Source organism: Gorilla gorilla, chromosome 18 (genome assembly GCF_029281585.2).
Source record: "Gorilla gorilla gorilla isolate KB3781 chromosome 18, NHGRI_mGorGor1-v2.1_pri, whole genome shotgun sequence".
Classification (NCBI taxonomy): domain Eukaryota; kingdom Metazoa; phylum Chordata; class Mammalia; order Primates; family Hominidae; genus Gorilla; species Gorilla gorilla.
In genome coordinates this window covers 19,926,601-20,046,388 of record NC_073242.2, presented here as the reverse complement: position 1 = coordinate 20,046,388, position 119,788 = coordinate 19,926,601, and the positions used below count along the sequence as shown (strand labels likewise).

The following is a 119,788-nucleotide window of genomic DNA, read 5'->3' as shown; positions in this document are numbered from 1 at the left end:
AGGCGTTTGAGACCAGTTTGGCCAAAATGGTGAAACCTCGTCTCTACTAAAAATACAAAAATTAGCCGGCCGTGGTGGTGCATGCCTGTAATCCCTGTTACTCAGGAGGCTGAGGCAGGAGAATTACTTGAACTCAGGAGGCGGAGGTTGCAGTGAGCCAAGATTGCACCACTGCACCCCAGCCTGGGCAAGAGAGCAAGACTCTGTCAAAAAAAAAAAAAGCAGCAGCAGCTTTATCAGTAAATGAGTACCATCATAAAAGTGCCTATGTTATGTCAAGAAACAACTGTGTGCAAGAGTGAAGGAAAATGAATGAAGGACATTTGGGATAATAACCCAAGTGTTTTAGTTTGTGACTAACAGTTGACAAGTGTGAAAGATGTCAAAATAATATATGCCAGACTAGATTGTTGATTTAGGCCTGGGAGAAAAAAGAGTCAAACACATCCCAGGAATTATTTGCAAACACAACATCCAGAAAAGGAATAATTGCCAAGAAAAGTTGAAAGGGACATGATGAGTTCAAATTAAGACATTCAGATATTCAGTGAGTGTGGTTCAACCAAAAAGAGCTTTTCTAATAGGCAGATGGAAAACGGTCTTAATAGTAAATGTAATCAATTGATCAAATCCTGGAGAGTAAATGAGAGAGTAACTTATAAAGGGGTGTATTTGAAGTCATGCATTTAAACAAGCCAACAAAAGTATGGAAGTTAAGTATGGAAAGAGAAGAGTGGGGCCGCGTGCCGTGGCTCACGCCTGTAATCCCAGCACTTTGGGAGGCCGAGGCAGGCAGATCATTTGAGGTCAGGAGTTTGAGACCGACCTGGCCAACGTGGTGAAACCCCGTCTCTACTAAAAATACAAAAATTAGCCAGACGTGGTGGTGCATGCCTGTAGTCCCAGCTACTCAGGAGGCTGAGGCAGGAGAGCCGCTTGAACCCTGGAGGTGAAGGCTACAGTGAGTGGAGATCGCGCCACTACACTGTCTCAAAGAAAAAGAAAAGAAAGAGAAGAGCAAAGCGCTAGGACTAAAACCCACAGATGTTAAAATTTAGTGAAATGAATGTTAGTCATCTCCATCAGTATTTAATAACAGTTGGGCAGCAGATAGCCAAAGGCTGCAAACTCTGACAGTAATAACAATGCTAATAATATCAACAGCCTTTTCTTTATTCATTCAACGAATATTTATTGAGCACCTATCACCAGGTAAGCAAAGTAAATTATGTGGAGTTTAGAAGAAAATTAATGCTATGAAGGAAAATAAAGCCTGGAAGGAGGATGAGGAACGCCTGAGAGGGGGATGGGGCACTTACAAATTTAAACAAAGTGGCCAGGAAAGGCCCAACTGTGGAAGTGACATTTGGGCAAAGACTGGAACGAGCTAAGGGGTGAACCCTGAGTCCACCTGGGTGAAGAGCCTCCCTAACAGGGGAAACCACAAGTGTAGAGGCCCTGACATTGTATTGGAGGACTGGCAGGGACACCAGTGTGGCTGGAGCAGGGTGAGTGGAGATCTTTCTCCCCTAGGAGATGAGGCCAGGGTGGTGATGCGTGAGGGGCTCCTGCCTTCTAGGTACTGAGCTGCTCATTTTGCATAAATCATCTTATTTTATCCCATCCCCCTCTCAGGCGTTCCTCATCATCCTTCCAGGTTTTATTTTTCTTCATATCATTAATTATCTTCTAAATTCCACATAATTTACTTTGCTTACAACACCCCTATGAGTTAGATGCCATGTAACAGGCATGGAAACTGAACCTCAGAAAGAGTAAGTGACATTATCAAGGCCATACAGCTGTTCAAGACAGAGCTGGGATTCAAATTCCAATCTATAGGCATTGAGTTCAGAGCCCTCCTGGGCCATACCCAGCACCCCACACTGAGTTTTGTTTCTCGCCCCTCAAGCAAACTCAGCAAGGGCTGCCAGGCAGGGCCCCCCTTACTCAACAATGGCCCATTCTTCTACAGGGTCACCCCTGGTCCTCTAGAACCCCAGAATTCAGAACTTTGCTGCTAAGGCTGCTGTGGCCTCTGTGTGCCCAGGAAGGGACTTCATTTCTGCCTGTGGATTCTTTAGAATGCCCAGTCGTCTGCGGGTCCTGCCCTGATCACAAGGAGAAGCCAGGAGCCTCCTCTTCAGGCTACAACCTCCCTTCTTAAGGGCCACAGAGTTTGTGGCCCCACCCCCAGCACAGCCCCAGCTTGGCCCCAGGAACCCTGGGAGTGGCCTTGGCTTCCTGCAGGTATGAGCTTCAGTGAAAATGGGAAATCTGACTGATGGGCCCTGCCTTGGGAGGCTTTTCTCTACCAGGAGTCACCAGTTTAAGTTTTAAGTGTCAGTTTTGGTGTATAGATGGCTACACATTAGGATCAACTTGAGGATTTTAAATAATAATAATAATGCCCAGACTCACCCAACCCCAGATCAATTAAATTAGAACCTACTGGGTTTGGGTTTGAACATCAGTATTTTTTATTAAACTCTCCAAGAGATTCTCAGCATAGTCATGGTTGAGAACCACTGAAATGAACCAATGGGGTTTGCTGTAAGAGTTAAATTAGGCCATTCATTCATTCATTCAACAAACATTCATTGAGTTCCAAATCTGGTACAGGCACTGTTCTGGAGGGGAGAAAACAGCTGTGAACAATGGTATTTACATTAAAAAGTTCAAAATGACAACAACAACAAAGTACACTCATAAATAATAATACAAAATATGATGCAAACAATGGTGATATGGCAGAGAGTGCTGAAAGCTGAGATGGGGTGAGACAGAGCGGCCCGGGAAGACCCTTCTGATGAGCGTGGATTCGAGCCAGGACCCAGAGAACCAGAAAAGGCTGACGATGTGAGGGAAGGGTGCCCCAGACAGAGGCAAAGGCCCCGGGTAGGGTGTGCTTGGGAAAGGGAAGAGGCCAGTGTGGCTCCCCAGAGTGCGGGAGGAGAGAGAGAGAGGAGGGCGATAAAGTCAGATGGGTCCAGAGCCAGTGGGGCCTGGTAGACCACAGAGAACAGTTTGGCTGGTGTGCGGTTTTGCGAATGGATTGTAAAAAAAAAAGAGGCAGAAGCTTTTTTTGCACACCATATAAAAGTGAGCACCTTTTGATAGGCAGAGTGGTGTGATGGAATTCCTGTGTCGAAAGGAAATCTCTGCTGGGCATGGTGGCTCACGCCTGCAATCTCAGCACTTTGGGAGGCCCAGGCAGGTGGATCACCTGAGGTCAGGAGTTTGAGACCAGCCTGGCCAACATGGTGAAATCCCGTTTCTACTAAAAATACAAAAATTAGCCGGGCATGGTGGCGGGTGCCTGTAATCCCAGCTACCAGGGAGGCTGAAGCAGGAGAATCGCTTAAACCCAGGAGGCGGAGGTTGCAGTGAGCCAAGATCATGTGATTGCACTCCAGCCTGGGCAACAAGAGCAAAACTCTGTCTCAAACAATAAAAATAAAAATAAAGGAAATGTCTGATTGTTGTGTGGGGAATGGGTTGAGGTGAAGCACAAAGAGTAGAAGCAGAGGCAGGATCAGTAAGGAGGTTACCACACCCTCTTGGCGGGAAACCACGGTGGCTGGGACATGGGGTCTCTCCACGGCATACAGGGAGAATGCACACAGGGAGAATGTGGAGGGAATGCACACAGTTGACACTCAGCACAATATGGCTGGTGACCAGCCCCTCGATTTTGGCTATTCTCATTAATAAAAGTTTCCCATGACAGCCACTCTCCTCTGAGTATGGGGTAGGGAGCTGATGTTGGAGCTGAGCTTGGACTTTGTGAGGCTGGGGGACACAGCGGAGCCACAGTGGTGTCAGGCTAGAAAGGCAGGTGCCGGCAGAACCAAGGGCCAAGGCTGAGAGAATAAAGGGGCAGGTCAGGGCAGGCTGCAGGCAGGATGGCTGAGAGCACAGTCCCAGGGCTGGACAGGGTGGATGCTACAGTCTCAGGGGAGCCCTGGGATGCTGCAGAGCTGAGCCAGGTATTGTGGGAGAGATTGGGAGAAAAAACAGGAGCAGGGCAGAGAGAGACTATTTCTCCCACACTCCCAGAAATGCAAATACAGTAGTTCACTTCTTTGCTTCCCTTAGTCAAATGTCAACTTCTAAATGAAGCTTTCCCACGGTCACCCTATTTTAAAATATCAGCCAGGCACAGTGGCTCATGCCTGTCAGCCCAGCACTTTGGGAAGCCGAGGTGGGCAGATCACCTGAGGTCAGGAGTTCCAGACCAGCCTGGCCAACATGGCGAAACCCTGTCTCTACTAAAAATACAAAAATTAGCCAGGCATGGTGGCACGCGCCTATAATCCCAGCTACTCCAGAGGCTGAGGCAGGAGAATCCTTTGAACCAGGGAGACGCAGGTTGCAGAGAGCCGAGATCGCGCCACTGCATTGCAGCCTGGGCGACAGAGCGAGACCCTGTCTCAAAAGAAAAGAAAAGAAAAGATCAACACTCCTCCCTGACTCCAACACTTTTGAATCTTCTCTTATCCACCTTTTCTCCTTTGCATTACCATCATCTGACACACCATTGATCGCATCTATTCATCTCACTGCATTTCCCACTACTAAGATGTAAGGAATATTGTTTGTATCCCTAACACCTAGAATGGTACTTAACATGTTTTAAGACTTCAAAAATATTTGATGAATGAATGAGTGAGCAAGTGAGTAAAGAGGAGCTGTGGCTGGCTCTGTGGAGCCAAAGGGAAGCCTGGTGGCCAGAGTCTGACCGACCGTGGAGGGCTCTGCTCACCAGCCAGTGGGGCTTGATCTCCGTCCTGTTGGACATGAATCACTGGAAACATTTGAGGCTTATGATCCAGCCTGCCCAGGTTAGCAGGAAACCTGACACCTCCCACTGCCCCTTCCTTGATCAGGAACTCAGGGCGAACACTCTGCCAAAGGCCTGGGAGGCGAGGACATGAGAGGGAGCCCACTGTAGCTCCTCCCGCCTGGCTTTTGCTCAGAGGCTCAGCCCTCCACGGTGGCTGAGCTGGGCCCATGGTTCAGCTCTGTACCCTGAAGCTGTCCAGCTGACTCAGGGTCACTGGCCCAGTGTCCTCTGTCCTCCAGCAAGTGCCATCCACACCCCTCAGAGAGGGTCTCACAATCTTGAATTTCAAGGTTTCTTCTCTGAAGGCCCCTTGAGGCTTTTGCAGATCTGGCCCCCTCCTGCCAGGCAAGGGATTCTGGGCACCGAGGAGGTTTGGAAGGTTTGAAGGGACTGTCAGGCCTAGGACGGTTCTGGGTGACCCTCCCTACCTTACGTTTATGTCACAAAGGAGGGGTTATTCAAGTGATTTTCTGTAGAATAAAAACTAACTCTCTAGTACTTTGATGTCTCCAGCTGGGCAAAGAATTCTTAGGCAGCCGTTTCTCTCACAAGTAAGTGAATCAAAGAACAAATAAACAAGGAAGTAAATTATTTCTAAGAACAAGGGTTCTACCTAATAGTCATCATGCTGTACCAGACTTAGTCCGGGCTGATAAGTGGCATGACACCTGGTGAATTCTGGGACCTTGAGATCATCAAGGACTCAAGGCTGGGCTGACAGTAATGAGCCCTTTGGCTGAGACACAGATTTAAATGGTCTGTATCATTTAGCTGTCCAGAAAACCAGGTTATCCACTTGCCCTTCTTCCTTTTCTCCACTTGCCCTTTGTTGGTTTCATTTGACCACGTGCTTCTCAAGCTACAAACTGAATGATAGATTTACCTGGGAGAGGCTCAGGAGACAAAACAAGCAATGACAATTCATGGATTTCATTTGAGTCCTGATTTAAACAGACTTAAAATTTATGAGGCCATCAGGGTAATTTGCACACTGTCTAGATATTTGATGATATGATGACATTATTGTGCATTTCATTAAGTATGATCATAGTATTGTGGTTATTGTGTTGTTTTGAAAAACCCTTACCTTTTAAATATTTATAATAAAATATTTATGGGTGAAATGACATGATTCCCGGAATGGATTCAAAATAATCCAAGGCAGAGAGTCAAGAATATAAATAAAATAACATTGGTCATGACAATAAGTGAAGTTGAGTGATGGGTACCTTGGGGGTATCTTGTACCATCTCTCTATTTTTGTACATATTCAAAATTTCCCAAATAGAAGTTGAAATAAAACAAAAGAATCATCTGGGGAGCTTTTGAAACGTGTAGGTATCCAGACCCCAACCTGAGCAATTCTGAATTAATTGGTCTGGAGTGAGATTGAGTGTCAGTATTCTCCTAAAAGCTCCCCAGAGGATTTTCATGTGTATCCAGGGTTAAAAAGAGCTAATCAAGCTGCAAAAAAAAAAAAAAAAAAAAAAAAAAAGTATCATCTGATTCCATTTATATTTAAAAATATACATTCAGGCTGGGTGCAGTGGATAATGCCTGTAATCCCAGCACTTTAGGAGGCTGAGGCAGGCGGATCACTTGAGGTCAGGAGTTCGAGACCAGCCTGGCCAACATGGTGGAATCCCATCTCTACTAAAAATACAAAAATTAGCCAGGTGTGGTGGTGGGCATCTGTAATCTCAACTACTTGGGAGGCTGAGGTGGGAGGATCACTAGGGTGAGCCTCTGGAACCCAGGATGCGGAGGTCGCAGTGAGGTGAGACCGTGCCACTGCACCCCAGCCTGGGTGACAAGAGCAAAACTCCGTCTCAAAAAATATATATATATATATATATAGATAGATAGATAGATAGATAGATAGATAGATAGATAGATAGATGATAGATAGATAGATAGATAGAGATATATTCAAAGGTATGTTTACATAGGTATTTTCAATATTTGTAAGGATTCATTCCATTCTTCTAAGAGTCACTTTCTCAGCAGTGAGAGAATGGGAGAGATTTTTACTTCCTTCTTGACATTTTTATTGTATTGCTTGAAACTTTTACAAGTGTGTATTATAGTTATGACTTTTTAAATATTTACACTTGATAAAATTTGTTCAAAAATTAAACAGGGTACACTGCAGGTAGTGAGCTTCCCTTCACAGGGGCATTCAAGCAGGAGCTGGAGGAGGGTGAAGTAGGGGCATTGTAGGCAGGGGGATTCCTGGGGGGCTGTGATGGGGGATTGAACCAGTTATCTCTGAGATCCAGAGGCTCACCCTAGGACTCTGAAATGGGACCTTATCTTTGCACAAGTCTCACCTCGTGGCTGGGAAGTCAGTGGGCTTGAGTGGTCTGCGTTTGCTTCAGCATCCAGCTGCTCCCAGTGGGTTCTTGCTGCTTTAAGCTTTCCGCATACAGTCACTACTGGGCCTGAGGGCGACCTAATACTTTGCTTCTTCTCCAGGGCTGCTGCCAAGCTGCAGGCATTGCTGGGAGGCAATGCTCAGGCCACATTCACCCTACATGGACCAGCTGGACAGGGAAGTGGGGGTGATGACGTGGGGCTCCACCACCTGCGTTGATAAGGTCTCTGTTCCTTCTCCGGCCCCTGCAGGACAGCCATGGACCTACTCTGGATGCCCCTGCTGCTGGTGGCCGCTTGTGTCTCTGCTGTCCACAGCTCACCAGAGGTTAACGCCGGTGTTTCCAGCATCCACATAACCAAGCCTGTGCACATCCTGGAGGAACGCAATCTCCTAGTGCTAACGCCCGCTGGCCTGACCCAGATGCTGAACCAGACCCGCTTCCTCATGGTGCTTTTCCGTGAGTGCCCCCATCCTGGGTGATGGATGATAGATGGGATGAGGCCTGCCTCCTTGTGTGTGGGGACCAGAGGAGTTTTATATATTGCTAAACACATAAGAACACATATTATTTAAAACAGACATTTAATATATATAGACAGCATCATCTCCAATCTCCAGATGAGAATACTCCAGGGAGGTTAAGCAAATTGCAATGTATTATGCCATCCCTGTAGTCTTGGATTTGTATGTGGCTCCTCTGTCCCACTGAAGAGGAGCCAGGCTTTAACCCGAGGTGTCTGTATTATTCCGAGCCTCAGTCTTTCTCCTCTGTAAAATGGGTGTGAACCTAATGACACACTGGATTATAGTGAAGATTAAATGAGATGTGATAAGTTCCTGGAACACAACTGGAGAGAAATAAATGATGGCCGCCTGGGGCAAGCTCTGGAGACAGTTTTTAGACCGTCACTTTTTTGTTTGTTTTGAGACAGGGCCTTGCTCTGTCTCCCAGGCTGGAGTGCAGTGGCATAATCCCAGCTCACTGCAACCTCCACCTCCTGTGTTCACGCGATTCTCATGCCTCATACATCTGAGTAGATGGGATCGCAGGTACCCGCCACCACACCCAGCTAACTTTTGTAATTTTTGTATTTTTAGTAGAGACAGGGTTTTACCACGTAGGCCAGGCTGGTCGCGAACTCCTGACCTCAAATGATCTGCCCACTTCAGCCTCCTAAACTGCTGGGATTACAGGCGTGAGCCACTGTGCCCGGCCGAGACCATCACTCTTGCTGTCAGATTTGCATGGCCACTTTTGTTCTTTGGACATTTTGCATCAGCAGACATTTTGGGGGATAGAGCAGGCTGCTTCTTCCTGAGGCATTGGGACCAAGCCATGCCCTGGGACAGAATGTAAGGGATTTTCATAACAACTTCCCCATAGTGAGCATTCATGGTGTGCCTGGCACTGTCCTAAGCGCTTCATTAAATGTGACATCATTTGATCCTCACAACCCCGTGTGATGGGTACTAGTCATCTCCCTATTTGATAGTTGAGGAAACAGAAACTCAGAAAGGATCAGCAATTTGCCCAAGGTCACACAGCACAAGTGGCGACCACAGACCCCATGTTGTCCCATGTTCTGTATGGCAGGATTTGGAGAATTAGACCGCAGGTGTGAACACTGGATTTGGAATCCTGTGTTCAGAGCCACTCCTGGAAAATTGCTGGCTCCGTGTCAGTCCCTAAGGCCTGCTTCCAGGACGTGCCTGACCAGCACCAGGTTCCCAGAGGCTAGGCAGAGCCTAAGGTTCCAGGGAAGAGCAGGGCAGGGGAGGCAGGGTGCCTTTCCCTTCTTGGTTTTCACCTGCTTCCCAAGCTGCCCCTCCACCCACACTCCCCTATGCTCCTCCTCGTGGCTGTTGTTCTGAGACAGCCCTTTCTCCCTTCTCTGTGTGCTGCCCTCTGACCAGAACCATTTACAGACTCCCTTTTATTTCTAGTCCAACCAGTGCAATGTAGTGTGATGAGGTCAGCTTCAGGGGTTCACAGTCCTACGTTCAAAGGCTGAGTTCTGCCACTTACTGGACTGGTGGCCTTGGGCTGGTGATCTTGAGCATTCTGAACTTCTGTTTACTTGACTGTAAAATGGGGAATTTAATAACATTTATAGGCCGGGCATGGTAGCTCATGCCTGTAACCCCGGCACTTTGGGAGGCCGAGGTGGGAAGCTCTCTTGAGCTCAAGTGTTCAAGAACCAGCCTGAGCAACATGGCAGAACCCCATCTTTACCAAAAAGAAAAATACAAAAGTTGGCTAGGAATGGTAGCACACACCTGTAATCCCAGCTACTTGGGAGGCTGAGGTGGGAGAATCGCTTGAGCCCAAGAGGTCAAGACTGCAGCGACCCGTGATCATGCCACTGCACTCCAGCCTGGCTAACACAGCGAGACCCTGTCTCAAAATAAATAAATAAATAAATATGTACATACATAAAATTTATAACTCCTAGGGTTATTGTGGGGATTAAGTGAAATAATGTGCTTAGCACAGTGACTGATGCATAATAAGAACTTAAGAAGATGTTGGCTTCCACTATCATTATCCTCGCCAGTTTTCAAACCTGTACAACAAGGTTAATAATTCCTCCCTTGCAGGTTGTTGTGGTGATGAAAGTGGGCTCAGATATGCAGTCCCCTGTCACAGGGGGCACTCCACAGGCAGAAGCTATCACCATTGGGTTCTTATTCACCCCACATTTATGCAGCTCAATGCCAGGCAATGGGTGGGCTCTATGAGTGTCTTGGTTTCTGCTCTCAAGGACTTTACAGTTTAAGCCAGGAATGTCACAAGGCATGAGAAACCCTTTAAAACAAAGTGTGATAAAGTCATGCAATTAAAATAGTCTAAACTGTATACTTTGGGTGCTCTGAAGTGGAGAAGTAATGGTTTGAACTTGTCCTCAGAAGTGGTTCTTCCAACTGCAGCAGCTGAGTGACGTTCTCTGGCTTGGTTCCTGCTCCCTCATGTCTTTGAGTGCACAAGGGATTCCCAGGCCAATGCAAATGCATCTGGAAGCTTGAAGTTTGCCTTGAAGTGAGAGACATCATCTGTTGGGCTTCCACGTAATGCCCAGTGATAGATAATCAAAGCCAAAGAGTTAGTAGAAGTCATTGAAATTTATGGTTGTTGATATCAATATTTAATCAAAGACCTCATGCCAAGCATTAGTAAGTTCTAAAGAATCTCTCTTAACCTGAATCACTCATGCATCTTGGTTCTTATGCAACATCAAGGTTTGGTGTAACATATATTGGGATCCAGGCAAGACTGAGTGTAAAGCCGAGTTCTTCCATAAACTGGATATGTGGCCTTGGGTGAGTTTCTTGGTGTCTCACTTTCACCTGTAAAGCGAGAATATTGAAAGTGGTATAGTCATTATAGGGATTAACTGAGAGGTTATTACCTGACATGTGGAAGTTGCTCAATAAACATGAGTTCCCATTCTCCCTTACCCTGTGGCACTGAGGCAAATGCAGTTCATCAACCCTGTGTCAGTTAAGACAGAGTTCAACTGCAAGTAATTAAGAATCTGCTAATGGTGATGTCTTTGTCTGTTTGTGTTGCTACAAAGGAATACCTGAGGCTGGGTAATTTATAAACAATAAAGCTTTATTTGGTTTACAACTCTGCTGGTTGGAAGTTGGGCATCTGATGAAAGGTTCAAGCTGCTTCTACTCATGGTGGAAGGTGAAGGGGGAGCTGGTGTGTGCAGCAATCATGTGTGAGAAGGGAACAAGAGAGAGGAGCAGCGGCTGCCAGGCTCTTTTCAACAACCAGCTCTTGCAGAAACTAATAGAGTGAGAACTCACTCGTTACCTTGGTGACAGCATCAAAACATTCATGATGGATCCACCTCTATGACCCAAACACCTCCTATTAGGCCCCACTCTAACACTGGGGAACAAATTTCAACATGACATTTAAAGAAAGTCGAACTAACCAAACTATAGAAGGTGGCTTACTCCAAGAGTTGATCTCACACACTGTGTGAGGCAGGATAGGCAGTCAATGCCTGACATAGCAGCTCCACATTGTCAGGGACAAGGCTCCTTCTATTTTCTGACTCCCTCATCCTTGACACATTACACTCATGGTCACAAGATGGCTGCTGTTCTTCGTGCATTGCACTGCACGTTCCAGCTAGAAACAAAAAGGGATGGGCAAACAACAAAGGGATAAAATACGTCAGCCACCTATGTCCCTTTAAAAAAATCAAACTTTCCCAGAGCTGCACCCAATCACTTTGGTAACATCTTATTGGCTAGAACTTGGGCCCATGGATGTTTCTAACTGAGAAGTCTGGAATGGTGAATGTTTTAGGTTTCCAACCTCTTTAGTTGAGAAAGCAAAACAAAAGGAGGTTATAAATGGCTGATTCTCAGTATTTGCCATAAGATCCAAGGTTATAGGCTAACTTAAATGTGTCAAGCATCTTATTAGTTCTTTACATATCATGGGGTCAATTAATATGAGATCAATGAAATCCCTTAAAGAAATAAATTCTAGAATGTATTGCCCACTTTAATACTCAAACTTCTTCTTTGCTCTAATTTTGACTAGTTATCTTAAAGATCACTGTGTTTACTGGGAAAGCTAACTGCTATAACAATCACCAAATCTAGGTTCATAAGGGTCCATATCATCTTAGTCCCAGGTGGGTCTGCAGAGAAGCTCTGCTCCATACAATCATTCAGGCAACCAGTCTCCTTCTACCTAGGACCTCAGCCATCCCTTAGGGCCTAGAGTACTCCACAGAAACTTCTACCTCCAGCCAGCAAGGTGGAAGGGAGACGAGGATGTGCCTCTGGGTCAGGCTAGGCCTGGAAATGATGCCCATCTATGCTACTCAATGTGTAGGCCATAAGCCAGCAATGTCAGCTTCACTCAGGAGCTCATAGAAATGCAGACTCCCAGGTTTCATCCTAGAAGCACTGAATCGGAATCTGCATTTTAACAAGATTCTCAGGTGATTCACATATATTAAAGTGTGAGAAGCACTGGTGTACATCATTTCTACCCACATTCCATTGGCCTGATCACTGCCCTATAGCCGTGCTTATCTGTAAGAGAGGCTGGGAAATGTAGTATAGCTGTATACACCAAGAGGAAAAAGAAACCAGGCCTGGGGAACCCACAACATTGCCTTCCTTTAGTCACATTGCACCTGCTTTTTGCTATAAAAGCCTTGAAATGACCTTTGTTCAGAAACAACTCAAAGCTGGGCAGGCTGAGAGACAGCCTGGTGGAATAAGCTCTTTCAGACAGTGAACCACCAGAAAAAGATTTCTCTTCTGGGCAGGAATGTCAAAAACTATTTTCTCCAAGAGATTGCCTTGGCTCAGGCTAACTTTCAAGGGACAGCTGTTTCTCAAATCCCATGGACACTTGACAGCCCTCACCTTCCTTGACCTTCTTTGCATATTCATGCCAAGACCCCCTAGTGCCTGGTTTCGGTAAACTCAGTCTCTTCTTGTTCCTGTGTATCTCTCTGGCTCCTTTTTCACAGTTCTTTTCTATGACTCTTCCTCTTTCCCATAACATTGAAACTAAGGATATAACAGGAAGCCCAGGAACTGAGCCCATGAGCTGGCAGCTGGCCCATGCAGTGTTTAAAAGAAATGAAACATGTCACAGTTAAAACTGAATTTGCATCAGCTCTTCAAAAAATCAGAAGACCTGGGAGCACTGGCCCACAGTCCTGCAAGGTGACAATTGGCTGAAGCTGAGTTGTGATTTTTCCTTGTGGTCAGAGAACATGCTTATCAATTTGCCATATTCCTATCCAGCCAACCTCACACTGTCACACTCTCTGCTTTACACCCATGACATTTGAGTCTATGTCCCCTGCCAGAAATTCGGTCTTCCAAAGCTCCTTCCTCAATCCTTGTCCTTCTCATTTGAGGTATACTCTGTGAGTGGTGCCACTTAAATGAGGAAATTTGGGGATGTGGGAGCATGACCAGCTCAGTCCCCCTGAGTCCTGGTGCCTCCCCAGCTAGGTTATGCTGCCATTTCATAGAAGCATGAATCACCTTCTTTTTGTACCCTTAACACTTATACTTCCCACAAGGAATGTCCAATTGGGTCATTTTTGCCTCCATCCAATATTGAACATGCCTGTTGCTTGAAGTTTCATCAATGTAGTTCCAAGCTTGTGACCTCCCTCTAACTCAGGCTGTTCATCAGGATGCCAGCTTGATTTTACTTCAAAGCCCTTCAAGCAATACCTTGTAAGAGAAATCCAACCTAGGCCATTTTCTTTACACGAGCCTGTGAGCAGGGCAGGCATTTCCACTTTGCTGAAAGACTCCTGCAGCTAGTTCTGCACATCCCTCATCCACACTAGAATTCAGGCCAGCACTTGTGCATCTATTTCATGGTTACTTTTACAGGGAAGAGCAGAGAAACTTGCAGTCTCACTCCACTTGCTGTGGAATTGGTAAACTAATGGTTTACATAGATAAAACATGCAAACCATCTCTTTTGCTGTAGCCCTAATTTCTAATCTGAGACCCTCAATGGAGGTGTTAAAAGGCTTAGAGCCATACATTTACACAAGCACATAACACACCTCAACACATTCCCCTTCCAAAAATGGTGTAGTGGATGGATAAGGCTGGGAAACCTGTCCAGTCCACATGAGAAAAGAAGGCTCTGCTCTGTTTTAACCAGGGCAGAAGGGTGAGTTCATGGTTCTTTAATTCTTATGACTTAAGAACTGACACTAAATCTGAGGCTACAGAGGGAACCAATCAATTTCACATTCTTGAATTGCATTTGACACAACCAACATGCATACTTTAAACCTAAAGCCTTTCCACTAGCAGGTATTCCAAAGCAGTGAACTCAACAACAGCAGAAATTTTCTTATCTAAAAGGGACACTCAATTAATCTCATTACATTTGAATCTTTGATTCCTGCCAATACACAATTAAATTCAAAATGAGTTCTCAAAAAAACTAGCCGGACTTCTAAAGTGGCCTTTGGAAAAACAAATCACTTGGGGAAAGCATTATGAAAGCTTTCTTCAAGGGTAAATGGGCTCTTCGCAAAAGAGATTATTTTCAGACACTGCCCCCAGGGACCGCCCCAGTCTCAGATCCTTAATGGGTGACCAGCTTTCTCTTCTCTCTGAGAACTCCAGGCCAAGAGCCAGTGGTTAGGGGAGCTTTCCTCTCAATGTTCTTTGCAGTCCCACATTGTCCACATTTGGACATTGCCACATGCCCATGACAGACCTCAGCATCTTTGATTTGGTCCCAACAGTCTGCTGCTTCTTATGTCCTGCCTTCACTGAAAGTACCACCATCCACTCAGTGTCAAAGTCAGAAGCCTCAAGGTTGTTCTTGATTCCTCTACTCTCACATGTAATCCATCACCACGTCCTGTGGATGCCACTTTCTAAATCCTTTTGCAATCTCTGTTCTCCCCATCCCACCACCACTGCCTTGATTCAGGCCTCATTATTCCTCACCTGAACCACTGCAGCAGCCTCTGAGATGGTCTCCCTGCCTTCTCCAATGCTGTCCTGCAATGCATCCAGAGAGACTTCCTCTAAAATGCAAATCTGATCAGGTCATTCAGTAGCTAAGGTCTTCTGCTTGATCTAGCCCACAGCTACAGCCTCTGGGCCTTTGCACTTGCAGCTTCCATAGTATCCTTCCTACACTCCTTCACCTAGATTGTGAAGTTTATGCCCCTCATTGGTAGGCTGTACCCACCTTCACTCCCACTTAGTCTGGCTGGGAGGCCTTCCTATGCTCCCACTGCCTTCTTTTTACCCTCTCTCTCTCAGCATTCGCTATATGGTATCAAAACTGCTTTTCATCGTGTACATTGCATGATGTTGGGGGCCAAATCTTATTCATCTCCTAATTCCTAACATTCAGCATTGTGCTTGGAGCATGGTAGGCTTCCACAGATGTTAAATGAATGAATAGATGATTGAATGAGATTTCCTTTCGCCCATAATTTTCTCCATCTACATTAACTTGAATGAATCAAGGAGAGAAGGACTAACTACCATTAGTGGAGAGAGGTCAAGATAAGATTAGGAGCTGTCTAGGGTCCTTTATCACTTGTCCCTAAGGCAGAGGTGACAAGATTCTGTCCTAGGAATAGGTTAGATGATGAGGGTGAGCATGATGTGGAGACGGTAATGTGGATGGAATGATGATGAAGATGATGATGATGATGACAATGGTGATGATGGTGATGGTAATGATTGTTAACTATAGTGGTGATGATGACAATGGCGATGATGGTGCTAATGGCGATGATGATTAACTATGGCGATGATGACAATTTCGATGATGGTGCTGGTGATGATGATTATGATGATGATGATGACAATGGCAATGATGGTACTGGCAATAATGATTATTAACTATGCTGATGATAATGACAATGGTGATGATGGTGCTGGTGACGATGATTGTTATGGTGATGGTGATGACAGTGGTGATGATGGTGCTGGTGATGATGGTTATGGTGATGATAATGACAACAATGGTGATGATAACAAAGGCCATTTATCAAGCACCTGTGTTTCAGGCACTGCACTTGAAAACCTTGTCCCCATCTTGTATATGAAGCATGTAAGTGTCAGAAAGGTTAGATCATTTGCCCAAGGTCACACAACTGGTAAGTGGTGAAGACTGGATTTGAGACCAAGCTTGACACCAAAACTGGTGCTAAATTCATCTTCTTGCACTGTGCTGATCATTGAACCTTCATTCCTTCAGTATTTATTGAATACTGGTTATTTGCCAGATATATTGTAGGCACTGAGGATATAGTGGTGAACAAAACAGGTGATCATCCTTGCCCTCCTGGAACTGACATCCTAGTGACAGAAGACAAAAGATAAATAAATAAGTAAAATATATAGTATTTCCTATGGTTAAAAGTACTATGGAGAAAAATACACAGGAGTGATAGGGAATGCATGGGGTGGATGGAGATGGGGCTGTAGTATTAAATAGGATGGCCAGGGACAGCCTTCCTGGAAAGGTAACACTTTAGCAAAGATCTTAAGGTGGTGAGGCAGTGATCAATGCAGATTTAGGGCAGAAGGAACAGAGAGTAAAAATACCCTGGGGTGAGGGAGACTGTGCCCATGTGGCTAAAGATATAGGGTTTCTGAAGAGAAGAGGAGTAAGAAATGAGGCCAGAAAAATAGGGAGGTACAGATCTTTTAAAAACTTAAAGGCCATTGCAATGGTCAGAACAAATTGGTGGCTGGCCCCTGAGAAACAAGAAGAGATTGATGACAATCCTGAAGTCCCTATCAGCTGTGAGCACCTCTGTATACTGTACATGGCCCTATGGAATGGGGAGAGGGTTATTCTCAGAATATTTTTTTCATGCTTGATCAGAAGTTGGATCTAAAGTAGGGTTTCTCATCCTAAGCCCTATGGACATTTGACTAGATAATTCTTTGCTTGTGGGGCTGGGGGCTGTCCTGAGCATTGTAGAATGTTTAGCAGCATCCCTGGCCTCTACCCACTAAATGCCAGTAGCATCTCTTTTTCCAACTGTGACAACCAAAAATGCCTCCAGACCTTGCAAAATGTCCGCCATTGAGAACCACTGGTCTAAAGAAAGGTAGACTCAAGTTCCTTGTGCTGGGATCAAACTCCAGTCCCTATACTCATCACCTCCCCATCACCCATCAGCCCCTCCTCTGACTCATATTCACTGCTCAGAGAAGGAAACCTGGGGTTTTCTACTAAAGACCAGGCAAACGTTAATTCTAGGTCCATTAGCCATTAACACATCTACACACCAAGCAGACAGTCAGGGAGCCACTGCCTATTCTGACATGGCCCTGAGTCCCACGTGCTTACCCTGAAACCCATGTGATAGCTCCATAATAGGCCTAGAACTTGTGGTGGATGGTTTGGTGATGGTCACTGTTGTTCCCTTTCATCAGTAGCCGGAAGATCTTTGGGGTTCCTGACATTGCCATGGGACCCTCCCTTCCCAGAGAGAATCTGGTCAGAGCAAGACCAAAGAGTCTCCACCTATGTCATCAAAATAGCTAATGTTTATTTGTAGCAAAGTTTTGCACACCTTGTCTTATTTTGTAGGATCACTCTGAGATGTAGGATCTATTAATAACCCCACTTTTTATGAATGAGGAAACTGAGTCACAGAGACTTAAAAAAATAAAAACAACTTTCCTGGGCCACAAGGAAAGTAAACCACCATAACTGCCTCTGTTTGATGAGATAGCCTAAGGAATTCACATTCATTGAGCATCTAGTATATGGCAGACAATGATCTAGGGCCTGAGAGAAGTTGGGTCCATGGGCACCCTTGGCCTCTGCCTATCTGCAGCCCACTGGGCACTGCTCAGCCTAAGTGCCAATATACACGTGAATTGTCTCCATACCTGGCCAAACTGGCATTTCCAGTTGACCAGGGCAGAATGTAAATGCTGAGACATGAGGGGTGTATACATTCATTTCACACCTACAAACTTGGAATTCAAGGTTCCAGAGCCCAGAAGGAAAACCAATTTGCAATTTTTTTTTTTTTTTTTTTTGAGATGAAGTTTTGCTCTTGTTGCCCAGGCTGAAATACAATGGTGCAATCTTGGCTCACCGCAACCTCCACCTCCCAGGTTCCAGCGATTCTCCTGCCTCAGCCTCCCAAGTAGCTGGGATTACAGGCATGTGCCACCACGCCAGGCTAATTTTGTATTTTTTGTAGAGACGGGGTTTCTCCATGTTGGTCAGGCTGGTCTCAAACTCCTGACCTCAGGTGGTCTGCCCGCCTCGGCTTCCCAAAGTGCTGGGATTACAGGCGTGGAGTCACCATGCCTGGCCCAATTTGCAAAATTTTTAAAGAAAGAAGCCAGAAAATCGGACTCTAAATTTTAAAGAGTGGCGTTGGCTGTGTGGGTTGTCTCTGCTCTGTTGGGAACCACCTGTAACAGAAGAAATGAAAAACATGCCCCCATTAATCTGCTCCAAGAAAAAGATTTTTCAGACCAGCTGGCCAATTTGGTCATTTAGAGCATGAACCTTGGAGCCAGTCAGCCTTCGAGTTGACTCTCAGCCTAACTGCATACTAGCTGTAAGACCTCTGGGTTTCCATTTCGTTATCTGTGATATTCCTGCTTGTAATCATAGATAACTCAAAAGGTTGCTCTGAAGATTAACCAGGGTAATGCATGGAACACTAAGCAAAGTGCTTAGCACAGTAAGGGATCAATACATGTTGTTATTATTACTACTCTCATTATCAACATCGCCATCAATATCATCATCATTATGGTGATGATAGTGACATCATCATCTTTCCATGGAAGATCCTACATAATCCTATGTCACTCAGATCAAAACCTCAGAGACACCCTTGACTCTTCTCTTTCACCATGTTCCATATCCAAACTCCTCCTCCCAAATCTCTCTAGAATGGAATCACTTCTCAGCCCCTCCATTACCACTCTCCTGGCCCAAAGCCATCACCATCTCTTGCCTGGATTACTGTAGTAGCCTCCGACTGGTCTACCTGCATCCATTCTTTTTCCCTTTTTGTCTAATCTCCATATAATATTCAGAGAAATCCAGTTAAAAAGTAGCTCAGATCACCACCTAAGGTCAGGAGTTCAAGACCAGCCTGGCCAGCACGGTAAAACCCCGTCTCTACTAAAAATACAAACATTAGCAGGGCCTGGTGGTGCATGCCTGTAATCCCAGCTACTCAGGAAGCCAAGGCAGGAGAATCACTTGAACCCAGGAGGTGGAGGTTGCAGTAAGCCAAGTTGGTGCCACTGTACTCCAACCTGGGCGACAGAACAAGATCCGTCTTAAAAAAAACGAAAAAAGAAAAAAGAAAAAAAAAAGTAACTCAGATCACCTCCACCTCTGCTCCAAACCCTCTGGTACCATTCCATATTCTGGGAAAAGTCAAAGTCTATTCAGTGGCTTGCGAGACCCTACATCACCTGTCCCCTGGCCCCAGCTCACTCTGCTCCAGACCCAATGGACTTCTTGTCATACCTTGAACATGTCACACATGCCCCACCTCAGGGCCTTTGCATACACTGACCCTTTACCAGGAATTCTCTTCTGCTAGATGTCTACATGGCTTGCGCTCTCATTTCTTTCCATCTTTATTAAAACATTGCTTCTCAGTGAGCCATCTTTAGCCTCCTACTTAAACTTGCAATTTCCCTAATACTCCCAACCTCCAACTCTCCTGTTCTTTTCCAAAGCACATATTATCTAACACAGCACGTATTTTACTTTGTTATTCTGCTTATTTTCTGCCTTTTCCAGTGACAGCAGGGGTTTTTATCTGTTCACTGTTATATCCCCAATCCCTAGGACAGTGCCTGGCACATGGCATATCCTAAAAGTTTCATTGTATGAATGAATGAATGAATGAATGAATGCATAAAATGAATGAATGAATCTCCATTTCTATTATCATAGGCCCCATCAATCTAGCTCTCAGAACCCAGCACTCCGGTTGCCACAATCTCTCTCTGTCACTTGCATTTCAGACACCCAGGGGCACTGGGTTGTGTGTGGAACCTCTAAAATTTGCTTTACTATCTGGACAATCATTCCAAGTGTTTCTCTTGCCCTGAGCTTCCGCCCTTAGAAACTCAGATTCGGATTCTATGTCAATCAGCAATCCTGAGCCCAGCATGGCCACATCCACGAGGAAGCCGGGGAGAGCCCCATGGACCAGAGCAGCCAGCAATTGGCCAGTGCATGCTGGTGATGATGGATGGGGGATATCGAAGGCGATGACGGTGACAAAGCAGGCAGTGGAGGGGCATCGATCCAGGAGGGAGGCACAAAGTCCCCACTTCCCGTCCATTGACCGGGAGTTTAATGAAAGCGATCGTTCACTTTCCGATCCCATTGCAGGAGCAGGCGTGCTGACCAGCAACGGGGCCGCGCCAGCTGTCCCGGGGCCCTGCTTTCTGAGCGGCACTTTTCAAAAGACCTCTCTGTTGGACTTGGAACTTGTCCTCCGCAGCAGAGGTCATTTGCACTTTCTCCAAGTGCTCCAGATGGACCAAGGGGGTGGGCGGCAGTGAAAAAGATAAAATGTTCTGGCTTGAAAGGCAATCAACGACCCCCTGCCCTGGCTCAGCCCCCTTCCTCAGTCATGGGGTAGCGAGGAACCTGCAGCCTCACAATGTTACCAGGAGGAAGAAAGGCAAACTTGGGCGCCTTTTTGTCCCCTCCGTTTAGCCAGAAAAGCCTCTTGCACTGCCAAGGTCACGTGCCAGCTCCCTGATACCGCTTCCAGAAAAGGGCTTCCCCACTCTCTCCCCACTGCCCAGCAACGTGAGGGACCAAGGCGTCCAGATCAGATCGCTTAATGGAGAGTTTCAGGTCTCTTCGAGACAAGAGGGTGGACTCAGGGGAACACCACAACCTCCCCTTTTCCCGCCCTTCCCACACCTGGTTTTCCTTACCTGCGAAAGTCCCCTGTCCAATTACACGCAGGGCAACTGCAGGGGCTCAATTTGGCCTGTTAGCTCCAGGACGTTCCACCAGATGGCGCTCATGAGCTCTCACGCTTCCTCTCTGTCTCCATAATTTCTGACCACAGAATTTTTTTAAAACAAAACATTTTAATAGTTTGGAAAATTTCCCTCTAGACTTCTTTTGCCCTGGGCATACACTTTTTAACAATTCCATAAATGTGATCGTCGTGTCTATGCTATTGAGTGGTTTGTTTTTGTTTATTTCAATAGCTTTGGGGGTACAAGTGGCTTTTGGTTACAGGGATGAATTGTGTAGAGGTGAGGTCTGAGATTTTAGTGCACCCATCACCTTAGTCATGTTCATTCTACCCAATATGCAGTTTTTTTTAATCCCTCACCCTGCACCCAGCCTCCCCGCATCTGAGTCTCCAATGTCCATTATACCACTCTGCATGCCTTTGTGTAATCATTGCTTGGGTCCTGCTTTGACCACAGGAATTTTACTATAATAATGGAAGCAGTAGTAAGAATGCACCATGTACTTAACTTGTGCCAGGCATTATGCCAAGTGTTTTACATGCCTAGTGGAGATTAGAAAAGAACTCTACAGCCAGACGGAGTGGGTTCTTATCCTGGCCTTACCTCTCACTGTCACAGGGCTTTGCGCAAGTAAGTCATTTGTTGTGCTTCAGTTTCCTCATGTATAAAATTGAGATAATAATAATACCTATCCCACAGAGTTATAGAGAGGAGTAAATGGCTTAATGCATGTAAAACTCTTAGAAAACAATAAGCAATTATAGCTGATTGTGACATAAATCTCATTTGACGATTCCTTGAAGTAACCACTATTATTTTCACCCACTTTACACAAGAGAAGTGGAGCTCAGAGAGATGGAGTAAAGTTGCCCATGGCTGTGTTGTTTCCAATGCTACTGAATCCAAAGAACCTTGATAGACATCTCCCAGATTGTCTAATTTCATGAACCATTGTGTCTCACATCTTGTCACATTTATAAAAATTCAGCCATTAACAGCTGAGCACAAGAAAGGTTCCAGGAGCTAAGCAGGCCCAACAAATAATCTACCGTTGGAGATGGGGAGCGAGGAAAGTCCTCTCAAATTTTGTCTTCATACTCTTTCAGACAACCCATCCTCAAAGCAATCCAGGAATCTGGCGGAAGAGCTGGGCAAAGCTGTGGAGATCATGGGCAAAGGCAAGAATGGGATCGGCTTTGGCAAAGTGGACATTACTGTAGAGAAGGAGCTTCAGCAGGAGTTTGGGATTACCAAGGCCCCGGAGTTGAAGCTGTTTTTTGAGGGCAACAGGTCAGAGCCCATCAGCTGCAAAGGTAATGGTGCTTGTGTGTCACACTTGTTTCATGCTCATGGAAAGTCCACTTAACAGCCATAGGGTAAAGGTGGGAGGCTCTGCTCCATGCAGCTTCTCGGGGACCCAGGATCCTCCAGCTTGTGACTCTGCCCTTCTCTAGGGCCTTGGAGCCACCTGCTCTTTCCTCTGTATCCAGCCAGTAGTTGGGGTAAGGGGTAGAAGGTCACCATGGGTACTCTTCATGGCCCTGGCCATGAACAATGGTAAGTATCACTTCTATTCACATCCCATTGACCAGAATTCTGTTACATGGCCCGAACCAGCTGCAAGAAAGGCTGAGAAATACACTTCAGCTCTGTCTTTAGAAAGAAAACAGGTTTAGTGAATATGTGGCTGCCTCTACTACAGCTTGAAGCTCAGCTGATGGGCCCTAGAAACACCAAGAAGTGGGAGGGTGGGGTGCATGGCTTAGAAACTACCAGACACCAGAGATTAAGTTCTAACTCCACTTCCCACTCCCAATCTTTGACTTTAGAATGATTTGACAGAGTCCTAGGACTAGGGAAGCACTAGTTAGCCAGAAGGGAAATTGGGAGATGATGGAACAAGACAGGCTTGGGATGCAATGTCTACCAAACACCTTACGTTCTATCATATTTTTCATTCATTGATTAACTCGTTCATTCATTTATTCAACATCCATTTATTGACAAGCTACCATGAGCCAAGCCCTATCTTGATGTTGAGGATGTGTAGAGAATAAGGTACTAGTATGGCACATATGGTAGTCCCAACTTTTAGAAAGTTACATATATGAAGGCATTCATGGATGCAGGATGGATGAATGGATGGAAGGATGGAAGTAACAAAACTGATGAACACAGAAGTGCCTGTAACAGCCATGCCAGTGGAATGTTCCCATTCTATATGTTAAATTATTGAGTCTTGAGTAGCGGAAACTGCCTTCCACTGGATCTGGTGTATAGCCAGCTTCCAATAAGCTGGATTCAGTGTTATTTGCAAGAAACACACATCCAGGGGCTGCAGGATGCTTTGCAGTTCTCAGAATGGACACAAGAGGGCATGAAAGACACAGGATAGACCCAGAAAAGGCGCCACAAGAGAACCTCGGAGCAATCACCTAAGGGCAGGGCTGCAGCTCCCAGCAGGCTTGTGGGAGGGTGGTGGCTGCGGGGGCCAGAGAAGAGATGGGGAGGGAGGGCGGGAGCAGTGAGAGAAGCAACAAAGGATGCTGTTTCCTATAGATACCAGGGGATGACCCTCAACAAGGCGGACTTGCTGACACCAGCAAGGAGCCCTTTGTGATGTGTTTGCTCTGGAGAGAGCTGTGAGGAAATGAGAGGCCCTAGGTCATCGGAGCCCATGACTGCTAATGGAGTGGCCCAGGTGCTGCAATGACCTTCCCTCCTGAAGGGCAGGAGAGACCTGACTCCACTTAGAGGCGACAAAGTAACAATATGGCAACTTCCAGACTGTGGGTGAAACTAGCAGAGAAGGTCCCCAAGGCATTTGACCTCTGAGCCCCCTTCATCAGGGAAACCAGTGCCTGGGACCTCGTCTGCCATACAGGAAGTTTCATCATCACCCCGTCTAGGAAGTCTCCCCTGACTGCCCAGGCCAGGGTGCCTGCTCCACCTCTGTGGCCTCACAACATCTGTGTTTTCCCCATCAAGGCCCTCGCCTCAAAGAATTACATGTGCAACTTACTGCTTGTTCTCTACAGAGAGCATCACAAGGGCAGTGGCTGATCTCACTTGCACTCCTGGGTCCTCTAAAGAGACTGCCAGAATTGACAGCACTCCCCTCTGCATCCAAATCCTTACCACAGGCTTAAGAAACAATCACTGCCGCTCGTCGAATCTCAGTTTCTTCATCTGTTAAATGGGGATGGTGAAAAGATCTACCCCTCTACACTGTTGGGAAGATAAAATGATGTTTGCAAGGCACAGGGCCTGACACATACCTGTAGCATATACTGTGTTCCAGGCATTGTTCTAGACCCTTCTCCTATGTCATAACACCCCAATATAAGAGGTGCTTTTACAGATGGAGAAACTGAGGCACAGAAAGGTAGAATAACTTCCTCAAAGCTGCCCAGTGAGTAGTGGTGGAGTCAGCAAATGTTTTCTGCAAAGGTCCAGATCATTAATATTCCAGGTCCTACAGGCCAGGCAGTCTCTGTTGTAACTACTCAGATCTGCTGATGCAGTGTGAAGGCAGCCACGTGTTAACAAACGGGAATGACTGTGTTCCAATAAAGTTTTATTTATACATTCAAACAGCAGGCCAGATTTGGACTACAGGCTATAGTATGTTGAAATCCGCTTTACATTGCGCTGTACTCTAAGCAAGAGGCAGATGTGTTCATTATTATTATCAGACTATTAGTTTTCTGATTCTAGTCCAATGCCTGGAACAATTAAGTTCTTAACAAATAGTTTTTGAGCCAGGTGCAGTGGCTCAACCTGTAATCCCAACACTCTGGGAGGCTGATATGGGAAGATCACTTGTGCCCAGAAGTTTGAGACCAGCCTGGTCAACATAACAAGACCCTGTCTCTACAAAAACCTTAAAACTTAGCCAGGTGTGGTGGCAGATACCTGTATTCTCAGCTACTTAGGAGGCTGAGGTGGGAGAATTGCTTGAACCCAGGAATTTGTGACTGCAGTGAGCCATGATTGCACCACTGCACTTCAGCCTGGGTGACAGAGATCCTGTCTCTAAATTTTAAAATAATAATAATAAAAGTTTTAGATTTTGAATACAATGGAATTGGAAGCACCCACTGCAGGTGGGCATAGGGTAAATTACCCACCCATATTTCTGCTGGGCTTGCTTCCTCAGTATTACTTCTAACCAGAGAAAGGGCAAAGGGAATGCCAGGATGAAGCTGGGACAGGGATTGAGGATGCCTGGATTTTAGGATGAGCAGTAGCCATGGGAACTTCAACGAGCCTTTTACAACCAGGCTTCCAATTTCTCTTTTTTTTTTTTTTTTTTTTTTTTTTTGAGATGGAGTCTCACTGTTTTGCCAGGCTGGAGTGCAGTGGTGCGATCTCGGCTCACTGCAACCTCCGCCTCCCGGGTTCAAGTGATTGTCTTGCATTAGCCTCCCGAGTAGCTGGGACTACAGGCATGCGCCACCACTCCCAGCTAATTTTTAGTATTTTTAGTAGAGATGGGGTTTCACCATGTTGGCCAGGATGGTCTCAATCTCTTGATTTCATGATCCACCTGTCTCGGCCTCCCAAAGTGCTGGGATTACAGGTGTGAGCCACTGCACCCGGCCCAATTTCTCATTTTCTAAACAGGATGAGTAAGGCCAGTTCTGCCTACTTGCCAGGGCTCCTCTGAGCTGAGAGGAGACAGTGCTTTACGCATCTTCTGCAATGTGACTTTGATGAATACTCCTCTTAGGACGCTGGTGGGATTTAGTCCTTGCAGGGTCAAAGCCCCAGTCCCGTTCTCATCTAATCTCCAAGGATTGATGGCAGGAGACTTGGCCATGGCCATTGCTCTGGAAGGAGGGAGACTCAGGTTGCCTCTAGGCCTCTATTAATGATGCAGCCACAGTTTGTGCCTGGAAATATGCAGCCCAGTGCTGGTCCTAGTCAATCATTGACATTGCATTCACACCTCAGTTGTCACCGTGTCCTCTGGCACAGAGCCAAGCACCAAAGGAGGTCCCTGACAAGGGCAGTGCCTGATCTGCAGGCACAAAGGAATCAACAATTTGCAGAGTTCATAACTACCTCGGTCCCACAGGGGCCAGAGGGGCAAATGGAGCTCACACATCCCCAAGAAGATGGCCCAAGATCAAGTTTCCTCAAGCCAGCTTCCCTGATGATTCATTCAGCCCATTCATTCATTCTAGAAAGATTTCTTAAGCATCTACTATGTGCCAGGCATTACAGGAGCTTACTGGGAGCTCACAGTGAACAAGCTAGTGAAAAATCATTCTAATAATTTCAAGAAGGGACAGACTCAATGAAGAAAATAGAGTAGCTCGGCTGGGCATGGTGGCTCACGCCTGTAATCCCAGCATTTTGGGAGGCCAAGGCGAGTGGATCACGAAGTCAGGAGTTCAAGACCAGCTTGGCCAAGATGGTGAAACCCCATCTCTACTAAAAATACAAAAAATTAGCTGGGTGTGGTGGCGGGCACCTGTAATCTCAGCTACTCCGGAGGCTGAGACAGAGAATTGCTTGAACCCAGGAGGCGGAGGTTGCAGTGAACTGAGATCACACCACCGCACTCCAGCCTGGGCAACAGAGTGAGACTCCATCTCAAAAAAAAAAAAAAAAGAAAAGAAAAGAAAATAGAACAGGTCATAAGACAGAGAGTGATTGGCTAAAAGAAAAGAAGAACCAACTGAGAATTGAACAGGCAGAAGAAGGCACTGCCCTTGAAGAGCTGAGGAAAGGGCAGCCCATCAGGAGGGACAAGCCAAGGCTGAAGCCAGTGTTCTGGAAGATAACTGTAGCGTTGGAGTGTGGAAAGGGCAGAGGGTGGCACAAAGTGACATCAGAGCAATGGTTCTGATGACCCGAAATTTAAATTCATTTGGCAGGTTTTGTTCTCCTTTTTTGGATATTTTCAGATTTTGTAAATCAATTCTTTTTGGACCACTTACAATATACTTTTGCCAGACAAATGCATATAAGAGAAACCATTTGTTTCCAAGTGTGCCTTATTTTTACCTAAAGATGGCTGGAAACACTGTAAAGAAACTCAGTGTTGAGGCTGCTATCTCAGAGGAGGGAATTACAGCAGAGGTGGGGTACCAAGGTCTGAGGGTGGCATGATGCCTCCTCCTTCTCTCTTCTCTTGAAGCCAGCATATCAGCTTCACATGAATTTCCATAGGTTTGACTCATTGTGGCTTTTAACATGACCTTAACTATATCTACTAAAGTTGAACATGGCATCTGCTATGACCAGAAATTCTCCTCCTGGCTCTACACCCAACAGAAGTGCATACAGTGTGCCCCAGAGACATGCACGAGAAGTCATTCAGAATAGCCCCAGCCGGGCATGGTGACTCATGCCTGGAATCCCAGCATTTTGGGAGGCTAAGGTGGGAGAATTGCTTGAGCCCAGGAGTTCGAGACTGGCCTGGGCAACATAGCAAAACCTCGTCTCTACTAAAAATTGCTTAAAAATTAGCCAGGTGTGGGCTGGGCGTGGTGGCTCATGCCTGTAATCCCAGCACTTTGGGAGGCCGAGGCGGGAGGATCACCTGGAGTTCGAGACCAGCCTGGCCAACATGGTGAAACCCTGTCTCTACTGATACTAAAAAATTAGTGGGGTGTGGTGGCACATGCCTGTAGTCCCAGCTATTCAGGAGGCTGAGCCAGGAGAATCACTGGAACACAGGAGGCAGAGGTGTGGTGAGCCAAGATTGAGCCCTTACACTCCAGCCTGGGCAACAGAGCAAGACTCTGTCTCAAAAAATAAAAATTAACCAGGTGTGGTGGTACATGCCTGTAGTCCCAGCTACTCAGGCGGCTGAGGTGGGAGGATGGCTTGAGCCTGGGAGATCGAGGCTGCAGTGAGCCACGACTACACCACTGCACTCTAGCCTGGGTGACAGAAGGATAAACTGTCTCAAAAAAAAAATGCCCTAAAATGAGAGCAACTTAATGCCCATTAGCAGAGAATGGACAAATAAATTGTGGGATATTCACAGCAGTGGAAATGAATCTTCAAGTACATGAAAAACTGTGGCTGAATCTCACAAACATAATGAAACCAGAGCCAAGAACATTTATATGAAGTTCAGGAACAGGCAGACTAATGTAATCTGTTAGAAGTTAAGGTGGCAATGGAATACTACAAAGCCATAAAAAGGAATAAGATCGTGTCCTTTGCGGGGACATGGATGAAGCTGGAAGTCATCATTCTCAGCAAACTAACACAGGAACAGAAAACCAAACACACTCACTCATAAGTGGGAGTTGAACAATGAGAACACATGGACACAGGGAGGGGAACATCACACATTGGGGCCTGTCTGGGAGTGGAGGGCGAGGGGAGGGAGAGCATTAGGACAAATACCTAATGCACGCGGGGCTTAAAGCCTAGGTGATGGGTTGATAGGTGCAGCAAACCACCATGGCACATGTATACCTACATAACAGACCTGCATGTTCTGCACATGTATCCCAAAACTTAAAGTAAAATAAAAAGAAGAAGAAGGAGAAGAAGAGGAAGAGGAAGCAGAAGAAGAACAAGAAGGAGAAGAAGGAGAAGAAGAAGTAGTTAGAGTGGCGGTTACTTTTGGATAGGGGGGAGTAGAGGCTGGGAGTGGGCACAACAGGGACTGCTGAGGATCTGGTGATGTTCTAGTTCTCGATTTGGGTTGTAGTCACACAAGTGTGTTCGTTTTGTAAAAATCCATCTAACCATACATTATCATTTATGCACCTTTCTGCATGTAAATATACTTTATTATAAGTTTTTGAAAAGCCTTCATGTTCTCATGAAATAAAACAAATATAACGAAGGTAGAGCCTTTGCAGTTGATTTAGTAGCTCAGGGTGCATTCATCCAGCCTCAGGTAGCAATTTGTCCTGCTGCAGGACTTTGTATAGGCTGTTTGTCCTAGAAGACTTTCCCTCTCCTTAATGCCTCCTAGTTAACTCCAGAGCATTCTTTTCTTTCTTTTCTTTCTTTCTTTTTTTTTCTTTTTTAAGACAGAGTCTTGCCCTATCTCCCACGCAGGAGTGCAGTGGTGCGAACTGGGCTCACTGCAACCTCCACCTCCTGGGTTCAAGCGATTCTCCTGCCTCAGCCTCCCAAGTAGCTGGGATTACAGGCGTGTGCCACCATGCCTGGATAATTTTTTGTATTTTTAGTAGAGACGGGGTTTCACTGTGTTAGCCAGGATTGTCTCGATCTCCTGACCTTGTGATCCGCCCGCCTCGGCCTCCCAAAGTGCTGGGATTACAGGCATGAGCCACTGCGCCTGGCCCAGTGCATTCTTTATTTTACAGCTCATCCATAATTTCCTCCAGGAAGTCCTCCTTGACTTCACAGTCTAAGTCAGGCATCTTTGCTACAGACTCGCAGAACTTTGATTTCAAACATTTCCTTTGGGTGTAATGATGCCCTTGTTCATGCATTTATTTGATTGTTGTCTTCCTCGACAGAATGAGAACTGTGAAATGGTGGTAATGTGTTTGTTTCTGTTCATCCTTATATCTCCAGGGCTGAGTACAGCACTTGATAGTAAGCACTCGATACATATTTGCCAAGTAAATAAATGAGGGAAGAAATAAATGAGTGAGTAAATGAATAACAGTCTGTGGATGTAGTTCAAAGCTACTCACAACGAATATTGCTTTATCTCATAAATTTATTTATTTATTTTAGAGACAAGGTCTCACTCTGTCTCCCAGGCTGATTGTAGCTCACTGCAGCCTTGAACTCCTGGGCTCAAGCAATCCTTCTGCCTCAGCCTCCCAAGTAGCCGGGACTACAGACACATGCCACCATGCCTGGCTAATTTTCTTTTGTTTTTTGTAGAGCTGAGTGTCTCGCTATGTTGCCCAGACTGGTCCCAAACTCCTGGCCCCAAGTGATTCTCCTGCGTTAGTCTCCCAAAGTGCTGGGAAATAGGCATAGGCCACCATGCTTAGCTCATAAACTTATTTAAAATGTTCAGTTTTAATGTTCTATAGCAGATACAAATATATAATATTTTACATTACTTTCCATCATGTGAAACTGATAATCCTAGAAAAACACATGTTCACCTGTGTATAGCCTTCTGTACCTTCTGGCTCACCAATTTGTCTTCCCAGATATAATATATGTGTCTTAATTTTGGAAGCTAAGACTTTTGTGTGCTTGACACCAACCATGCTATAGCTGAGAAATGGCAGTCAGGAGTGGATGACCTTAAAGGGCATTTGGATCTCAGCTGAGGAATGGGGGCTGCAGGAAGATAATAGGATTTTCCCAAGGTTACAGAGCTATGTGGTCTTTCCAGTTATATTTTATTGAGATTTTAAAATATAAATCAATCTTCCTGTCACCTTGGAGAGTTCATAAGAAAAGAAGTCTGGAAATGCCTCCTCCTAAATTTGATCTTCAGGTTCTCTAGTTGGGTGCCTGTTGGCAGTTGAACCTTGGTTTCTTCATCTGCAAAATGGGGAGAGTAAAAGTGTCTATTTCATAGGATTATTGTGAAGATTTAATATATGCAAAATGTTCAGCACAGTGTCTGGGCCCTGGTGAGTGCTCAGTAACATTTAGCTGCTGTTGTTAATGTTCGTGCTTGGAGCTTGGGGAAGGGGAATGGAGGAACTGACTTTGGCCTTCAAGGGGTGGGAGCCTGAGACAAGAAGCTTCTATGCATTAAACTTGAGAAAGACCAGCTTCTTGCTTTGGTTCAAGAGGAAACTTCTCTGGTATCTATTTGACTGTGTCTTTCTCCAGGAGTGGTTGAATCTGCTGCCTTAGTCGTTTGGTTGAGACGACAAATTAGCCAGAAAGCATTTTTGTTCAACAGCAGCGAGCAGGTGGCAGAGTTTGTGATATCCAGGCCATTGGTCATCGTTGGCTTCTTCCAGGTACTGGGACCAAGAGGTGGGAGGAGGCTTTCAACTGGTGAGAAGTGCTGTGTCTGGGAGGGGGTGGTGTGAGGAGACTCTTCCGTTTTGATTGCCCAATTTTCTCCATCCAATGATCTGGTTTTTAGGGGAAGCTCCAAGGGTTCAAATGAACAGAAATGGAAAGAAAAGAGAGAAGATTGGCATCTGTATTTAATGGGTTTTAACAGTGTGGCTAATCATTTTAGGGGTGCATTTAGAACATCACTTAATAAAAGGATGTCTTAGTTTCTGGTTTCAGAGCCATTGTTCTCTATGAATCTGAAGGCCACAAGCCATGCTTGGGCCAGGCCAGTTTCTCTCCCTAACCTCTTTCCAAGCATCCTCATATATTAAAACCCATAGCACAGGATAAACATGCATTCATTCGAAAATACACCAACCCTTAGAGGTGCAGTAGGAGATGTTTGGGGAAGAACATAAGTAACTTAGATACAATCATGAAACGTCTCATAATAGCCTTACATGTAGATTTTTTAATGTTTATAAATAACTTGCTAATTGTTTTTGCTTTAGGAGAATGAGTTTCTCATGTGTCCTAATTCTTTTGCTATAAGTTGGTGACTTCTCTCCTCCCAGTAGAAGGCAGAACTTGGGCATTATATTTAACACAGAGAGACTATCTGCCTCTCTCCCTCACCCCTTGTTACTTCTTTGAGAGGTGTTTGGCCTTGATTTTCTTTCAAGCTAAAGAATGAAGGCTGAAATTCTTGATATTAAGTTCACATTTTGTATTACATGTGGTAAAATCAATTGCCTCTTCTGAAAGTAACTAAGGAATAGATGTTAAAAGTCTCATTGGGTTAGAACACCCTTTACTCTAGTGATTGGAAAAGGTCACATTTATCATTTCTCTCCGTTGATCTCTGAGGACTTGCCTATTTTGGCTTTATTCATAGCCAGAGAAGCATTTTGAGTATGAAATACTCATGAAAGAGGATTTGGGTGACCCAGGCAAACCCCAGAACTTGAAAAAGTGAAGAGACGAATCAGCCACCACTGCCGTCTTTCCCTTATATAAACCAGGCACCTTGATTTCTACCAAAGCCTTTCCAAACATCCTTTCCCAAATAGGATTTAGAGGAAGAAGTAGCAGAGTTGTTCTATGATGTGATCAAAGACTTTCCAGAGCTAACGTTTGGAGTCATAACAATTGGCAATGTCATTGGGCGTTTCCACGTCACCCTTGACAGCGTCCTGGTGTTCAAAAAGGTAGGATTTTGATCCTATTGCTAGTGAGGGGTCTCTGGTTCAAAGTAGTGGAATCGTATGAGCTTTGGGTACAAATTCTGGTTCTGCCACTTGTGAGCTCAGTGGCATTGGACTAGTTGACTTCTGTGAAGTCACAGTCTCCCAGTGTTGCTCCAACCTTTCTAGCCATTTACCATCTTAAGCTCCTTCTCTTTACTTAACTAGTAAATGCAGTTCATCAAGGCTCAATCCTATGCCCTCTTTTCTTCTACTCCATGCTTCCCCTTCTACCCTTCTTCAGCAATTACCATCTATGCTATACACACATCTTATAAATATCCATCTCCAGTGAGATTTCTCTAATCTGCAGACCTTTATGTGCAACACCAGGCATCTCAAAATGGCTAAGCCCAAAGTCATAATCTCCTCTCCAGGTCCTCTCCCAGTGTTTTCTCTTGCTCCAGGAATGATGCAACCACCTCTCCCATCCAGTTAAACAAGCCAGAAAACCCAGGCAACATCCTAACACTTCCCTCTCCTTCACCTCTCATAAGCAATCCATCACCACAACCCTACTGATTTTATAACCAAAATATCTCTTTAACCATTCATTTCTATCTTTATTGATACCATCCTAGATCAACAGTATAAAATGAGGGAAGAAGCCTATGCCTAGGGTTCGAGACCAGCCTGGGCAGCATAGTGAGACTACATCTTTAAAAAAAAAAAAAGTTATTCAAGCATGGTGGCAAGTGCTTGCAGTCCTAGCTACTCAGCAAGCTCAGGCAGGAGGATTGAATCTGGGAGGTTGAGGCTGCAGTGTGCTGATTAAACCACTGTACTCCAGCCTGGGCAACAGAACAAGACCCTGTCTCAAAAAGAAAGACAATAAATAAAAAGAATAATAAAGATAAAAGAAAAACTTAAAACAAGTTAAATTGAAGAGCTTAATTGAGCAAAGAACAATTCATGAATCAGGCAGCCTCCCAAGCCAGAGTAGGCTCAGACAGACTCCAGCAAAGCCAAGTGGTGGAAGATTTATGGACAGAAAAAGCAAAGTGATGTACAGAAAACAGAAGTGAGGTTCAGAAATAGCTAGATTGGTTACAACTCAGTGTTTGCCTTATTTTAACAATGATTGAACAGTTGGCCACCTTTGATTGGCCAAAACTCAGTGATTGGCACAAGTGTAGGCTATGACAGTCTAGTTACACCTCCATTTAGGTTATAGTTCACTATGTATAGTGAAAAGTTTAGGCTGAACTTAAAACATGTAAGGAGGCAGCTTTATGCTAAACTTGATTTAACACCTATCAGAGAAGTCCTGAATCTCCTGGGACTGGGTTTGTCTTAATATGAATGAGTCGTCAATCATTAGTTGGAGCAGTATGTGAGAAATTTCTCAGCCCTGGCACAGATATTTTAATATTTGATGGATTACACAGCATGACAATGGCTGGGGCTGTTAAGTCAATTACACTCCTTGTGGCCTGCCGTAGATCTGAGATTTTCATGGCTGTCACCTACCCAGATTCTACCCACTGACTAATCTGGCCAGCCCCTCCTGGTTATTAACTACCTAGATTACAGATTACACCTGATACCATTCCTCAGTGCTTTCCTTTTATCCAAGGAGAAAATTGTGCTATTTATATTTATTAAGTGGCTATATCATGAAAGCTACTGTCCTCCAATATGTTTCTCCTTTTGTACAAGGGAAAAATTGTGAACCGCCAAAAGCTTATTAATGACAGTACCAACAAACAGGAACTCAATCGTGTCATAAAACAGCACCTTACAGATTTTGTGATCGAATACAACACTGAGGTCAGTGAGTAAATGGTCCCCGGAGGAAGGGGAGCTGGGGCCACTGTGTGTGCTTGGGATGACATATTTTCCCGGTCATTTCAGAATAAGGATCTGATTTCCGAGTTGCACATCATGAGTCACATGCTGCTCTTTGTCTCCAAAAGCTCCGAGTCATATGGTATCATAATTCAGCATTATAAGCTGGCATCAAAGGAATTCCAAAACAAGGTTTGTAGAGTGCGCCATTGCTCTCTGGGACTCCTGGATGAGGATCCAAGACCTGCAGACCCTGAGCCCATTTGCCTGCCCTGCTTATTATAAATTGAATCAGGAAAGATTGGCACTTGCAATTAATTGCCTGTCAGTTTTCTGATTTGCATGTCAATGCCACATATCATTTACTATTTAATTTTAAATATGCCTTCCCCATTCTTCCTGCCCAGTGTCTCTTCCATGCCAAATCTACACTTCTTCACTCTTCTTTGTAATGAGTCTACTCTGAGAACATGAAGGCTTGCCTGCTTTTTTGATGGACCACTAAGTGGACTCCATACACTAAGAGTGGTATCATTTGGCCTGGAGGTGGGGGCAGGAAAGACCACTGCTGTCTGAGGTCAAGGACTATGAAAGCCTGAAGGTGGGGAGTAACACAGATTGTCTGGCAAGTAATTGCTAAGATTCTGGGCTTTAACATTGTGCAGACCCAAGTTCAAATTCTCTTTCTCTGGCAAACTGCACTGTCTTAGGTGAGTTTCTTAACCCCATATTGAGGTCTCCTCATGCATGAAATGGACTGTTGTAGTAAGAATTAGAAAATATATATGTAAAGCAATGAGCTTTACAATCAATGGTGCTTTTTATTATTATCATCATCACCATTAGAAACAAAGGTTTCCCCTAAGCGCTGTTCCTGTATTTAAGGTAGTTAGAAGTACCTGAACTATGGAAGCTAGTTGATTAATTTTTCTCTTCATCTTTATAGGAAGTATAATCATGGCAGGGTTTTTTTTCTCTTTTAAAAAAATTAATCTGAAATTAAATAAAACAATTGAGAACTTTGTAACCTAAAATAAAGAAAGCCACTAGAATATAACACATGTAATGGTCATGCTACATTCCACCACATTATTTTCAAAAAAGATGGTTCAAATCACAGAAATAATTCCTCTTGTTAAATATATTTCTTGGGGGTCTTTTTTTTTCCAATTTTACTCTAAGTTTTTGGATATAGTTAAATTGATTGCAACCTGATTGCTTTTTCTCTGTTTCTCCTATTTTACAGTAGTCAAAGCTTAGCCATTATTTTCTTCCATTTTTTTTAACTCTTCAATCTCCCTGGTATTTATTTTGGCTTACATCAGAAGATGAAGTTCTAAGTTTCAGTCACCCTAGTGAATTCCCCAAACGCCTTTTATAGACTGTGATCCATTTCACAGACAACGCTAAACAGTTGAATTAATACTGTTTTAACAGATTGCACCTCTTATCTTGTTCACCTCTGTGCTCCAGTGCCAACAGAAGGTAGCAAATATTTATTGAAAGTACACAAGGATGGTTTTAATATGTTTGCTGTGTTTTTCAATTTCCCTGGCACCTAGAAGAGGAGCACACAGTGAGGCCTTTAATCTTCTGATGAATGAATGAACTGCAAGTATCTGACCCTAGGTGGCTGCAGTGGTCTCTAACTCATCTCCCTGCTTCCACTTTTGCTTCTTCTCCGCAACCAGAATGACCTTCTCAAAATTATTATCATGTCACTTTCTAGCTTACCATCCTTCAGTGGCCCACCATTATATTCAGACTAAACCCAAGCTCCTTACTGGACCTCTGACCTCATCTTCGACAGTCTCGACCTTTTCTCCTTTGTCTCTCTCCCTCATGGTGCTGAAGCTGTTACTGGAAAGGGGTCCCGATCCAGACCCTAAGAGAGGGTTCTTGGATCTCGTGTAAGAAAGAATTCAGAGCCAGTCTGTAAAGTGAAAGCAAGTTTATTAGGAAAGTACGGGAATAAAAGAATGGGTACTCCATAGACAGAGCAGCCCCGAGGGCAGCTGGTTGCCATTTTTATGGTTATTTCTTGATTATATGCTAAACAAGGAGTGGATTATTCATGCTTCCCCTTTTTAGACCATATAGTGTAACTTCCTGACATTGCCATGGCATTTGTAAACTGTCGTGGTGCTGGTGGGAGTGTAGCAGTGAGGATGCCCAGAGGTCACTCTCGTCACCATCTTGGTTTTGGTGGGTTTGGGCTGGCTTCTTTACTACAACCTGTTTTATCAGCAAGGTCTTTATGACCTGTATCTTGTGCCGACCTCCTATCTCATTCTGTGACTAAGAATACCTAAATCGTCTGGGAAAGGAGCCCCGTAGGTCTCAGCCTCATTTTACCCAGTCTGTATTCAAGATGAAGTTGCTCTGGTTTAAACACCTCTGACAAAGCCACACTGACCTTTCTTTTCTATTCCCAGAACACTCTAAGCTCTCTAGGTGTTTGTTTTGTCTTCAGGCCTTTGCACTGGCAGTTTCCACCACCCGGAATACTGTTCCATGACTTGTTACTATCAACTATGTCCCAGCTGAAATGTGACCTCCTCAGGTTCTCCTCTTGACCACCCTACCTGATCCTGAGCCCCTACCTTACCCCATCGGGGCAGTTACTCTCTATCACATTGCCCTGTTTTATTGTCTAACTGGCACTCATTGCTGTTTGGCTTTGTAAGTTCATTCACTCATTTGTTGCCTGTCTTCTCCACTAGAACATAAACTCCTTGAGGGCAGGGATTTTGTCTGCTTTGGGCAGGGTTGTGTCCTCAGTGCTGAGTAAAATGGCTCACACATAGTAGACACTCCATGAATGTTTGTTTAATGAATGAATGAATGAAGTCATGAATTTCCTTGATAGAATAATTTTGAATAATAATTATTCAAATAAAAAATAATAAGAATTGTCATGTATTGAACACTTTCTACCTGCCAGTCCCTGAACTAAGCCTTTCCATACATTGTCCTGTTTAATTCTCACAGCAACCCTATGATAGGCACTATGATAATCATTTTACAGATCAGGAAACTGATGAAACAGTTTGAAACAGAATGAAAGCTCAGGACTTCCTGACCTCCTGAAACTGTGTGGATGGAGCACAGCACAAGGAGGCTGAAGCCAGGCTGGTGGCTACTGCCTGCCATGCATTTCGGTGCAGAGCTGCACCTGCCTTTGTTACATTTTGCAGAGGTGCTCCACAGACCCCACCATGTGCATCCCCTTAGTCCACAGCCTTTCAGCAGTTTTTCTCCACTGGCAAAGGATCCAGAGAGACAAGAGTTTTGTTTTCTTTGGCAGATCCTTTTCATCCTTGTGGATGCAGACGAACCCAGAAATGGACGTGTCTTCAAGTACTTCCGGGTCACAGAGGTCGATATCCCATCCGTCCAAATCCTAAACTTGAGCTCTGACGCCAGGTACAAAATGCCTTCAGATGACATAACCTACGAAAGCCTCAAGAAATTTGGCCGCAGCTTCCTGAGTAAAAATGCCACAGTAGGTTTTTTCTTGGACAAGGTTTATCCAGAACCTCAAAATCATCTCCTTCTCATAATTCTGTTGGCCTTGATAATTCTCCTCACCTGTATGTGGAGGCAGAATAAAGATCAACTTTGTGGCTCAATGTGGGGAAATCCCCCATCTCCCCACCTCAAATCTATCCAACTTCTGACCTATCCCAAGCCTTTAATTCCTCCACTTATTCTTAGTTGTAAAGTGGAGGCATTTCCTTTGCAGGAATTCACAATAGAAATGCAGGCACTCAGTATTGTTAACTTGCACTCTGAAAGGAGGCTCTTCTTCTCCTATCACCTCCAATGTGAAAGATCTACTTGGTCCAAGAGTAGATGCTTGCTTTGAGGAGGAGAAGGGGGATGGAGCCACAGGGCAATCAGGATGTAGCCTTAAAAGCTTTAGGGACCTTTTGGTTGGATGGGGTTAGAAGGGGCCTAGTCTATTTCGCTGACAGGAAGGAGAGGCTGCAGAAACACATGGAACACGTAGTCACCCACTGTCTATGTCTCCACAGCTACTCTGCTGAGTAAGGTAACCATATTATTAATTTTCCAAATTGGGACATTATGGGAGTAAAGGATTCTGGAATGGGCCAGGTGCGGTGGTTCATGCCTGTAATCCCAGCACTTTGCAAGGTTGAGGTGAGAGGATCACTTGAGCCCAGGAGTTCGAGGCCATACCAAGATCACATCTTGACAAAAAATTTAAAAATTAGCCAGGTGTGGTGGTGTGCATCTGTAGTCTCAGCTACTTAGGAGGCTGAGGCAGGAGCATTGCTTGAGCCTAGAGATCAAGGCTACAGTGAGCTACGATCACACCACTGCACTCCAGCCTGGGCCACACAGGAAGACCCTGTCCACCACCACCCCCCCAAAAAAAGTCTGGAACAATAGAAGTAAATCGAGACTCCAGACAAACCCAAATGATGGTCCCCTTACCTGAGTCTTCTACAGCCTTTTGTCCTTTCTCCCAGAGACACAGCTGCCCCTATAGCCTTTTCTGTGGAAGCTGTCTCGTGTGCACAGCATTTTCATGGGCTGAGCGGTCAGGCTGCTGTCCTTCTTTCCAATTCCAACCCATTTTCCTTCTTTCATCTTCAGAAACCCCAGATGCCTTGGATCCCATGCTTTTTGACCCTGTGCTCCCACCTCCTTGTTGCTGTCCTCTGACTATCTGCCTTCACTCTCTGAGGACTTAGGCTCCTGATGGCAGCCTTTCCCTAGCCCCAACTCTGCTGTCATTTCCAGAGATGTCAGTGTCTACGACCCTGGTCTCTCTTCTCCAATAGCTGATGTGTCCATGCCATGTCAGCTCCCTGCTCCCATGCCCACAACCCGGAGATTGCAGTACCTCCCAATGCCTGATTTTTCCCTCCAGGACACACATGGCTACGATTCCTCATCCTTCTCATTGACCTCACCCTCCTGATCCCATTTCTCTTTAGTGCCCCCTCTGTGAACTTGCATTCCATCATTCATTGCTCTGATGATGATTCCCTTACCTCCTTTATCCCCTCCATCTTCCACCTCCTGTATACCCCATAGTACTCACCAGGCAAGTTCCAACTCTGGTTGAACCCCCTTAACTTCCCTGCTTCCAGACCAACATCACCACAAGGGTGACTAGCTTCATGGCATTGCAAACCAGGCTCCCATGGACTCTGAAAAATGTCCTGGCATCCATATGGAAATTTCAGTTAGTGTGTTCATTTTTAAATCTCAGAGTCTCTCTCTCCTCATATCCCATTCCCACTCACTCTCAGCCGAGTACTGTACCCCTAGATCACTAAGAAAATAGATGTCTTCACATTGGGGGCCTCCTCCCTTTCCATTACCACATCTAAAATCCTACCTATCCTCTCTCTATTCCTTGCAGTTAGATCTGAGGTGGTGTCTGTCTCCCTCGCAAAGGCCAACATGTCTTCTTATGCTGTTAGAGCAGAGATGGGCATCCTCTACAAGATCTATGAGATCCACCTGATCTGAGCCATTCCCAATTCCCCACAATTGTCACCATTTTCTATCTCCCATGCCCCATGGCCACCCCATGTGTGCTCCCACTGAAAGAATCTTTAAGTGCTTTCCAGAGGCTAGAGCGGGTGTGGTGAGGGAGGACACTGTGGAAGAAGAGGCTGTGAGCCAGACAGAGGCTGCACAGCAAGGGTCAACATGGTAAAACCCCGTCTCTACTAAAAATACAAAACATTAGCCGGGTGTGGTGGCACGCACCTGTAGTCCCAGCTACTCAGGAGGCTGAGGCAGGAGGATCGCTTCAACCCGGGAGGTGGAGGTTGCAGTGAGCCCAGATCCCACCACTGCATTCCAGCCTGGGTGACAGAGCGAGACTCTGTCTCAAAAGGAAAGAAAGAAAGAAAGAAAGAAAGAAAGAAAGAAAGAAAGAAAGAAAGAAAGAAAGAAAGAAAGAAAGAAGAAAGAAAGAAGGAAAGAAAGAAAAAAGAGAGAGAAAGAAAGAAAGAAAGGAAGGAAGGAAGGAAGGAAGGAAGGAAGGAAGGAAGGAAGGAAGGAAGGAAAGAATTTGGTTTCCTAAGAGAAATGAGAGAAGCCAGATTTGCATGGTAGAAATAGAGCCCTGCTTATAGAGAATAAAGGTGTGGGAGGATTGGGAGGAGACGGGGGGAGAACATCTGGAGGCTCTTCTGGCAATCAAGATGAGAGATGGAGGCTACCTGGATTTGGTCAGTAACCACACAGATGGAGAAAATGATGTGGATTCAGGAGACATTCAGGAGGCAATGGTTGTAGATAAAAAATATGTTTTGAGGTTTCCAACACTTACTTCAAAAAGAAGCAAAAGCTGAGCTCATTTTTTGTTCATTCAGTTGCAAAACATTTATTGAGGATCTACTATGTACCAGGCAGTGGATGCTCAATGGCGAGGAAAGAAAAATCTCTTATGACATTCCATCTATTATGGTAGAGACACATTAATCAAATAATTAGAAAAATAAATATAAATAGTAAATGTGAATAAGCGATACAAGAAAAAGTGCTGAGCATTATGAGAATTTATGGCAGCAAGTCCTCATCTAGATGCAGGGAGGGTCAAGGAAGTCCTCCCTTGGGTCATTCTGAGACATACATTTTGAGTTACCCAGATGAAGAAGGGAGAGTAGGAATCAGGAGTGGGGAGGCCTGTCAGCCAGAGGCAACAGCATTAACAAAGGCCTGAGCTGGGAGGAAGCTTGGCCATTTGGTTAAGCTGAAGACCAACATGGCTGAGGAAAGAAAGAGAAGACTTCCTTTATTGTAGGAACCAATCAAAGTGTGATCAAGGTTTTATAGGTCATGCAAATGGTCTTGATCTTGATTCTTAGAGTAATTGAGGACAACTAATTTTTTTTTTTTTTTTTTTGGAGACGAAATCTTGCTCTGTCAACCAGCCTGGTGTGCAGTAGCATGATCTCTGCTCACTGCAACCTCTGCCTCCTGGGTTCAAGCAATTCTCTTGCCTCAGCCTCCTGAGTAGCTGGGATTACAGGTGCATGCCACCATACCCAGCTAATATTTGTATTTTTTCTTTTTTTAGTAGAGACGAGGTTTCACCATGTTGGCCAGGCTGGTCTCAAACTCCTGACTTCATGATCCACCCGCCTCGGCCTCCCAAAGTGCTGTGATTACAGGCGTGAGCCACCGCGCCCAGCTTAAATCTTCTTTTTATAAAATCTGAGAATCCATCCCAGTTTGAAGCTTTGTCTGCTCCTCAGTCCCCTGACCCCAAATCGCCCTGAACCATCCAGGGTTGACATCAAGCTCATGATCCATCTCAGTATTTCAAACCCTTTCCTAAGGCTCTTGTGAGAAAAACACGAGAAAACCTTTAGTGGTTTCCAGTCAAGGTGGGGAGCCCCACAACTTCAAGACCCTTTATGAAGACTCTTAGCCCTCTCAAATGTGCTTCCTAGAAACATCAATCCAGTGAAGAGATTCCAAAATACTGGGACCAGGGACTGGTTAAGCAGCTCGTGGGGAAGAACTTCAACATAGTCGTCTTTGACAAAGAAAAGGACGTGTTTGTGATGTTCTGTAAGTACCTCCAAGACGGGTTCTGAGGCAACGGGTGCCAAAATTATGTTTCAAGTGTTTCTCCTGAATTGTTGGGCACTGAAATCTCTAAAACCCATCAATGCACCATGCCAAGGATGGTCTTCAGATACCCAAAGGGATTGACTCAAGATGCTATCAGGAACAATGCAACTCTTTCCCCCAGAAATGTAATTATTGGAATGTATGCAATGCCTTCCACATAACCCAGGCCTATGGCTGTTTGTGAAAACAATAATGCTCATGGCTGACAATGTTTGCTTGGATGCTGTAGTATATTGGGCTTTATTCTAAGCCATTGCATACATTATCTCATTTAATCCTAACGACATCCTTTTGAAAGTAGCTACTTTTATTGCTCAGACTTTGCAGATGACTAAATAGGGTCTCAGGGAGGAGAAGACATTTTTCCATTATCTTGCAGTCAGTAAGTGCTGGAACTGGGATTTGAACTTAGGCATCTGACTTCAGCACCTACACTCCTAACTGCTGTACAGGATTTCTTTGCTTCTGGCTTTAGATGACTTATCAAATGGCCCATAGGAGGTGGGGACCCCAATCCTCCATGTACAGTACTTAGCACAGCGTCTGGCATATTGTAAGCACTTGATAAGTGACAATTGCTACTGCTGTTGTTATTCCTATTATTATAATTACTTCCAGGGCTTATCTAAGGACTAGTGCCCTTTTCCCATTGTTTCTGATTTGCACGTGGGAGACAAAGCCAGAGATGTTCTCTCCCACCCTGAGACACAGAGAAAGGTGGTACTGAAGTTCCTTCAGACATTTCTTTTATTTTAACATTTAGTGAGCCCTTACAATGAGTCAAGCATGAGTTTGCTGTTGACACACCTGCTCTAATGAGCTGTGTAACAAGTTTGTGAGGAAGGTATGGTGGTTTTCCCCATGTCACAGATCAGGGAACCCCATCTCAGAGAGGTTAATGATCTTACCCTAGGTCACACAGTAAGTAGCAAGACAAGAAGTTTAACACAAGCTCTGGTGCTATTACTTTCTGGAGGGTAAGACAAGGGCTACACTGCATCATGCAGGCCTTTTACAATCACTCTGAAAGGGACTGTTATTCACAGAGTGAGGCGCTTAAGGTCTGTGGCTGAATCACCAAGATCCGCTGCCTTTCAATGAGAGGCTAGATGCAGCTGTTCTGTACTTACGTCACACCCAGGGTTGTAAGACTGTCCATTTCATTTTGATAAAAGGCAAAAGCAGCTTCATTTTCTTGGAAGTAGGGCCATGGGATTGGCCCCCTGGGGCTGCAGCCATTATGCCCCCTCCTGTTCTGACCCAGGACCCGCTGAGTGCTGGGGGGGCTGCCAGAGATGCTGCAGGCAGGGGGGATGGCCATGGAGACACTTGGCTTGTAAATGGGGTATGATCATCCAAAAGTGGCGTGTCTGGGGCGTTTGAGGCCATTTCTCTTACAGAGCCAGAAACTGAGCTTTGAGCTCTAGTGGAAGGAAAGCAGGTAAGATTTGCTTTCCCTTGGGTTGGAGCTGGTCTCTGGTTTCCAGAGGCCCAGGAGCGTGGACCACACTCAAAGACCAAAGAACTGTCCACAAGAAAGTTCAGTGTCCCCTGTCCAAGAGTAATTATACCTGTCACACTTCTTGGGGATGTTCTCCTCCTCTGAATTATATATGTATAATAACATGACATGTAATTACCTATAAATGACATGACATAACATAACATAATATCTGTATGTTATGTTATATTAATGCCTACCTGTGGTATAGTGGTCACAGGTCAAAGCAGCCTGTCTTTAAACCCCACTTCTTCGGCTTAATTACTCTGGTCTGAAAAGTGCAATTACTGCATAGCTTTGGGCAAGTTCCCAAACCTCTATTGTGAAAACCCCCCTGTGCTGTAACACATATGCACACACACACACACACACATACACAAAAACACACACACACTTTTTGGAAGAACATTAAAGTCATCTAGCATAAATATTGTTCTTGGCTTTCTTCTTCTACTAGAGTGGAACACTATGTTAAAAGAAAGGAATTTGAAAAAAAGAAAAAAAGCAAGCTGGGCACAGTGACACAAGCCTGTAGTCCCAGCAACTCAGGAAGCTGAGATGGAAGGATCTCTTGAGCCCAGGAGTTTGAGTTTGAGCCTAACCTGGGCAACATAGCAAGACCTTGCCTCTAAAAAGCAAAACAAAAAAATAGAAGAAAACATGAACACACTAAAAGTGTTAGTATTTAGGTGGAAGAGGGCTAAGCTATTTTTTTCTTTTTGTTTTCTTTTTCTTTTTCTTTCTTTCTTTCTTTCTTTTTTTTTTTTTTTTTTTTTTTGAGATGGAGTCTCTCTCTGTCACCCAGACTCGAGTGCAGTGGCGCAATCTCGGCTCATTGCAACCTCCACCTCCCGGGTTCAAGCAATTCTCCTACCTCAGCCTACTGAGTAGCTGGGATTACAGGTGCACGCCATCATGCTCGGCTAATTTTTGCATTTTTAGTAGAGATGGGATTTCACCATGTTGGTCAGGCTGATCTCGAACTCCTGACCTTGTGATCCACCCGCCTCAGCCTCCCAAAGTGCTGGGATTACAGGTGTGAGCCACTGCACCCAGCCAAAACTATTTTTTTCTAATTTATCGAATAACAGTTGGGAACTATTGCTGAAATGTAAAAATAATCTAATATATGATTAAAAGAAGGAGGGAGTGCAATTGGCAAAACAGCAGGACCACAAGTGGAACACAGCGATGCCATGTGTAGGGTGGCGCCAGCTTTCTGGATCTTCATCAATGTGAGCCTGAGCCATGGACCTTCTCTTCCAGATGCACCCTGGTCTAAAAAGTGCAAGATGCTGTTCCCACTGTTGGAGGAATTGGGCAGAAAGTATCAAAACCACTCCACAATTATCATTGCCAAGATCGACGTCACAGCAAATGACATTCAGCTGATGTACCTGGACCGGTACCCATTCTTCAGGCTGTTCCCCAGCGACTCTCAACAAGTGAGGGGCTCTTGGGACGCACATGGCTGAAAACAATGTTATGTTATTATCAGGGACTCAGTTTCTCCCTACCTCCAGCTGCGCTTTCTACCAAACCAGTTTTATTCTCAGCTGTAGCCACTATCCATCCTCTCACATTCAAGTTCAAAGAATATTTTCCAGTAGTTTGCACCAAAGTCCTGAGACTCACTATCATTGGGTGTAGCTTGCATATCCCTGACCCAACCACTGTGGCCAAGTGGATGTGGGTGTTTTGATGGGCGGGCCTGGTTTTATATGGTTCCTGCTAGCGTTGGGGCTGAGCTCTGCCCTAACTATGTGAAATAAGGTGGGAGGAATCTCCATGAGAATATTGGATGTGGGGTATTACCAGGTGAAGGCAAAAATACATGCTAGAGACAAACAATGTCATTTCCACCTTGGGATTACAGTCATCAGCCATAACCAGTGTTGATACAACCCACACTCCATGCCATGTCCATGCATGGGAAAGAGCATCAGTCAAAGAAATGTGAGCCCAGGTTCCTGCTCCTTAGAAGAGTATGGATGAATGCAATTGAAATCAAGGGGGAGGAAGAGCTTCTGGAGGGCAGATATGGCTGCAAGTCTCCATGCAGACCCAGGACTCTGCAGAATGGTGGGGACTTAAATCAGGTTAGAGGAGGGACTGTGTACTACAGGTAGGAAGTGTGGTCTGAACAAAGAGGTGGGCAGAAGGGTGACCGCAGCACTGTGGCAAGATTCCACTGTGACCCACTCTTTGCTCAGTCCGCGCTGCAGAGGATGCATGTCGGGGAGTTGTGTTACTGAGGCTGGGCTGAGAGGATGAGGCTAAGGTAATAATCTCAAATTATCTGAAAAGAAGCTTAGGCAACCTGTGGGCATTAAGCAGCTTCTGAACTTTCCTAAAGAGGAAAGGGGGTTGGGCGTGGTGTCTCAACGCGTGTAATCTCATTACACTGGGAGCCTGAGGCAGTTGGATCACGAGGTCAAGAGATCCAGACCATCTTGGCCAACATGGTGAAACCCTGTCTCTACTGAAAATATAAAATTAGCCGGGCGTGGTGGCGCATGCCTGTAGTCCCAGCTACTCAGGAGACTGAGGCAGGGGAATCGCTTGAACCTGGGAGGCAGAGGTTGCAGTGAGCTGAGATCGCGCCACTGCACTCCAGGATGGTGACAGAGCAAGATTCCATATCAAAAAAAAAAACAAAAAAAAAAAGAGGAAAGGGAACTTGTGATAATGGAGCACTGACCGTGTACCAGATGCTTCCGAAAAGAACTATTCTTCCTCTTATTATTGTTGCTATGATAGTAGTAGTAGTAGTAATAATAATAATAATAATAATAATAATAATAATAACAACAAACGCCTATCATGCTCATCATGAACCAGGCGCTGTTTTCAATACTTCACATACATTACCTCATTTAATCCTTATAACAACCCTACGAGGTAGGTACTATTTTGTCTCCATATTAAAGATAGGAAAAGTGAGTCAGAGAAATTAAATAAGCAGACCACACTGCAGTAATGCAGCCAAAGTTTAAGGCTTTGCTGTGTGGTTTTACAGTCCATGCTTTGATCCGCTACATAACAACCCTATGTCAGAAGCATTTTTATTATCCTTCCCTTGGAGCCATGGCACTGGAGGCTAAGAGAGGTTAGGGAACCTGCATAACATACCCGGGGTTGTTAGGAATTTGACCCTGGGTTTACCTAGGTAGCAATCCTCGAGCATCTCTGCGGGAAGAGGATCCCATCCTGACCCTGTTCCATTTTCGTCCTAGGCTGTCCTGTATAAGGGAGAACATACCCTGAAGGGCTTCTCTGACTTCCTGGAAAGCCACATCAAAACTAAGATTGAGGATGAGGATGAGGTAAGGGGCAACAGAAACACTCCGGATTATTCTGTCCCACACAGAATCCCTAGGAACTCAATGGACAACAAAAGAGTATGGCTGGAGTTCCATAGTCTTGGGAGATGGTTGAGGATGGATGGAGAACCATCCAGGTTGGGTGACTCTACTAGTCACCTTTATTTCAAAGGCACTTACTATGGGAAGCAGAAATGGCAAACTTTAGAAACATCTAGAAAGACCAAGGCTCTGAGGTAACACACAGCTCCTTGCCTTGGGCCGCTTCCCTGGGACTGACCAGATGTCTTGGTGGGATTCTGCCCTCTGGCATTACTCTCCTGATGCACAGGACCACAGTCCCCTTTCTCCCCTAGCCATGCCTCAGTGAGGCCCTCTGCTGGACAGTGCCCTCTGTATTAATTAAGACTTCCACTGGAAATTTCAGACACTACTCTTTGCTTTAAGCAACAATGGGAATTTATCCCATATAACTGGTAGAACATCAGGTGTGGGTGGATCCGGAACCCAGACTTGCTTTCTGTCTTCCCATCTCTGTTTTCCTCTATGTCGGTTTCATTCTCAAGTAGTCATTTCCCCACAGAAGTTCAAAGATTACACCACAGCTGCAAACTAACATCCTCCCAGTTTAGAAAGCAAGCATCTACTTCTTAGATGTCCCAGAAAATGTCCTGGACAGAGATCTCATTAGCTAAGACTGGTCACCTGTCCAGTCCTGGAGCTAGCGGTGCAGGAGCCACATCTATAGACTTAGAACCTTTGGTTCCCCCAAAGGTCCTCTTACCTGAAGGGTGAAACCACAGTTGGGCACTTTACCACTGAAACCAAACGGATCTTTAGCATCTGTGAAAACCCTGCAGTCCAAAGATTGATTCTCTCTGGGCACTTTCAGAAAAAGTAGACTTGACTATTACAACCACAATGATCACATATTTCTTGCCTCTTTGTTTCTTTCTCCCTTTCTTCCCTCCCTCCCTTCTTCCTTCCACCTTTTCTTTCGTAGCTGTTGTCTGTTGAGCAAAATGAAGTGATAGAAGAGGAAGTGCTAGCTGAGGAAAAGGAGGTGCCTATGATGAAGAAAGAGTTACCTGAGCAGCAGTCGCCTGAGCTGGAGAGCATGACCAAGTACGTATCCAAGCTGGAAGAGCCCGCTGGGAAGAAGAAAACATCTGAGGAGGTGGTGGTGGTGGTGGCTAAGCCAAAGGGACCTCCAGTGCAAAAGAAGAAGCCAAAAGTCAAGGAAGAACTTTAGCTTCTCCAATACCAGGAAAAAAGATGCTCATTTTCCAGATCCTGGCATTATATTCTGAATGGATTGATTCCAATAAAAGCATATATCATTGTGGTAGGGTAGGTGGGGCAGGGGTAGGGGTGGATAATAAAGCCTCTGAGTGTCCTTTGCTCTGTTTTACTCATGACCTCTTTTTCCTGGTTGGTGCAGTCTTAGAAGAACTGTTTGACCTAGAATTCAGACAGGACTGCAAGGGAAGCCACAGTAGCAACATTCAATGAGTGTGTGCAACGTGCTCAGCATTCATCTGGTTCTCACACCATCACTGAGCTGGGGTTCCTTATCCCCATTTTATAGATGGGAAAAACTGAGTCACAGAGAGGTTAAGCAACCAGTCAGGATCACACAGGTAGAAAGCTGTTGAGATGCAACGAATCCCAGGCAATCACACTCCAAAGACTGTGCATTTAACCACTATGCTACCATCTCCTACCAGGTTAGGTATCCCCAGAGTTTGGCTGTCTTTCAAATAAGGTGGATTGATTGGCTTACGCTGCATTTGGGCACAGTAAGAAAACGATCAAATCCCAAACCTGTCCTCAGACTTTCACATTTCAGTAAGTGGCCCATTCACTCAAGCAATCACTCCAGAATCATCAACAACTGACTTTTTCTTTCTTCCTTTTTTTTTTCTTTTTTTTTTTGGAGACAGGGACTCACTCTGTCACCCAGGCTACCCTATCCAGCCACCCACCTACCCTACCACAATGATATATGCTTTTATTGGAATCAATCCACTCAGTGCAGTGGCATGAACACGGCTCACTGCAGCCTCAACCCCTAGGCTCAAATGATCCCTCCTTCTCAGCCCCCAAGTAGCTGGGACTGCAGGCACGCACCACCATGCCCAGCTAATTTCTGTGTGTTTTTGGAGAGATGGGGTTTTGCCATGTTGCACAGGCTAGTCTTGAACTCCTGAGCTCAGGCAATGCACCTGCTTTGACCTCCGAAAATGCTGGGTTCAACTGCCTTCTTTTACTATCATAAAAGTAGCTTATCCATCCATGTGATTCTACCCACTTCCCTTCATCTCCACTGACTGTCACCCACCATTTCTCAGCTGAAGTCTCCTAACTGGTCTTTTTGCTGCCCCTCTGTGCCTCCCTCCCAGCCCCCATCCCAAACCCCTCCATATTCCATACAACCACTGAGGCTATCTTTTAAAAACCCATAGCCTTAAGCGCTTGCAACATCACCTTGTCTAATTCTGTAATGTAGAACGGATCGCTGACCCGTATGGGTAGGTGTCCTGTCAGGAACCCGGCGGCACAGCAGGAGGTGAGTGGCGGGTGAGTGAGCATTACCGCCAGAGCTCTGCCTGGGTATTAGATTCTCATAGGAGCCCAAACCCTACTGTGAACTGGGATATGAGGGATCTAGGTTGCCGGCTCCTTACGAGAATCTAATGCCTAATGATCTGGCATTAGATCTGTGCCATTGAACAGGTTCATCCCATTTCTTATTTCCTAGTTTCATACCATTTCCCTCCTGACCCCCCACGACACCCTCCTACCCCCTCCACCTTCCCACCCCCATCCCTGGAAAAATTGTCTTCCAGGAAACCAGTCCCTGATGCCAAAAAGATTGGGGACTGCTGCTGTAATGGCATCTTTATTGCTTTTAGAATAAAATCTAGTCTGCCTACCATGCCTTCAACACCTTGAAAGGTCTGGCCCCACAGATCTCCTCCTCTCCCTCTCCCCCTCACATTCTAGGCCCCAGCCACACTTCCTGTCTACTCTATGAACAAGCCAAATTCACTCTGTCCTCATGTTCCTTCTGCCTAAATGCACTCCCTTCAAAATACATTTCCCCCAGTTCCTCACATAGCCATGTTCTTTTCTTGGTTCAAATCTCGGCTCACCTGTCACCACCTCCAAAAGGCATTCCTGGAGACCAATAATTGAAAGCATCTTATTTTGTTGTGCAATGATATATTGCCTGATTCTCCAATTAATATGTAAGCTCCACGAAAGCAGATATATCTGTTGTTTTTTTTTCTTGCCGTATTCCCTTTGCCTAGAACTCTGCTTGGCACATAGTAGATGCTCAATAAATGCTCATGGATCAATCAAATATTCCATTTTAGGTGAGAAATACATAATTTCATAGTCATCCCAAAAGGCAGAGGTGCTGACAGTGTTGTCCCCAGATCCAAACTGGAATCTGTATTCGTTCCCTATTTTTGCTCTGACAAATTAACACTTAGTGGCTTAAAACAACACAAACTTACTCTCTTAGAGTTCTGGAGGCTAGAAATTAGAAATCAATTCCACTGGACTAAATTCACGAGTTAGTCCCTTTTGGATGAATTCCCTGCTATGTGTTTTCTAGCTTCTGGGAGGCCCCTGCATTCCTTGGTTTATGGTTCTGTCCTAGAATCACTCTGACTTTTCGTTTCATCCTCACACCTACTTCCTCTGACTCCTCCTGCATCACTTTTATAGGCACCACTGTGATTGCATCCAGCCTGCCCAGACAACCTCTCCATCTCAGGATCTGTAATCACACCTGCACAGTCCCTTTTGCCATAAAAGGCAACACACACAGGTTTGGGGATTCAGAGGTGGATGTATTTGGGGGTCATTATTCATCCTACCACAGATTTAACTCATGGATTTGTGTCATTCATTTCAGCCAGGCCTTCTCTTGAGAAAAGAAGGGCAGCATTCTTTTAGAAATTGAGGTCTCTAGAAACCACCTGGGTCTCTCCACTCCTCACCTGTCATGTAAGGCAAAGGCTATTTGTGCTTTCTCATACCTCCAGAGACAGCTCCCATGCCCCTCACCCTGAACCTGGCCTGTCCACAACCAGAGGAAGCAGGGAACAGCCTGCGGCTCTGGAACTCACCTGAGCCGAATTCCCCAGCAGGAGCAGGTGTTAGTATTCAGGACACGGTGTAAGGCTCACCTGCCTCGGCCTTGAGGTCACGTGGCTGCCAGTTGAAGGAGGGTTACGGGGGGCTGCCTAGACTAGATCATGTGGCATAGAGCCCCTGACAGGCCACGAGCCAGAGAATGGGTGTGCCACCTCCAGGTCCCCCAGGCATAACTGGAGCCTCAGGAGGTGTGTGCTCAGAGAGGTAGGTGGGACAGGTGATACCCCTCTTTTGGGGGATCTTCTCCCTTGGCTCATTTTTTGCCCCTTTCTGACACACACCAACCTCTCATTCTAATTTTTTGTGTTCTGTTTGATCAATTTTTCAAAACTCTCCACCCTTTAGTTTCACTCTTTCCAAAACTACCTAAAACCACTTATCCCTCTAAGACCCTGTCATGGCTGAGCATGGAATGTTCTGTAACCCAAGGAATGCAGGTAAATCTGAGTGAAATTTGAGTTTTAGTCTGGATTTAGCACTAGCTAGCTGTGTAATCTTGGGGGAGTTGCTCCATCTCTCTGAACTTGTCTTCTTCCCTGTGACGTGGGTTGCTGTGTTTCATTGTTTGAGACAATGGAGGCAAAAGCACCGAGCACAGTGTCTGACCCAAGAGAAGTGCTCAGTGGGTGATTGTTCTCAGCATTATTAAGATCAAGTCTCCTACCCATGTTTGAAAGTTAAGAGAGAAAACTGTTTCAGGCTGGTTGTGGTGGCTCATGTCTGTAATCCCAGCACTTTGGGAGGCCGAGGCAGGCAGATTACCTGAGGTCGGGAGTTCGAGACCAGCCTAGCCAATGTGGTGAAACCCTGTCTCTACTAAAAATACACAAATTAGCCGGGCATGGTGGTGTGCACCTGTAATCCCAGCTACTCGGGAGGCTGAGGATTCAAGGATTCAAGAGAATCACTTGAACTTGGGAGGTGGAGGTTGCAGTGAGCCAAGACTGAGCCACTGCACTCCAACCTGGGCGACAGAGCAAGACTCCATTAAAAAAAAAAGAAGAAGAAGAAAAAGAAAGAAAGAAAGAGGAGTGTTTCAAGAGGGAAGTGCTGAGAGATTAAGGTTCGTTCAAAAACAAATATTTATTGTGCACTGTCCTAGAGGTAAGATAAAGAGAAAAACATTGATGGCATTTGGTAACATGGATGTCTTTGGTGAACTTGATGAGCAACAGAGCAGGAAATTATGGCCACTGACAACTTGTTATACTCACAGATCCCAAGAGAAGGGGACACACCACACTGGGCAGAGGGGCTGAAGGGAGAGGAAGAGCTGCTGGGAAGTACCAGGGTCAGTCAGGAAGCAAAGAGAGCAAGGGAAAAGGCAGGAAAGAGCCTTTATTGTAGTTTCTGCAGGAAGGAATGGGAGAGGCAGGGTAAGCAGATTTAGGATTGGCTTAGTTTGAATAATTTCAGAGACCTCTGGGCCATAGGAGTTGTCTCTAGTTGTCTGGTACCTGGTCCCTTGGGGTGATTTAAAGCAGCAAGTAGTGACCCTAAGTGTAAAAGCCCCATAAAGGAGGCCAAGGGTTGGGGGTATGTGGTCTGGATTGATTGATTTGCAGTCGGAAAGGCACATTCACAGATAAGTCGTTTTTGATCTCTAGTAATTATTGAGCCCTGGGAGGGGCAGTCCCTCCATGATCAGTAAGGCCCCAAAATGTACAAGCACCAAATACAGAAACTAGAAAGCATGGTGATTACACTTATGAATTGATTCCAACCCAAACTCCCCATTTTCCTGCCCAAGTCTTTGTCAAGAAAACTCCAGAAGCCGCCTGGGGTCACCGTCTTTAATCCTTTGAAGACACCCATAATAAGGTTTAGACAAGGCCTCATGAAAAAGGCATAAGATAAAAACGACTAGTTCAGAAAAAAAAAACAGTAAATAAATGAAGAGATAACTTCCCTTTTCATCAAAGAATTGCAAAAATGAACAATAATGAGATCGTTTCCACTTATCCTTTTGGCAAAGATGAAAGCAAGTTACCAATGCTCAGAACTGGTGAGTAGTGTTGGTGGGATTGTAAACCAATTTTTAATAATTCTCTGGGGTGCTGTTTGGGAAGAGGAGTCAATATCCCTACAGCTGTGCTACCTCTTTGACCCAGAATTTCCACTCCTTGGACATAATCCTGAGGAGATGACAGCACCAGTGCCAGTGGTTACCCTACCACTGAGTGGGACAGGATGGAGAAATGTCCTGAAAAGAGCAATTCACAATAGCAAAGACTTGGAACCAACCCAAATGTCCATCAGTGATAGACTGGATTAAGAAAATGTGGCACATATACACCATGGAATACTATGCAGCCATAAAAAATATGAGTTCATGTCCTTTGTAGGGACATGGATGAAGATGGAAACCATCATTCTCAGCAAACTATCGCAAGGACAAAAAAACCAAACACCGCATGTTCTCACTCATAGGTGGGAATTGAACAATGAGAACACCTGGGCACAGGAAGGGGAACATCACACCCAGGGGCCTGTTGTGGGATGGGGGGAGTGGGGAGGGATAGCATTAGGAGATATACCTAATGTAAATGACAAGTTAATGGGTGCAGCACACCAACATGGCACATGTATACATATGTAACAAACCTGCACGTTGTGCACTTGTACCCTAAAACTTAAAGTATAAAAAAAAAATCAATGCAGTGATCATGGTGATATTTTCCTGCTCAGCCCAAGTTCACACATATTTTATTTTTCTCAACACGATGACAGCCACTCTCACACTGATTTTTGGAATGTCATGTATGTTGAACTGGGTCTGAAGACATGGTTTTAACTCAGGCTCTGTCATTTTCTACCTCAGTGATTGCACAACAGCAAAGCAGAATTTTCACTACTTCCATGAATATAATCACTACTATACGACTTTACTTGCGTCATCTCCTTTGGTTACTATTACTACTGTGGGAGATGGGTATTCTCATTTTATAGACAAGGAAATTGACCTCTGGACCTCAGGAAGGTTAAGAAATGAGCCCACTGCCACACAATAAACACCAGATAAAGGAGGCAGACTGACTCCAAAGTCAGTCTATTTAAGTGCAAAGTTATTTCGCCTCCAAAGGGACCTCCCAGTCATCAGACCTGATTCTTTGTTGTACAGAGTGGGTCAGGTCCAGTAATGTCTGAACTACCTTCTGGTTCTGACTTTCAGCCATTCTCAGCTCCTCTCTTGCTTGTGTCTGGATTCTAAGGCTGATCTCATGAGAATGTGTGTTTCAGAAGGGTGCCCTCTCCAAGACAGGTGCACCTCCCGTCTGGGGCAGTGAATATCCCTTTTGTCCTTATGCAGCCTGGCTTCAGATACTGGCTTATGCCTGGCTCCTTGGGCCCACCCTGCCCTTGTCAGTGACCAAGAAGAAGCCCAGCACCTTGGCACTGCTTTCCCAGTTAATTTCTAACTAAGGAATCTCTTGCTGTGAGAAGGTGCGAAACAGTGACCTTGTATTTCCGGGCACAGGTGTGACCCCCCAATGTCAATCATTTGGGGTCTCTAGCTATTAGGAAAAAGAACAACAACAACCTCACAGCTTGGACTAGGCAAACATTATGCCAGGAGGAAAAAATATTCCACCCCCAAGAAAACAATATCAAAAAACAGAACTAGAGACTAATTGGAGGAGAGATTGCCAGCCTGGGGCAAATGTGTATATATAAGTATGAGGCACATCATGACCAGACTAACTCTACCTTTCTGGCTTCAGGTAAGGCTATCTGCAGCTGTCTTCTCCTAGCCCAGCTTCTCCCCATCCTATTTGAGGGAGGTAGGAGAGGAAATTAAGACCTTGGACACTGGGGTCAGTCCTGGATTTGAGTCATTATTCTGCCTATTATTGGCTTCATGATCTTTAGTAAGTTAGTTTTCCTCTCTTTGATCCTCTCTGTCCTAGTAACAATGACTACTATTTTTTGACTTATTCCATGAATATTAGTTATGCACCTATTATGTGCCAGGTACCAGGGATACAACAATGAACAACTTGCTATGTGCTGGGCCCTGCTCGACATATGTCATCTTAGTTAATCCCAGTGACAATATGCAGTGTTTTAGGTCGCAACTTATTAGCGGGTCATAAAATCATTCCTTTTGTGGGTTATATCCAGGGACTTCTTTTAATTAAATATAATAGAATAGGTCAGTAAGCAATACAAATTTGAGGCAAGCAGTTAGCCTCTTTGTCCCCCTGTTTTCTCATCTGCAAACTAGGATAATACTTATCTCATAGGGTTGTGGTAAGAATTAAATCACTTAATATAGTAAGGATATCAATTGTCTTATAAAAGTTTCATGTGTGTGTGCACATACATGCAGAAGCGACTGCACTAGATCATGACATAAAATGTTTTTCCTTCTTTCTTTCTGTCTTTTTTTTTGGTGGGGGGATGGACTCTCACTCTGTCATCCAGGCAGGAGTGCAGTGGCACGATCTCAGCTCACTGCAACCTCTGCCTCCCAGGTTCAAGCAATTCTCCTGTCTCAGCCTCCCGAGTAGCTGGGATTACAGGCGCCCACCACCATGCCCAGCTAATTTTTGTATTTTTATTAGAGATGGGGTTTCACCATGTTGGCCAGGCTGGTCTCAAACTCCTGACCTCGTGATCCACCCCCTTGGTCTCCCAAAGTGTTGGGATTACAGGCATGAGCCACTGCACCTGGCAACATAAAATGTTTTTCTTTTAGTACATCATGGTCACGAAGATCTGGAAAACGTTGCTCTAGGACCCAATGCCTTTGAGCACACGAATGTCTTTGAACTGAGCCTGGCCCATCATAGATATTCAGTTTGTGAAAGCAACAATCTCCATTTCACAGACAAAAACGGAGACTTAGTAAACTGAAATACCCACATCACAGTGTTAGTGATCAGTAAAGCAGGGATTTGAACCCCAGGTGCAGGCTGCAGCTCCTACATACTTAACCAACATGCCACCCTATTTTGCTGCTATAAACACTGGGGTAATACTGGCATCCACCCTGGACTATTTTTCCAATTGGAAGAAATAGTAAGTGACCACTCCAGAAACATTTAAATGCATTGTGAAGGTTAATTACCTCTCAAGTTGCTTGTCTCAAGCCACTTCTTTACGATATGTGAGTTGCATGAAGGAGCAGACTGCCATGTTCATTGTTCTCCATGGTGACTAGCTCCCTGTTTGGCACAATGTAGCTACTCAATAGATGTTTGTTGAATGAATAAGTGATCCAGGCAAATTGAAAGTTTCCAGGCAGAGGATCAGTTAAAATCCAAAGCTGCCTTCAGTAAAGTGGTGAGTCCAGAACACTATTCCATCTGGCTACTTCCTGCTCCAAATGACTGAGTTCTTCAAAATGTGCAATGTGCTGAGAATTGGGGAGCCAAGACTGGGATGTTGGTGAGGTAAGGAGGGGGAGTACAAGGGGTAAAGTCCCAGCAAAACAAGGGCTGCAGTGTTATGCAATTTTTTAGTCCATATAAGTGACACCTCCTGGAGTTGTATACTATACAATCAAAGCACTCCTTCCAGCTGTGGGGAGGAGAGTTAGATCATGCATTTGTCCCATCCATCTCTGTTCACAGGACACCAGACATCAGAGACAGAGAGAAAAATTCAAAGGGCCAACCCGTCTTTCCTTTGGGCAGGTGCTATCTAGACCTGAAGTAGCGGGAAGAGCAGAAAGGATGGGGCAGCCATCTCTGACTTGGATGCTGATGGTGGTGGTGGCCTCTTGGTTCATCACAACTGCAGCCGCTAACACCTCAGAAGCAAGTAAGTGAAAAGTGTGTGTGCATTGTATATGTGTGTATGCACGTGTATGTGTGAATGTGTGGGGGAAGCAATGTAGCACCTGTCAGAGGTGATCTCAATCCTCCTATCGCACTTGAGACTTGCATTGTCTTCATTCTAAGTCCATTTCTTAGACTCAATATGCACAGGACTGACTTAGAAATTTTGCTAAAGTGCAGATTCTGGTTCAGCAGATCTGCAGTAGGACCTGAGATGCTGAATTTTTAACAAGCTTCCAGGCGATGCTTATACTGGGGTCCCTGGAGTACACATTGAAAAGCAAGGGGCTAGAACATCTCTAAGGCCTGCAGGCCCTTTATTGGAAGTCAGAAACATACTCTATCACATAGGAGATTTGAACCCATGCAGGAGGATCCAAACACCTTCCCTTTCAACCTTAAGAGGTCATTCCATTGGGTTAAGATTTGCTGTCACCCCACTTTCATTTTCTCCCTGGAGTACATTGGGGCACGATGAATACTATTGCGGTGTCCTGGTTAAAAGCACATATTTTGTGGTCCTGCCATCTGCGTTTTTATCCTGGTTCTACTTCTTACCAAAGGAGTAAGGGGCTTAATCCCTCCGAACCTCAGTCTCCTCATCTTTAAAATAAGGACACATAAAAAACTGACCTCATGAGGCCCTTGGGAAGTATTCAACAAGATAGTGAGTGAAAAGTGCACATCCTATTGCCTGGCATATAGTAATTGCTTAATAAACAACAGCTTCTTTTTTTTTTAATGGTTATTTTTATTACGGAGGAACAAAGTACAACTGCCCAGCCAGGTGGAGTTGGAGGACTCCGCAGAGAGGAGGCGACACTGAGCAGGGTCCTGATGAAGATTTCACCAGCCAGGGAAGCAGATCTGGCAGAAAACATAAAATGTGCAAAGAAAGGGAGGGGCAACAGGCTCACCGTAAATCCTACCAAAGTATAGGAATTCTGCGCATTACTTTTCTGAATGTGGGAATGTGGCTATTTTAAAAGAAGACAGCTTGAAAGCAATGCTTAACACAAAAAATGAATGGTGGAGCTGGGCGCGATTGCACGTGCCTGTGGTCCCAACTTTTTGGGAAGCTGAGGCAGGGTGCGGTGGTGGCTTGAACCCAGGGAGTAGAACGCTTGAACCCAGGAATTGGAGGCTACGGTGAGCTATGATCGCACTACTGCACTCCAGCCTGGGCGACAGAGCAAGACCCCTCTCCAAAAAAATAAATAAAGTTAAAAAATACAATGAAATAAACACAGAATGAACGGTGGAGGCTTGACATCATCAGAGGAGTTTTGTTTCTTTGCTTCTTTCCTTGTTTTGGAGGGAGCCCTCTAGGGAATAAGTCTTAAAAATAATGAGTTCCCTGGAGAATGAGGGAAGGATCTCTGGGTGGCCATGGGCCCAGCTGCCCACACCCTGAAGCTGGGCTTTTCTGTCCACAGGATGGTGCTCTGAATGTCACAGCAATGCCACCTGCACGGAGGATGAGGCCGTTACGACGTGCACCTGTCAGGAGGGCTTCACCGGCGACGGACTGACCTGCGTGGACCTGGATGAGTGCGCCATTCCTGGAGCTCACAACTGCTCCGCCAACAGCAGCTGCGTAAACACGCCAGGCTCCTTCTCCTGCGTCTGCCCCGAAGGCTTCCGCCTGTCGCCCGGTCTCGGCTGCACAGACGTGGATGAGTGCGCTGAGCCTGGGCTTAGCCACTGCCACGCCCTGGCCACATGTGTCAATGTGGTGGGCAGCTACTTGTGCGTATGCCCCGCGGGCTACCGGGGGGATGGATGGCACTGTGAGTGCTCCCCGGGCTCCTGCGGGCCGGGGTTGGACTGCGTGCCCGAGGGCGACGCGCTCGTGTGCGCGGATCCGTGCCAGGCGCACCGCACCCTGGACGAGTACTGGCGCAGCACCGAGTACGGGGAGGGCTACGCCTGCGACACGGACCTGCGCGGCTGGTACCGCTTCGTGGGCCAGGGCGGTGCGCGCATGGCCGAGACCTGCGTGCCAGTCCTGCGCTGCAACACGGCCGCCCCCATGTGGCTCAATGGCACGCATCCGTCCAGCGACGAGGGCATCGTGAGCCGCAAGGCCTGCGCGCACTGGAGCGGCCACTGCTGCCTGTGGGATGCGTCCGTCCAGGTGAAGGCCTGTGCCGGCGGCTACTACGTCTACAACCTGACAGCGCCCCCCGAGTGTCACCTGGCGTACTGCACAGGTCAGCCGGAGTCTCCCCACAGTCCTCATCCCAGGCCTGGATAGGCACTGCAGAGGACGGGGGTGCGTCCTTATTGATTGTCTGTCTGTCCCTGTGACCCTGCAGACCCCAGCTCCGTGGAGGGGACGTGTGAGGAGTGCAGTATAGACGAGGACTGCAAATCGAATAATGGCAGATGGCACTGCCAGTGCAAACAGGACTTCAACATCACTGGTGAGGCCAGTGGGGAGGAAGCGGGTTGTTGAGAAACATGTCACTGCCTGGGGGAGGGACACATTCCTCCCCTGTGAGATTGGGGCCATATGGGTATGACGCAGGGGATACATATCCAACCTGAGTGAAAACAGAAGATCCACTAATACCCATTAAAGCCGGCAAGAGGCTCTCTGGGGCTCCCTGAGTCTCCCTTTAGTTGACTTCAAAGCTCCCAAAGATTTGGGGACCTCCTCGCACCCAGCCTTCTTTCTGAGGCCCACACCACAGTGGGCACACACGTTGCTGCCATCTGGGAGCCAAAGACCATCTGAGCCCTATTCCTGCAGCACCAGAACGCAGGCCCGGCCCGGTGAGCAGTCCACCAATCAGCTCAGGGCTGGTGACCAGTCCACCAATCAGCTCAGTACTCTGGGCCAGGCACAAGCCTCAGATTTCTCATAGGTACAATTATTGAAGATGAAAATAGTATTTTCAGACTTCAGTCATGATTTTAGTTACATCCAAGTGCCAACTTTACAATTGGCACCCTGGTTCACTTGCTTTATCCAAGTGTTACCTGTGCCATGACTTTTATTAAGTTGTTTTTCTTCTAACGGACTGAATCTCTTAAGCAAATTTGGAATGTTGATGGTCAGGACTTCATCTGTCTGTGGCAAGTTATGCTTACCTTAGACAGAAAGTTAACTGTAAAAATAAAAGTTACTAAAAAGAAAAGAAGGTTACTAAATTCCAGCAGTTGTGTAATACTTCCATAAAACAAATTTTAAAAAATAAATACTAAAAATTAGAAAAATACTTCAATTTTTAAAAAATTAAACAAGAATTCTGGCTGGATGTTGTTTCCTGCCCCAAACTCTGAGCCCGAGGCCTGCTCTCTGTTTGAGAGGGAAGTCAGTGGGCCGGGCGCAGTGGCTCATGCCTGTAATCCCAGCACTTTGGGAGGCTGCAGCGGGCAGATCACCTAAGGTCAGGAGTTCAAGACCAGCCTGGCCAACATGGCAAAATCCCATCTCTACTAAAAATACAAAAACTAGGTGAGTCTGGTGGCAGGTGCCTGTAATTCCAGCTACTTGGGAGGCTGAGGCAGGAGAATCACTTGAACCCAGGATGTGGAGGTTGCAGTGAGCCAAGATGGCACCTCTGCATTCCAGCCTGGGCTTGTCGCCCAAGAGAGAAACTCCGTCTCAAAAAAAAAGAGAGAGAGAGGGAAGTTAGTGAGTACATGGCATTAAAGACATTAGTGGCAAGCTGGGACTGTCTCCTTGATGTGAAAAGGGTAGAAAGTAATTGCAGCTTGCTTGCTTTTTCTTTCTTTCTTTCTCTCTTTCTTTTTTTTATTATACTTTACGTTCTAGGGTACATGTGCACAACGTGGAGGTTTGTTACATATGTATACATATGTAACTTGCATCATCTCCTTTGGCTACTATTACTACTGTGGGAGATGCGTATTCTCATTTTATAGACAAGGAAATTGACCTCTGGACCTCAAGTGATCTGTCTGCCTTGGCCTCCCAAAGTGCTAGGATTATAGGCATGAGCCACCGCATCTAGCCTTTTTATTTTTTTAAACGAGTATTCATTGTTATTTAATGCTGGGACATCAAAACCCCCCAAAACCCTCCTGCATTTGGTATATAACCCACATTTAGGGGAACCCAAGACTGAGTGGTTGGTCAGTGGATGTATCCATTGATGTCAGAGGTCCAATCTTGAGTCCCCATCACATTGGGAGGGGACAGATCAGCTCAAGGCTATGCTGAGCACTTCCAGATGGTGGTCAGCCCAGCCAGCTGGACCTGGCCCCTGGGGATGTGCTGGGCCCCCAAGCTACAGACATAGGCCCTCAATCCCACCTAACCTGTTTCAGATATCTCCCTCCTGGAGCACAGGCTGGAATGTGGGGCCAATGACATGAAGGTGTCGCTGGGCAAGTGCCAGCTGAAGAGTCTGGGCTTCGACAAGGTCTTCATGTACCTGAGTGACAGCCGGTGCTCGGGCTTCAATGACAGAGACAACCGGGACTGGGTGTCTGTAGTGACCCCAGCCCGGGATGGCCCCTGTGGGACAGTGTTGACGGTACGTCCTGGCCAGTGGGGGACAGAACCAGAGCACTGCCTGGTTCAAGCTTCAGCTCTATCACTTCCTAGTTATAGAAGCTTTGGGGAGTTATTTAGCCTGGCTGTGCCTCAGTTTCATCAACTGTAAAGTGGAGAAATAATAGTACCTACTCCACAGGTGTATTGAGAGGATTGAATGAGTTAATGTGTTAAAGTGATTAGGACAGTGACTGCACACAGTAAGTGCTCAATAAACATCAGCTTCAAATAAAGAAAGCAATTCATGGTGATAGTTCTCCATTTTACAGATGGGAAAAGTAGGGCCATAGTGGGGATTGTCTCAGCCAGTAGGCATCAGCATTGGGTTCAGAAACTGGTCTATTTGTCTCCAGTGGTCCTGGAAGGCAAGGTCTGTATCCTTAATGTACAGAGAATCAGGACCTCACCTACAGAGGCCTCCTCAAATGAAACCCAGAGGTAAATGTTTGTGTGAGTGGAGCATTATCTCCTGCCACCTCTCTCATTACCAGAGGAAGAAAGAAAGAGAAAGAGAGGAAGAAAGAAAGAGAAGGAAGGAAAGAAAGAAAGAAAGAAAAAGAGAAAGAGAGAGAGGGAAGGAAGGAAGGAAGGAAGGAAGGAAGGAAGGAAGGAAGGGAGGGAGGGAGGGAGGGAAGGAAGGAAGGAAGGAAGGAAAGAAAGGAAGAAAGGAAGAAAGAAAGAAAGAGAAAGAAAGAAAGAAAAAGAAAGAAAAGAAAGAAAGGAAGGAAGGAAGAAAGAAGGAAGGAAGAAAGAAAGAAAGAAAGAGAAAGATTTAATGTTGGCCGGGCATGGTGGCTCACGCCTGTAATCCCAGCACTTTGGGGGGCCGAGGCAGGTGGATAACTTGAGGTCAGGAGTTTGAGACCAGCCTGGCCAACACAGAGAAACCCCTTCTCTACTAAAAATACAAAAATTTGCTGGACCTGGTGGTGGGCACCTGTAATCCCAGCTACTCGGGAGGCTGAGGCAGGAGAATCACTTGAACCCAGGAAGCAGAGGTTGCAGTGAGCCGAGATTGTGCCACTGCACTCCAGCCTGGGTGACAGAGTGAGACTCTGTCCCAAAACAAACAAACAAAAAGAAATAATTAATGTCATTTTCCAAGGATGGCATTTGAAATTCCATTGATGGTGACTTGGCATATGGTTTTCAGTTTTCAAGAGAGGAAGCACGGGGTGCTGAAAACAGTCTAGTCTTGTGAGATGTCACATACTGTGGGCAATCCCTCAGTGACTCTGTTACTATGAACCTCTGTCTTCTTGTCTGGGAAGCAGGGGTGTGGCAGCGCCACTTGTTAGGGTCACTGAAGGAACTAATGCAATGACTCAGGAGGGGTATTCCGCTCGGGGTCTGGCACATGACATATGCGCATGAATGGTCATTGCTGTTGTAACTTTTTTTTTCTAATTTATAAAGAAAAGATGATTAATTGGCTCGTAGTTCAGGGAGTTTTTAACTGTGGTGGGATTTTTTTTTTTTTTTTTTTTGAGATGGAATCTCCCTGTCGCCAAGGCTAAAGTGCAGTGGCACGATCTTGGCTCATTGCAAGCTCTGCCTCCCGGGTTCAAGCGATTCTCCTGTCTCAGCCTCCCGAGTAGTTGGGATTACAGGCACCCACCACCACGCCCGGCTACTTTTTGTATATTTAGTAGAGACAGGGTTTCACCATATTGGACAGGCTGGTCTCGAACTCCTGACCTCAGGTGATCCGCCTGCCTCGGCCTCCCAAAGTGCTGGGATTACAAGCGTGAGCTAATGCGCCCGGCCACAGGCAGCTTTTTATCAAGGAGACTAGGAGAGCGGCTCACAAGTAGCCAGACATGAGACCAGCAGATTTAGCTTTGAAGTCCTACTCAGATTCTCATGCCCCTTTCTCTCATCCCCACCCCCCCACCCCCATTCCCTGCAACAGAGGAATGAAACCCACGCCACTTACAGCAACACCCTCTACCTGGCAGATGAGATCATCATCCGTGACCTCAACATCAAAATCAACTTTGCGTGCTCCTACCCCCTGGACATGAAAGTCAGCCTGAAGACCGCCCTACAGCCAATGGTCAGGTGTGGCCAGAGAGGGTCCCTGGGGCCCCTAGATGGTTCTAACCCCAAACCCCTTAACCATGAGCTTCCCTGTCAACTGCCACCCACAGGGAGCTGGGAGTGAGGGCTGGGAATCAGGGTTGCCCAGTGGAAGAGCCAGGAATTCTGGAGCCCAGGTTCAAATCTAGACTTTGTCATAAATGATGGTTATGCCCTGGTTAGTGGGGGACAGAGTCAGAGCACCGCCTGGTTCAAGCCCCAGCTCTGTCACTTACTAGTTGTATGAGCTTGAGTGAGTTATTAAGCCTGGCTTTGGGAAATTGATAGTCCCTCTCTAGGTGTCAATATTTTCATCTGTGAAATGGGTTTAATAGTACTCTAAGAATTAAATGATATGGGAGGATCGCTTGAGCCCAGGAATTTGAGGCTGCTTAGAGCTATGGTTGTGATGTGAATCAGATTAAACTGATGTAGATGATTCAGATGTGAATCAAATATTAAAGTCTCTACTTTTCAAAGAGGCAGGGTGGTTGTGCCAGAGAGCAGGAATGGTCTCAGTCCAGACTGCTATGGAATGCTGGGCAAATCATATTTCATATTTGGACCTCAACTTCTTTCCTTCTCTGTGAATGAAATGAATTTGATTAAAGAGGATTTTAAAAATTATGCTCCTTGCAAGTGTCTTGGTAGGGGCCAAGGGAGGTGCCCTGGCAGAGTGCCTACAGGGGTAAACTATTCATACTGGGTGCCACGTAATATTTTATTTTATTTTTTTAAAAGGAATCTGTTGCTAAATAAAATTGAAAATCTTCAAATAGGATGAATCACAGGCCAATGATGGAAAATTATAGTTGTAATAAGAAATAAGATTTATTGATTATTTATTTATTTATTTATTTATTGAGACGGAGTCTCGTACTGTCGCCCAGGCTGGAGTTCAATGGCATGATCTTGGCTCACTTCAACCTCCGCCTCCCAGGTTCCAGTGATTCTCCTGCCCCAGCCTCCCAAGCAGCTAGGATTATAGGTGCCCACCACCACACCCGGCTAAGTTTTGTATTTTTAGTAGAGACAGGGTTTCACCATGTTGGCCAGGCTGGTCTCAAACTCCTGACCTCAGGCAATCCACCCACCTCGGCCTCCCAAAGTGCTGGGATTATAGGCGTGAGCCACCGTGCCCTGCCAAGAACTAAGATTCATTGAGAGCTTACTATATCTCAGGCATTATAGCCAGTGTTCTGCCTGGAACATCTCATCAAACTCTTACAGCAGCCCTAGGAGATAAAGGTATCATTATTATTACTATTCCCATTATACTGATGTGGAAATTGAGGCTCACAGAAGTTTGAGTGACTTACCCAAAGCTGTAAAGTCTAGCAAGTGATAGAGCTGGGATTCAGACATCAGGTCCAGAGCCTCCACTTGACCATGACCTTCCCTTCGAAGCTTGCCCATGGTTTTCTGCTCTCTTGGCCAGCCAGACTCAGGAAAGGATGCTGGGCACTGATGAGGGTGCACAGCTGACTTGGAGGAAAAAGGGTGCTCATTGCAAGCTGTTGGCTGGAGCCTCACCTGGCCTAGCAGTGTCCTGGAGCAATGTGGCCCCGTCCTCGGCCTGGTAGGCTCTGGGGAACAACAAGTGTGCCCACATCTCTCTGTTTTATGGTTTTGTTTTGTTACGAATCCAGGTCTCACTCTGTCACCCAGGCTGGAGTGCAGTGGCACAACCATAGCTCAATGCGGCCTCAAATTCCTGGTCTCAAGCAATCCTCCCACCTCAGTCTCCCAGGTGGCTAGGACTACAGACACATGCCACCACCCTGGGCTATTTTTAAAAATATTTTTATAGAGACAGGGTCTTGTTACATGGACCAGGCTAGTCTTAAACTCCTGGCCTCAAATGATCCTCCTGCGTATGCCTCCTAAAGTATTGGGATTACAGGTGTGAGCCACAGCACCTGGTCCCTCTCTCTGTCTCGAGTTAGACATCTCACCCCAGTCTTCACTGATAACTCAGTTCTCATCTGTAAAATGGACTTCCACATTTCGGAGTATTTCTCATGTGCCTTATTTCATGAGGCATCAGCCTTACAATGTCCTTTGTTGGATCATCCAGTGAAGTTCACATCAGTGTGGCTGTTTTCAATGTGGTTAAAAATAACTCATTTATAAACCTCAATCTTCTGATATAGATGTTAGTACATCACGATGGAGGCCAGGACGCAAGTTGTAGGCCTCATCATAGCTCAATACCTTTTAACCTGTTCTAGATTGAGACCAAAGAAGGAATCCAGGTGTTTCTGTCAATAATTTGTTTTTTTGCCATCTTGAAAGCTACAGGGGTAGCAAAGGCTATAGCAGTAGCAAGTGAGGGACTGGACGTGTTACTTGAGATGTGATTGATCCATAGACCAGCAGCATCAGCAGCATCCAGGCACTTGTCAGAAATGCAGGACCTTGAGCCCCACCCCAATACTCACCAAATCAGAGCCTGCATTTTATCTAGATCCCAAGTTGACCTGTGTGTACTTATTGCGGTTTGCAAAGCAACAGTTGGTGGGTTCCACTCTTATTGCTGGATAAAAATGCAAATAACTGCAAGGGACTGCCTAGGAATGCAAATCAGAGAAGGTGGTCTATCTGCAGATGTTCTCAGCCCGGTCCTCTCACCAACCCTTCTCCCCTGGCAGTGCTCTAAACATCAGAGTGGGCGGGACCGGCATGTTCACCGTGCGGATGGCGCTCTTCCAGAACCCTTCCTACACGCAGCCCTACCAAGGCTCCTCCGTGACACTGTCCACTGAGGCTTTTCTCTACGTGGGCACCATGTTGGATGGGGGCGACCTGTCCCGATTTGCACTGCTCATGACCAACTGCTATGCCACACCCAGTAGCAATGCCACGGACCCCCTGAAGTACTTCATCATCCAGGACAGGTAAGGCAAAGGTTCCTGCATGGGAACTCATGGGTAGAATTCAGAGGGGGTCTTTGGACTTGGATGGAGGAAAATTGCATCTTTTTTTTTTTTTTTTTTTTTTTGACAGAGTCTTGCTCTGTCGCCAAGGTTGGAGTGCAATGGTGTGACCTCGGCTCACTGCAACCTCCGCCTCCTGGGTTCAAGTGATTCTTCTGCCTCAGCCTCCCGAGTAGCTGGGATTACAGGCAGAGGCCAGCAGGCCTGGCTAATTTTTGTATTTTTAGTAGAGATGGGGTTTCACCATGTTGACCAGGCTGGTCTTGAACTCCTGACCTCAAGTGATCCACCCCCTTGGCCTCCCAAAGTGCTGGGATTACAGGTGTGAGCCACCACGCCTGGCTGAAAAATTGCATCTTTATATTCATTACCCTTTAGCTGAACCTTAGCATTCCCATCCATTATAAATACAGGCAACAAACTACAGAAATATTAGCAGGTCGTGTGAAGCCATTTATAGTCATCAGTACTTTTTAGTTACTATAGCATTAGAATTTTCACTAGACCTTATTATTTAGTGAATTATCAATACATATGTATTGGCAAATATATATTTATGTATTTTATATATATATATACACACATATATATATATACACACACACACAAAGATATAATGCATTTTGTATTTTAAATGTCTTTTTTTTTGTTCGTTTGATTTGGTTTGGTTTTTTTGAGACAGGGTCTCATTCTGTCACCCAGGCCGGAATACAGTGACTTGATCATAGCTCACGGCAGCCTCAACCTCCCAGGCTCAAGCGATCCTCCAGCTTTAGCCTCATGAGTAGCTGGGACTACAGGCACACACCACTATACACAGCTAGCAAATGTTTTTAATATTTTGAGAATGGTGCTTCAATTTAATTGATTTCCTTTATAATCTTTTAAATATTTTATTTTAGGCATTTAAAAATATTATTTCTGAGGAGGGATGTACAAGCTTCACCAGAGAGCTGAGTAGGGTTTATAATTCAAAAAATGGTAAGAAACTTGATGGAAAGTCTTGCCCAGGGCAGCAGGCAGCCCAGCACCTGGGGGAGGAGTAAGACATGGGCATGGTTAGCCAAGGGCCAGTTGAAACTAGGACACAAGTGTGCTACCTTTTACTCAAGAGGCACTAGATGACTATGAATCTTACCATGAGATGGTGATTCACTTTCTCGTTCATAAGTTGAAAAGATATTTTGGAAGCTTGCTGTGTGTCGGGCTCTGTGGATTTCACAGTAAATAGAAGGAACAAAAACCTCTGCCCTCACACAGCTTATATTCTAAAGGGGGAGGGCCAACGATTAAATGAAAGTGAAATATATAGTATGTTAATGACAAAGAGGTTGTAGAAGAAACAAAGCAGGAGAAGAAAGACATTTGCAATTTTAATTGCATTGTCAGAAAAAGCATTCCTGAGAGACAGTGGTCTGTTTCTGCCTGGTTACACCAAGGGAATATTTTCAGGTGAGTGCCAATGTGATGTTCACACGTCTTTGTTATCTGGAATCTCCCTTTGCAATAAAAATAAAGCAGAAGTCTGTTTCAGAGCATTTTGCAGTTAACAGAGTCTAACTCAAACTTAATACAACTCTTTTGTTGATCTTGTCCTCATTGTATGGTCCTGTTCTATTTATGGCAAGTGATACTTGTCTGCCATTTGAATTCATGACCTAAAGATTCTTCTAGTAAGTAAATGTATTTCAGTAAAAAATACAAGTGGATTTAAAGAAAAATAGTAAGTAAATAATAATACAGATGTTGGGACACACAGGAAAATGCTCATAAAGGTGGTATCTCAATAAAGAAAAAAAGAACTGAAAGTTGGAAACTGTTGGCATGACCTTGATTGGAGTATCACAGAGATTTGGGTTCAAATCTTGGCTTTGCCATTTCTTAGCTTTAAGAAACAGGTTAGCTCATCTTTCTGGGTTTTTCTATTCTCAGACGTAAATGGGGATAAATAATACCTGCTATGCTGGGATTTTAAAACTTGTTTTTCGTGAGTATAACGGGCACGATGGCTCACGCCTGTAATCCCAGCACTTTGGGAGGCTGAGGCAGGCAGATCACCTGAGGTCAGGAGGTCAAGACTGGCCTGGCCAATAGAGCAAAGCCCATCTCTACTAAAAATACAAAAAAATTAGACGGGCATGGTGGTGGGCACCTGTAATCCCAGCTACTTGGGAGGCTGAGGCAGGAGAATTGCTTGAACCCAGGAGGCAGAGGTTGCAGTGAGCCAAGATCACACCATTGCACTCCAGCTTGGGCAACAAGAGTGAAACTCTACCTCAAGAAAATAAAAATAAAGCATAGCAGGGAGGCCGAGGCAGGTGGATCACGAGGTCAGGAGTTCGAGACCAGCCTGGTCAACACAGTGAAACCCCGTCTGTACTAAAAATACAAGAATTAGCCAGGCATGATGGCACACACCTGTAATCCTAGCTACTCAAGAGGCTGAGACAGGAGAATTGCTTGAACTGGGAGGCAGAGGTTGCAGTGAGCCAAGATCACACCACTGCACTCCAGCCTGGGTGGCAGAGCAAGACCCCATCTAAAAATAAAATAAAATAAAAGTACAGCAGGGACATTGCGGAAAACTTGGAAAGTTTTGAAAAAGAAGCAGGAAAAAATGTAGGGTGTGTCTATAAGTTTCCATCTGGGTGTGTGTGGGAGCTGGGGTGAGAACTACCAGTGTAGGATAGGTGTCAGAACATCACAAGGCATGAAAAAAGGAGACAAGTCGGGGAGACAGTGAAAGTGACTGGAGGGGACACATGGATGTCCAGGTTGGCTTGAGCACGTGGAGCCCTCACAGGCCATACTGTCTGCCTTTCAGGAGTTGAGTCCACTTAACCTCAGGGCTTTTCTCTTGCCAGGCAGAGTCTGCACTTTTGGAGCCAGATCTGAATTATGGGAGACACAGAGCTAAGAGTGAAAAACACTCCCAGAAGGTCCCTTCTCAGTTTTGCAGTCAGTGTTCAGCCTCCCTCCGAAATCAACTTTGAGGAAAGAGTGCGGAATGGCAGAGAGGGTGCCCAGTTTGCCTCCCCAGAATGCCTATGGGTATCCTGACCCAGCCCAGCACATGTGGGAGTCTCTGCATGCTCTATTTTGGGTTCCTCCTTCTAACTGTGTTTGGGTGCAATTGTGTATATGTGCAGATGGGTGCACACACTCCAATTTCATCGGTGGCTCTCGGTACCCAGAGGTTTCCATTGTTATAATTATACCAGGCATATTGTAGATAGCACATAGCAGCTAATAATTTTTGAATGTCATTGCTGGGAAATCAGGAAGTGCTGACTTTTGGATAGTTTCAGCTCTGCACTGATGACAGTTTCACTTTAGTATCAAATATATAAAGCACCTATGGCATGCTACACACAGTTCTACGCACTTTGAGAAATTAACGAATTTAATCCTTACAGCTATCTTATCACATGGGCTGCGATCATTTCTTATGTACAGATGGAGAAATTGAGGTACACAGAGATTAAATAAGTTGCCCAAGGTCACACAGCTGAAAGGTGACAGAGCAATATTTGAATCCAGGAAGTCTGACTCCAGAATCTTTGTTTAACCAACCACATTAAATGATGTGTAACCCTCCCAGATGCCCACACGCTAGAGACTCAACTATCCAAGTGGTGGAGAATGGGGAGTCCTCCCAGGGCCGATTTTCCGTCCAGATGTTCCGGTTTGCTGGAAACTATGACCTAGTCTACCTGCACTGTGAAGTCTATCTCTGTGACACCATGAATGAAAAGTGCAAGCCTGTGAGTCGCCTCCCCTCCCCCAGCCCATCTCTTATAACCAAAGACATTTGGCCACAAAGAAAACAAATCAATATTTCTTCCCTGTTTCCCTCTTTTACCAGAGGGATAGAATGAGCAATAAGATGAGGTGGGCGTGGCTAGGCAGGAAACCTAAGCTGCAGGGGAAATCAGGTGGGATCAGTAAAGTGCGGCAGGCTGGTAAGAGCTCTGGCTTATCTGCAAGCTTGTGTTCAAATAACAGGAGCTGACATTTTTAAGCACTGTGCCCACTTTATCTGTGTTAGCTTTTAATGCTTCACAGCAACTCTATAAGGGAGGTATTACTGGTTCCCTTTCCTCATGAGGAGAGGGGCTCGGAGAACTTCAGTGGCTTGCCTGAGATCATGCATCTATTTAACAAATGGCAGAGCTGGGACCTGCATGAGCCCCGGTATACAGGTCTCCTAACAACTTCTGCCTGGGGCAGGGGAAGGCACCTGTGAGGTGGGCAGTCCACTCCAAGTGGCAGAACCACATTCAGGCTCCTTCATGGAGGGTGTTTTTCTATTGCCCTCTCCCTGTAGACCTGCTCTGGGACCAGATTCCGAAGTGGAAGTGTCATAGATCAATCCCGTGTCCTGAACTTGGGTCCTATCACACGGAAAGGTAAGAGAGCCACTCGCTCCTCAACATTCCTGGCTGGGAAAGATTTCTGGAGAGGAAGAGGGATAACAGAGCCTGGCACCTTGGCACCTTACTGAGCTCTGAAGAACTGGGAGCAAGTGGATGCTCTGGGGCAAGGTGGAATACAGACTGCCTTCCTTTCACTATTCCCATTCATACACCCATTCATTGCACAAATATGATTTGTAGATGAATGTAACACAGGACACAGGGGAGGCCAGACAGGCAGGTAGGAATGTAGATCATCCAGACAAGTTTGCACACACATGAGGCCACAAACATACATTCATATTTGTAGTAGATGTGTGCCTACTCTGTGTCTGGAGGTCTTGTGATGAGCAGAAGTAGATGGCCCTGCTCCCATGGAGCTTGTGAATCAGTGAAGAAGGTGCCATTTGAATAATCCCCTGTAGATGTGTAGGATCTGGGTGATCCATTAAGTGCAGGCTCTGCAAAATATCTCAAGCACTGATCTTAGGAGTGGTTTAGGAAGGGTCAGAATCTTGTGGCTTCCAGCTGCATGACTCCTAAACCTTAATTTCTAATCTTGTAGCTAATTTCTCAGTTCTACAAAGGCAGTCTAGCCCCCAAGGCAAGAAGGAGGTTTGTTTTTGGAAAGGGCTGTTATCGTCTTTGTTTTAAACTATAAACTAAGTTCCTTCCAAAGTTAGTTCAGCCTACACCCAGGAAGGAACAAGGACAGCTTAAAAGTTAGAACCAAAATGGGGTTGTCTAGGTTGGCTCTCTTTCACTGTCTCAGTCATAATTTTGCAAAGGTCGTTTCAAGAGTACAGCTTGGACAAAGGGCGTGTGGCAGGAGGGAGCCTGGCCTGTTAAAGGAACCCAGAGAAGGCCAGGGGAGTTGTGTGGGATGAGCTGCTGCAGACCTTGTGGGGCCTTGCAGTTCTTGCTAAGGGTTGGGACCTTTCTCCTGAAAGCAGTGAGAGCCCCTGATGGGTCTGAAGTAGGGGAGTAACATGATCAGATTTGGGTTTTGAAGAGATCAGTCTGGCTGCGAAGTGAAAAGTAGATTGAAGGGGTTTCTGTCAGGATGCTTGCCAAATCTCATGCATTCTTTATTCACTGATCCTTCTGTTTTCCTCCAAAGGTGTCCAGGCCACAGTCTCAAGGGCTGCTTTTAGCAGCTTGGGTAAGTTCAGGTCCTTTCTGCAGTGGGACCTGTTCCAGAACTCTCCTGGGGGGCTTCTATCTGTTAACTTGTAATGCTTCATAGCAACTCTATAAGGGAGGTGTTATTAGTTCCGTTTTCTAAATGAGGAGAGTGGCTCAGAGAACCTGAGTGGTCCTACTGAGATCATGCATCTCTCTATTAATTGTAAGAGCTGGGACATGTGCCCCAGTATACAGATCACTTATTTTATACACACACTTATTACAAACTTGTACCCAAAGGATATGCACACACTCCAGATCTGCATCTTGGGCACCTACTGAAGCTCCAAGCCTCCTCTCTAACACTTTTTTCTAGATTCATTCAATAGGTGACAAATAGGCCAGGCGCAGTGGCTCACGCCTATAATCCCAGCACTTGGGGAGGCTGAGGCGGGTGGATCACAAGGTCAAGAGATTGAGACCATCGTGGCCAACATGGTGAAACCCCACCTCTACTAAAAATACAAAAGTTAGCTGGGTGTGGTGGCGCGCGCCTCCCAGCTACTTGGGAGGCTGAGGCAGGAGAATGGCTTGAACCACGGGGGGCAGAGGTTGCAGTGAGCCAAGATCACGCCACTGCACTCCAGCCTGGCAACAAAGCAAGATCCATCTCAAAAAAAAAAAAAAAAAAGGTGACAAATATTCCTTGAGTGCTACCATGTGCCAAGAGCCGTGTTTAGTTCTGGGGTGAACACAACAAATAAGAAACCCCACTTCTCTGCTTCTTTGCTCTTCTAACTCCCTGAGGTCCCAGGGTGTGCTGGAGGGCTGGGCTTGAGCTCTGAAGAGGCAACTGTATCTGTGGAAATGCCTGGAGTGCCTGGACTTAGGGCTGTCCACATGCACACATACCTATGCTGTGTCCCAATAGTACATATGTGCACACAGACACAGGCATGCCCAGATAAGCACATGAGAATGTAGGTCATCCAGACATGTTTACCCACACACACAAGGTCACATACATGCATTTATATTTGCATGTACAGATGCACAGAAAGCTGCAATTGTCTGCATGCATATTTGTGTGTGCAGATGTACACACACTTATTGGAAGCCTGTACCCAAAGGATATGAACATACCCCAGATCTGTATATTGGGCACTTCCTGAAGCTCCAAGGCTCCTCTCTAACACCTTTTTCTAGATTCATTCAATAGGTGATGAATATTCATTGAGTAATACTATGTGCCGAGAACCATGCTTAGTGCTGGGGTGAACACAACGGCCAAACAAGAACCCCCGCTTCTCTGCTTCTTTGCTTTTTCTGACCACAAAGGCCAGGGACAGGTGGCATTTTTATGGCCCATGGTTTTCATGGCACTGAATTGTCTAAAAATCTAGGTGAAAAGCAAATCTATGCAACAGCTACTGGTACCTGGATCCAAGGAGGTTCTTACACTAACTTGGCATTTTTTTTTTTTTTTTTTGAGATGGAATCTGCTCTGTCACCCAGGCTGGAGTGCAGTGGTGAAATCTCAGCTCACTGTAACCTCTGCCTCCTGGGTTCAAGCGATTCTTCTGCCTCAGCCTGCCCAGTAGCTGGAACTACAGGCGTGCACCACCACGCCCGGCTAATTTTTGTATTTTCTTTTTTTTTTTTTTTTTTTTTTTTTGAGACGGAGTCTGGCTCTGTCGCCCAGGCTGGAGTGCAGTGGCGCAATCTCAGCTCACTGCAAGCTCCGCCTCCCGGATTCACGCCATTCTCCTGCCTCAGCCTCCCGAGTAGCTGGGACTACAGGCGCCCGCCACCACGCCCGGCTAATTTTTTGTATTTTTAGTAGAGACGGGGTTTCTCCGTGTGGCCAGGCTGGTCTTGAACTCCTGACCTCAGGAGATCTGCCTGCCTTGGCCTCCCAAAATTCTGGGATTAAAGGTGTGAGCCACCCCACCCGGCTAACCGGGCATTTGACCTGAACTAGTTCAGCCCAGTACTGGTGAGCTCAGAGATGGAGAGTCACAGCACTCCTAAGAGGCTTGCCCTCTGTGACTATCCCCCAAGGTCTCTAAGGATGGTTGAATAGATTGGGCACTTCACAAGAATGCCCTTTGCCCTTTTGAGGAGGTACCAAGCCTAGTGCCAGAGGAAAGATTATCTTTTTCAAATCGGTCCACCTTTTTCAGGGCAGATAAGGAGGAAGCTTCCTTTTTCCAGGAGAGCAGCCCAGAGAGGGTGTCCTCTTCTGATTGGTCAGTCTAGTGGAGGCAGCTTATGTTAATTTGCACAAAAGTACAGCAGTACTAGCAGTTGCCCTGTCACTGTTTTCTTTTCAGGGCTCCTGAAAGTCTGGCTGCCTCTGCTTCTCTCGGCCACCTTGACCCTGACTTTTCAGTGACTGACAGCGGAAAGCCCTGTGCTCCATGGCTGCCATCTCACCTCCTGCTGGGCAGGGGGCATGATGCGGGCCAGTGCTCCAGCCACAGAAAAGAAAGTTCATGCTTTGTTCAGCCTGCCTTCTTTTCTCCCTTTTAATCCTGGCTGTCGAGAAACAGCCTGTGTCTTTAAATGCTGCTTTTTCTCAAAATGGGACTTGTGACGGTGGACCTGAGGCCCCCATCTCCTTAAAGAGTGTGGCAAAATAATGATTTTTAAACCTCGGTCTTTGAAGTCATCCATTCATTCAACAAGTATTTACTGAACTCTACCATGTAGGCACTATGTATGGTGCTAAGGATCCTACGGTGGGAAAAAATAACCCCCCACACTGTCCTCATGGAGTTCACAGTCTGCTCAGTGAGACTGGGTTCTGCTGTGTGACCTTAGATAGGATACACAATGTCTCTGAGCTTCATCCGCTTATTCATTCGTATTTGCTGAGCATCTACTATGTGCTAGCTGCCGGGGATATAGCAGTGAACAAGCCAGACACAATCCCTGCCCTCCTTGGAGTTTCCTGTCTGGTAGGAGAGAGGGAACTTGAACAAGTAATTCTAAGTAGGTCAGGCATTTCAGAAATGAGAGCATAGGCCAGGTGCAGTGGCTCGCACCTGTAATCCCAGCACTTTGGAAGGCCGAGTCGGCGGTGGGGATCGCTTGAGCCCAGGAGTTTGGATCAGCCTGGGCAGCATAGCAAGACCCCGCCCCTACAAAAAAAATTTTAAAAATTAGCTGAGCATGGTGTCACGTGCCTGTAGTCCCAGCTACTCAGGAGGCTGAGGAGAGAGAATCTCTTGACCCTGGGAGGTCGAGGCTGCAGTGAGCTGAGATTGTGCCAATGCACCCTAGCCTGAGTGACAGAGCAAAACTCTGTCATCAGAAAAAAAAAAGGAAAAATAAATAATGGTGTACCAGGACCTGCTGGTTCTGTATCATGGAGACAATAGTGACGTCCTCAGAGGGTTCCTTCAGTGTTCCAGAAACATTTATCTGAGCATGTCATATGTGCCAGGCACTGTTCTAGGTTCTGGGAAACACTGATGAATAAGACAGACAATTAAATACTGATGAGTAAGTCCCTGCTTCCAGGAGTCTCCCAGTCCTTAGGGGTAATAAGGAGTAAGCAAATCAAGGTCAGGTGCCTGCAATGTCCTCAGGACTCCCTCCAATCATTGAACATCTCCCTCACAATCCAGAAGATTCCCTGGAAAACCAACTTCCAGGGATACATCAACAGTGGAGAAGAGATCAATGATCCCCATTGGTAGGGGATGCTTTGTGGGGTATGGGGGTCCTCCAGGATGGGGCAGCTGGTTCCAGGAGACCCAGATGCCTCACGGGTCTCTGGACGTCTGCGCCAAGTGGTTAGAAGAAAGCCAATTTCGATGGGAACTGTCTGCTCTGCTACCAGCTGCTTCCCTGGACTCCATCTGTAGCTTTTCAGGAGAGGCCAAGGCCCTCCTTAGTACATTATTAGAACTTTCTGATCCCAGGGAAATCCACACGTGTGTATCAGCAAATGGGGGCTGCTAGGACAGTGTGTCTTAAGTCAAGGGCCTCTTATCACACAGACATGCACAGAAAACATTGACATAAGAGCTTTGTGGAGGAAGACTATGGGCTGATCCCAGCCCCTGTCCACTGTCAGGCCATGGTCAGTCTGTGGCTGATGGTGTACACATCCATCTGTGCTTGCACTCCAATACAACAGAACATAAAGGAAAAATCTGGGCCAAGATCAGTAAAGATAAGGACCAAAGACAAGAGCTGGGATAAAAAAAAAAAAAAGCACAACAGAATTACTCCTTCAGTCCCTCGGTTCTTTTTCTTTGCCTTTCTTGTTTTCTATCGATTATTCAGCTCAGTATTTTCAACAGATATTTGGGGCATAAATTCAATACCAGGCAATTTTATACATACCATGGAAACAGCAAATAACCAAAAGAGAGCCCTTGCTGGTAGAGAGCTTACATTTAAAAGGTAGATACATTTAAACAACAACTATGTGCAATGTGATAGATGGCGACAAGTTCTGAGGGGGATGAAAAAACAAGGATGAGGGATAGAGAAATGTGGGTGTTATTTGACATAAAATGATCAGAGGAAGTCCCTCTGCTAAGCAGAGGCTAAAAGAAGTAAAAGAGTCAACCAGGGGCATATCTGAAGAATAGCATTGCAGGCAGTCAGAATAGCAGGTGCAAAGGTCCAGAGGTAGGATCTTGTGTCTTTCCTGCAAGGCTGACTGCCTACACTTGGACAGCCAAAAGTTTGAAGAATTGCTCACTGCAGAGGGTCTAGGGATGCATTTTATGAATTTGTCCATGTGTTTACTCAAGAAGTACTTACTAGGTACTGATGAGGACTGCAAAGACAGGCTTCCTGTCCACAAACATCTTTTTTTTGGGGGGGGGGAGGGGGACAGAGTCTCGCTCTGTTGCCCAGGCTAGAGTGCAATGGTATGATCTCGGCTCACTACAACCTCCACCTCCTGTGTTCAAGCGATTCTTCTGCCTCAGCCTCCCAAGTAGCTGGGACTGTAGGCATGCACCACTATGCCCGGATAATTTTTGTATTTTTAGTAGAGATGGTGTTTCGCCATGTTGCCCAGGCTGGCCTCAAACTCCTGACCTCAAGTGATCCGCCCACCTTGGCCTCCCAAAGTGCCTCCCAAAGTGCTGGAATTACAGGCATGAGCCACCACACCTGGCCTCTGTCCACAAAGGTCTTAACAGCCTTCAGAGGGTGACAGATAAGTTGGCAGGTGAGTGTAATTGGAAGCAGCCCTGAGAGGCCTAGGAGCAGAGAAGAGGAGTACCTGTGGAGTTAGGAAAGGCTTCCTGGGCCAGGCACAGTGGCTCACGCCTGTAACCCCAGCACTTTGGGAGGCTGAGGCAGGTGGATTACCTGAGATCAGGGGTTTGAGACCATCCTGGCCAACATGGTGAAACCCTGTCTCTACTAAAATACAAAAATTAGCTGGGCGTGGTGGTGGGTGCCTGTAATCTCAGCTACTCAGGAGGCTGAGGCAGGAGAAACACTTGAACCCAGGAGGCAGAGGTTGCAGAGAGCCAAGATCATGCCATTGCACTCCAGCCTGGGTGACAAGAGCAAAACTCCACCTCAAAAAAAAAAAAAAAAAAAAAAGGAAAAGCTTCCTGGAAGAGGTGATAACGTAGGAGGAGGCTGGGTGAAGAGTGATGCAGGCTGAGGGAATAGCGTATGCAAAGGCTTGAAGATGAGGAAGAGGCCAGACAACCACAGATTGGCTGGAGCATGCAATGTGTGGTGGAGAAGTCGTACATGAGGTTGGAACTGTAAAGAGGGGTCAGATCCCAGGGAGCATAAAGTGCTGGGAATGGGAGATAATGCTGACAGATGGTACACTGGCCTCTGGCTGCAGGGGAGAAAACAAACAAAAATAAGAATGAAAGCAGGGAGACCTGTTGGGCAGCTATTAAAATGACTCTGGACAGGGCGCAGAGGCTCAGGCCTGTAATCCTGGCACTTTGTGGGGGCGAGGCAGGAAGATAATTTAAGCCAAAATGTTTAAGACCAGCCTGGGCAACATAGCAAGATGCTGCCTCTACAAAAGTTTAAAAATTAGCCAGATGTGGTGGCCCACAATTGTAGTCCCAGCTATTCAGGAGGCTGAGGTGGGAGGATTATTTGAGCCCAGGAGATCAAGGCTGCAGTAAGCCTATGATCACGTGACTGCACTGTAGCCTGGGCAACAGAGCAAGACTCTTGCTGAAAAAAAAAACTTACCTTCATGAGGAATGGTGGCCTGAATTTGGATTGGTGAGGTGGAGATGGAGAAGAAAGGATTATTGGAAATGGGAGCAGAGGGAGAAAGGAAGGAGCTTAGAAAGGAAGAGGCCAAGTTTCCAGCTTGGATGACTGGGAGGCAAGTGGCACCTTTGATTAAAATAGATCATACAATGAGGAGGAGGAGATTTAGGGGACTTGATGAGCTCAGAGTTGCACTTGCTGAGTTTGAGGTGTCTCAAGCATCTCAGCGGCAGTGAGAGGTCCAGCAATCAATAGGTAGATGGAACTGAAGTTCAAGGGAGTAGCGAAAGCTGGGGATACGGATTCAGAACTCACCAGCCTGGAGATGGTATGTGAAACCATGAGATAACTTGATACCTCCCGGGGAGAGTTTATGAAGTGACAAGAAAAATGGGACCTAACCAGCATTCTTAGGGACAGGATCTTGTAGCAACAGAGCAGAAATCTCCAGGGAGAAACAGGAGAATCAAGAAAATATGATCATGCGGAGTCAAGGAAATGCAAGGTACCTGGAACAAGCAGTAGGCAAATCCAATCACAAAGGAGCAGAAACAAACTACCCAGTGGATTTGGCTATAAAGTTGTAGCTACATGGTTCAGATTGGAATGGAGAAGCCAGAAGAGGGATGGAGGAACTGACTTTGAAAAGGAGGAAGATCGCCTTATCAGAAGTTGGAGGGGGAAGGGGTGGAGGATGGAGACCAGTATTTATATGTTTATAGAGGAAGGAGCAAGGTCAGGTGTTGTGGCCTAAATTGTTTTTGAAGTAGGGTACCAGATATCTGCTGAGAAAGGTGGTGTGAGTGGGTGATGATAGCTGCAGAGACCATTTAAGAGGAATGGGAAGGTTAAGAGTGGCCACTGGGGAGACTGGGATGGGCACCTGGCCAGACTGAATGGATCAGTGGGTGATTTAGTGGGCCCAGTTGTCACAAGTTCCACATTTTAGAGACTATTTATTCTCCAGTTGCTCTGGGAGTAGAGAAGGTGGCTTGTAGCACCTTTTCTTTTTCCAGGTTGAGGTTTTGTAGAAGGTGTTACCAATGCAAAGACCCTCCTGCTCCCTTGACTCCAGTTGCCTTGGCTCCTTAAGGAGTCCCAGAGTGACAGAGAAGAAGCAGTGGCCATTTTTTCTGCAAAAGCTTTGGCTCTTTTATGAAGTCCATGATTTCTACCATGCCATGAAAGCCAGGTCCAAGCCTGGAGTTAGTAAGTCCAAGATCCTCTACAGCCTCTTCTCAGTCTCATGCCTTCCAGTCTCTAGGGCAGCCTACATATCAAAAGGGATTTACAGGGGCTACTCTGGTGCTTCTTTTGTCCAAGAACCTTTGTCTGTCCTTTGCCATTCCAAAATCCATCATCACCAAATTAGCCATTCCAAAACTGCTCAGCATTAGAAATCCAGAGTTGGGTAGATTCTATGGACCAATAAATGGAATTGTATCGAAACATCCACACTCCCTTCCTTCCTTTCCTATGTGTCCTCTTAGTCTAACTGGCCCCAAGCTCAGTGGCCTTCAGACAGAAGCAGAAATGTTCCAAGATGATTAGCTAGGAACACAAGGTACAACTGAAAATCCATTGTGCAAACAAGTGCCTGTTTGATTTTCTCTTCACTTCCCTTTGGGTATTAAGCTTCCTTTCAATTCGTGTTTGGTTTCTGGTAATAAATATGGCACCAGTTTCACTGATTGATTATGAAGATTAAATGTGAGAAGTCAAGAACGCAAAGCAGTGCCCAGCATGTTCAGCATTCAGCACACAGCACTATTGTTTGTAGGAAGCATTCGCACAATGCTGAGACAGCTGGAAGGGTTGACATTGTGAGGGGAGGGCCCTTCTTTCACCATCCTTTGCGTAAATGGCTTATCTCACCTCCACTCAACAAGCCCAGTGTATGGCCTAGAACTCCCATCATACCTGTGCACCAATTGAGGAGAGACACATGGGTGGGAAAAGGCAATAAAAAGACGGCCCACAGCAGGCTGCATTCCCATGGCTGACCAGAGGAGGAGGAACGCTTTGTGTTCTCATCAGAGGTAAGTCCTGCTTTAAGCCCCAGGAGGCTTCCTCCTAATCCTGGGAAATCTTGATCCACTGGACATGCTAGGATTCTTTGTTTCTGGAAATGTTTAGAACCCAGCAAGTAGTTTGGACCCTGGCCATTGTCAAGTGCTCCAGGTACCACTCTGTGTCCAACTCAGTCATGCTTCCAGTCATCTGCGATGCTCCAGGCCTACGGACGCCACCCTCTTCCTTGTCCCAGATATTCCCACCAGGGAACTAGGTCTCTATTGGGATCTCATCTCTAAGAATCACCAATCCTGGGTGCTTCCCTACCCCTGCTGTCTCATAGCATACTCATGATATCCCTGCCCAAAACCAATCTCTATTTTCCACTGAAGTCTTCCAGAGGTTGTAGGAAGTTATCCAAAGATTTGGCCATTTAGGGAAAGTATATCCCAGAAAAGTAAATGCCATCCAAATGCTGGCAGGCTTTTTTGCAGCTCTTTCTTTCTGCCTCGCCACCGCCCCCAACCCCCATTGATTTATTTATTCATCCTTAATCCTCTACTGAGTACTCTTTGTGTGCCAGATTCTGTACTAGGAGCAAGGAACATGGGGCTCGGTTTGGCATGGTTCCACACTCACAGAAATCTACATGCATAGAGGACATTTCAGGGGGCTCTTAGCAGCACCCAATGCATAAAACTAAGAAAGGGCAACCATTACTTTTGTGTGCAGGTATTCACAGGTACCATATCCCTTTTTCTCTATCCAATCTCCAAAGAGCCTCTACTTCCACCTGAGCAGGGACCATCCTGAGACCTTTCTAGGACATTCTGCAGTACTAGCCAGCTCTAAGCTTGCCTTTGGTTTGCTTACTATCAATTTTATCACCCATTATCTCACTCTATCTGTCCATAAGTCACACCTACTTTGAAACAATGCAGCTCTTTATGAAGGAAGTCAACGGATCTGTTTCTAAGAACATAGACCTATGCCCTAATCTTATCTTGGTCTTTTCTTTCCCATAGCTGCATGGGAAGTCTGCATACAGCAAAGTGACCTGCATGCCTCACCTTATGGAAAGGATGGTGGTCTCTGGCCTCCTGTGGCTGGCCTTGGTCTCCTGCATTCTGACCCAGGCATCTGCAGCGCAGCGAGGTAAGTATTCTGCTCACCTGGCATCTCAGATGTCAAGGAAGACCTAGCAAGTGAGGATAGAAGTGCAGAGAAGGTGGCTCAGGTAAGGAAGAGGAATTGGCAGTTCTAAAGCAAAAACTCAGAGCTAGAAGTCAAGGGAAACATAATGAGAAACAATGGAAATCAAGTCACAATCTCTCAAAGAGCCTAATAAGAAATTCCTCTGAAAGGGCAGTGGGAGCCAGTTAACATAACTTCCCATGCCCATATCTTTGGGAGATCAGAGACCCCAGATTAAAGAAGATCAAGAAATACATAACTCAGTCACCTTGTGCTGGCAAGTGCCTTCTCCTTTTCCTGAAAGGGCTAGATTAAGTGATCTCTTTATGAAGTGGGCAATTCAGATACTTGCAGAAAGGAGTCTCAGGCTTAGAATTAGAGTGCAAATTTCAGCCCTGTGGAGGAGGGTGGGAGAGGGTACTGAGCTCATTGGAGGCCTCCAGTGGAAAAATACATGGTGTACAAGAAGTAATCTAAGAATAACAAATGCAGTGATTCCTTGTCTTAAAATAAGTACATGCATGAGCAAAGTTTGAAAATCTTTTTTTCTGAAAGGCCCTTCTAATGTGTATTATAAGCATGTGCAAAGCTTGAAAATCTCTTTTTTTTAGAAAGCCCCTTTAATGTGTATTGTAAGCACATGATCCTGTGTGTGCACTTAGCTCCTTCTTCAGGCATCTACAGCATTCAACAAAACAGAACTAGAGAAGACAATTAGCTTGACCCTGCTGCTGTGCTTGGCATTTTACACATATTATCACATTTAATCCTCTAACAATCGTTTAAGGCTTTCTTTCCCCAAATGAGGTGTATATATTCCAAGATGGTTCTGGGGGTGCCTGGCAAACTCTTAACAAGTTTTTAATGGCTGTATGTTTATTTTTTATGCACATCTAAAAAATATAACTAGCACATGATATCTATGTTATCACAGATATTATTCTTTAAGATGAAACTAATTCTTAAAAGATAATCATTGAAAGAAACATTTTAAGTCAATAATAGGACAGGCAAACACATGTATGACAAAGGTCATGACCCAAAGCATAGGAACGGATAAAGTTTGAGAACCACTGGTTCACAGGTGTGGTTTTGCCAATGAGTCTCAGGGGACTTAAGTCACCTGCCAAGGTCACCCAGCCAGCAGGTGTGGAATTGGATTTAAACTCAGCCTGACCAGCCTGTGCTCTTCCTCCTTCACTTCTCTGCCTCTTCATACATCACAGTTTCTAAAACTGTTTTTAAAAATGGTAGATCAACAATCAGAAATGGTCTTGTTAGATCAGTGGTTCTCAACTGGGGGCAATGCCCCCCAAGAGGACATTTGGCAATGCCTGCAGACCACTTTGGGGCATGCTGGTGGGATCTGGTAGGTAGAGGCCAAGGATACTCCTAAACATTCTATAATGCACAGGATGGCTCCTCCAGTGAAGAATGACCTAGCCAAAATGTCAATAGTGCCAAGGTTGGGAATTCTTGCAATAGATTGTGCTACTGGTATGGAAAAATGTCTATGTTATATTAAGTAAAAAATGCAAGTGGAAAAAAAGATGTTGCACAGAATTAAACTTATTTTTATTTTTAAGAAAGCAATATATTTTAAACCTGCCTAAGAAGAAGGCTATATAACAAATTTATTGTTACTTCTGGGGATGAGATGGGCTTATGACAACTTTCATTTCTGCTTTATTCATTTTAATGATGTTTGAGGTTCTTTTTCAGTGAGCCTGTATTACATTTATAATGAGAAAAACAAATATTGGTCAAACAAGGCTGCTGTGTGCATGGATGCACAGGAAAGAACTTTGTTACTCTGAGGCAGGGAGGGAGGCTGTGCAGGACGGTAGCCCTGATGTCCTCAATGCCTGTAAAATACCACAGAAGGTCCTCACTGATTATTCTGCCCCCAAGGTGATGAAGTTGATGTTTAATTAATGGATCGTATGTGTATTGTCCTTGTTGGAGTCCTTAGCACAGCCAAAATAGAGCATGGAGGGGAAAAAATCCTGTAGGTTCTGGCATTGCTCAGTAAACCCAACTGCACTCTGTCACTTTCCCAGGTTACGGAAACCCCATTGAAGCCAGTTCGTATGGGCTGGACCTGGACTGCGGAGCTCCTGGCACCCCAGAGGCTCATGTCTGTTTTGACCCCTGTCAGAATTACACCCTCCTGGATGAACCCTTCCGAAGCACAGAGAACTCAGCAGGGTCCCAGGGGTGCGATAAAAACATGAGCGGCTGGTACCGCTTTGTAGGGGAAGGAGGAGTAAGGATGTCGGAGACCTGTGTCCAGGTGCACCGATGCCAGACAGACGCTCCCATGTGGCTGAATGGGACCCACCCTGCCCTTGGGGATGGCATCATCAACCACACTGCCTGTGCCCACTGGAGTGGCAACTGCTGTTTCTGGAAAACAGAGGTGCTGGTGAAGGCCTGCCCAGGCGGGTACCATGTGTACCGGTTGGAAGGCACTCCCCAGTGTAATCTGAGATACTGCACAGGTGAGCAGCAGAGCCCTGGAGGAGGCAGCTACACAGCCAATGAGATGCCTCCCAGGCTCAGTAGAGTGAGTGGAGCAAGTCAAGAGGAGACAGGAGAGGATGCAGAGCAGCCTCGACTCAGCTCCTGCCCATTGAGAACTCAACACAGGGGTTGAGACCTTCCAACATTTCAAGCCAGAAATTCCCATTCAACGGTGAAATTTCCTAGTTTATAAATGTGTGTAGCATAAAATCCAGAACTCATGCTCGTTCCGATTTTGGCTCCATTTGAGAAGTTTAATTTGCCTCCCTGAGCCTCAGTGTTCTGATCTGAAAAAAATAAGGGGGGGTAACAGCAAAAATAACAGCTAATACATAATGCTCACAATGTCCTTGTTGCTATCCTAAGTACTTCAAATGTATTAACTCATTTGATCCTCTCCCCAGTTCCACGAGATAAGTGCTACCTAATTACCCCAATTAGGGGCACTGAGAGATTAAGGGGCTCTCCTAGTATCACAGAGCTGGAGCATGGTAGAGCTGGGATTTGAACTTGGCATTCTAGCTCCAGCATCCATGGGCTTAACCACCATGCTGTCCTTTCTCATTTTGATTGAATAGGCTAATACATTCCTTGTCCTTAGAATAGAGTCTTGCCTGTAGTAAGTGTTCAGGTGGCAGCTTTAGGGCTCTCACTTATCCCATTGGACTGGGAGTCAGGCTTGATGCTTCCACTAAGTATCACACAACCTTGGCAAGATTCTTGTGCCCCGGTGGAATGAGAGGGTTGGACCTGGGGGCCTCAAGTCCAGCCCGCACTGCATCCTGATCTTCTCTCTCCATGCCCCATCACCTAGACCCATCCACTGTGGAGGACAAGTGTGAGAAGGCCTGCCGCCCCGAGGAGGAGTGCCTTGCCCTCAACAGCACCTGGGGCTGTTTCTGCAGACAGGACCTCAATAGCTCTGGTGAGCTGCTCACTGGGCAAGTAACTACCATCCTGAGGGGGCAGGGCAGGAGGGAGGGAGCTTTAGAGGGTCAAGATAAGGTATAAAGCAGAGTCAGGGGCATGGACCTGAGGTCAAGGGAATGTGGGCTCTCCAATCCATTTGCTGTAAAGCCAGTGGGTTTGCAAGGATAGGAGGGCAGGGTTGGAGCAAATTTCCAGGTCAGCTGCTGGGCCATGGCCTCAGGAAATGGTTCTGACATGGGCAGGCTTGACCCCTGAGGGATGAAGACACTGAAGATGATAATTCTGCTAATGTACGAACTATGTTTTCATAGCCACAGGGTCTTCATGTCAGGGACATGGGCAGACTTCTGGGGACAAGTCACTACTGTCTCTGAGCCTGAATGTCCTCATCTGTAAAATGAGGATAAGGTAATAATAATACCCACCATACAGGGCTATTGTGAGAACTAAATCAGAGCAGTCCAATTGGGCAGGCTGAGGAGGTGATGAATTTCTCGTCCCAGGAGGTAAGCAAGCAGAGTGAGATGTCCCATGGGTAGGGATGTCATAGACAAACAAGCACTAAGCCCTGGACAGGGGATGGATGAGCCTCCCACTGAGATTATTTCCCTCCATCACTGAACTCTAACAAGGGCCTTTGATCTTGCCTTTGGCACAAGCATGCCTTCCTCTGAGCACACTACAAGTCCCTATGGAAGAGAGAAGGTTCTAGGCAGCAGGACAAGAAGGAGCATGACACATTTGGAAAACGGAGCCACAGTGTGAACAGGGCGATGCTTAGATGCGCCCAGCAGAAGCACCCTGGGAAATGAGGGGTAGGAAACAACCAACAACCTTGATCTCCTTGAAGACTCTTTCTGCTCATTGAGTGGATAAGGCCCCAGAGAGTCAGTGTGGTTTTCTGGGGTTTGGGCCCATCACAGAGTCAGATTTTGGGCTTTAAGGAGGCCCTCCCTGCACCTGGATGGGCTCCAAGGACAGTCTCAGCTGACTGAGTGAGCAGGTGGCCTGCCTCAAGTCTTCATCAGTGGCCAGCACAATGATGACTGTCCAGTGGGCCCCATTGCTTGCAGACACGTCCCTCTGTGATCTGACTTTCACTTCCATCTCATTCTCCCACACCCTGCTCTCATTTTAGGTTCCTGCGCCTCTGAACTCTGAAATTCCACAAATGCACCATTCCCTCTATCCCATCTCCATGCTTTTGTCTCTCCTGTTCCCTTAGCCTGGGATGCGTTCACTTGCTTTACTGACTTGCAAAACTCCTACCCGCGTTTCAAATTTCATACCACTGTGAATCCTCCCTGACTTCACCAAGAGACTCAGATAGACCTTCTTCTCTGCTCCCCCTGCATCTGTACATACTTGTGTCTGTATCTTTATCATATTGAAGTATAATAAACTGTTGATATGTTGGTGTTTACACAAGACCAAGAAATCCTCATGGGCCAAGTCCATGCCTTATTTACTTCGTGTTGAATGCACCTAGCATTTGAGAAGGTGGTTGGTAAAGTGGCTCATGCCTGTAATCCCAACAGTTTGGGAGGCTGAGGCAGGCAGATCGCTTGAGGTCAGGAGTTTGAAACCAGCCTGGCCAATATGGCAAAACCCCGTCTTTATAAAAATACAGAAATTAGCCAGGTGTGGTGGCTCATGCCTGTAATCCCATGCCTGTAATCCCAGCCTTGGGAGGCTGAGGCAGGAGAATCACTTGAATCCAGGAGGCAGAGGTTGCAGTGAACTGAGATTGCACCACTGCACTCCAGCCTGGGCAACACAGCAAAACTCTGTCTAAAAAAAAAAAAAAAAAAAAAAAAAAAGACAGAGAGAGAGAGATAATGTGGTTGGTAAATATATATCGAATCAATGCATTAATGAATGCAATAGAAACTGTCTTCCTATTAGTTTACTATTTGTCTCCCGTATTCAACTGTTAGCTCTATAAGAGTGGGAATTTTTTCAGTTTTGATAAGTGTTGTAGCCCCAGTGCCTGGCAGATAGTAGATTCTCAAGAAGTTGTGTGTTGAATAAATGTTGAGTTAAAATATGATAGCTCTGAACTTGGTCAGATGTGCTGACTCAACAAGGTAGCATATATCTAACTTTGATTCTAGTATGGAATGCAAGTCCATCCTGCCTCCCCAAATAACACAATCCCCAAGGGGAACTAGACCAAAAAACCTTAGCCAAGCCTGCACATAGGACGCTTGGAAATCTTGAATGAGGGGCCCCCTTTGCCAACCTCACCTACTGCCAGCCTAGGCATGAATTCCATCTGGATCCCAGGGACCTTCTAGTCTACGTAATCTTCTGGGTCATGGAGATGTTACCAAAGAGTAGGGAAAGTGGGCTTGCAGACTCATGTCCATTCCACTTGCCTTCATCTCTGCTTTGCAGATATCCACAGTTTGCAGCCTCAGCTAGACTGTGGGCCCAGGGAGATCAAGGTGAAGGTGGACAAATGTTTGCTGGGAGGCCTGGGTTTGGGGGAGGAGGTCATTGCCTACCTGCGAGACCCAAACTGCAGCAGCACCTTGCAGACAGAGGAGAGGAACTGGGTATCTGTGACCAGCCCCGTCCAGGCTAGTGCCTGCAGGAACATTCTGGAGGTAAGTGGCTTTCACACCACTGCTGCCAGAAGGTATGTGTTGGGCTGATGGGACCTATCATAGTAGCTCTGAGATCTTGGACAAGCCACTTAGCTTCCCTGAGCCCCCAGGGTTATGTGAGTGCACAAGTTGGTTTACATAAAGAGCTTAGTATAAGTCTGACATGTGAGTTTCATAAATGTAAGCTACAATTATGATAATTTTAATTAGGGATGGTGGGGGAGGGATGCACCGAGAAGCAAGCTTGTTGGTTCCTGACTCTTCCCAAGGGTCAATAATTTATCGTTCTAGTTTTTTGCCTGGTTTCCTCATTCTCCTTCCAATAAAGTGTCAGTAACACTGAAGGAGGAGGTCCCTTGACCTCCATGAGCTCAGAAGGTAGGGTGGCTGCATGGTTAAGCAAATTGACTCTGGAAATCAGATCTGGATTTGAGATACACCTACATACACATACACATAAACATCTGTGTGGTTTTGTTTTTTTGCCAAAGAGAAATCAAACCCATGCCATCTACAAAAACACCCTCTCCTTGGTCAATGATTTCATCATCAGGGACACCATCCTCAACATCAACTTCCAATGTGCCTACCCACTGGACATGAAAGTCAGCCTCCAAGCTGCCTTGCAGCCCATTGTAAGGTATGGCATTGACCCTTGCCCTTTGACCCATAACCCTGGCAATAGTCACATCACACTTACTTCAAGTGCAGACTATGATGTCCACACCATACTGCCAGCCTCCTCCAGGAGCCTCCAGTCATTCAGTCATTCATTCCACAAGTATTCATTGATTGTATATTAAAGATGTTCAGCATGAACAAGGCAGACATAGACTATTCTGTGGCTATTAAAGATTGTTATAACTAGGCAATGCAGCAACATGAAACAGTGCTTACTAAATGTGCTAGAAAACAAAAACAAGTTCATTCACCTTGAGGAACAAAGGTATTAAACAACTAACTAAACCAATAATTATTTATAAGCAAGATGAGTGCAATGTAAAAGAAATGTGGGGTGCTTTGGGAGCAGGGAACAGAGGTTCCAGACCCCTGTTGGTGGTGGGTTTGATGGGGACAGAACAGCTTCCCTGCAGAAGTGAGATTTAAGCAGAGACCAGCTTTTATCGGATAAACAGGCACCCCCGTCCCCAGCAGAAATAGCATCAGGTAGCAATTTGGGCAGGGGCTTTTCTCTGTTTTGTTGTGTTTCGGTGCTGAAATGCGGCCCTGTTGAATCAGTTCCTTAGCATCCCTAGACTTGCCAGGGGACTTTCTGAGATGTCAAAAATCCAGAGTGCCCATCTCATTCCCTATTGCTCCCTGGGATCACAAAGCAACAGGATCAGAAGGATTAGACATTTTCTAATTCAGTGTTTTCCAGATGGTTTAGTGCTGGGGCTCCTGGTTCATAAAAAATCAAAATGAAAGCCATTTATCTTGTTAAAATTGGTGTTTCACTGAAGACTGTGGAATGCAGGGAAGAGATCTGTTGCTAAAAAATGTGAACACACAGAACTGGTTCTCAGCCCCACTCTCCAGGTGAGAAGATGGAGGTGTACACTCAGTTATTCCTTCAGCAAGGGAGGTATGTGTAACCTGTCCTGCAGGGAGGATCAGTGGAAATCCCAGAGACAGACTTGTCTGTCAAGTTTAGTGCCTAGAAGCTAATAAATGCTCAGTTTAAACGACTGATTGAATAGTTCACTTAAGGATCCAAGATGTGTGTCCTTGCCTTCGTAAGTGTGTTAAGTAAGTGCAGGGCTTGATTTATGTTGTTCTCTGAGGTTTCCACTCTTGTGGCTTTCTTTTTCTCAGTTCCCTGAACGTCAGTGTGAACGGGAATGGAGAGTTCATTGTCAGGATGGCCCTCTTCCAAGACCAGAACTACACGAATCCTTATGAAGGGGATGCAGTTGAACTGTCTGTTGAGTCCGTGCTCTATGTGGGTGCCATCTTGGAACAAGGGGACACCTCCCGGTTTAACCTGGTGTTGAGAAACTGCTATGCCACCCCCACTGAAGACAAGGCTGACCTTGTGAAGTATTTCATCATCAGAAACAGGTAACGAGCAATTCTGGAATTATCATTTGGCCTTACTAACGTTTACAGGAAAGTGTTCACTCATCCATCCCCAGCAGACGTGTAAGTTGTATTACATATCATAACCACAATCTTTGACCCAGAAATATCACTCCTGAGATTTTAGCCTAAAATATTAATACTAAACAGGTGGGCAGGGTAAATAAATGTCAATATTTTCCATTTCAATATCGTTGATAACTTTGGCAACAGGCTGATTGTTCAAAAATAGGGAATCAATTTGGTAGTGATGGATTATTACACAGAAGTGAACACTGGTCAATATGAAAACAATATGATAAATGTTGTGGGGTGAAATATCATTAAACATGCCCGGCTGACAAAAACAAGGGAAAAATGCGTTTCTATAGATCATGATTTAAATTATAGTAATAATCCTAGCTAATATTTGTCATTGAGCTATGGCACATTAGCTATGTGCCAAACAATATATGTGGATTATCTGATTAAATGCTCACATCAGTCTCATAAAGTGTATATTACTGTCTCCACTTTACAGATAAGAAAAGTAAGGTTCAGTAAGGATGAGTAACCTGCCCATAATCACTTAGCTAGAACGTGGGTCAGGCTAGAATATAAAACCAGTCTGTTTCACTCCAGAGACTGTGCCCTCAAATAATTTAAGCCATGTGAGCTTATGGATAACATCTTGGAGGAAACAGAGGAACAGAAAAAGTCCACGTTATCATGATGGAGGGAACCCGAGGGACTCTTTAATTTTCTCCCTGCTGTTTTTAGAAGTTACACCTTTGCCCCTGTCACCCTCCCAGCTGCTCAAATCAACGTGATTCCACCATCCACGTGGAGGAGAATGGGAGGTCCTCGGAAAGCCGGTTCTCAGTTCAGATGTTCATGTTTGCTGGACATTATGACCTAGTTTTCCTGCATTGTGAGATTCATCTCTGTGATTCTCTTAATGAACAGTGCCAGCCTGTGAGTGTCCCTTTGAACTGAACTCTTCAGACCCTGGCATGGAGCCTGGTACCTGATAGGCTTTCCATATATATTTATTGGAATTATAAACGGAGGCAGGGTGGGAGGGAGGGGAAAGGGAGGGACGGGAAGAGAAGGGAAAGGGGAAGGGGAAAGAGAACGGGAAGGGAAGGGAAGGATGGACAGAAGGGAAGGGAATGGGAAGGTGAAGGGGAAGAGGAAAGGGAAAGGGAAGATTGGGAAGGGGATGAGGAAGGGGAAGGAGGGAGGAAAGGGAAGGGAGGGGAAAGGGAAGAGAGAGGGAGAAAGGAATACAGGAGGGATGGAGAAAGGAATACAGGAGTGATGGAGGAGGAAAGGAGGGACAGGGAAGGAGAGAAGGAAGGAAGCAGGATGAAGAGACGGAAAGAGATAGGTAGGTGTATGGATGGGAGGGAGGGAAAACGAACAATAAATAGATAGACTCTAGATCTCCTGAAGCCCCTTATCTAAGCAATTTTTGTGTCCCCAGGAGGCAGATTTGATAGAGAAATCTGTCTACTAGATTCCATTGGCATCTTTTAAATGATTATAATCATAGATGACTTTTTTAGTGCTTGCACTTTGTCAAGCACCATGCTAAAACTTCTGCATACATTTTCTAATGTAAATCTCAGAACAATCCTGTAAATAGATTATTTTGCCTACTCCACTGTGAGGTTCGGAGAAGTCCTTGCCCACAGGGCCACACACAATTAGAAAATATCAGAGCCAGGGTGTGCCCCAGCCAAGAGGTGGCTCCAGTACCCCTGCTCTTGCCTGCATTTGGAACTGCCTGTGAATAGTTGGCATTTTCCGAGTGCTTACTTTGTGCCCACGTGTTGCAGGCACATCTCATTTTCATCTTCACAACCAGGTAGGTATTATTTAGTTATTGTAGAAAGGCAAAGTCATTGGCCCCAAATTATATAGCTAAAAGAAAGTCTCTACTTGATGAGATTCAAACCCAGATTTGTTTGGCATGACAGTGATAATTTTCTAGATTGAGATAACCACAGCATCGGAATTAGGGCCATAGCGTGAACCAGTTCTGGACACAGTTCTTGGTCCAGAGCTGCCCATTGTAGGAGCAGTCTAGATAGAATCCAGGCATTTAAATTTTGATATAATAAAAGTTCATCATCCCTACAGTCTTGCTCAAGAAGTCAAGTCCGCAGTGAAGTACCGGCCATCGACCTAGCCCGGGTTCTAGATTTGGGACCCATCACTCGGAGAGGTAAGTGGCCAAATCCCAGTGACAAGACCAGCTGGCTGAGTGTTGACAGTTAACCACAGATGCCTAGGGTCACCAACTCAACTTCTCAGGGCTCTTCTACCACCTCAGTCTGACCCTTACTGAAAAACCTATTCTTTGAGATGCTTTGGGTAATAATGACAATATTGTCATTTGGACCTCCCGTATGCTTAGAGACCAGGCTAAGCTCTTGCATCCATCAATTCACTTAATCCTCCCATGCCTATGTCCATTTTACAGGTGAGAAACTAAGACTCAGAGAGATTAAGTGACTCGCCCAAGATCCCCCTACTCATGAGTGGCTAGAGTTAGGATTGAACCCAGCTCAGTCTGATTCCAAAACATGTAGCCTTTTCCTTATTCCACCTGCTTCCAGGTCCCCATAATTCAGTTCCTTATGGGTGAGGCATAAGTCCTAAATCCCGTCTAAATGCAACTTTGTTTTCTGGTGAATGACTGTTTTCCAAAATTCATTTACAGTATTCTGGAGTATAATATAGGGGAGGCTTTCCAATGACTCCTCATATTTTCATCCATCCTACTCATGGGTTTACAGTAGTGTTTAGTTAGTGTTTTTATTTCCACCAGGATGGAGAAGTGGAAGAATGAAAGCCTTTTTTTTCCCCTAAAGAAATTAAGATGCAGTAATGTTGGTAACAATAATACTTTCTTTGTGCCTGGCACTTTGTCAAATGCCTTTATATGCATGATCACTTTGAATGCTCACAGCAGGTGAGGGAGGTAAGCATTATCACCATTTCCATTCTCCAGAGCAAATGGAGGCTGTCTCATGAAGTAGGCTCTGCCCTGAGTTTTCCTACCATTTCACTGAGCTCTCAGCTTGAAGCCTCAAGTGGCATCACAGGGTAACTTGGTGGAGGTTAGGAACTTCCACTTTTGAATCAGACATACTGGGGTTTGAATCCCAGCTCTGCTACTGACTGGCAAGGTCAACTTGGCAAGTCCCTTAACGTCACTGAGCTCCAGTCTTCTCATCTGTCAAATGGGGATGAGAATACTTTCCTCACAAATCTGTTAGGAGGATTAAGTCTAAGATGCATGCAAAGTGTCTAGAAAGGTGCCTGTGCCAGATTCTAGATGCCCTCACAATGTGGCCACAAACTTGCTGGTGGTTGTGATGGCCAGGTCTAGGAGGATGTGAAGCAGTTATGGCCACAGTGTTGCAGTCACTGGAGCATGACTGAGGAAACCCACCCCTTCTGTTCTTGTTCACAGGTGCACAGTCTCCCGGTGTCATGAATGGAACCCCCAGCACTGCAGGTACATCATTTTCTCATGCCTTTCCCACAGCTTTCCCAACTCTCCTTTCTCTTTTCAGTTCTGCCCCTTTTATGGCCCAGACCCTATGCTAGGGACACTGACATTAATCAGACCTAAGATTGGCCTTTGAGATGCCCACAGTATAGTGGAGGAGGTAGTCCTTTAACAAGAAATATATACTGAGTGCCCACAGTGTGCCAGGCCTTCTTCTAGGCACTGAAGATGTGATGGCAAACAAAACAGCCCAGGTGCCTACCCTCATAGAGCTTATGCACCAGTGTGGAAAGTAGAAAATAAAAAAGTAAACACGGTACTTTAGAAATAAAAGAAAGTGATGTGATAGAAGACTAATAATGCCTTAAATAAAATAGAAGTTCATTTCTTTTTTTTCAAACTCAAGAACTTTTTATTTTTTTTTAATTCATTTTACTTTAAGTTCTGGGATACATGAGCAGAACGTGCAGGTTTGTTACATAGGTATATATGTGCCATGGTGGTTTGCTGCACCCATCAACCTGTCATCTAGGTTTTAAGTCCCGCATGCATTAGGTATTTGTCCTAATGCTCTCCCTCCCCTTGCCCCCCATCCCCTGGAAGGCCCTGGTGTGTGATGTTCCCCTCCCTGTGTCCATGTGTTCTCATTGTATAGACATTCATTTCTGTCACACATAAATGAAGCTTAGAGGCAAGCTGTCCAAGGCTAGCGGGGCAGCACCATAAAGCTGTCAAAGACCCAGGCTCCCTCCAACTCATGCCTCCACCATCTTTGAGGTGTGGCCATCATCTTCATGTTCCAAGATGGCAGCCAGAGCTCCAACCTTTGTATCCAGGCAGCAGGATGGAGGGAACAAGGAAGAAGCCAATGAGTGTTAAAAGACATTCCCGAAAGCTGGCACCTTATACCTCCACTTACATCTCATTGGCCAGTGCTTGGCCACATGCCACACATTGCTGTGAAGAAAGCTAGGAAATGTAATCTTTACTCTGGGTGGGCCATGTGCCTAACCAATGTTTGATGGCTTTATTAGCAAGATAGGAAGGAAGAATGGCTATCAGAATGGATAAGTGGTCAGAAAAACTTTCAGAGTAAGTGATGTTGAAGCCAAATGAGAAAAATGAGTCAGAGGTGCAAATGTTAGGGGAATGAGCCCCATACGCATGGGAACATCAACAATTCATTGCACAAGTGAGACAGGTACTTGAGCAAATAAATGACAAGCAAGTAGATAGTACAGAAAGAGTACATAAAAGGCTAAATAACTGTATTGGATAAGGTCTGGAAAGAATTTCACCAGGTAGTAACATCTGAATGGGGTTTTGATGAATGACTTGGAGCTAAACAAGCTAACTAATAAAAGAAATATCACACTCACACACACACACGCAGAGAGAGAGAGAGAGAGACAGAGAGAGAGAGAGAGAGAGAGAACATTTTTACATTTTTTTACATATTTATAGGGTACTAGAAATATGTCTTGGACAAAATGGAAAGCACATACTATTAAGATTTGCTTTCCTACAAAATGACTTATATTGGTGAACCCAAACATGAAAAGGTTCTTTCCATCCTCAAAGCCCAAACTTAGATGACAGTTTTTAAATTTCCCAAATAAGTCCAAGATGGACTCTATGTTCCGTGCTAGCATTCAGAAAATGCTAAGAAAAGTCACGCTCATCGAGAGGAGTGGTTAGAGCTCATTCTAAAAGCAGCTTAGGCCAGGTGCAGTGGCTCATGCTTGTAATCCCAGCACTTTGGGAGGCCAAGAGAGGCAGACCACCTGACATCAGGAGTTCGAGACCAGCCTGACCAAAATGGAGAAACCCTGACTCTACTAAAAATACAAAATTAGATGGGCATGGTGGTGCATGCCTGTAATCCCAGCTACTTGGGAGGCTGAAGCAGGAGAATCACTTGAACCCGGGAGGAGGAGGTTTCGGTGAGCTGAGATTGCGCCATTGCACTCCAGCCTGGGCACAAAAGCAAAACTCCATAAAAAAAAAAAAGCAGCTTGAAGTCAAGAACCTCAAGTCTCATTCCTTTCTGCCAGTCCTTCTGGTTAGCCCAGTGCCTGGAACAGTGTGGTTTCCCAGTAGAGTTTGCCAAATTGACTAATTTCTAGAATTGGTGGTAGATTTTGGACGCTTCTGGACAAGGAGGGGATCAGTCTGATGTTGAGACAGCCTACCCACTACAAGAGGGCACTTGTGGTTTTCATTGTCTGCTATCACAATCATCTTTGATGTTTTAGAATTAATTGAACATCAACCTGTTTTTATAATTATAACTTTTTGTCATGTACTGTTCTGAAATTTATGATATTTCTCTCCTCACTTCTAGGACATCAGCCAGTTACTTTGAAATTGGGGTAATGGGGAGATTTTATAATTTGGTAGTATGGCAGGAAGGCTCACATGTTTCTCCTAGGCCCTCTGATACAAGACCATTATCATCTGGGATCCACGTCCTTCACTGAAACTGAGTACACAGTGATGTGCCAAAGAGATACAATCCCAGCAGAACTAGATCTTAGAGTCTAGCTTTTAAAACCAACATTTATATAGTGTTTACCGTGTGCCAGGCAATGGTCTCAATGCTTAATGTGAACTCACTCATTTAAGCCTTACAAAAATCTAGTGAAGTCACAGGTGCTATTAATATTTCTCTTTGGCATACAGGAAAATACAGGCAGAGAGGTTTAATAACTTTTTGGGGACTGCCCAGCTAGGTGTAGAGCTGAGATTCTAAGCTAAGTAATCAGGCATCAGAGGCAGTGCTTTTTAACCTCTGTGTCTTTCTGCCCCTTCAGTATTAGTCAGCGTAAGTAATGCTAGCTGCTGTAACAAACAGTCCCCAGTCTTCTGTGTCTTTGAACGACAGTATTGTTTCCCACTAAATCACTGGGGGAGGGGATGCAGTTCTGCTCCATGTAGTCCTTAGGAGCTCGGGCTTCTACTACCTTCTGGTAACTTCTGGTAACTCCACTATCCCCTGCAAGTCCTATCTTGGATCCTCTGCATCTGCTCCCTAGATGGTTGTTGAGAGAGCAACAGGATATATAGGAGGCTTTAAGGATCAGACCTAGAAATGGCACAGATGACTTCTATGCACATTTTATTGGCCAGATTCGGTCACATGGCCCCACCTAGTTGCAAAGGACACTGGGAAAAATTGCATTCCTGTGTGTCCAGAGGAAAATGAAAAACATGGTTGGTGAGTAGATAGCTTTGCCTCTACCATGTGAGTCCCAGAGACTATAACTAGGCCAGATATCAAAGATGCTTTGCCTTTCTCATCCTTGTGTTGTGAAAGACAAAGAGGCCAACTTATGTTTGCTCCTGACTCCCAAAGCCCAACACTTGACAGTCATCTTTCTTGTATTCCAGGGTTCCTGGTGGCCTGGCCTATGGTCCTCCTGACTGTCCTCCTGGCTTGGCTGTTCTGAGAGCTCCGCTGAGCATCTGGTCTTGAAGTTTGTGTTCTTCCCTCTGGCAATGGCTCCCTTCAGCACTTCTGCTTTCCACTCCAATTCACACAGTCTTGATATTAACAGAATCAAGGCCAGGCTAGGTTTAGGCAAAGGGAAGAGCTTTCACCTTCTTTAAAACTCTCGGCTGGGTGCAGTGGCTCATGCCTGTAATCCCAGCACTTTGGGAGGCTGAGGCAGGTGGATCACCTGAGGTCAGCAGTTCAAAACCAGCCTGGCCAAAATGGTGAAACTCCGTCTCTACTAAAAATACAAAAATTAGCCAGGCATGGTGGCAGATGCCTGTAATCCCAGCTACTCGGGAGGCCAAGGCAGGAGAATTGCTTGAACCCAGGAGGTGGAGGTTGCAGTGAGTTGAGATTGTGCCATTGCACTCCAGCCTGGGCAACAGAGCAAGACTCTGTCTCAGGAAAAAAAAAAAAAGAAAAGCAACATAGTGGGGTTTCTGTCAATCTGTCCTCGGCTGCCCTTCTCATTTGTTGATGGGACCTTGAAAGCAAGCTTGCTAGGTGCCCTCTGTGGCTCCAGCCTTTACCAGAAGTGTGGTGCATGTTTTTAACTTCAGGGAAGCGGTATCCTGTCACTGGGGTATGGGATGAGCATGGAGAAGAGGCACCAGCCACGATTCCTTCCTAAGCATCTCCTGTTCTGACTGCTCATGAATTGAAGAAACTGACCCTTGTGTTCACTCTGCTTCCTCTGATTGTTTCTATCATGGTTTCCAAAAATTGCCATGGGAACATGTCAAAGGGCCACTTTTGGAGACTCTGCTCCAGGAAAAACTAGTCCCCATAGCTCCCCTATCCCCCACCATACCACAGACATGCTATGACTTAGAGAACTACACAAACATCCTTGGGACCTAGATGCTGGAGGAATGACTTAATTTGATGCAGAAACTCCATCACCCAAGGGAGTACCTCTCACTGTAAACAGTGCTGTGCTTGCTCTGAAGGATTAAGCAAGAAGTCCCAACAGAAGCAATGCACCAGTCCTGCTATGGGAATGAAACTGCAAAGCCTAGGAGATGGGTGAAGTCCGTTTCTGGAGACCTTTAATGAGTACTTCAAAGCACTCGACACAGATGCAGCAAATAGGGCATCACACATACACAGGCATTAATACTCACGGGCATAAAGATGCTGACATGTGTACACTGACTTACGCCCTTCCCACAGCTACAGATAAGGCCTCGCAAAGTTGGCCTCAGAGACACATCAGGAACCAAGGTGGACCAGCAGGTGCCGAGCCTGTGTATCTGCTTGGAGGAGACGTTCCAATGTGCTGCCTTGTTCAGAGATGGTGTGGTTGCAAGAAACAGAAACCCACTACAATTTCTCAGGCAAAAAGGGAGTTAATTGTAAGGACATAAGAGCACAAAGTTCAAGTGCAAGAGATACATCCAGGCTGCACAAGCTCCAGGAGTGGGGCCTGGCAAGCCAAAAGAAACCAAAGTTTGTCTTGCCTTCTGCTCCTCTTTCTGAAGCCACATAGCCTTTTATGACTGTGTATCTTTGCATCGCTTTTGTTTTCTTTTTATGTCTCTGAAGCCAGCTTTTCCTGTTCACTCATCCCTTGATTAAATATGGACATTCTAGCTTCACATCACTTCCTAATTCAGGGACCAACAGAGACTGGGTAGCATGTTGCTATCCCACCTCCAAATTGCATCAGGGAATTTGATTTTGCTGCTTGGGTCAGGGTCCAATAGTCTGGGCCAGGGGACTGGGACCATCTAGCACATAGCCAAAGGGGCTGACCTAATGGGGCAGGTCTGACACAAATGGGGTCATTTCTTGGACAGACATCCCACGGGCCACTATGATAGTGGCTTCTGTAAAAGATGGGTTCCTGAGAAGAATTGCATTCTGTTTCCCAGTGAGTTAGCAGAGTCATACCTACTACATCCCAAGGCAGGTGGCATGGTAGAAACAGGCCTGAAAGAGATGTCAGGTTCTAACCTTCTCCCCTCTCTGAGGCTCAGCTGCTCCCTTCTATAGAATAAAAGGTGTTGGTCTGTAACAAGATTTTCAAAAATTTATAGTAGTGAAACTTTACAATTTGACATGGACAACCAGAGATTAAAAGCAAATAGATTCTTGTTGATGTCAGGTGGGGAGCTTAGCTCTCCCATTCTGTGATTCCTTCCTCTGAAGGCCCTCAAAGCAACTCCATAATAACTCACAGAGCTGCCAGAGCTGATGTTTTGGAGCACCCTGAGACATATGAACTCTAATATAGCTTCCAGGAGAAGGTACATAGGATTCCACTTAGAGCCAATCTCAGCTATCTACCTGTCTGGCTACCTATCATCTATCTATCTATGTATCTATCTATGTATCTATCTATGTATGTATGTATCTATCTATCTATCATCATCTACCTCCTATCTACCTATCGTCTACATACCTACCTACTCAATTATCATCTAGCTAGCTAGCTATTTACACCTTTTTGTTTTCTACAAATGGGCATGTTGTCTCAATAACAATCTCTGAATGTCCAGTCCACTTCATTCATTCATTCAGTCAACACAAATTTGCTTAGCAGTTTTTATGTCCCGGGTCCAAGGGCCTGGGTACAATAATTAATTAGACACAATCTCTTCCCTAGGAATGTTCACAATCCTGGCAGAACACAAACTCACATAGAGGCACTCACAGGCAAACCACAAACGCACATGCCCACTTACCCCCCCCCCCACAGGCCTGTATACCCAGAGGCATCTATCCACACCAACACACACATTCTAACAGACACACATATCAACCTCACGTGCCCAAAGGCACAGATGCACATACAGAAAGCCCCAGAGACCCTCAAGTCAGCCACTTACATATTTATTGTCATGAATTACTTTGTAATAACCAATATTTTTTAACACCCCCTATGTATAAGGCATTATTTTAAGTGCATTTTGGGCATTATATATATCATTCTACCCTCACATTAGACATTGAAGGTAGCCACTATTATTACCTTCAATTTAGTGACGAGTAAACCGATGCTTTAAAAAGATAATTACTCAAAGGCCTATAGCTTTTAAATGCTGATTTCAGGGCTTGAACCCAGGTAGCCAGACTTTGAAGCAAATGCTCTTAACTAGACACCGTATCCTGCCTCCATTTATATATAACACTTAACACACACACACACAATGCGACACCCATATACACACATACGTATATGTGTATAACATATATGCACCCACTTGCAAACAGGTATGTGAACAGACACATGCATTTTCCAGCAAAGGCCCTCACACATACACAGGCATTAATACTCATGGGCATATAGATGTTGACATGTGTGCACTGACTTATGCAACATGATTTAGTGCAGACACACCAATGGAACTTCACATATAACTTAATACAGAAAAAAAAACCCACAGAGACACTCCAATGTGTTATATGTGCACACACATATGTCTGCACATGCACGCATACATATATACACATAAACACACACATACCTCCTTACGAGACACAGGATCTGGATCCAACTCTCCTAGAACCAGGATTCCTGCCATGTTTCTCTCCCATCAGCTTACATCTCCCACCCCCAGTGCTGTTCAGCTGGGCTCTGGGGCAAGATAAATTCCAGCTGCAGAGGGCTCAGTGAAATGGGCCCTGGACCCAGCATCTGAAAGTTCTGGAGAGTAAGGATGTTGGGGATAGCCAGAAGCAACCTGAAGACTAGTCTTCCATACCCAGGAAGACTGGCCTCTCAGGTTTGAAGAAGCCTTTGCAAGCAGCTGGTAGAGGATACCGAGTGGCTTAGGGTGCCCTCTCCTCCAAGAACTTCAACTCTTCTTGGGGGAGCAGAATGCAGATACTGGGCAGCAAAAGCTTAGTAGTGTAAGACTGAGACAGATACTGCAAGACTCAGAGAAGGGAGAGCTCAGCCCAGCCTGGGAGAAGAGGGAAGGGCTCAATCCCAGTCCCTTCATTTCATGGATGGAAATTAAGGTCCAGCAAAGACAAGTGGCATGTCCATCCTTAATGACCAGGCAGGGATGAAGGGGGCAGGGAGAAAGGTAAAACTGGTTACCTGAAGGAAATTTGGCATGGGAACCCCAGAGGATACATCCCACCCATCCTAACTCATTTCATAATCTCTCCTCACTCCGTTCCTCTCTTTCAGCCTCTTTCTCCTGTGAAGGGCCAGAAATCACCCTCATATTTTCTATCATATTAGATTCTCCTTTCTAAAAGTCTATCAAATTCATCCACTTTTCTTCAACCCCATTGAATCTGATCTTTTCCGGGCTACTTTCATCTCTCACCTTAACCACCATAATAGCTTCTTAAGTGGCCTTTCTTCAGGCTCACCTCTCTCAATCCATTCTCTACTCTGCAGCTAGTGAGCATTTAAAACAAAAGACACTTTCTCCTTTAGATCGCTCCAGAGGCTCTTTACCTTCTATAGGATGAGTTCTGCCTGCTTACCTGACAGATCACATTCTTCACCATCTGAGCCATTGCCTGCCTCTCCAGCCTTAGTCCTTAAACATATCCCCTTCATAACCCAGCTTCCAGTGCCACGGAATTTCTCAGGCTCCCTGAGCTGTTCTATTGCACTCTACCCTACTTTCGTGTGCTGTTTTGCTGCCTGGAGGACACTTCCCCTTGTTGGGGTTATTTCTCCTATGAAGGCTTCCTGGATCCCCCTGTCCAGTGTAGAGTAGGCAAATCAATCAATAGAAAATAGACCCACAAACGACAAATAATAGAATCAGCAGACCAGAAAGTCAACACAGTTTAAAAAATACATTCCATTTTTTTCAAGAAAGTAGAGAAAAACATGAGCATGATAAGTAGAGAAAAGGAAGATGTATATTTAAAAAAACTACTACCCTACTTTATGACCTCTTCTTTACAAACTTTTTTTTTTTTTTTTTTGAGATGAAGTCTCACTCTTGTTGCCCAGGCTGGAGTGCAGTGGTGCGATCTCAGCTCACCACAACATCTGCCTCTCCGGTTCAAGTGATTCTCCTGCCTCAGCCTCCCGAGTAGCTGGGATTACAGGTGGCTGCCACCACGCCTGGCTATTTTTTGTATTTTTAGTAGAGATGGGGTTTTACCATGTTGGCCAGGCTGGTCTCGAACTCCTGACCTCAGGTGATCTGCCTGCCTTAGCCTCCTAAAGTGCTGGGATTACAGGCATGAGCCACTCTACAGACTTTGATAATCACATGTAGCGTCTGCATCTGAAATTGTTTTTACATCTGTCCCACCTGCACTCTTCACCCCAGGCTGTTAGTTTCTTGAGGACAAGGACTTCATCATTTTCAAACATTATTGGTCAAATAAGTGAAGAAATAGGCTTCATCCTTTCTCTTTATCCTTTTACCTCCTCTATCATCCTGCTGTTATCTTCCAGAAGGAGAAGAAACAGCTTCACAGGAAAAGTAGAGGAGATTTTCCCATTATGGTGAAAGTGCCAAATCAGAATGTGAAATAGGAATTCTGGGCTCTGTACCAGGCATTTACTCCTATGCTGTTAGCTGATGTTAAAGAGGGTGGATTTCTTTTCCCTTAGGTCTCACCTTCTGTGCCTTCAGGGGAAGTTGGTTGGAAGTTTGAATGGTTTGTTGTTGTCGTCATTGTTTTGTATTAAGGAGGGCTGTAATGGAACGAATACAATGGTTATTGGTGGAGAGTAAGTTGAGAGAAGCTCAAGGGTGATTATTTAATGGCAGGAGGGGGAGAAAAAAAAGTAAATCTATAAAGAGCTTGGGACACCAAGTCCAGAACTTCATGCATATAACAGCCAATTAACAATCAAATTTTAGAAAGTCTTAGAGAGGGACTTGCAAACACACAAATATCAGAAAAAGCATTTGTAGCGGAGACCAACCAAAACACTGGATTCTGGGAGCCTCTGTCTGAGAATGGAATTAACTTTGTTTCATAGAAGACTTTATAGGCTTTATAGGGGAGACGGGGAAGGACCTAGCTGTACATATTTCATTTCAATGCATAAACATATACCTATATACCTACAAGACACAGGATCTGGATCCAACTCTCTAAGAACCAGGACTTGGACTGTGGGTCCCAGAACATCCATGAAAGTGTTCCCACTTCTTATATGGAAGATGAGAGTAGTAGCTGCCCTAATAACCGGAGGGTTGCTAGAGAGATAAAGGAGACAAGGGATAGGTCACTTTGTGTAGTCACTTTGCAATGCATAAAAACTAGTTCAACCATTGTGGAAGATAGTGTGGCGATTCCTCAAGGATCTAGAACTAGAAATACCATTTGACCCAGCGATCCCATTACTGGGTATATACCCAAAGGATTATAAATCATGCTGCTATAAAGACACATGCACACTTATGTTTATTGTGGCACTATTCACAATAGCAAAGACTTGGAACTAACCCAAATGTCCATCAGTGATAGACTGGATTAAGAAAATGTGGCACATATACACCATGGAATACTATGCAGCCATAAAAAAGGATGAGTTCAGGTCCTTTGTAGGGACATGGATGAAGCTGGAAACCATCATTCTCAGCAAACTATCGCAAGGACAAAAAACCAAACACCACATGTTCTCACTCATAGGTGGGAATTGAACAATGAGAACACTTGGACACAAGAAGGGAAACATCACACACTGGGGCCTGTCATGGGGTGGGGAGAGGGGGGAGGGATAGCATTAGGAGATATACCTAATGTAAATGACGAGTTAATGGGTGCAGCACACCAACATGGCACATGTATACATATGTAACAAACCTGCATGTTGTGCCCATGTACCCTAGAACTTAAAGTATAAAAAAACAAACAAACAAAAAAAACACATCGTACAGGCAATGCTTTGGGAGGCCGAGGCAGGTGGATCACCTGACACCTGGTCAGGAGTTCGAGACCAGCCTGGCCAACATGGTGAATCCCCATCTCTACTATAAATATAAAAATTAACCAGGAGTGGTGGTGCGTGGCTGTAATCCCAGCTACTCGGGATGCTAAGGCAGGAGAATCACTTGAACCCGGGAGGCGGAGGTTGTGGTGAGCTGAGATAGTGCCATTGCACTCCAGCCTGGGTGACAAGAGTGAGACTCTGTCTCAAAAAAAAAAAATCATACAGAATAAAACTGCAGCATTCTCATCACCATCATTACTACCATTATTACCATTTTCATGGACTAAGCTGTTTCTCACTTCTCTTTATTTTCCCTTTTACTTCCTAGATGTGGCCAAAAAAAGCCATTTAAAAAAAATCTTTACATCTGCCAGAAATAGGGCTCATGGGAGCACGTGGGAGGGTGTCCCTCTCACTCAGCACATGGAATAACACTTTATGAATACTTAATACATATAAATCGGCATGCTAAACATTGTAAATTTATCATCTAACTTAATCCCAAGGAAAGAAAAGAACTTTTATCGAGGAATGTGGGCTCTTTCAAATTATTAGGCCCAGAGAAGCATTCAAATGATACGGCAATCACATCTTATTCTCCCCCTTTAGAGCTATGTATTCATCTGTCAAAACTGCCTGCTATTGCCACAAGTAGCTATGAATTAACCTAATAACACCTCACTGGACACAACATCCCACACTCTAAGGCTTAACAATGGGTAGTCAATCACTAATCAATGTTATTTCTGCAAATCAATGAGAATCCGTGGCAGAACTTTGTATCGGTCCAATCCTTGTCCCCCTCCTTTTTTGCCTTTAAAAATCTGCCTGTAATAAAGGCCAAGTGGAGCTCATATCCAAGGTGACTGATGTCTGAATCTTCCTTATCCTGGCTCAAATAAACTCTTTACATCATATACTTTGCTTCAGCCTCTTCCTTTGATATAGGGGCTGTTATTCCATTTTACAGAGGAAGAAACATACACAGAGAGGTTTAAGGAACTCCTTGACATCATACAGATAACACCTGCCTGCCATTTATTTAGTGCCTACAGATGAGTCAGCACTTCAAATCACAGATAAGGAAGGAAGAGACAAACATTAGGGAACTTTCTCTAGGTTGCACAGTTAGGAAGTGACAGAATGCAAGATTCAAACTTGGATTCACTTAAATGTAATACAGGCGCTCTTTCTGCCTCCCTGCCTGACGCTTGACGCTGGGCAATGACAAATATAAAATCTACCTCAGTCTGGGTGCGGTGGCTCACATCTGTAATCCCAGCACTTTGGGAGGCCAAGGCGGGTGAACAGCTTGAGGTCAGGAGCTCGAGACCAGCCTGGCCAATATGGTGAAACCCCGTCTGTACTAAAATACAAAAATTAGCCAGGCGAGGTGGCAGGCACCTGTAATCTCGGCTAGTACAGAGAGGCTGAGGCAGGAGAATTGCTTGAACCCAGGAGGTGGAGGTTGCAGTGAGCTGAGATCGCGCCACTGCATTCCAGCCTGGGCGACAGAGTGAGACTCTGTCTCAGAAAAAAAAAAAAAAGAAAAAAGAAAAACAACAATAAAAAAACTAGCTCAGAACTGTGGCAAGATGTGTGTGTACATATGTGTGCCTGTGCATGAGAGCATACAAACGTGCATAGTGTGTATGCGTGTATGCATGTGTTCATGAGTGTGCACGTGTGCATGTGTGTACATGTGTGCCCATATGTGCACATCTTTGTGTATGCGTGCGCTGACAGCTGCTAGTTGACGCAGGCAAGGGTAAATGATACTGCATCCATTCTTCCTGAGAAATTGTTAAGGTCCTTTTATCTTCAGCAAGAACTCAGAAGAGTCACTGGACCTGGGACACACAGAGGAGCTTTACAGATGATCTAATTCAACTCCCTCTTTGTGTCCACGAGGAAACTGACACTCAGAGTGCACTGAACCAGGAATCAAGAAATTCATATTTCAGCCTGACTTCTGTTGATGTGAGCAGTTCAAGAACTGCACTTAACTTCCCTCAGGTCATCTGTAAATTAAGATAATGATACCTCCTCTGTTATACTTGATGACCTGTGACTTCGCTGTTGGCAAGGTATGGATGTCAAACCTTCTGGCCCTAAAGCCGCCCTCTTTTACCCAGCCTGAGGCAGTCTCAAGACAAATCCCCACTGCTAAACTTGGCCTCAGAACCCTCCAGTAAATTCAGAACCTGGGAGAGTGCCTCTCTGGTACTGAAATGCTAAGCAGGAAGCTGATTGAGACTCTGAGATGCCTTGGGAGTGAAAACTTTCCCTTCCTTGATTCTTTCTGGCTCTTTCTAAAGAGCCCAGTGAGCCAGCTCCTTGTCCAGTCATTCTCCACTCTTCAAGGACTCCGAGGAACTGGCCTATCTTGTCAAGAGTTACCCTCTACTTGGAGCTCCTCAGGCGGAAAAGTAGCACTTAGAATCTTGTTCTCAAAATATTCCTGTCTGTGTTGCTCCTACTGGTGGTGACAGTAAATGAGACTGTGATGAACAAGTGGATGTGACCTGGTAACCACATAATGCTTTTACTATATTTTATTGGCATATAATATACAGATCATGCACATACATCACAAGTACAGCTTGATGAATTTTAACAAAATGAACGCTCCTGTGTAATCATCACCCCGTTCATGAAATACAACAGTGGCTGCTCCCAGAAGCCCCCTCTTGCCCCTCCAGTTCCTACATCTCCCAAAGGCAACCGCTATCCTGACTTCTAGCACCATACGGTGGTTTTGAACTTTATATAAAAGGAATATATATCATTTGAACTCAGTTTCTTACTAACATGTGCAACATTCTCTTTGTGAACCTGATCCATATTGTTGAGTTTAATTATACTTGGATCTCATTCTGATTGCTGACATGATTCTATTGGAAGAATAAAGCCTAATTTATTGACCCATTCTACTGTTGATGGACATGTGGGCTGTTTCCAGCTTTCAGCTACTGGTAAGCATGCTGCTTTCTTATTTATGCCTTTTTGGTGAGCGCATAAGCTCATCTTCCTGAAGTGTATATATTCAGCTTTGGTAAATACTGCTAAGCAGTTTTACAAAGTGATTGTAACTCCACCAGTCATCATGGTTTTCACATTCCAAGATTCTTTAGCCTTCAGTATCTAGTAACAATTGACTCTACTTCCTTTGGTTCCGAACACACCCTTGTCTTTTTCTCCTCCAGGACCTTTGCACATGCTATTCTCTTGGCTGTTACAGTCTTTCCAGCTGATCTTCACATGGGCAAGTCCTCACTCTTTGGGTCTCCGTGTACACGTTACTACCCTCAGGACGGCCCTGTGCCTGTTATACTCATGACTTTATGCACAGTATCAAGCCCATGTTCAGTAAATGGTTAGCCCTAAACAAATGTTAGCTAATACTGCTGTTGTTGCAATAAATAGTCTTTAAGTCTCCCTTTCCAAAATTCTGTGACTCTAGGAAGTCAGACTGCCTAACTCTTATCCTGTGTGCGGATCCCGATGTGCCCCAAGGGTTCTAAATCCCTCACAGAAGAAGGGCAGCTGGCAGTTCCCACTTCTCCCGGTCCCCGGAGCTGCATGTGTGGTACCTGCTCTCTACTAAACAGCCAATAGAGGGCACTGTGGGAACACGTCCGCGGAAGGAGGGAGACGTTGGTCAGAGTTCAGATGACACAGAATTAGAGCCGGAAGGGATCTGAAAAACCCATCTAGACCGAAACCTTAATTTTACAGATGAACAAACAGATGCCCAGACAGGAGATGTGACTTGCCCAAGGTCACACAGCTACTGCGTGGAGAGCGGAGATGACTCTTACCCTCTTGGCATTCTCCACTCTGCGGGGGCGTTGCCAAGCACTGAATGAGGCAGCTGGCCCCAGGTGCTGAAGCTTTGAGCCGGCCAAGGCCCCTGTTTGCCAAGCCTATCACTGCCCTCAGTTTTCTCCTCCCTCCTATTCCGTGAGAGAAAGGCTCTAGATGTTGGAAGTAGGACAAAACACACACTATCCCTTTGATTTTACAATTATCTTTGAGAAAGCATTTCACTTTCCTTAATAATGACTACCAATTATTGGAACTTTCTAGGTGCCAAATATCATACTGCATGCACTACATGCATTACCAAGAATGGTTTTAGGGTTTATTACCTCCCTTCTGGGAGTCTTTCCCTGATCTCCCGATTGAAAAAGATTGCTCTTCTCCCATTTCCTCTCTATCACACCAGCCAGTTTACTTTCTTCGCAGATCTTATAATTATTTTTATAATCGTTAGACTTACTTACTCATCTACTTATCTATCATCTGTTTCAATTACTCCCCTCCTTCTGGTAGACTTGAACTCCATGAAAGAAGGATTCTGGAGCTAGATAGGTCTGGGTTCAAATCCCAGCTCATTCACTTACTAGCATTGTGGACTTGCATTCATTACTGAAACTCTCTGAGGCTGTTTCTCCCTTTGTAAAACGGGGACTCATGCTTGGCCAAAGTTCTTGATTCCTTTGGGCCTCAGTTACCAAATCTAAGGGAGGATAATAACCCTTCATCTGCTGGAGAGAAGAGCCTCACAAGGTGCTCTGAAGGTCTTGGAGCCATGGTCAAAGGAGTACATAATGGCATTGCCCAGCTGTGGGGCCATGACTGGGCACATGGTTTACAGATGCAAGTGGAACAGAAAGAAGAGAAAATTGGAAGATTTGAATCGAGGAGGCAAGGTTCCACTGTCCACACCGTTAACCATTATATTATGTGCCTTTTCAACCCTAGCTGCATCTATCCTGTCAGTTTCTCAGGTCCACTAACAATGAACCAGTTACTGAACTTAGGCTTCAGCCATCTTATTCCAGGGTTTCTCAAGCTCAATGCTATTTACCATTTTAGAGTTGAAGCAGCTAAGGCTCAGAGAGGTTAAGTTGTTTGCATACAGCTGAAAAGAGTTTGAACTTGTTCCTCTATGGTTTGTTTCATGCCTGGAGCAGTCAATCTTGCTCTCACCAACAGCTGCCAGAATCCAGCCAATAAATCAATGAGATGCCAACAAGGAATCTTCAAACTCATGCTGAGGACACCATAGAATAGATTCATGGGATAATTCCATCCATTCTGGATGTGTCTACATCCTAGCATCTCCCAAGATTTTTTTGTTTAACCCCAAGCTAAATTCCAAGGCTGTTACTTCCCCTTGTCTTGCTGTTGCCCTAAAATGTGTTTATTTCCCTGTGACCCAGAAAAGTCCTCACTCTTGGCAGCCAGAGCAGTGAATCACATGGTGGCTTTTCACCTGCCATTGGCACTAGGCAAACAGTTCACCACTGCTAAGAATCTCTTCCCACCCTTCTTAGAGCTTACTGCTGTTAGGACCTGCACTCAACCATGATGGTTTGTTTATGTGTGTCTCTCTACCTTTCTAACTGGTAAACTCCTTGAGAAAATGAACCATCTTATTCACCCAACACATGTAGTGGAGAAGCTGGCAGTTAAAGATGCTTTATGAATGTTTGTTGAATGGGTAGGTGGATGATGGTTGGATGGATGGATGAAAGGATGAATGGGTAGATGGATAGATGGATAGGTGAATGGTTGAATGAATGAATGGGTAGATTGATGGATGAATAGATGGATGGATGGATGGATGGACAGATGGACAGATGGACGGACAGACGGATGGATGGATGGATGGATGGATGGATGGATGGATGGATGGATGGACGGATGGATGGACAGATGGACGGACAGATGGATGGATGGATGGATGGGTGGATGGGTGAAAAGATAAATGGATGAAAAGATGGATGGGTGGATGAATAGATTGATGGATGAGGGAATGGATGGGTGAAAAGATAAATGGATGAAAAGATGGATGGGTGGATGAATAGGTTGATGGATGAGTGAATGGATGGGTGAAACCCATACAACTCTCAATGTGACCACTGCTCACTACCACCCCCATCCAAACCTGTTCAGGTCCTATTCAGCATCTAGAGAAATCTTTGTGAAGATGCACATCTCATCATGTCACCCTTGCCCCCACCTCTGCCTGAAACACGCCAATGCCTTCCCACTACCCTTAGAATAAAATCAAATTTCCCTCCCAGAGCTTACATGGCCCTGCAAGCTGTGGTATCCACTGACTACTCCAGCCTCATTACACATCAGCCTCCCCCTCACTGATGATGTCTGGACACCCTGGCCATCCTTCATTTCCTAGAATGAACCCAGCTCTTTCCTGCCTCAGGGCCTGTGTCTGAACTTGCTGTTCTCTCTGCCTAGAGCGCACTTTCTCTGACTCTTTGCATGTCTGACCCCTCCTTCAGGTGTCAGCTTCAAAATAAATTCTTGGGAAAATCTTCTTGTCCACCCCACCTAAATTACACCCCCCAACATACATTTTCTTTATAACACTTGTGTAGTACATCAACATTCATTATAGCACTTTGTTGAACATTTGCATCATTATTTGTTTATATCTGTCTTACCTACTAAACTGCTAAGAGGACAGGGAGAGCAGGGACAATGTCTGCTTAAACTCACAGCTGCATCCTTAGTACTTATCAGGTAGTAGTACTCAGAAATATTTTTAACAGGGCAGGGTGCAGTGGCTCATGCCTATATTCCCAGCACTTTGGGAGGTGGAGGCAGGTGGATCACCTGAGGTCAGGAGTTTGAGACCAGCCTGGCCAACATGGTGAAACCCTGTCTCTACTAAAAATACAAAAAAAATAGCCAGGCGTGGTAGTGGGTGCCTGTAATCCCAGCTACCCAGGAGCTGAGACAAGAGAATCGCTTGAACCCAGGAGGCAGAAGTTGCAGTGAGCCGAGATCATGCCATTGCCCTCCAGCTTGGGCAACAAAAGTGAAACTCCATCTCAAAAAAAATGTATTTTTAACAGGTAGATGGATGAATAGACAGACAAGTACAGGATATGTTCTGACATCTCATCAGGCTGAGCACACTAGGGGTACTGCATGAGGACAATACCCAGGTCGTTTTCCTTTCCACTGAGCATCACTGATAAACGTATTTAGGGACAGAGCCATGGAATCTAACTGCCTTATAGTTGGATAGGATCTCTTTGATCATTAAGACCAACTTTATTTTACATTGGGAGAGATAGAGCCCAAAAGTGGAAGACACTTGCCCAGGGTCATTGTGGTAGGAACTACTTGTTACTACTAGTTAGAATTAGCAACAGCCATTCTCTTCTTCATTCTAACTAGTAGTAAAGAATAGATACTTATAATCAGAACCCAAATTTTGTTGGTGGTGGTCATATGCTCAATTAGAAAAAACTACATTTCCCAGCCTCCCTGTGAGAGAAAGGTGGTCATGGACTAAGTTCTGGCTAATGACATGTAAGTAAGAGTGGAGATATAAGTGTGGCTTCCAGAAAAATCCCCTTAAAAGAAGGTCTAAACCAGAGTGTCCAATCTTTTGGCTTCCCTGGGCCACAGTGGAAGAAGAATTGTCTTGGGCCACACGTAAAATACATTAACACTAACAATAACTAATGAGCTAAGAGAAAAAATCCTAAAAAAATCTCATAATGTTTTAAGAAAGTTTATGAATTTGTGATGGGCCACATTCAAAGCTGTCAGGCTGCATGCAGCCCATGGGTTAGACAAGCTTGGTCTAAACCTTTGCTTTTTCCTCCTTTCTTTTTCTAGAATTCAAGCACAAAGGCCAGAGTTGTCCATTCTATGCCTATGAGGCAGTCTTGATGATGAAAGCCACAAATTAAAGGCAGTAGACCAGAAAGTTAAAAATCTGGAATATCGCTGACATCTTGGACCTACCACAATTACCCTGGATCACCTACCTCTGCATTTTATGTCACGTGAAACAAAAATAAATCTCTTGAATAAGTCATTGTTATTTGGGTTTTCCGCTTATATGCAGCCAACTCAATCCATAGCTGTTATGGTCACTAATGGAATTAGTGGCACAGCCAGGACTTGAAGCTAGGGACTCCATACCTTTCATTGGGACGGCAAGAAAGCTAGTGTGTCTAACCACAATGGACATGGTTAAGGAAATGCTGTCCTGGAGACATTCCTGTAATGCAAGTGTTCTTTTTTTTTTTTTTTTTTTCTTGAGATGGAGTCTCACTCTATCGCCCAGCCTGGAGTGCAGTGGGGCAATCTCCGCTCACTGCAAGCTCCGCCTCCCGGGTTCACGCCATTCTCCTGCCTCAGCCTCCCGAGTAGCTGGGACTACAGGCGCCCACCACCATGTCCGGCTAATTTTTTGTATTTTTAGTAGAGACAGGGTTTCACTGTGTTACCCAGGATGGTCTCGATCTCCTGACCTCATGATCCACCTGCCTTGGCCTCCCAAAGTGCTGGGATTACAGGCGTGAGCCACTGTGCCCAGCCGATACAAGTGTTCTTAAATTGTGGTCCCCAGAACAGCAGCATCAGCATTACCTGGGAACTCGGTAGACATGCAAATTTGCAAGCCTCATGCAGACCTACTGAATCAGAAACTCTAGGATGGGGTCCAGCAATCTCCATTTTTCAGAAGCTTTCCAGATGATTCCCATGCGAGCTAAAATTTGCAAACCACTACTGAGATAATACTGTAGTATCCCCTAAGGGAAGCACAAATAAAGCAGGTTATTTCTGCAGCCTGGTGAGGCTTCTCCGAAATGCAGAAGGTGCAGAAGTCACTCCTGGGTCAGAAAGAAGGGAGCTCTCTCCAGGTTCAAGAATGCACAGACGGCCGGGCGCGGTGGCTCACAACTGTAATCCCAGCATTTTGGGAGGCTGAGGCAGGAGGATCAAGAGGTCAGGAGATAGAGACCGTCCTGCCTAACATGGTGAAACCCCGTCTCTACTAAAAATACAAAAAAAATTAGCCGGGCGTGGTGGCGGGTGCCTGTAGTCCCAGCTACTCGGGAGGCTGAGGCAGGAGAATGGCGTGAACCCGGGAGGCGGAGCTTGCAGTGAGCTGAGATGGCACCACCACACTCCAGCCTGGGCGACAGAGCGAGACTCTGTCTCAAAAAAAAAAAAAAAGAAAAGAATGCACGGGCTCCCACAGACAGAATAGGTGCATTATACTTGCATTTTTATTCACTTCTACTGAGTGTGGTCTGCAGATTAGCAGCACTGACTTCACCTGGGAGTTTCTTGGAAATGCATAGTCTCAGGCCCCATTCTGGACCTACTGAATCAGAATCTGCATTTTGATACAATCCCCAGATGACTCATACATACATTTAAATTTGAGTGCCCAACTCAGTGAAGCTGGGGATAGGAACAAGATGGTTTAGGTCCTGATGCCTACAAGGACATGCATGAGGTGCTTGTGAGACTATTGCACCCACACCTGGTGCCAGACAAAGAAGATGCGGACACAAAACCGACTATCAGAGCAGCTGCCATCTGGCACCTATTACTTGCACCTTCTCCATTTTGCTGTCTTTTTTTTTTTGCCCCCAAACACCCTCCTCTCCATCTGCAGCCTAGTGGTTAAAAGAGAGCATTCTGGAGTTTGATTTGCCTTGATTCAACCTTATAACTTCTTGCTGTGTGATCTTTGAGTCTGAGCCTTGGCACTGACTTCATAAAGTTGTCATGGAGATTAAATGAGTTAATACTTCTAAAACACCCAGCCTGGAGCTACTGAATTCTGGATCTGTATTAGCATCACCTGAGGGGCTTTTAAAAAGTACTGATGACTGGGCTACCCCAAACCAGTTACATAAGACTCTCTAGGGATGGAGCCTAGCATTCATATTCAAACAGATCAAGCACAAACCTCTGTAGATTTTTCTAACATGCAGCCAGGACAGAGAGCCACTGACCTAAAGTAGTGCCAGGCACATAGTAAATGCTCCATAAATGCTAGCTATTGCTATGCACACTGTGTACCCTTCCTCACGCACACACCAGACTGTCTCAGGCCTTTGCTCCAGCCCTAGAGATTGCCTTAAATGACCTGGCTCTCCCAGACAGCCTGGCAAACAGCCATTTTTCGATTCTGTATGAAACTTACCACCCTCATGAAGCCTTCCCTGATTCCTCCAAACAGAACTGACCACTTTCTCCTCCAGGTTCCAGTGTAACTGAACTGATAATAAAAAATACTGACTTTACCTTTTTGCAAAGTATTAATCTTTTTTGGGCATAGTGCTGTACATTTTCTTTCTTTCTTTCTTTCTTTTTTTTTCTAGAGACAAAGTCTGTTGCCGAGGCTGGAGTGCAGTGATGTGGTCATAGCTCACTGCAGCCTCAAACGCCGGGGTTTAAGAAATCCTCCTGCTTCAGTCTCCCAAGTATTAATAACTAGGACTACAGGCACTCCACTGCCACACCCAGCTAAGTTTTTTATTTTTATTTTTTTTAGAGATAGAGTCTTGCTGTGTTGCCCAGGCTGGTCTCAAACTATTGGCCTCAAGAGATCCTCCTGCCTCAACCTCCCAAAGTGCTGCGACTACAGGCATGAACAGCTGCTCCCAGCCCATTTTCTTTTGTACTCCACAGAACCACTTCATAAGGCAGATAGCATTGAATGCTCCGTTGTATACAGATGAGGAGGAGATGAGGATTCGTGAAGGCACAGTAACGTGCCTAAGATCTCCCAGCTGGTAAGTAGGGGAGGTGATATTTGCACTCAGCCCTAGCTGCTCCAGAATCTACCCCCTAAACCACACTACTCTTACCTGTCAGCAGATCTGTCTCCTGCTAAAGTACGTTACAATTTTCAAGGACAAGGATTGTGTATAATTTATCATTCTATTCCTAACACCTGGGACATATTAGGCACACAATAATGATTTAATTAATTACTTGTCAGGGTAGGTGTGATCTATATTCACCACCTACTGTGTGCCAGGCAATTGACTTACCACTTTCCCAATGCTGGAGACAAGAAAATGTAGTTTGGACCCAAGAACCCTGGAAGCAGTCTCCCTAGGATTAAAGACCATCCGAATGGCTCCAGTACTGGCGGCCTCAGGCAAGCATGCAGCCTCTCTCAGAGTCAGCTCCTCAGCTGCAAATGGCACAAGGCATGCGGTGACTTCACAGGACTGAGCTGTGCACCAAGACACTCAGCACAGTGTCTGGAACACAACGAGGGCTCAATAAATAGGACCCACTATTGTCATCTCATTTTATCCTCACAGTTACTCAGTGAGGTGGATGCTATTACCATACTTGTATTTGTTGGGTTTTTGTTTTGTTTTGTTTTTGAGATGGAGTCACACTCTGTCACCCAGGCTGGAGTTCAATGGCACGATCTCTGCTCACTACAACCTCTGCCTCCTGGGTTCAAGAGATTGTCCTGCCTCAGCTTCCCGAGCAGTTGAGATTACAGGCACCTGCCACTATGCCCAGTTAAATTTTGCATTTTTAGTAGAGACGGGGTTTCACCATGTTGATCAGGCTGGTCTCGAACTCATGACCTCAGGTGATCCACCTCCCTTGGCCTCCCAAAGTGCTGGAATTACAGGCGTGAGCCACCATGCCCAGCCTTTTTTATTTTTTAAATTTTAATTTTAATTTTTATTTATTTTTAAACAGGGTCTCACTCTGTCACCCAATCTCAGTTCACTGCAGCCTCTGCCTCCTGGGTTCAAGTGATTCTCCTGCCTCAGCCTCCTAAGTAGCTGGGACTACAGGCACCCAATGCCATGCCCAGCTAATTTTTGTATTTTTAGTGGAGATGGGTTTTCACCACGTTGCTCAGGCTTGTATTTTCTTTTTTACTGGAGGAAACTGATTCTCAGAAGTTGCCATTTACTGGAAGTAGCAAGGCTCATCAGTGGCAAGGCAGGAACTAGAACCCCCCCAGGTCCATCTGACCTTAGGGTCTGAGCTCCTTTCTCTACAGGTTCTCTCAGGCAGACAAAACAGTTCAGTGACTTTTATCCCTCCCGCAGGGGAGGGTTCAGACTGGGGAGCAGGGGAGAGAATGGCTTGCTGGAAGGAAAAAGCTGCCTCCAGCCTCTTGGCTCAGAAAGAAATCCTATCCTCTTCCATTTGCTGCTTCTCTGTGGGATTCCAAGACAGAGCTGGCTTGAGACCCCAAGCCTTGGAGGGGTGATGACCTGATGGCTGGCCAGGGGCAGGAAGAAGTGGGCAAGGGGGGTTGGGGTCAAGTGCAGGGAGAGGAGGGAGGCAGGGACACTTGGAGGGGAAAAGCGGGGAGCAGGATAGAGGGGAACCGGCGGTGACAGCATAGGACAATTGTCAAGAGCAGATGGAAAGGTGTCTGGGACAGTAGGGGGCAGGGAGCTAGGGGGCTGAATGAGGCCTCGTGGTGCTGAGTTCCATGCGGAAGAGCTGTTACCATGGTGACACGGAGAGCCAGATCGATGCTTGGCGCTGGATGAAGCTCTCAGTCACTGCCAGCTCCCTCCCCCTCCTCTCTCCCCTGAAGTGAGGAGTGTGTAAGGGTGGGGGAGGCTGGGAAGGGGTCATTCCTCTCTCCCTAGAGCCTCCTGGAGTGATGACAGGGGTCTCCCCATCCTCCCAGATCATGGGCCTTGGCGGGGGGTAAGATGGGAGCCTTCTGCCACCTCCAGACCCCTTGACTTGGAAGAAATGGGACAAGGAGGGAGACCAGGGATCCCAGAAGACCCCAGGAAACCTCCCAGCTGTTGTCACTAGGGCTCAAGGGTACAGGAGCCAAGTGTCACCTCCCTCCCCTCCGTCATGCAGAGATCTGCAAAGGGGGTGCAAGGCGTGAGTTCATTCCTTTCTATGTCCCCTCTTCATGATGTGAAAAACTGCAGCAGGGAATAGATTTTCTCTGAGATTCCTTCCAGCTCTGAAAACAATGATTTTTTTTTTCCTGTTAGCCTTATGATGGGGGCCACTCTTCTGGAATGACTGCAGGGCCATGATCCCATGGAATCTCTTCCTGCCTCAATACAGCTGTCCCCTCTGGCCAGTCGAAAAGCCGAGAATTCTATTCGAGAGTCATTTCTTTGAGCTTTGCATAAAAACGCAAATACCCTAGGGGCAGGACAATGCATTAACATAATACCCAGGTGACAGGCCAGAGGCTCTGGACTTCTGAGACCAGGGTTGAAATGCTGAGCCCTCTACTGATTCACTCTTTGATCCTAGCAAGCTATACAACTTCTCTGGGCCTTAGTTTCCTCCTTTGAAAGGTAGGGTTTGGAAGAATATTATTACAAGGGGACATTGTGGGTATTAAATGAGATAACATATATATATATATTTAAAAGCAGAAATCATTATGTAAATATTATAAATTATCATTAGTCATACCTGAGTGAATCTGACCATGAGCTCTGATAGGGAAGGGGTTTTCCTGATCATGAAGAGATGGGAACAAGCCCTGAGCACCTACTGGGTACCAGGCAATTTACTAACATATCCCATCTGATATCCTCAATAATGCTGGTAGGTATACTATCCCCAATTTCCAGATAAAGAAACAAAGTCTCAGAGAGGTTAAATACATTGCCAAGGTCACAGCAAATGTTGGGAACCAGGCTAGTATTCTAACTCAGGTTTCTCTGACTCCAAAATCTTCATTGCAAGTATAGTTGTAGAGCAGTCTCCTGTCCAAGGAGGGCCAGGTGTGGGACCATCTTGGCATGAGATGTGAGAGGTCTGAGTGAGGGAGCAGTGGGGAGTAGACTGGTGAGAAATGGAAAATCAATTTTGTCCACCTCCACTGTGGGAGTCCCAGAAGGAGAATTTCTCAATGAGTCCAAGTTCAAGCAGACACGTCAAGGGTAAATAGATGTGAGCCGTGAGCCATTGATTTCAGCTAAGGAGGGAAGAAAGGAAAGAAGGGAAGAAGGAAGGAAGGGAAAACAGTGAGCAAGAAGTCCTGAGGCCAGGTGCGGTGGCTCTTGCCTGTAATCCCAGCACTTTGGGAGGCCGAGGTGGGCGGATCATGAGGTCAAAAGATACAGACCATCCTGGCCAACATGGTGAAACCCTGTCTCTACTAAAAATTCAAAAATTAGCTGGGCGTGGTGGGATGTGCCTGTAGTCCCAGCTACTCGGGAGGCTGAGGCAGGAGAATGGCATGAACCTAGAAGGTGGAGCTTACAGTGAGCCGAGACCCTGCTACTGCACTGCAGCCTGGCGACAGAGCGAGACTCCGTCTCAAAAAAAAAAAAAGAAAAAAGAAAAAGTAAGAAATCCTGGTTCCACTGTAATGAACCTCTCCTTTCTCTAGTGCAAGGGCCACAGGATTTCACCCAAAGGTCTTACCTTGACAATCTAGAGATGCCCCACCCAGTCAACCCCAACTTCCCTTAAAGTCCGGCCTCCTTGGGGAGTGCAGGGTGGAAGGCGCATGCATTTCAGATCAAAGCAAGAAGTTGAAACAGAGAGTGGGGCTTTTCTAGAGAGGAGAAAGAAAGCATCCTCACTCTGAAAAAAAGGAGGGAGAGACCAGAATGAACCACACAGGTGCCCCAAGCACCCCAGAGATTCCAAGAAACTCAAAGCTGCTAAATGCCTGGCAGCAGCTCCTGAGCTTCCAGCCTGGAGCCAGCACAGTGTGTGGGAGGCTGTGGGTGCAAGCTGGCCCTGCAGAGAGGAAGAAGGGGGCTTCGGGGAGAGGGCTGGCACAAAGGAGAAGGCAACGAGCTCTGCTAACAGCGCTGTGGATGCCAGCCTTCTGCTATCTGCTTTAGTTTGAAATTGAATAAGTTTTTTAAAAAAGAGTACATTTTGGTCTTATTTCGAAAATGAAATTTGCCTGCACATGGTGTCAAACTTGCCTGTTAGGAGAAATCTTGGGCTCTTCTTTGGGTCCAGCCCCTTGTTAGCTGTTCAACCCCGCAAGTATTAGTGTCTCCATCGGAAAATTGGGCGTGGGGACATCTACGTTAAAGGATGGTTGCATGGATTAGATGAGATGATATGTGAACAATAGCTTAAAGCGAAGTCTGTTTTACAACTCTGATGTGCAAAGGGGCTACATAGGATTTCTCTTAAAATCCCTGGGTCCAGCCGGGCATGGTGGCTCACACTTATGAAACCAGCACTTTCAGAGGCAGAGGCGGGCAGATCACCAGAGGTCAGGAGTTTGAGACCAGCCTGGCCAACATGGCAAAATCCCGTCTCTAAAAAAAATACAAGAATTAGCTGGTTCTGGTGTCGTGTTCCTACAATCCCAACTACTTGGGAAGCAGAGGCATGAGAATCACTTGAACCTGGAACCCAGGAGGCAGAGGTTGCAGTGAGCCAAGATCGTGCTACTGCACTCCAGTCTGGGCTATAAAGCATGACTCCATCTCAAAATAGTAATAATAATAATAATAATAATAATAATAATAATAATAAGAAGAAGAAGAAGAAGAAGAAGAAGAAGGAGAAGAAGAAGAAGAAGAAGAAGTTGTTGTTTCTGAGGAGCCTAAGCAGCCAGACACATCAGGACTGCTTGAGCCAAGGAGTTTAAAACCAGCCTGGGCAACATAGCAAGACCCCATCTCTAAAAATAAAAAAATTAGCTGGGCATGGCGGTGCATACCTGTAGACCCAGCTGCTTAGGAGGCCAAGGCAGGAGGATCCCTTGAGCCTTGAGCCCAGGAGTTTGAGGTTGCAGTGACCTATGATTGCACCACTGCACTCCAGCCTGGATGACAGAGCGAGATCCTGTCTCAAAAAAAGAAGAAGGACATCGCTGAGGTTGCGGCAAAGAGACTGTGCAAGGCGATGGGGGTAGACATGATGTCCTGCAAGAACAGAACAGAGCATTTCCTTTCCACAGGGTGGCATACCATTAGCCCCATTTTATAGATGAGGGGACGGGACTAACACTTAGAGAGAAGTCCGTAAATTGTATACTTAGCCAAGTTTACCTGGTCACCAAGTTCCACCAAGTTTTAGAACCAGAATGTAAGTCCGAGTGTTTCTGCTTCCCAAGCCCAGGCCTTTTCCACCCTGTCCTCAGAGATAGCAGCACTTGAAGGCAGGTGGCCCTGGTTGCCAGTTCCGCCTTCGCCACGTTAGGCAAGGGATTTCATTTCCCTGAGCCTCAGTTTCCTCATCTGTAAAGTGAGGATTCTATAAGCTTATACACAGAAGAGAGCCTAGTAATTTCAGGTGCACAAGGGTGTTTTGGGAAGACGCTGTTCTGAGAACCTGGAATGCCGGCTCCAGTCTTGCCTCTGCCTTACTTTGCTGTGTGACCCTAGACAAGTCACAGCTTCTCTGGGATTTAGACCATTAGAATTCTCAGGGAAATGCAACACACAAATGTGTGTTCTGGAGATTCTGATTTAATTGGTCTGGGACTAGGCCTATACATCGGATTCTTTTAAGTCCTCCCGGTGCTTTGATTATGCCACCAACTGAGATGGCAACAGTGATGCTGAGTGATCCCTGAACCAGCAACATGGCATCACCTAGACACTTGTGAGAAATTCAGCATCTTAGCCCCCACCCAGTCTTCTGCATGGACCTACAGAATTAGAGATTTAGGGGGTAGATGGACCCAGTAATCTGTTTTTACAAGCTCCCCTCGCAATTCTTCTTTTTTTCCAGACAGTCTTGCTCTGTTGCCCAGGCTGGAGTGCAGTGGTGTGATCTCGGCTCACTACAACCTCCACCTCCAGGATTGAAGCGATTCTCTTGCCTCAGCCTCCCGAGTAGCTACAGATGTGTGCCACCATACCCAGCTAATTTTTGTATTTTTAGTAGAGACGGGGTTTTGCCATGTTGGCCAGACTGGTCTCAAACTGCTGACCTCGGATGATCCACCTGTCTCAGCCTCCCAAAGTGCTGAGATTACAGGTGCGAGCCACCATGCCGGGTCCCCAAGTGATTCTGATGTGCCTTCAAGTTTGAGGGCCCCTGGGCTGTAGGATTCAGCCATAAGATCCTATACTTTTTTCTTTTTCTTTCTTTCTTTCTTTTTTTATGAGATGGAGTTTCGCTCTTGTGGCCCAGGTTGGAGTACAATGGCGTGATCTCGGCTCACCACAGCCTCCGCCTCCTGGGTTCAAGTGATTCTCCTGCCTCAGCCTCCCAAGTAGCTGGGATTACAGGCATGCGCCACCACGCCCAGTAATTTTGTAGTTTTAGTAGAGACGGGGTTTCTTCATGTTGGTCAGGCTGGTCTTGAACTCCTGACCTCAGGTGATCCATCTGCCTCGGCAAAGTGCTGGGATTACAGGCATGAGCCACTGCACCAGGCCAAGATCCTATACTTTTAAAGTGCATCAG

At 45.6% G+C, this 119,788-nt stretch overlaps 3 protein-coding genes across 5 annotated transcripts; all 3 read left to right on the top strand.

Moving 5' to 3' along the window:
• The first annotated feature begins 2,008 nt into the window (after positions 1-2,008).
• Positions 2,009-47,540, top strand: PDILT (protein disulfide isomerase like, testis expressed). The gene is made up of 12 exons (XM_019011611.4): positions 2,009-2,250; positions 7,472-7,680; positions 21,833-22,039; positions 30,483-30,616; positions 31,730-31,867; positions 33,563-33,673; positions 33,758-33,883; positions 36,999-37,196; positions 41,137-41,257; positions 44,088-44,266; positions 46,058-46,147; positions 47,148-47,540. The coding sequence occupies exons 2-12, from the start codon at positions 7,479-7,481 to the stop codon at positions 47,394-47,396; spliced, it is 1,755 nt and encodes a 584-aa protein (XP_018867156.1). The 5' UTR covers positions 2,009-2,250; positions 7,472-7,478; the 3' UTR covers positions 47,397-47,540.
• Positions 47,541-54,008: 6,468 nt separating this feature from the next.
• UMOD (uromodulin) lies at positions 54,009-73,837 on the top strand. 3 transcript variants are annotated; one of them, XM_004057293.5, is made up of 11 exons: positions 54,009-54,036; positions 55,954-56,080; positions 57,534-58,310; positions 58,416-58,523; positions 60,397-60,605; positions 62,538-62,686; positions 65,356-65,601; positions 69,242-69,404; positions 69,968-70,049; positions 71,176-71,217; positions 73,514-73,837. In XM_004057293.5, the coding sequence occupies exons 2-11, from the start codon at positions 55,993-55,995 to the stop codon at positions 73,573-73,575; spliced, it is 1,926 nt and encodes a 641-aa protein (XP_004057341.4). In that variant the 5' UTR covers positions 54,009-54,036; positions 55,954-55,992; the 3' UTR covers positions 73,576-73,837. The 3 variants fall into 3 exon arrangements, with proteins under 3 accessions (XP_004057341.4, XP_018867707.3, XP_063556087.1); XM_019012162.4 differs by lacking the exon at positions 54,009-54,036 and adding an exon at positions 55,551-55,710 and having other exon boundaries at positions 55,891-56,080; XM_063700017.1 differs by lacking the exon at positions 54,009-54,036 and adding an exon at positions 55,563-55,710.
• Positions 73,838-80,448: 6,611 nt separating this feature from the next.
• On the top strand, positions 80,449-95,919 carry GP2 (glycoprotein 2). The gene is made up of 10 exons (XM_055365388.2): positions 80,449-80,573; positions 82,673-83,113; positions 83,950-84,060; positions 86,463-86,674; positions 87,166-87,314; positions 88,490-88,735; positions 89,545-89,707; positions 90,878-90,962; positions 92,217-92,261; positions 95,646-95,919. The coding sequence occupies exons 1-10, from the start codon at positions 80,480-80,482 to the stop codon at positions 95,702-95,704; spliced, it is 1,605 nt and encodes a 534-aa protein (XP_055221363.2). The 5' UTR covers positions 80,449-80,479; the 3' UTR covers positions 95,705-95,919.
• Positions 95,920-119,788: the final 23,869 nt, after the last annotated feature.

Bases quoted from the DNA above. Each gene is read 5' to 3' on its own strand.
- PDILT (XM_019011611.4), top strand. From the start codon at position 7,479: ATGGACCTACTCTGGATGCCCCTGCTGCTGGTGGCCGCTTGTGTCTCT. The intron at 7,681-21,832 runs GTGAGTGCCCCC...ATACTCTTTCAG, and splicing joins CTTCCTCATGGTGCTTTTCC to ACAACCCATCCTCAAAGCAA. The intron at 33,674-33,757 runs GTCAGTGAGTAA...CGGTCATTTCAG, and splicing joins TGATCGAATACAACACTGAG to AATAAGGATCTGATTTCCGA.
- UMOD (XM_004057293.5), top strand. From the start codon at position 55,993: ATGGGGCAGCCATCTCTGACTTGGATGCTGATGGTGGTGGTGGCCTCT. The intron at 69,405-69,967 runs GTGAGTCGCCTC...CTCTCCCTGTAG, and splicing joins TGAATGAAAAGTGCAAGCCT to ACCTGCTCTGGGACCAGATT. The intron at 70,050-71,175 runs GTAAGAGAGCCA...TTTCCTCCAAAG, and splicing joins GGGTCCTATCACACGGAAAG to GTGTCCAGGCCACAGTCTCA.
- GP2 (XM_055365388.2), top strand. From the start codon at position 80,480: ATGCCTCACCTTATGGAAAGGATGGTGGTCTCTGGCCTCCTGTGGCTG. The intron at 89,708-90,877 runs GTGAGTGTCCCT...TCATCCCTACAG, and splicing joins TTAATGAACAGTGCCAGCCT to TCTTGCTCAAGAAGTCAAGT. The intron at 90,963-92,216 runs GTAAGTGGCCAA...TCTTGTTCACAG, and splicing joins GGGACCCATCACTCGGAGAG to GTGCACAGTCTCCCGGTGTC.